General features: G+C 38.4%; 2 protein-coding genes and 1 long non-coding RNA gene across 5 annotated transcripts; 2 read left to right on the top strand and 1 right to left on the bottom strand.

Annotated features, from left to right (window-relative positions):
- Positions 1–28,516: 28,516 nt before the first annotated feature.
- Positions 28,517–33,527, top strand: LOC308349125 (uncharacterized protein; the record flags this gene model as incomplete). The annotated part of the gene is made up of 3 exons (XM_080813646.1): positions 28,517–28,521; positions 32,602–32,669; positions 33,025–33,527. The coding sequence occupies 3 exons, from the start codon at positions 28,517–28,519 to the stop codon at positions 33,378–33,380; spliced, it is 429 nt and encodes a 142-aa protein (XP_080669772.1). The 3' UTR covers positions 33,381–33,527.
- Positions 33,373–143,560, top strand: LOC308349321 (E3 ubiquitin-protein ligase RNF103). 3 transcript variants are annotated; one of them, XM_080813950.1, is made up of 7 exons: positions 33,668–34,040; positions 36,375–36,514; positions 107,428–107,488; positions 123,609–123,788; positions 138,627–138,748; positions 141,712–141,826; positions 142,954–143,560. In XM_080813950.1, exons 1-7 carry the CDS (start codon positions 33,815–33,817, stop codon positions 143,094–143,096), a joined length of 987 nt encoding a protein of 328 aa, XP_080670076.1. In that variant the 5' UTR covers positions 33,668–33,814; the 3' UTR covers positions 143,097–143,560. The 3 variants fall into 3 exon arrangements, with proteins under 3 accessions (XP_080670074.1, XP_080670076.1, XP_080670075.1); XM_080813949.1 differs by lacking the exons at positions 33,668–34,040; positions 36,375–36,514 and adding an exon at positions 84,600–84,796; XM_080813948.1 differs by lacking the exons at positions 107,428–107,488; positions 123,609–123,788; positions 138,627–138,748; positions 141,712–141,826; positions 142,954–143,560 and adding exons at positions 45,690–45,805; positions 52,566–54,581 and having other exon boundaries at positions 33,373–34,040.
- Positions 82,341–84,589, bottom strand: LOC308349322. Its single transcript, XR_013967438.1, has 3 exons — positions 84,534–84,589; positions 84,028–84,189; positions 82,341–82,820 (listed from the first exon to the last, which is right to left on the bottom strand). It is a non-coding gene; the product is annotated as an uncharacterized lncRNA (long non-coding RNA).
- Positions 143,561–144,179: the final 619 nt, after the last annotated feature.

The following is a 144,179-nucleotide window of genomic DNA, read 5'->3' as shown; positions in this document are numbered from 1 at the left end:
TTCTTAAATTCCACATATGAGTGAAATGATATGGTATTTGCCTTTCTCTGACTGACTTATTTTGTTTAGCATAATACACTCTAGTTCCATTTGTGTTGTTGCAAATAGCAAGATTTCCTTCCTTTTTTTAAAGATTTCATTATTTTTTATAGTTGAGTGGTATATATACATGTATATATACCACATCTTCTTTATCCATTCATCAGTCAATGGACATTTGGGCTCCTTCCTCATTCTGGCTATTGTTGATAATGCTGCTATAAACATCAGGGTACATTTATCCCATTAGATCACTATTTCTGTATCCTTTGGGCAAATACCCACTGGTGCAATAGCTGGATTCATGGGTAGTTCTACTTTTAACTTTTTGAGGAATCTCCACACTGTTTTTCAGAGTGGCTATATCAGTTTGCATTCCCATTAACAGTGTAAGAGGGTTTCCCTTTCTCTGCATCCTCACCAAAATCTATTGTTCCCTGTGTTGAGCATGTTTTCATGTGTCTATTAGCCATCTTTATGTCTTCTTTGGGAGAATGTCTATTTATGTCTTCTCCCCATTTTTAACTGGATTATTTGTTTTTTGGGTGTTAAGTTTATTAAGTTCTTTATAGATTTTGGATACTAACCTTTTATCAGATATGTCATTGAAGCAAATATCTTCTCCAGTTCTGAAGGTTGCGTTTTTAGTGGTGTTGATTGTGTCATTCACCATGCAGAAGCTTTCCTTGATGAAGTCCCTATAGTTCATTTTTGTTTTTGTTTTCCTTGCCTCAGGAGATGTATTTAGCAAGAAGTTGCTATGGAAGATGTCAAAGAGGTTACTGCCTGTGTTCTTCTCTAGAATTTTGATGGTTTCCTGTCTCACATTTAGGTCTTTAATCCATTTTGAACTTATTTTTGTGTATGGTATAGAAAGTGGTCTAGTTTCATTCTTCTGCATGTTGCTGTCCAGTTTTCCCAACACCATTTGTTAAAGATACTGTCTTTTTTCCATTGGATATTCTTTCCTGCTTTGTCAAAGATTCGTTGACCATAGAGTTGGTTGTGGGTCTGTTTCTGGGTTCTCTACTCTTTTCTATTGATCTATATGCCTGTGTTTGTGCCAGTACTGTACTGTCTTGATCACCACAGCTTTGTAATATAACTTGAAGTCCAGAATTGTGATGCCTCCAGCTTTGCTTTTCTTTTTCAAGATTGCTTTGGCCATTCAGGGTCTTTTGTGGTTCCATACAAGTTTTAGGATTGTGTATTCTAGCTCTGTGAAAAATGCTGGTGGTATTTTAATAAGGATTGCATTAAATGTGTAGGTTGCTTGTAATATAGACATTTTAACAGTATTTGTCCTTCCAATCCATGAGCATGGGATATTTTTCCATTTCTTTGTGTCCTCTTCAATTTCTTTCATAAGTGTTCTATGGTTTTCAGAGTACAGATTATTTTTGTCTTTGGTTAGGTTTATTTCTAGGTATCTTATGATGGTTTTGATGCAGTTGTAAATGGGATCAATTCCTTGATTTCTTTCTGTTGCTTCATTATTGGTATATAGAAATGCAACAGATTTCTGTACATTCTTTTTTTATCCTGCACCATTATTGAACTTGTACATCAGTTCTAGCAATTTTTTGGTAAAGTCTTTCAGGTTTCTACAAAGAGTATCATGTCATCCACAAATAGTGAAAGTTTTACTTCTTCCTTGCCAATTTGGCTTTTTGGGTTCCTTGCCTTTCATTTCTTTCTGTTGTCTGATTGCTGAAACTAGAACTTCCAGTACTATGTTAAATAACAGTGGTGATAATAGACGTCCCTCTCTTGTTCCTGACCTTAGAGAAAAAGCTGTCAGTTCTTCATTGAGTATGATATTAGCTGTGGGTCTTTCCTATATAGCCTTTATGATGTTGAGGTATGTTCTCTCTATCCCTACTTTGTTAAGATTTTTAAAAATATTTTATTTATTTATTTGAGAGTGAGTAAGAGAAAGAGAGAGCATGATCTGGGAGAGAGGCAGAGGGAGAGGGAGAATCAGACTCCCGCTGAGCTCTCAGAGAGACCAATGTGGGGCTCAATCGTAGGACCCTGGGATCATGACCTGAGCTGAAGGCAGATGCTTAACCAACTGTGCCACCCAGGCACCCCTAAGGGTTTTTTATTAAGAATGGATGCAGTGCTTTGTCAAGTGCTTCTTCTGCATCTATTCAGAGGATCATATGGTTCTTAACTTTTCTTTTATTAATGTGATGTAGAATGTTGATTGATTTACAAATATTGAACCACCCTTGTAACCCAGGAATAAATCTCACTTGATTGTGGTGAATGATTTTTTTTAATGTACTGTTGGATTAGATTCACTAATATTTGGCTGAGAATTTTTGCATCCATGTTCATCAAGGATATTGGCCTATAATTACCTTTTTTAGTGGTGTCTTAGTCTGGTTTTGGAATCAAGGTCATACTGGCCTTGTAGAATGAGATTGGAAGTTTTCCTTCCATTTCTATTTTTTGTAACAATTTGAGAAGAATAGGTATTAACACTTCTTTAATTGTAGAATTCCCCTGGGAAGCTATTTGGCCCTGGACTTCTGTTTGTTGGGAGATTTTTTGATTACTAATTCAATTTCTTTGCTAGTTATCAGTCCATTCAACTTTTCTATTTCTTCCTGTTTCAGTTTTGGTAGTGTATATGTTTGTAGGAATTTATCTATTTCTTCAAGATTGCCCAATTTTTGGCATATAATTTTTCATAATATTCTCTTATAATTGTATTTTTGTGGTGTTGCTTGTGATCTCTCCTCTCTCATTTGTGATTTTATTTATTTGTGACCTTTCTCTTTTCTTTTTTACAAGTCTGGTTAGGGGTTTATCATTTTTATTAATTTTTTCAAAGAATCAGCTCCTGGTTTCATTGATCAGTTCTACTGTTTTTTGTTTTTTGTTTTTTTAATTTCTATATCATTTTTTCCTGCTCTGATCTTTATTATTGCCCTTCTTCTGCTGGTCTTAGGCTTCAATGTTGTTCTTTTTCTAGCTCCTCTAGGTCTAAGGTTAGGTTTCGTAGTATTTGAGATCTTTCTTGCTTCTTGAGGTAGGCCTGTATTCCTATATACCTCCCTTTTAAGACTGTGTTTGCTGCACCCCAAAGGTTTTGGATGGTCATGTTTTCATTTTCATTTGTTTCCATGTACTTTTTAATTTCTTCTTTAATTTCCTGGTTGACCCATTTGTTTTTAGTAAGAAGTTCTTTAAACTTTATGTATTTGTGGTCTTTCCAAATATTTTCTTGTGGTGGACTTCAAGTTTCATAGCATTGTGGTCTGAAAATATGCACGGCTGATCTCAGTCTTTTTGCACTTTGAGGCCTGATTTGTGACCTAGTATGTGATCTATTCTGAAGAATGTCCCATGTGCCCTCGAAAAGAACATATATTCTCCTGCTTTAGGATGAAATGTTCTGAATACATCTATTAAGTCCATCTGGTCCAGTGTGTCATTCAAAGCCATTGTTTCCTTGTTGATTTTCTGCTTCAGTGGTCTTCCGTTGCTGTAAGTGGGGTGTTAAAGTACCCTACTATTATTGGATTATTATCAATAAGTTCTTTTATGTTTGTTATTGTTTTATATATTTGGGTGCTCCCAAGTTGGGAGAGTAAATACTTACAATTGTTAGATTTTCTTATTGGATAATCTGACACTTTTATTGTGGTATAGTGCTCTTCTTCATCTCTTGCTATGGTCTTTGTTTTAAAATCTAGTTTGTCTGGTATGACTGCTCTGGTTTTCTTTTGATGTCTATTTGCGTGATAAATAGTTCTCCATCCCCTCACTGTCAAACTGCAGTTGTCTTTAGGTAAAATGAGTCTCTTATATGCAGCATATAGATGGTTCTTGTTTTTTTCTTTCAATCCATTTTGACACCCTATGTCTTTTGATTGGAGCATTTAGTCCATTTACATTCAGAGTAATTGTTGATAGATATAAATTTAGTGCCATTTTGTTACTTGTTTTGTCATTGTTTCTAGGGATTTTCCCTATTTCTTTCCAGTCTTTGTCAGTTTTGGTCTTTATTTCCTAGTCAAAGAGTCCCCTTTAATATTTCCTGCAAGGCTGGTTTTGTAGTCATGAACTCCTTTAGCTTTTGTTTGTCTGGGAAACTCTTTTATCTCTCCTTCTATTCTGAATGACAGCCTTGCTGTACAGTATTCTTGGCTGCATGATTTTTCTCATTCAACACATTAAATATATCATGCCACTTTCTTCTGGCCTGCTAAGTTTCTGTGGAGAGATCTGCTGTTAACCTCTTTTGTCTTCCCTTGTAAGCTAGGGACTTCTTTCATCTTGCTGCTTTTAGGATTTTTTCTATGTCTCTGTATTTTGCAAATTTAACTATAATATTTCTGAGTGTTGGCCTGCTTTTATTGGTTTTGATGGACATACTCTGTGCCTCTGGGACAGATTAGGAACATTCTGTCTTCTCCAGATTAAGAACATTTTCAGCTGTAATTTTCTTATATAAACCTCCTGCACCCTTTTCCCTCTTTTCTTCTTCTGGAACTCCTAAGACACAAATTTTATTATACTTTATGGAGTCACTAAATTCCCTAAGCCTATAGTCATGATCTAATATTTTTCTTTCCCTCTTCTTTTCAGCTTCATTATTTTCCCTAATTTTATCTTCTGTATCAGTTATTCATTCCTCAGCTTCTTCTATCCTTGTGGTCATTACATCCAGTTGGTTTCAAATCTTGGTTATTGCATTTTTCATTTCAGCCTGCCTAGTTCTTAGGTCTTTTATCTCTGTGGTAAGAAACTCCCTGGTGTCTTCTGTGCTTTTCTAAAGCCCAGGTAGTTTCTTTATGATTGTTGCTTTAAATTCTGGATCAGGCATATTACATATTATATGTATAATGCATATAATAATTGTATGTATGTGTGTGTGTGTGTGTGTGTGTATATATAATATTACATATTATATCTGTTTCAGTTAAATCCCTGGCTGTAACCTTTTCCTGTTCCTTCTTTTGGATGAATTCCTCTGTCTTGGCATTTTGTCTAGGTTTCTGTCTTCTTCTGTGTGTTAGGAAAGTTTGTTATGTTTCCAGCTCCTGGGAATAATGGTTTTATGAAGAAGAGGTCATATACTGACCAGGGCCTGGCACTTCAGGAAGTGTCTCTGGTATATGCTGTGTGCGCTCTGCTGCTGTGTTTTGGCTGCTGTTTCCCTCACGTCAGTCCTCTGCAGAGTTTCTTCTTGACTGCAGTGGGAGTGTTTGGACCTTGGCCAGAACATGGCAGGTGTTAACTAGGTGTGCTCTGGTCTGTTTGTTAAAAGAGACCTGATGCTACTTCCACTGCAGCTGAAACACTGCAGAACTCTATGGTCAGTGGATGTGGTGTGTGTGGATGGTTGTACTGGTCTTCTGGGGGAGGAGCCTGTTGCACTGGTTCTCAGTGCCAGAAAAAAAAGCAGTACTAGCAGAGCAGTGGGGCAGGCTTGGGTTAAGCAGTTTAGGCCACCACTGTTGGCTCTGTGCTGCTTACTCAAGTTGGTTTATGCTGAGGGGCGAGAGAGAGAAATGACACCAGCCAGCTCCCTCATTCCTGGAGAGGGAAGTTAGCACTGGCTGCTCTCTGAAAGTTTTCCCGTAAGAGTGAACAATCTCTCCTCATGTGTCCCAGGTGTTCCTCTGATCACTGCCTTCACCCCGTCTGTGTCCAGGCCATCTGCCAGTCTGGCAGCATAGGACACCTTGGGCTCTATCCTAGGCAGGCCAGCTGAGTTTTAAAACTCCAAACTAGGGACCTGGTGTGGAAAGGACCCAACACTGGTCTTCTGGAGAAAGGTCTTGCCATGCTGGGACTGATGTATGTTTGTTCAAGAAAGGCAACTGCACCAAAGCACAGGAGTGTGGAATTTGGAGTAAAACACAGCAAAGAGCCAGTGTCCGGGTTAGCTTCCCTCAGCAGATATCTTAGCACCTATGCTTTGGGTCAGGGAGGGAAATGGCACCCACCAGCTTTCTTGTCCCTGGAGAGGCAATGCCACTTCTCCCAGATGTGCTCCAAGAAAGGGAAACTATCTCTTCCAGTGCATCCCAGGGGATCATTGGATTGAGCCATCTGCCTCAGGGCTGCCTGCCCGCCTTCTCCACAGGAGCACTGCAGTGTCCTCAGGGCTCCACACTGGCCACCAGGGACTTCTAAAACTCCAGTCTTTGAGCCCAGCTGCTTATAAAAACTCGCAAAAATCAGCCTCTCTGGTTTTCCCAGTCAGTGGCTTTAGGTAAGTGGTTTTTTGTGTGATCCCCTATGCAGTCCTCTTCCTCTCTCTCTGTCTCTGTTTCTCCTTCCACCCCCAACCACAACCAGGGCTCCCTCCCCTCCATAGGCCAAATAATATTCCATTGTGTATATATGCCACATCTTCTTTTTCCATTCACCTATTGATGGACACTTGGGCTACTTCCGTATCTTGGCTATTGTAAATAATGCTGCAATGAACATAGTGGTGCATATACCTTTTTGAATTAGTGTTTTCATTTTCTTAGAGTAAATACCCAGTAGTGGAATAACTGGATCATATGGTATTTCTATTTTTAATTTTTTGAGAAACCTCCATACTATTTTCCACAGTGGGCACACCAGTTTGCATTCCCACCAGCAGCGCATGAGGGTTCCTTTTTCTCTACATCCCTGCCAACACTTGTTTCTTGTGTTTTTTATTTTAGCCATTCTGAAAAGGTGTGAGGTTCTAACTCATTGCACCTTTTGCTTTACATTTCTTTGGCAATTAGTGATGATGAGCATCTTTTCATGTGTCTGTTGGCCATCTGTACATCTTCTGTGGAGAAATGTCTGTTCATGTCTCCTGCCCATTTTTTATTTTGGCTTATTTGGGGTTTTTCTGGTGTTGAGTTGCATAATTTTTTTAATGTATTTTGGATACTAAGCCTTTATCAGATATGTCATTTGCAAATATTATCTCCCATTCAATAGGTGTCTTTTAGTTTTATTTCCTTTGCTATGCAGAAGCTTTTTATATTTATGTAATCCCAATCATTTATTTTTGCTTTTGTTTCCCTTGCCTCAAACATATCTAGAAAAATATTGCTATAGTCAATGTCAAAGAAAGAGCACTGTCTGTGCTCTCTCTTCTAGTATTTTTATGGTTTCAAATATCACATTGATACTTGAATATTCAAATCATTTTGAGTTTATTTTTGTGTATGATGTAAGAAAGTGGTCCAGTTTCATTCTTTTGCATATAGTTGTCTAGTTTTCCCAACACCATTTGTTGAAAAGACATCTTTTCCCCATTGCTTTTTCTTGACTCCCTCATCAAAGATTAATTGACTAAATAATCATGGCTTTATTTTTGGGCTTTCTATTCTGTTCTATTGGTCTATTTGTTGTTGGGGTTTTTTGGTGCCAGTACCAAACTTATGATTAATTACAGTTTTGTAGTGTATCTTGAAATCTGAGATTTTGATACCTCCAGATTGGGGGGGGGTGTTTGTTTGTTTGTTTGTTTTTTAAGTACTGCTTTGGCTACTCAGGGTCTTTTGTAATTCCATATAAATTTTAGAATTATTTGTTCTATCTTGTGAAAAATGCTATTGGTATTTTCATAGGGATTGCATTAAATCTGTAGATTGCTTTGGGTAGTATAAACATTTTAACAGTATTTTTTCTCCCAATCCATGAGCATGGAATGTCTTTTCATTTGTTTACATCATCTTCAATTTCTTTCATAAATGTTTTATAGTCTTAGAGTACAGGTCTTTCATCTCGTTGGTTAAGTTTGTCCCTAGGTATTTTATTATTTTTGGTGTAGTTGGAAATGGGGTAGTTTTATTAACTTCTCTTTCTGCTATTTCATTATTAATGTATAGAAATGCAACAGATTTCTGTATGTTGATTGTATCCTGTGACTTTGCTGAGCTCATTTTTCAGTTCTAGTAGTTTTTTGGTGGAGTAGTTTTCTGTGTGTATATAGTATCATGTCATCTGCAAATAGTCAAAGTTTTACTTCTTCCTTACCAATTTGGATGCCTTTTCTTTTTGTTGTCAGATTGCTGTGGCTAGGACTTCTAGTACTGTGTTGAATAAAAGTGGTGGAAATGAACATCTTGTCTTATTCCTGATCTTAGGGGGAAAGCTCTCAGTTTTTCCCCATTGAGTAGCTTTTCCCCATGGAGTGTGAGATTAGATGTAGGGTTTTCAATCTTTTTGAATTTGTTGAGACTTGTTTTGTGACCTAATAGGTGATATAATCTGGAGAATGTTTCATGTGCACTTGAAAAGTATGTGTATTCTGTTGTTTTAGGATAGAATCTGTTCTGAATGATCCATGTGTCATTTAAAGCCACTGTTTCCTTGTTTATTTTCTGTTTGGATGACCTATCCATCAATATAAGTGGGCTGTTAAAGTCCCTTACTATCATGGAATCATTATCAATTAGTTCTTTTATGTTTGTTATTAGCTGCTTTATGTATTTTGATGCTCACATGTTGGATAAATAAATATTTATAATTGTTATAATTTTTGTTGAATCATTTCCTTTATGATTTATAGTGTTCTTCCTTCTCTCTTCTTACAGATTTTGTTTTGAAGTTTATTTTGTCTGATAAAAGTATTGGTACCCTGGCTTATTTTTCACTTCCGTTTGTATGATAAATGCTCTTCTATCCATTCACTTTCAATCTGCATGTATCTTTAGGCCTGAAATGAGTCTCTACTAGGCAGCATATAGAAGGCTCTTACTTTTTTATCCTTCTGTCTCTCCATGTCTTTTGATTAGAAAATTCAGACCATTTACACTTAAAGTCATTATTGATAGGTAGGTACAACTTATTTTGTTGATTGTTTTGTGTTTTTTTTTCCCACTAGTTTTTCTGTTTCTTTCTTCCTTTGCTGTCTTATCTCAGTTTGTTGGCTTTCTTTAGTGATATGCTTAAATTCCTTTCTCTTCATTTTTTACATATCTATTACTGTTTTTTTATTTGTAGTGACCATTAAGTTTGTATAGAACATCTTCTGCATATAGCAGTCTATACTGAGTTGACTCCATTACTTCTCCCCTTACACAAACACACACACACACACACACACACACACACATTTTAGGTATATGATGTCCTTCTTTATATCCTTTTATTTTGTCAATCCCTTGACTGATTTTTTATAGATAAATGTATTTTTATTGCTTTTATGCTTCCTGCTTTTCTTACTCCTACTTATGGTCTTTCCTTTCCACACTTTCCCTATGGGGTTTCCCTGGTATGTAACTATTTTCTTGTCTCTTACTCTTTTACAATTCTCTCCTTATCACTACTTTTTATTATTTTAATTATTATTTGTCTTGGCATGGACCTCCTTGGGTTGATTTTGTTCGGGCCTCTCTGTGTCTCTTAGATCTAAATTCTGTTTCCTCCCTGGTCTTGGGAATTTTTCAGCTATTATTTCTTCAAATAAGTTTTGCCTCCCTTTCTCTCTTCTCCTTCTAGGATCCCTATAATGCAAATGTTATTATGCTCCCTGGTGTCATTGAGTTCCCTAAGTCTCTTCACTCTATTATTTTTTTTTCTCTCTCTTATTCAGCTTAATTGCTTTCCATTACCCTGTCCTCCAGATTGCTGATCCATTCTTCTGCTTCCTTTAGTCTACTATTTGTTCCATCTAGTATTCTTAGTTTCATTTATTGAGTTCTTCATCTCTGATTGGTTTTTTATTATGTGTTCTATCTCTTTGTTAAGGGTCTCACTGAGGTCCTCCACTCTCTTCTTAAGTCCACTGAGTATCTTTATGACCATTACTTTAAATTTTCTATCAGGCATATTACTTATATCCATTTCATTTAGGTTTCTCACCAGGGTTTTTTCCTGTTCTTTCATTTGGGACATAGTCCTTTGTCTCCTCATTTTGTCTAACTCCCTGTGTCTGTTTCTATGTGCTAAGAAAGTCAGCTACATCTTCTGATCTTGAAAGTAGTGGCTTTAGAAAGAAGAGGTCATGTAGTGCCCTGTGGTGCAGTTAGTTTCCCCTGTTCACCAGAACCTGGTGCTTCAGGGGTATCCCCTATGCATGTTGAATGCATCCTACTGTTGTGGCTGAGCTGCTTTTACCTTCAGCCCAGTCATCTACAATGGCTTTCTTTAACTGTTGTGGGCAGGATTTGGTCCCTATGTTGTTATTGGGCCAGTCTGGGGCTGCCTTATGTTTGAGTTGGTCCAGATCAAATGTTTGCCCGAGATGCAGTAGCATTAAACTCCAGGGTACTTTCCCTTGATAAGCTTTCATTGGTGAGTGGGGCCTGCAGTCAGACCAGATGTCTGCCCCCAGACCACTGTGGGGACCTCAGTTGGACTGGTGCATATGGTTATCTTTCCCCCTCCCCAGGATAGAAGTCACTTTGGAGTGGTGCTTGCCCCACTGGTGCTACTTGCCCACTGCTAGGTTTGTGGCACCATTTTGGATGGGCTCAATCCATATAGGAGAGGATAGGTCCACAGGAGAACATGGTGGGCAGCCACTAGTGCTGGCAAGGTTTGTGCTGGCCTGCCCAAAACTCCTGTCAAGACCACCAGGTTGGAGGTTTCAAATCCACAGAAGCGCATGGGCAGAGCAAGAGGTGTTAGCAAGTAGGTGGAGAGTGTTGTCCCTGGGCTTGTTCTTGCAAGTGTCCATTTGTCCAGGCTGTGGGTTGAGGGAGGGAAATGACACCCCCAGCTCCTTTGTTCCTAAGAGGTCTCCCAACAATCCCTGCTCCTCCAGCACACCTCTGAGATTAGTAAACAAATCCACCTTCCTACAACCCAGGAGTTTTTTGAACTGCTGCCTACACTGTATCACCCCAAGGCTGTTTGTTGTGCTGTCTCTTTAAGAGTAGGGACTTGGTTTCCTATCTCCCTCCAGCTCTCTCAGATCCCAGCATGCTGATTTTTAAAGTTCTAGGTGTTAGACCTTCCTAATAGTAAGAACTTGCAAAATTTGGCTCTTCTGGTTTTCAAAAGCAAATCTTTCAGAGGTTTATATTTCCTATGCCCGGGTGTCTGGGATGTCTATTTCTTCCCCCTCATCTTCCCAACTATATCTCCACCCTTCTTACCCTCTTCAGTGTGTGTTCTCTACATTTAGCTATGGAGAGTCTGTCTGCCATTCTTTGGGTAATTTTCTGGGTTATTTACACTGACGTGGGTGCTATCTAGTTATATCCATGGAATGAAGTGAGCTTAGGGTCCTTCTACTCTACCATCTTCTCTGGAGCCCTCCTTTTTCTTTTTTTAAATTCAACTTTCCTCTCTGTATTTCATTTGAATAGTTTCTAGTGCTGGGTCTTCACATTTACTAATCTTTTTTCAGTCATGTCTTATCTGCCATTGATCACATCCAATGTATTTTCCATCCTAGACACTGTAGTTTTCAACTCTATAATTTCACTTTGGATGGTTTTCTATCTTCATGTTTCTACTTAACTTTTTGAACATGTAGAATGCAGTTATAATAACTTTTAATTTAGTTGATTACTTATTCTAACAGCTGTGTCAGTTCCAGTTCATTTTTTTATTGATTTTTCTCCTCATTTCAGGACACATTTTCCTGCTTCTTTGCATGTCTGGCAATCTTTGATTAGATTACAGACATTGGAAATTTCATCTTTTTGGGAGATAGATTTTTCTTAAGACTTTATCTTTTTTAGAGCAATTTTAAGTTTACAGCAATATTGGATGGTACCAAGATCTCATATGCATAAGATATGCATGTTTCCTCACATGCATAAATTCCTTCATTTTCAACATCACTCACCAAAATGGTACATTTACCAAGGAGGTATCTACATTGACACATAATCACCCAAAGTCCATAGTTTACCTTAAGTTTCACTTTTCATGTACATTTTATGGGTTTAGATAGAAGTAGAATGACACACATCCATCATCATATTATACAGAGTATTTTCACTGCCCTAAAAATCCTCTGTCCTCTGCTTACTCATTTCCCCTCCTCAGTCCCTTTCCCAGGTGAATATTTTTGATCCCTACAAATATTGTTCTGGGATGCAGTTACATTAATTTTAAAAATTTAATATTTTGGGGTCTTACTTTCATGTTTTGTCAAGTGGGACCAGACCACTGCTTAGTTTGGTGCTAAGTATTCCCCTATTGAGGTAACATCCTTCTTTGTATGCTACCCACTGCCCTGTAAATCATTACTTTTTCAGTTTGGCAGGTGGAAAGAGGCTGTCCTTGGTGGAAAATGTCAGTCACTGTTACCAGTAATCTTTATGGGTGGTTCTTTACCTGACTTTGGGTACTTCCCTAACACACATGTGCTGATCTATAATCAAGGGGATTATTCTGAAAATCCTCAGAGTAGTCTTTCTGAAACTTCCTCCTCTCTGATACTCTATCCTGCAAACTGTAGCCCCCTTGGTCTTCATGAATCAGCTTCATCTCCTCAGTTCAAACACACCACTGGCCTCTCCCTGGGCTTCTCCTCCTTGTCATTGCTTTGAAACTCTCCCCACACAGCAAGTTGAGACATATATACACAATTGTATAACTAAATAATTAAGGATATATAAGTAGTTCAGAGGCATGGATTTAGCCAAGATTGGGTTTGAGAAAAGGGGATTGTCAGCATGGGCTGAAGAAAATGCTTGTGGCTTGAATGACACTGGGCTTGAGCTAGTCTCAGTAGAGGAAGAAGCAGGCCTGGGAACAACTTCAGGAGAGGTTATCTCCTAGTGGGTAATACCATTACCTGATATTCTAGTGGCAGAAGAAGCAGCAAGATAGGGACATGAAGTAGCTTTATGGAAAGGAAAAGAGCTGAAAATTTAAGAATGGTTCTAAACTGGAAAAATGGTGAACAGAGGAAGATATTCCAAGGAAGTAGTTTGAAGAAATGCTAATGTGTGGGAAAGTAAAGGTGAATGTAAAAAGATCAGGTATGAGAGATATTTCCAAAGAAGGATCTATGGAACTGGGTGTTCCATTTGAACTCAGATCATGGTTTGAATCCCAGCTCTACTTCTTACTACCTCTGTGATTCTGGCAAGTCACTTTCCTGATCTATGAAATAAAAGCATATCTTGTTCTAAAACCTGAAAACAGCCCCAGGCCTTGTTGGTCGTCAAAGTTCTTATCAAAACACAGATTATGCTCGGTTCATAGGATTTGGCTCTGTTAAGCACCAGGAAATTTCTGGAGTAAATAATACAGAGCTATTAAACCCTTACATTTATTCAACAGATACTTGAACCAGGTATCATTCTAGCTGTTGGAGATAGAGCAGAGAACAAATCAGGCAATAGCTCTGCCATTTAAGAGTTTACATTCTATAAATGAAACAAGATGGGATCGGGAGGGAGACAAACCATAAGAGACTCTTAATCTCACAAAACAAACTGAGGGTTGCCAGGAGGAGTGGGGTAGGGAGAGGGTGGTGGGGTTATGGACGTTGGGGAAGGTATGTGCTATGAAGTGTGTAAATCTGGCAGTTCACAGCCCTGTACCCCTGGGGCTAATAATACATTATATGTTAATAAAAAAATTTTTTTTAATTATAAAAAAAGAGATTACATTCTAGTTGTGGGATGTCAGATAATGTGTTAGTAAATTAGTAAATTAAAGATGATAATAAACACTATGGCAGAAAGAAAATGGGGTACTATATTAGAAAGTGACTTGGGGAAGAGGCAGAGCAGGAAGAAAGTTACTTCAGCCAGGATGGTTAGGAAAGGCTTCTTTAATGAGGTAACACTTGAGCTGAGTTATGAAGGATAAGTCTGAGCCAGCTATATGTATTAGTTACCTATTGCTGCATAACAAACTACCTCAAAACTTAGCAGCTTTAAACAATAAATGTTTATCGCCTCATGGTTTCTTTGGGTTGATGATCAGGGTGTGACTTGGCTGGGTGTCTCTGACTTGGCCTCTCACAAGACTAAAATCCAGATATTAACTGGGTATGCAATCAACTCAAGGCTCTACTGGGGAAGGATCAGCTTACAACCTCACACAAATGGCTGCTGGCAGCCTTATGTCCTTGATGGCAACTGGCCTGAGATATCAGTTGCTTGCCACATGGGACTGTCTCTAGGGCAGCTCACAATATGCATGTGGCTTCCTTCAAAGCAAGGCAGTAACAGAATGAGAAAGAGTGCACCCTGAATGGGAACCACCTTCTCTTCATAACCCATCACCTCTACTGCATTCTACTTGCCAAAAGCAAGTCACTAAATACAGTGCATACTCTAGGGCAGGGTATTACACAAAAGTATGAATACTAGGAGGCAGGAATGGTCAAGGCCATCTCAGAGGCTGCCTATCACACCATGGAAAGAACTGGGAAAGAGTGTTTAAGGCAGAAGAAAGAGAAAATGGAATGGTCCTGAGCAGGAGACATCCTACTTGTGTTTGAGGAAGCCAATGGAGGTAGAATGGACTAGACCAAGTTAAAACAAAAAAAGTAGTAGGATATTGTGTAGTCAGAAAGCACACCATGCAGGGCTGAAAAGATTTGATTTTATTCTAAGTGCAGTGGGGAGCCAGTGAAGTGTTTTAAGTAAGGAAGTCAGCAATGTATTCCAACTATTCAACATTTTCCAGAGCTCTATGGTAGATGTGGCCCCAACAGGATTTGATGGAGCAAATGTGGTGGGTGAAGGAAAGAATCTCTTCTGCTTAAAAAAAAAAAAAAAAAGTCTCAGTGACACCTAAATACCTATTCAGCTAAGTATAAAGACTTTAGGATCCTAATAAAATATTCTCAAGCTATCCTTCCAGCCTATCTCCCACCATTCCCCTAACCTCCAGTCAAAGTGAAGTTTCTTGAGCATATACTATGCTTTCCTATCTTGAGCTTACGTCATTTCCTCTGCCTGGGGGTCTATCTCTACCATCTCTACCTGTCAAACTTAAACACTTTTTGTCAAGACCCTTCTTAAGTGCCACCTCCTATGTGAAGCCTTTCCTGATTGTTTTCTTCTTTCAGTCCCCTCTGTTCTTTGTTTAATCCACTTTGGGATTTTACAATGTCTTTTCTACTATCGGTAGTTCATGTCTAACTTGTAAGTTCTTTGAGATCAAGAAATCTGCTTTCTTTATTTCTGTAGCCTGCACTACCCAGAGCCTAATTAATCAGTGTTCAACAAATGTTTGTAAACTTGAATTAAACTGGGAACTAGATGATTACAGCACCTTTAGTTGGCCAAGAGGGCTTCCTGAGAAATAAGATTTTCTCTTTGGTCGATATTAAGTTATAATTTTCCTATTACAACTCACAAGTCCTACATGGTACGTTCTTTGACTATAATGGAATTATTATAGATTATTGTAATTATTATTAATTATTAGGTATTAATAACAGACATTTTTCTTAGAGAAACCTCCAAATATTTGGAAACAAAATAGCACATTTCTAAATAACACATGGGTGAAAGAAAGAATTAGAGGGGTAATTAAAACATATTTTGAACTGATAAAAATAAAAACATAACAAGTGAGAATTTGTAGGATGCTACTAAGGAAGTTTTGAGGGGGAAATTTATAACAGCAAACACCTGTATTAGAATAGAAGAAAGGTTTCAAATCAATAACCTTAAAACATATGCATGCATGCGTGAGTGCGCACACACACACACAGAGCAAATTAAACTAAAAGTAAACAAAAAAAGAAAAAAGTAGTATCAAAATATAAATCAATAAAATAGAAAACAATAGAGGAATCAATAGAACAAAAGCTGCTTCTTTGAGAAAATCAATAAAGATAAAACACTGTGAGACTTATAAGAGAAAAAAGAATACACAAATGACAAATAACAAGAACAAGATAGGTGACATCACTTCAGATTCTACACATATAAAAGGACAATAGGGATTATTATAAACAATTCTATGTCAATAAATATGACAACTAAGATAAAATAAACAGTTTCTTTGAATTACAAAAATGATCAAAGCTCACTCAAGAAGAGATAAATGTTTCTACCTATATATTCCTTATATCCATTTAGGAAATGGGATACATCAAAACGTCCTCCAAAGAAACTTTAGGCTGAGATGACTTCATGAGTAAGTTCTAGAAAACACTTAAGGAAGAAATAATGCCAATTCTTTTTTTTTTTTTTTAAGATTTTATTTATTTATTTGACAGACAGAGATCACAAGTAGGCAGAGAGGCAGGCAGAGAGCGAGAGGAGGAAGAAGGCTCCCCGCCGAGCAGAGAGCCCGATGTGGGGCTCGATCCCAGGACCCTGAGATCATGACCTGAGCTGAAGGCAGAGGCTTCAACCCACTGAGCCACCCAGGTGCCCCAAATAATGCCAATTCTACACAAACTCTTCCAAAAATAGCAAAGCGAAGAGAATAGTTCCCAACTCATTCTAGGAAGCCAGGATAAGTTAGTACCTTTAAAATGAAACAAGACAAAGACATTATAAGAAAAGAACACTGTAAACCATAATCCCTTATGAGCAAAAATTCTGTACAAAATGTATAGCAAATTGAATTCAACACTATATACATATTTTTTAACACTGTATTAAAGAGATAAAATGTCAGGTGACCAAATAAATTTATCCCTGGAATTCAAGTTTCATTTAACCTTTGAAAATCAGTCAATATACTTCAGCATACAAATTAAAAATAAAAATCATGTGCTTATCTAAATAAATGTCAAAAAAGCACTTAACAAAATCTAACATTCATTCCTGATAAATACTCTCAGTAAACTAAAATTAAAAGGGAGTTTCCTCAACTTCATAAAGGTCATCTAAAGAAACCTACAATTACCATCATACTTGATAGTTAAAACCTAAATACTTCCTCCATAAGATCAGAAACCAGAAAGAATGTCTGCTATTATTACTTTCATCCAACACTCTTACTAGTAGTTCTGCCAGTGCAAACAGGAAAGAAAAAAAGGCATTCAGATTCAAAAGGAAGAATTCAAACTGTTTTTGTTTGCAGGTGACATGATCATTTATGTAGAAAATATGATGGAATCTTTTTCAAAAAAGCTATTAGAACTAATAACTGAGGGGCACAGTGGTTGGTTAAGTGTGACTCAGTTGATTAAATGTCTTCCTTTGGCTCAGGTCATAATTTCAGTGTCCTGGGATTGAGCCCCACAACTGGCCCCTGCTTGGTGGAAAATCTGTTTCTTCCTCTCCCTCTGCCCCTCTCCCACTCATACTCTCTCTCTCTCTTCCTCTCTCTCTCTCAAATAAATAAATAAAAATCTTTTCTTTTCTTTTTTTTTTTAAGATTTTATTCATTTATTTGACAGAGAGAGATCACAAGTAGGAAGAGAGGCAGGCAGAGAGAGAGAGAAGGAAGCAGGCTCCCTGCCAAGCAGAGAGCCCAATAAGGGACTCGATCCCAGGACCCGAGATCATGACCTGAGCTGAAGGCAGAGGCTTAACCCACTGAGCCACCCAGGTGCCCCCCCAATTTTTTTTTTTTTTTTTTAAAGAACTAATAACTGAGATCAGCAAAGTTGCAGTTTACAAGATCAATATAAAAAAATCAATTCCGGGGTGCCTAGGTGGCTTAACGGGTTAAGCCTCTGCCTTCGGCTCAGGTCATGGTCTCAGGGTCCTGAGATCGAGCCCCGCCTGGGGCTCTCTGCTCAGTGGGAAGCCTGCTTCTCCCCTCTCTGCCTGCCTCTCTGCCTACTTGTGATTTCTCTCTTTCTCTCTGTCAAATAAGTAAATAAAATCTTTTTTTAAAAAAATTCCATTTCTCTGTACTGGAAACAACTAATCAGAAACTTGAATAGAAAAACATTACCAGGGGCATTTGGATGGCTCAGTGGGTTAAGCCTCTGCCTTCGGCTCAGGTCGTGATCTTAGGGTCCTGGGATGGAGACTCACGTCGCACTCTCTGCTCAGCGGGGAGCCTGCTTCCCCCCCTCTCTCTCTCTGCCTGCTTCTCTGCCTGCTTGTGATCTCTCTCTCTATCAATAAATAAATAAAATCTTTTTAAAAAGAAGAAAAAGAAAAAGAAGAAAAACGTTACTATATATAATAACATAAAAATATGAACTATTTAGAGATAAACTTGACAAAGAAGTGAAAGACCTGTACACTAAAACTATAAAATATGGCTGAAAGAAATTAAAGAAAACCTAAATGAAGGGAAGGGTATACCTTGTTCATGGATCAGAAAACTGAACATCATAAAGATGTCAACTGCCTTCAGATGAATCTGTAGATTCAATACAATGCCAGTCAAATTCCCAGTTGGATTTTTTTGTAGAAGTTGACCAGCTGATTATAAAATTCTTATGGAAATCCAAAGAATCTAGAATAGCCACACCACTCTGAAAAAGACAAACAAATTTGGAAGTGTAATACTGATTTTAAGAATTACTATGGGGCACGTGGGTGGCTCAGAGCTCAGGTCATGATCTCATTGTCATGGGATTGAGCCCCATATTGGGCTCCATGCTCAGCAGGGAGTCTGTTTCTCTCTCTCTCTCTCCCTCTGCACCTGCCCCCACTTGCACGCACATGCTCGCTCTCTCTCTAAAATAAATAAATCTTTAAAAAAGAAATTATTATAAAGTTACACTAATAAAAATAGTGCAATATGGATGCCTGGGTAGCCCAGTCAGTTAAGCATCTGTCTTCAGCTCAGGTCATGATCCTAGTGTCCTGGGATCAAGTCCTGCATCAGGCTTCCTGCTCAGTGGAGATCTTGCTTCTCTCTCTGCTTGCTTCTCCCTCTGCCTGCCACACCCCCGCCTTGTCTGTGTACTCTCTTTCTGTCTAACAAATAAATAAAATCTACAAAAAGGTACAATTTTAGCGTAAGTTTAGAAAAATCAATGGAACAAAATAGAAATTCCAGAAATAAGCCCATACGTATACCTGGACAACTGATTTTTGACAGAGGTGCAATGATGATACAGAAGAGAAAGGATAGTTTTTCCAAAAAATTGTGCAGGAACAAGTGCATACACGTATGAAAAGTAGGACCTTAGATCTGTATCTCACAACTATATGCAAAATTTAATTCAAAATGGACCTAAATGTACAGACACCTGGGTGGCTCAGTTAGTTAAGTGTCTGCTTTGACTCCATCATGATCCCAGAGTCCTGGAATCCAGTCCCACATTGGTCTCCCTGCTCAACAGGGGCATCTGTTTCTCCCTCTCCTTCTGTCCCTGCTCATGATTTCTCTCTTGCTCACTCTCTGTCTCTCAAATAAATAAATAAAATCTTTTAAAAAATGGACCTAAATGGAGATATATAAGTCTGTGAAACTTCTGGGAGAAAATAGAAGCAAATCTTTGTGATCTCAGGTTAGGCAAGGATTTCTTAGATACAACATCAAAAGCATAATTCATAAAAGAAGAAAATGGTTAATTGGACTTGGTTAAATTAATAGCTTCTACTCTTTAAAAGACACTCTAGGGGCGCCTGGGTGGCTCAGTGGGTTAAAGCCTCTGCCTTCAGCTCAGGTCATGATCCCAGGGTCCTGGGATCGAGCCCCACATTGGGCTCTCCGCTCCACAGACAGCCTGCTTCCTCCTCTCTCTGCCTGCCTCTCTGCCCACTTGTGATCTCTGTCTGTCAAATAAATTTTTAAAAATCTTTTTAAAAAATTTAAAAAAAGACTCTAAAGATAAAGAAAGGGCAAGACACAGACTGGGGAAAAAAAATTTTCGCAAAACCTACATCTGGGGATGCCTGGGTGGCTCCTGCATAGGGCCTCTTGCTCAGTGGGGAGCCTGCTTCTCCCTTTTCCCCTGCTTGCATGCTCTCTCTCTCTCTGACAAATAAATAAATAAAATCCTTAAAAAGGAAGTACATCTGATAAAGGATTTGTTCCAGAGTATATATTCTCAAAATTCAACAATAAGATAAACCAATTAAAAAAGAAAAACTGAGTAAAACAGTTGAACTGGCAATTTAAGACACATGGACAGCAAATCAACATAAGACAAAGATGCTCAATGTTTTTAGTCATTAGGGAAATGCAAATTAAGACCACAATGAAAAAAAAAAGCCGTAATGAATAACACTACATAGCTATTAGAATGGCTAACATTAAAAAAAAAAATTACCGTACCAAGTTTGACGAGGATGTGGAAGAGCTGAAACTCTTGTGAACTTCTGGTGACAATGTCAATGTTACACCCACCCAGGAAAACAATTTGGCAGTTTCTTAAGAAGCTGAACATATGATGAATATATCATCTGTCCAGTTCATTCGTAGGTATTTATTTACTCAAGAGAAAAATACATTTATGAGCACACAAAGACTCGAACACAAATGTTTACAGAAGCTTTATTTGTAATAGCCAAAATCTTGAAACAGCTCAACTGCTTTAATCATTAGGTAAATAATGACATATCCATAAAGTGGAATCCTACTCAGCATTAAAAAAGAGTGAACTATTGCTATGTATAACAACATGGATGAATCTTAAAATCATCATGCACAGTGAAAGAAGCCAGCCAAAAAAATGTACATATTATATGATTAAACTATAGAAAATTTAAAACTAATTGATAGTGACAGAAAAGCAACTGGTGGCTTCTTGGAGATGGGGACGAGGAGGTATGGGAGGGAGGAATTACAAAGGTACAAGCAAAAACTTTTGGAGATGATAGATAGCTCCACTATCTTAATTGTAGTGATGATTTTACAGGTATATACATGTGTAAAAATTATGTACTTTATTTTTTTAAAGATTTTATCCATTTATTTGAGAGAGAGAGAGAACAAACATGAGGATGTGGGCAAGGCAGAGGGAGAGGGAGGATCAGACTCCCCACTGAGCAGGGAACCCGATGCCAGAACCCTGAGATCATGACCTGAGCCAAAGGCAGACGCCTAAGCAACTGAGCCACCCAGGCACCCCAAAATTTTGTACTTTAAACATGTAGTTTATCGTAGACTCTCTATATAAGCTTTAGTAAAAATATGTATGTATACACTTAGCTGTATATAAAATTATACCTCTTTATTGAGTGTACCTGACATATAATAAACTATACATATAACTTTCTTTTAAACTTGGACCCAGAAATGAACATGTCACTTCCTGTCATGTTTCACTGGCCAGTGAAAGTCATATGTCCACTCCTAACTCCAAGGGGCCAGGAAAGTGTGTTCTTACTATGTGCTTAAAAGGAGAAAGTTGGCTATTTGTGTATATTCCTAATGACTTACCATACTCAGCAGTAAGCATGCTGGTTTTTTTTTTATAAATAGTATATGTGCTGCCTAAGCGAACACTGGTTTTTTATAAATAGAACACTTGTCCCAGTTGTTACGTAAGAGAATTCACATGCATTTGCAGAACCACCAAACAATAGTACACTTAGTAACCCTTACTCAAAAGTGCTGCTAAGATTCAGCCAGTTTGTTTGTAATGGTGAGAAACACAATTTAAATAAAATTGGACAAGTAACCCAGAACTTTTGCTACTAATTCTGAAATTAGTGCTTCTTAGAATCTAAGAAAATAAATGGAACTGGGAGAAAACATGTACAACCATTTGGTCTAGCTTCTGTTTCCTAGTCTTTTTTTTTTTAAAGATTTTATTTATTTATTTATTTATTTGAGAAAGAGAGAGAGAGAGAAAGAGCAGGAGCAGGAGCAGAGGGAGAAGCAGACTTCCCACTGAGCAGGGAAGCCAGTGTGGGCCTTTATCCCCAGGTCCCTGAGATCATGACCTGGGCTGTAGGCAGACGCTCAAGCAATTGAGCCACCCAGGTGCCATTCTAGTTGATTAAGTATAACAGGAGTCCTTTAAGACAAAGGAAGGGTCAGAGATTCCATTATGACAAATTCCTTTTCTTTCATTTATTCTCTTCACAGTTAAGAAATTGTTTCTCATGTCCAAGTAAAAAAAATTTTTTTCTAATTTAAACTAATTTCCTTTTGTTTTGTTCTTATCAGTCACTTTGATGAACTGGTCTGACATATTAAAGCAAAAGCTCTATGGCATAGAAAAAGATTAACATTCTTAATGTACTAAAAACTCTTGCATATCAGTATGCATAAAAGAAAAACATTTTACTTATTTTTCTAACAACATGGCAGACTGTTAATACAGCACATATCTCATTTCACCAGGGCTTCTTTCTGTAAAACACATTAAAATGCTGTGTCTGTTATATTATCCTCAGTATTTTATATATACTTTTAAATATTTCTAATTTTTTAAAAGAAAAACATCCTAATTAAAAATTATCTAAGGGTAGGGGCGCCTGGGTGGCTCAATGGGTTAAGCCTCTGCCTTCGGCTCAGGTCATGATCTCAGGGTCCTGGGATGGAGCCCTGCATCGGGCTCTCTGCTCAGCGGGGAGCCTGCTTCCTCCCTCTCTCTCTGCCTGCCTCTCTGCCTACTTTTGATCTCTGTCTGTCAAATAAATAAACAAAATCTTTAAAAAAAATGATCTAGGGGTATAGGAAATTCACAAGAGAAAAAATTATGTATACGAACAATAAACATGAGAGGTAAAGAAAGAAGTAATTTATTATTCAAGAAGTAATTAAGTCAAAATAGAAATTAGATGCCACTTCAGGTGTACAGTTGGAAAATATTTTTTAAAATGAAAATGTCCAGTATTATCAAGGGCATCCCACCTATATTCACAGTAGGATCCTCAACCAGTACAAACTTGTTCATTGTGTGAGAGTGATGGGATTGGGCATATTTTCAATTTTCTTCTTTTTGCTAATATACATCTTCTAAGTTTTTTTTAAATAACCACATACCACATTAGTAACAAAACAAACACTTTTAATTGAAAGCAATAGTGCTTTTTTAAAAATTCTCTCTTATCCTTCTCTTCTCCACGTTAATCAATTCTGATTTCTTTCATCTTTTCATACAAGCCCTTTCTTATTCTGAAATTGTATTTGCCAAGATTTTCAGAACTTTCGGGGCGCCTGGGTGGCTCAGTGGGTTAAAGCCTCTGCCTTCGGCTCAGGTCATGATTCCAGGGTCCTGGGATCGAGCCCCGCATGGGGCTCTCTGCTCAGCAGGGAGCCTGCTTCCTCCTCTCTCTCTGCCTGCCTCTCTGCCTACTTGTGATCTCTGTCTCTGTCAAATAAATAAATAAAATCTTTAAAAAAAAAAAAAAAAAAAAAAAAAAAAGATTTTCAGAACTTTCTTCATTTTCTCTATGTGCTTCATTCAATTGAGCTTACTTTCTAAAATATTCTACCATAACTGGTTTGAATTTTTGAAAAATGCTTTCTGGTTTCTCTTTTAAATAAAAAGCGTGGTCAGGCTGCCAGTTAGCTCAGCTGGTTAGAGCGTGCTGCTAATAATAAAGTTATATTTGCATTGCATTTCACCAAACGCATCCATTTGCCAGACTGACATTTAAGAACGTGTCATACCGTGTTCTTTTATCCAAAAGAATAGACTTATTAAGTACCTTTTAGGTGTTCTGATACTGTTAGAGCAGAGATGTATGGGTATCAGTGTATGTGAGTAAATATATATGTGTGTGTATGTCGATTTGTATAAAATATGTGCCAGTCACTGGTCTTAGTGCCTTCTAAGCTTGGCTTCACTAAGTACTCACAACAATCGGATGAGATGACTGTTATCATTTCTATTTAACAGATAAGGCTTCAAGGGGGGGCTGTAATGTGCCAGAGAAGAGCTGGTAAGCTAAGCCTTGCAGATGGCATCCGGGAAAGGAAGCAGTTTATGCACAGAAATAAAACTATGTACAGGCAGCCTATGAGAAATGCCACAAATTTTTATCATTTTTTATCAAAAATGTAGAATTTTCTGGACCTTCGTTGACTTCAGTAAGTCTACCCCACACAATTGGCTTTCTGGGTGTGTGAACGAGCAGTTGCACAGGACCCCGAGTGCAAGAGGACCCTAAACACTTGGAGTTTAATGTTCTGCAGTTGTCATCTTGAAATTCTAAGTAATTTTTCCTTTGAATTTGTGTTTTGTAAGTGAAATCTGATGAACATCAGACCATGTGCCAAGACCTTGGAGCCTTCAGCTCACACGCGGTCTGCCTGCTGTCAGCTCCCCACCTCCTGGCAGCCAGCTCCCCATCTCGTTGGCAGTCTGCTTTCTGTCACCTGGTGCCTGGAGCTCTGCCCACCTTACCCCCACTTTCCCCCACCCCTCCCCAGGTCAGCATTTCCCTCTGTGAAGGGGGCAGCAACAGAGCTGTTTCCACAGTATGGAAGAAGGTGTGGGGGTGTCCATGTTCTGCTGTGGCCCTCTACACCCAGTGGGGTCTTGGACTCAGGACCGGAAGGATTGGGGTTGGGCACGCTGGGGTGTTCTGAGGCAAGGCTTGGCAGCAGCCATCCTTACCCAGGGTTGGCAGCACCACAATTGTTTGGAGCGAGACTCTTAGGAGACAGGCCTCTTGCCCACCTCCAGTCCAGGTACTGAGCAAGTCCCAGTGTTGAGGTTGCAACTGTTTCGGAGCCCACTGTCAGCTGCAGGGTCTAGGGCTGGAGGGAGGGAGTCTGGGTTCCTGTGAGGACCTGCACTTACCCCATGAGTAGCCCCTGACCCAGGGAGAGTTACATTAAATGGCAAATCAAAAACACCATGACAGGTCAAGAAAGCCACCAGAAAAGAAAGGAAAAACTCTATATAGTACCCTTTTTTGAAGATGTATTTATTTGAGAGAGCACCCCCTCCCCACCTTCCACCCCCCTGGGTCAGGGAGAGGCAGAGGGAGAAGGAGAGAGAATCCTCAAGCGGACTTCTCCCTGAGCGCAGAGCTAGGTAGGGGACTTGATCCCATAACCCAGAAATCAAGAGTAAGCCGCTTAACTGACTGAACCATTCAGGTTCCCCTTTATAGTACCTTTTAAGGGTGACTTTTTCCTGCATTTTGAACAAGGAAGCATGCACTTTCATTTAGTACTGCGTGGGGGATGGTGGAGGGGGCTTGTACTTATGTAACCAGCCCTGTCGTGCTCTGGTCAGACCCTGTGTCATTGTAGCTTCAGGTGATCAGAGGAGGAACGGTTTTCTCCAGAAGGAAAGGTGACTTTCTATTTGCTTACTCCACCCTTATTTACCTTTGTCTTGTGAGTGTTTATATAGAGCTTTACTGCTAGCTGTTCCTGGGTTGGAAGATGAAATCTCTGGTGACGCTGGCTGGCTGGCCCACTAGTGGAGAAGGGCTGTTTATCATATGGACGGAAGTGTAGGGAGCAGCGCTCCCCCAGGGTGCATTCATTTCAGCATTATTGAAAGCCATGTCCTGCAGGTATCTCTCCGTGAAAAGAGGTTTCTTTTCTTTTTCTTTTTTCTTTTTTTCTTTGTTTCTTTGTTTCTTTTTTTTCTTTCTTTCTTTTTTTTTTTTTTTTTGAAGATTCCAGCATGAGTGCCAAGTAGGTCTCTGAATATTGCTTTGGGACATCTTTTATTCCAGCAAATAATGGCCTTAATGCACTGGAAACCCAACTTACCGATGCCGTGGTGATAGTCAGTAGGGTCATCTTGACACGGAAAGGGCAGGCTGGACAGTTCTCACAATCATAGCAAGGGATGCTCCTGGGAAAGGCATTTGGGAAACTGCTTTTCTCATGGAAACAAGGTAGTAGCTACAGGCCTAAAACCTTAATCTTAATGCTTCTCTTTTAATGAACGTAAATGCCATATTCAAATCAGCTGAAGTATGTAATAGTACCCTGTCCAATAGTAGGCTTTCAAAATGTGAATCATTTGGCTTGGCAATAAAGAAATAGATCATTTCAGTTATCTTTGCTTGGTTGTTTGACAATTGTTTGCTATGGACAGAGAGGGGGAAAGCCCTCTCTGGCATCATCTCATACCGGAGCAAAGAGCTCCCAGGAGACACAGCTGAAGGTGAGCCGATCTAAGTCAACGGCTACTCATATCATCATTTTATTATTAGTTATGAATGAAATTAACATTTCTGTGCTGAAATGGGAAATATCAAATATGTTTATGTGCTGGAGACAGACTTAAAGTGATTCCCTTACCTCCTTGAATCTGTGCTTAGCAGGGTGTATCAATCAGACATAAGATGATAAATACCTAACCTACCCACATAGGACTTAGATTTCTAGCCTTTCTTTTAACCATTGCTAGCCATTTTTACCACCCTTCCCACCGCCTTTTTTTTTTTTTACCCAAATGTGTTCTTCATAATGGGGTTAGAGATCAAAGCAAAGAAAATGGGGTTATTTCCTTTTCATAGGTCATTATCCTTGTCCTCACCAGAAGGTGAATTGGTAAATGTTGGCCTCCCTTCTCCCATACTCCTTGTCTACCATTCTGAGCTTCTTGCAAGCCCCGCTCTTGCTCCTCTGGCTCAGTGCAACTGATTGTGTCTCGGATTTAGAGATGTAGAGACAGAAAATAGAAACTAAAGATAAGAACAAATCCAAGGGACCCCAGGCCTGCTGCAGTACAAAGGTCTCAGGGCTGTTCTCTCCGTCATCTCTCTCCCTGGCTACCTAATCTTCTCAGGCTGGAGGCCATTTATGAGGGCCAGGCTTGAAAGAGGTATACGTCACTACTTGCCTTACCCTGCTCTCAATTCAGTCACTTACCCAACCTAACTACAAGAAAGGCTAAAGCCTGTTCTCTGTCTAGACGGCTGGTCAGAGGCCACGGTGTAGGGGACCTGTGTCACTACCTCTACTACACTAAACAGTTGGTGCCACAGAATTCCGGAAAGGTTCTGAAATTGGAGGCATGGTATTTTGGAAGCCCAAAGTGGTGGGTGGGGCTGAAAACAGGAGGGTTTATGAAAAATTTCATAGGTACAATTTGACCCTGTATAGCCAAGCACTTGCCCCTCTCTGACCCTATAGGAAGATGGGAGGTTTGTCCTCTGAAATGAACAGATTGGTTCTGGACTTAAAAATTCCTGGCATGGTCATGTGAGGGAGATGAGGAACCCTAATGGCTGAGACTCGATATTCCCAGCCTCCTTCTCCCACTCAGTCCCAGGATGCTGATAACCATACCTGAAGTTTCCAGGCAGGAGTTCTCTCTGAAGAAAACAAACAGCTGAGGAGAAAAACTTATAGATCCTCCTAGTGAAATGGCTGTAGCTTGGCCATTTACCCTTCAGTGAGCCCCACTCACTCTCAGAGAACTTTTCAGTACCTCGCATTTATGAACCTATGAACAAGGAGAGAACCAAGGGTCACCAAGTAATTAAAGACAGCTTCTAAGGTGAAAGACGAAGTCCAAAAAAAAGAGATAAAAAATGGACCCAGGTCTAAGAAGCAATGCAAAAGCAAAAGAAAACTTACGGGGGAAATTACTATTAATTAATATCTTCTGAGAGATATGAGAATATATTGCATGCATTTTTTTTTAAAGGAACAGAGTGTTACAGAAAAGGCACATCCCTGTGACAAGAAAGAACTTTTGAAAATTAAAAATAGGATAGACAAAATTAAGAATTCAGTAGAAGGGGTGAAAAATGAAGTTGAAAAAAACTCCCAGAAAGTAGAACAAAAGGCAAAAAGAGGAAAACTGGAGAAAGAAAAGAATAAAATTATAGGATCAATGTAGGAGTTTCAAAATCTCATTAACAGGAGTTCCAGAAAAGTGAGAAACAGAGGAAATTATCAAAGAATCTCCCCGAACTGAAGTTAACGAGTAGCAACTCATATTAAAAGGGCCCACTGGGCTCAATACAATGAAGGAGAGGAGACTTGCACTCAGGCACATCATCATCAAAGTTCAGAATACCAAGGATGAAAAGAAGAGTTGAGAGTTTACAGAGAGAAAACACAAGTCACAACAGAAGCCAGAAGTTTCAAAATTCTGAGGGGAAGGGATTTCTAATTTAGAATTCTATGCTTGGCCAAACTATCTTTTAAACATGAAGGGTAGCTGCAACCAACTCTTAAATGGCTCAAGGAAAAAAAATGTATATACAATATAGAGAGCAAACATGGAAAAAACATTAATTGGTGAATTGGTGAAGGGTATACAGGAGGTTTTGGTAATATTCTTGCAAGTCTTCCCTAACTTTGAAAAAAGAAAAGAATGAGGCTATAGTAAAAGAACTTTTAGATGTGCAAGGTCTCTGAAACTTATCTCAATGTCCACTTTTTTAAGTCGCTGCGGGATGGGATGTGTTCCATGCAAACAAAGAAGTGAAAGAACAAACATGCAACCATGGGATCAAGAAAACAGAATCTAACATAGAAGGGTTGTGAAAGGGAAGTCCTGGGATGAAGCTGCATCGTAGTCTGGAGAGGAGTTGGTCTAGTGTGGAACAGGAAGACCCGGACAGAGGATTTAGTTCCAGTAAAATATGGAATTCATACATTAACCATTTGACCTGTTTTATAGTTCAGACAGAGAATTTGGGGATGAAAAAATGGACAGAGCCATCGAAGATAGAACAAACCAAAATCTGAGTTAATTATTAACTCCAGGGAAAATGGACGATTGCACAAGAAAGGAAATATAAATGATGTGGTTCAGCCATCAACAAGATTTATGTGGTCACATTAACATAAAAATGAATATAGAATATAATCACTTTGGGAATGAGAGAGGGAAATGGCGTATGCGTGGAGGGCATAAAAGAGATCATTCCTCATTTTCTGTAGTAGGAAATCAATAGATAATGTAACAAATGAAAAGATTAAGAAAAGTAGTAGAAACCGCTAATTTGGAAATATAAAGAAAACATGAGAAAAATACTTCAAAGAATTGAAGGTAGTTTTCTCTGAGAAATGGTAGTTTTGTCCTAGTGGGTAGGGATAAACAGAGGATGTGTTTTTTCATAGACAGGGTTTGTTGGGATAGTCCCAGCTTACCCTTGTTAGTCTGGCATAATTTTATTACCATTGTCTTGGGACGCCTGGGTGGCTCAGTGGGTTAAGCCTCTGCCTTCAGCTCAGGTCATGATCTCAGGGTCCTGGGATTGAGCCCCGCATCGGGCTCTCTGCTCAGCGAGGAGCCTGCTTCCTCCCTTCTTTCTCTCTGCCTGCCTCTCTGCCTACTTGTGATCTCTCTCTGTCAAATGAATAAATAAAAATCTTTAAAAAATTTTTATTACCATTGTCCCTTTCACTATCAAAATTGTTCTGATTTGGATGAAGACTTGAAGTGTTATTTGACTTTTTTTGTTGTTATTATTTGACTTTTCAAACTGTGTATAGGTAATACTTTGATAGAAGTAAAATAAAAAGTGAGAACTCTTTGGATCCAAAATAAAATAACCATATTCCATATTCCATCCAGCTCAGCCAAAGACTTTGATTTTTTTCCTCTAAAATTAATTCTTCATTTTAAATTAAATACAAGCAGGCTTCCAGTTATAGAATGAAGTCACAAGAATAAAAGGCACAGCACAGGGAGTATAGTCAATGATATTATAATAGTGTTGTACGGTGACAGATGGTAGCTACACTTGTGGTGAGCATGGCATAACGTGTACAGAAGCTGAGTTACTATGTTGAATACCTGAAACTAATGGTTGTGTGTCAACTATATTCAAATACAAAAATTTTTAAATTATTTTTTTAAGATTTTATTTATTTATTTGAGAGAGAGAAAGCATGAGCAGGGTGAGGGGCAGAGGGAGAAGCAGACTCCCTGTTGAGCTGGGAGCCCCATGCAGGGCTTGATCCTGGGACTCTGGAATCATGACCTGAGCCAAGGGCAGATGTTTAACCAACTGAGCCACTGAGACATCCCTCAAATACAAAATTTTTAAAAAATAAATGAAAGTTATAAAAGAAAACAAATTATGAAATATATTCATTGAAACCCATAAAGCCGGGAACAAGCTTCTATTTTTTTTTCTATATTTTCATTTGTACCTCTAAATAGATTCTGCACTTTATATTGCTTTAGAGAACTTGTATCTGTATTTTTCATGTATTTCTGCTGTTAGGTCTACAAGAGGTCTACATTTTTTTTAATTTTTAAAAATTATTCAATTTTAGAAAGTTTCTCCTAGACTAGACTTCAAATAACCTGGCAACAATATCCTGTTTGACCTCATCTCAGTAACAAAGCTTGGTGATTTGTCATAAATATTGCTTGAATAAAGGAATGAATGCAAAATACCTACCTACCTACATATAAGCAATATGTCTGTTTCGAAGCAATTTTTACACTCACTGCCTCATTTAATCCTTACAACTGCTTCATGGGATAACATAGCATCCCATTTAGCAGATGGGAAAAATGAGGTTCAGACAGATATTGTGACTTTCTAACAAGGTAATACAGCTAGTAGATACTAGGTGACACTGGACCAGGCCCACTAAAGATGGTTCCCATGTTCTTGCCACAATATCAAATGATAAGGATTTATGTCATCCCACAAATAAACAGAATCTGAGAAGCAAAATCAAGAACTAGGTTAATCGCCTGTTAGAGAAACAGATTATGAAAACCAATGAATAATTCAAACATCCTTCTGTCAGACTGGTCTTTGAACAGAAATTATAATTAGTCTGCCCAGTTAGGCATCGTGGAAACTGAAATCACCCTCATGGAAGGACAGCCCACCCCTCAGAGTCTCAGAGGATAAATCCCTGCCGCAAACCTCCAGACCAGGGAAGCAGTCTTAATGGTTGTTTTGTTTTTTAAAACATATCTTAAAATTATAAAAATAATGCATGATTATTTCAGAAAAAATAATGAAATAGAGATAAAACACAAAATTAAAGAATTTCAATTATCCAAATCCCATCATCTAAAAATGAACGTGGTTTACATTTCAGTGTATATATATCTCTACCTTTGTCTAATACTAACACAAAAAATAGGATCATATGATCCAAAATTCTTAGTAACCTACTTTCCTCCTCCAAACACTCTCTCTTTTGGACATAGGTTCATGTCTACAGCCATTTGTCTATATGGTTCTTAGTAGCTACCTAGTAGCTCACCATTTAGATTACTGTATTTGACTAGTCTTCTGTTGCTAGATATTTGGGTTGCTTGTTCTTACTCTTTTTTCCTATTATTAATAATTAATAATTATTTTTTCTATTATTTTCTATTTTTATTCTATTATTATTCTTTTACAGCAACAACAAAACTCTGCACACACATTTCTGTGCACATGTCCAATTATTTCCTCAGGATAACTTCCCTGAAGTGGGATTACTGGGCCAATATTTCAGGGCACCTTCTAACTCCTATTGAAAATTGCCCTCTTGGAAAGTCGTACATCCTATTGAAAAAGGATGTAAATGCCCGTACCACTGTATCCCACCAACCCTGTTCATTCTTTGATCAGTGCTGTTATCTTTTCTAAGAGCTTAACCAGGAGGGAACAAGGCAAGGGGGTTGAGATCACAGGCAGTTGAAACAAAAAGAAATGCCAAGAGTTCTTTACTTCCTTCTTCGGAGTCCCTCCCACACTCTAGTATTTTTCCAGTTTGAAACTCTAGCCTGGCTGGTTCCCTCCTCAGCTCACAGTCCAATTTTCCCCACCTGTCCCTCTTTTATATTATTTGATTTGGGGTCAGTCTCTCTTTACTAGTGAGTACCTTGCTTTGAGATGAGGGTCCACCTTATATGTCAAGGTTTGGACAGCAACATTGTCCAGTCACAGGGTCACCTTGACATGCCTAAGGATTCCGAAATTTCAGAAACAATCTTGTTAGAACGACCTTTTTAATATAGCCTCCCATGTTGATCTGCCAGCCATGGAAACAAAGCCACACTGAAGCTAGTTAAGACACAGGAGCAGAGGCCTAGAGCTGGGTATACATTCTTACATCTGCGCCTCTGATTCTTCCTGCCTGCTCCCTTGGGCCCATCCCCTCCCAAGTTCTCCTCCACTAGCTGGCCACTGAAATACCTTCGTGTGCTTTATTTTAAAGCGGTGCCGTTCTGAGGCTACATTCTCATGGTCCATTTTTTTTGGTTTCCATTTCTCATTTGCTCCATGATGGAAGATCACACCTTCATTCTTCCTAAAACTACACCCTCTCCCCTCCCCGGTTCAGGACATTTGACAGCTTTGCAGCTTTGCACAGTTCCTGGGTCTTTTCTTTCCTAATCAAGGGAGCTGGTAGAAGCCAGCCTCCTCAGTTTAATTATGCAACCTCTTTCTCCCTCAAGAGTGGCACAGGGTTTGACAGAAAAGAGTATGCTCCATGGAGGTTAAATACAGAATCTGATAGTGCATAGTCACCCACATCACTCACTTTATAAATGTTCCTCTTGCTAGCAGTGGCCACATTCAGGAAAGGTAACAAAAGAAAAGACATGTAAACTTTGCACAGGGACATATCAGCACTCAGCAACGTTTGTCCTGGGAACTCACCGCCTCAATACCCGGCTTTTAACACCCCTAACATTGAAGAGGGGGAGGAAAAATTATAACAGGAGGGACAAGTGGGCCTGGTTCTAACTCCCGTTTTGGCCAAACCTCCTCCAATACACGTCGTGCACAAACTACATTCTCACCGAGAAACGGAAAATCATTGTTTTCTACCCTCTCAAACGACAGGGCCCAAATTTTTCCACTGCACCAGGACCTAGCATAAACGTACTCATCTAGTTTTACCGATTTTAAGAGGATCATTAACTGCCCTATTTGTACGAAAAATACACAAAGTGACAGAGTCCAAAGTCCAACCCTTAGCCCAAAATCATGTGCTGAACATCTTCAGGGCAAAAGGAAAGAGCGAAGAAGACACTGGACAGGCAACTTTGGGAGCTGTTCTGAAGCCCAACGGAGGTTGCGGCCCCGCACCGCTTTCCAGCCCCCTGCTTTAGGCGCCCGCTTCCCCCTCCGCGCCCACTTCTTCCCAACGCGGCCCGAGCGAGCGCTCCATCGTGGCCCCGCCCCGGCCCCGCCCGAGGCCCCGCCCCGCCGCCGACGTCAGTTGTTATGTCTCGGCCCGGGCCGCGGCCCCAGCTGATCCTCCGCTCCCGAGGCGACTGCCGCGGCCTCGCGAGGTGGCGGGGGCGTCGGGGACGGCGCCCGAGACCCGCGCCGCCCATCTGAGCGGGGCGGGCGCTCCGAGGCCAGGAAGCCGCCCCAGGGCCGCCCGGGAAGCTCTCTCAGGCCTGTTTTTGCTTTTCTTCTTCAGGACCGTCGGCCCGCGCGCCCTATTTCTCTCTGCAGAGACCGCGACGCCCCCTCCCGGGCCGGGCCGCGGTGCCCGCCCGCCTGAAAGGCGCCGCCCGCCGGCCTGAGAGAACCTGGGGCCGCCGCCGCGGTGCTCGCCGCGCCTTTCGCGGATCCTGGGCGGCCGGCGGGGCCTGGGGCCTGGGCTCTGGGCGCGGCGCTGCGGCGGCCGCTCCTCCCCGCGCTGGGCCCGGGGCCTGGCCGGGCCGAGCGCCGCGCCCTCCTGACCAGCCGCCGGCCGGCCCCAACCGCCTCCCGGGCTCGCCGCCCCTCCAGCCCCGGCCTCCCGCCAGAACCCCGCTTCCTTTGTGGATCTGAATGATTTGGGGGGGCCTCCTCTCTCCCCTTGAGATTACGGTGCTGGAAGGCCGACCCGCCACCTCGGTCAGTGCCCCCCACCCGCGTAACGTCCCTCGTTTTGTTCCTCCCCGCCGGCCCTCCCGCGTCCCGCTCCTTTCGGTGTTTGACTGATGGGTTTTTTCTAGTTTTTTTCCCCTTTATTCTTCTCATCTCCTGACTGGAAGGCCCCGCGCGAGGCTTGCGCCTGGGCCCCTCCTCCTCTTTTCCTCACCCCCGCACCGGGAGCCAAACCCCCAGCCCCGCGACCGGCGATGGCGCGACAGTGAGGGCGGCGAGGCCGGACCACGCTGGGACAGTGCCCGCGCCCCGGCGGGCGTGAGCACACACCCCCGCTCTGCGCCCCTCTTTTTCGTCTTCCGAGCTCTCTGTAGAGAGAGAAGACGCAGGGGAAGATGTGGCTGAAGCTATTCTTCCTGCTCCTCTATTTTCTGGTCCTGTTCGTCCTGGCCAGGTTTTTTGAGGCCATTGTGTGGTATGAAACTGGCATCTTGGCCACCCAGCTGGTGGATCCGGTGGCGCTGAGCTTCAAGAAGCTGAAGACCATTCTGGAGTGCCGGGGGTTGGGATATTCAGGGCTGCCCGAGAAGAAGGATGTCCGGGAGCTGGTGGAGAAGTCAGGCGAGTATCGGACGCCCCTGGGGTCCCCTCCACCGGGTGGAAGGGGTGAGTTGGGCTTCCTCGTACTTGCTGTTTCCTCCAGAATGAGACATTACCTGGAAGGGTTAAGCCGGCTACTCCGAGAGCTGTCCAGGTTTTCTACCAAAAAAAAGTGAATCCAGTTTTGAGAAGGGGGCTGGAATTATTTGCACGGGTGTTGCTGTGTCTTTTTAAGCTTTGTTTTTTAAAAACAGATGTAACTGCAAGTTCTTAACATTGTTTACTAAGAAACAATTTTTTTTAAATTAGGGAATGTCACCCAGTTGCAGACAAACTAGAAAGCATTGTTTGTCGGTTGAAATTCATAGGGATATAAGAAAAGGAAAAACCCCAAAACGTTGTCTGTAGATAGCAGTATTTGTCAGGATAGTAATCATAGCATAATAACAGGAGGAAAAAATGTTGGAATCCTTAATATCAAAGAGGCATTTAGGGCTAAGATTTAAATTTTAAATCATGAGTTTATAGAGAAAGTGTTAACTGTATACAGTATTAGCTTTTCATACTTTAAGTTTGGTGAAAATAAAGTGAATATGTTTTATGAATGCCTACTTTGTTTTGTTTTGGAAGAGTTTATATTTCTGTCAGTGTTTAAAGAAATCTTTATGTCTTGGATGTAAACTTATTTTTCCTTTTAGAAGTCAGATACAGCTGCTTCAACTTAAATGGATTGAGAAATAGAATGGAAATAGCTAAGAGAATATTTATTTAACATCTTAAGCAGTGCATTGTCAGTGACTGTTGGTTTGGGGGTAGGATTGAATAAGAAATACGGTTAATTTTTTTCACCCCTGGACAAAATATATCTTTGTTTAGGTAAATGTCTAGAAGGGGAATGTACTGTAACTTGAGAAAGACATTCTGGGTTGCTGTAGGAAGCAGTTGAAACTGATGGTTATCTTTATTGTTGTTTCAGATATATCTGTCTGCTGTGTCCTTTACAAGACAGTTTTTTTCCTTTTTTAGTACCCTGTAGCCATTAAGAATACTAACTCCAGAAGACTTTAGCGCTACATATTTGCAGGTTGAGGGTTGTCAAATTTGTATCTTGCTACTGGAGTAGAGGAGGGAACCCTCTGTAGATGTGATGCTTTTTTTTTTTTTTTTTTTTTAAGAAAACGTAAAACCCATTTTTTTTCCTTGCCTCTTGTTTACTCACTGGTTTATGGTGACTTCTACCACAGGGGTGGGGGATGGGAAATGGAGTAAAATAGATCTCTGATAAATGAATTTTCTAGGTTTAGAAGTATCGGAACTACCAAAGCCAAATCATTTCTCATGGCAAAAAAATTAGTAACAGTTTTGTCTTTTGACTTTTATTTAGTGTTGCTTCCTTTGGGCCTAAAAATACTTGTCACTTTGGGCATATAAGGAATGCACATATCACTTAAAGAATACACACAGCTCACAACAGTATGACTAAGATCACACATTTTATAGCAGAGAGGTCTTGGTGTAGCAATTTAACTTTATAATTTAAATATTTGTTGTAAATGATTTTGCTGCAGTCATGCTTGTTTTTACATTAAGGCAAAAATTAAAGTAATTTGACAGTAGTATTTACTTTTTATTTGATGACACAAGATCTCAATTTACACTGTAAATTTGAGTATTAATGTGGAGTTTTTTTTCTTACAGTTAATCTTTTGTATCTAACCTTCAAGTCTTAAAAGCCTTATGCTATTTTAAGCAAGTGATAATGGCAAACTCTATAGACCCATTTCTAAATCTTATAAGTCAGAAGTATATAAATCATACTGTTTAAAAATTATTTGAACCCCAGCACGTTACACACAAAACTAAATAATACCGTGATGGCTTTTTGGACTTAGCAGAAAATTAAGTAATTTCCTAACAGGTTATGTGATGACCCCACTAGAATATAAACTCCATGAGAAGGTGGATTTTTGTCTGTTCATTTTTGCCTGACACTAGTAGGTTCTTATGACATATTTACCGAGTGAATCTTAAATTGGTATATTCAGGTTCTACTTTTCTTTTCTATAGACTGAGATGAAAGTACTGTGACATGATTTTTAACAGTGTAAAATGGAATTAATCACTGAAGTTGGGAATGTAGATTTTTTTTTTTTTTAAGATTTTATTCATTTGAGAGAGAGGAAGCACAAGCAAGGGGAGATGCAGAGGGAGAGAGAGAGAGAAGCAGACTCCCCACTGATCTGGAAGCTCATGACCTGAGCCCAAGGCAGATGCTTAATCATCTGAGCCACCCAGGTGCCCCGGGAATGTAGAATTTTTGAAATCTAACTGGTGTTATTTTTTTCATTTCTTCAGGTGACTTGATGGAAGGTGAGCTCTATTCTGCCCTCAAGGAAGAAGAAGCATCTGAATCCGTTTCTAGTACCAATTTCAGTGGTGAAATGCACTTCTATGAGCTTGTAGAAGACACAAAGGATGGCATCTGGCTGGTTCAGGTATAAGAAACAGTGATAGAAGTAAAATTATTTTTACCAGCTAGTGACACTTCTGTGTACCTGTGTCATTTTTCTTAAACATAAGTCAGCCCTCATAGGGAGGCTCCAGTGACCTCTTAAAGAGGTTTTGCAGACCAAGGAAAATGAGAATTGAAGAGGGGGGAGAGGAAGCTTTGGGAAAACAGAATTGACAAATCCATTGTAGTTGTTGGATCTTCATTAAAGTAAGAAACACACGGATATATTCCTTTTGTTGAGCTATTTGCACTGTTTCAGTTTTGGTTAACCAGTTTTTAATTCAGTGATCCAAGCGGTTTTTGTATCTAAAGGAAGAACCTAGAAGTCAAAGTAAGAAAATCGTTCTACTAGGGAAATAGCCAACTTTGTGACTATAGAGGATGAGGTATTGTGGGGAATGGTGGGGAGTGCTCATTACTCAGCTTGTGAAATTGATGAAATGATCATTTTAAACCCTAAACTCTTGTGATATCAAAACTGTGAAATTTAATTAGCATATTAGAGTTGTAGAGCTATGAAGGGCCTAAAAAATAGTCTTTTATGCTTCACAGAGTGTGCTTTATATATCACTCATGGTAAATGAGTGGGCATACATTATCATTTATGGATTTTAATGCAAATTAGTAAAGTCAATATTATATTGAACATGTAATTTCATAAATATTATTTAGGGCAAGGCTAAAGTTAAATTTTTAAAAATGCAAGATCACTTAAAGTAAAATATCAAATAACAGCATGATTTTGGCTAAAATTATGATTATTGAATCAGGATCAAATCCCAGGGCCCCAGATTTCTTGTCTAGTACTCTTGTTATTTCACTCTGGGTTTGGCTAAGTTTGATTCACGGTATAAAAATCAAAATCGCTTCTTCATATTTCTTTCTGAGGACAGTAATGTCAAAATATGGTAAAAAAAAAAAAAAATAGAAAAAAAGCTAGGAGTTCAGAGACCTTAGATGCAGATCTGGTTCTGTCGTAGATTTGCAATATAATTATGGATAGACAGATTTTGTCTTGTACCTGGCCTCAAATAAAACATATACATGTAAAGAAAATGGAATAATACTGTGGTCCACAGAACTAAAGATTAAAGAGTAGAGGTTTGGGAATTCTTTGAGTGATTACATAAGCTATTCATCACTTTCCTTGACATGCAGTCTTTCTATTGTGTTTGACCTTTTATCTGTCAAATAAGCTAATTCTGTAATTTTTAAATTCAGCAAAGGGAGAACCTGGGAGGTTATGGGTAGTCTATGCGTTATCCATCAAATTCTAGTTTATTTCTCTGTCAATTAATTGTATTTGAAAAATAAACTATCATCTCTAAAGCTTTAATTCATAAGTAAATAGTTATTCCATTTCCTTTCCCAGATACTTGTATCTGATGGTCTGATCAAGAAAGACTTGTTGGCTTTGATAATTTTTAATTTTATTTACTGATATGAATTGAATAGCCTGTCCCATTTATCTGTATTCTCTAAGTGTTTGTCCATACGTTGAGTGATCCCATAAAGATGAATGATAAATAGATGTTGAACACCTTCCAAACTTGAAAAAGCCATGTCAAAGTTTAAATATTCTTTTGGTATATAGGATTCTGCCTATAGACAATGAACACATTCTGGTTCACTAATTAACATATATTCTAGGCTTAAAAATGATCTACTGTTTTTTAATGTTCTTTTTTTTTTTAAAGACTTTTTAAAAGAAGATTTTATTTACTTATTTATTTGAGAGAGGGAAAGAACATGCACAAGCAGGGGAGACTGGGCAGAGGGAAAGGGAGAAGCAGGCTTCTGGCTGAGCAGGGAGCCCAATGTGGGACTGGTTCCCAGGAACCTGAGAGTGACCTGAGCCAAAGGCACACACTTAACCCACTGAGCCACCCAGGCACCCTCACTGCTCTTTAATGTTCTGTTAAAGATAACTGTCAGGGGGCGCTTGGGTGGCTCAGTGGGTTAAGCCTCTGCCTTCGGCTCAGGTCATGATCTCAGGGTTCTATGATCGAGTTCCACACAGGGCTCTCTGCTCAGCAGGGAGCCTGCTTCCCCTCTCTCTCTCTGCCTGTCTCTCTGCCTATTTGTGATCTCTCTCTCTGTCAAATAAAGAAATAAAATCTTGAGAGAGAGAAAAGAAAAAGATAACTGTGGGGGCGCCAGGGTAACTCAGTTGGTTAAGCTTCTGACTCTTGGTTTCAGTTCAGGTCATGATCTCACAGTTGTGGAATCAAGCCCCTCATGTGAGCGTGGAGCCTGCTTCACATTCTCTCTCCCTCTCCTCCTCTGCCCCTTCTTCCACTTGCTCTCTCTCTCTCTCAAATAAATAAAATCTAAAAAATAATAATAAAGATAAACATAAATTAAACTCTGTTAATAGGTGACAAAATTCAACTAGTTTATTTAGCAGTTAGTTGTATGCCAGGCCCTGGAGATATACCAGGAACATACATCAGACTAAGTCCTTGCTCTCTCAGGCACCTCACATTCCAGTTGGGAGAGGTATGCAATAAATAAGTAAATATTTAATATAGCATCGTTAGTGGAAAATACTAAGAAGAAGAATAAGGAGACAGAGAGTGGCAAAAAATTCTGATAAAGGGACACCTGAATGAAATGTAGAACAAATAATGAATGATAGTGAATGTTAGCATTATAAATTCTAATCACTGAATGATTTTCCTCTGAAAATATTTTTTAAGCCTCACAAGGTATTAATAGTTGAAAAATGACTCCTAAGGAAAATGGAATGTATTTATGTGGTTTTCCGTGTGTTAATGATAGTAGGACATACATTTAATTTTTCCAATGACGTTCAGAATTTGCACTGATCACCAGTGTCTGGCTTGTGTCCGTTGGGGCCAGTCGCTTACATCTGTCAGATGGCTGGCTTGGGTTAGAAGAACAATCTCTGGCAGGACAACTGAGAAGATTGAGATTGAAACCCTGTCTTCTGGCATTCTGAAGTCACCAGCTAAGCTAATTAGCACAGACGTTGGTTTAAGCTCTTAAAAGAGGGCTGTTGGTTTTTTGTTTTTAAATTGAAAATGTCTGCTAGAAACAAGATAAGTACTCTCTCAGTTGCTTGTCGTTCTTTCAGCTCAGGTCATATTTGTGATAACTTTTAAAAATTCTCTTCTTAGTGATTTGAATTATTCGTTTCTATTTACTTTAAAAGAACCTGACTAATTTCAGTTTGTCTTGTCATTTTTTTTTTTTTAAATTTTTGATCATGCATAGATCCTGGCCAGTTCAATCCTCCTTAGATTGCTTTTGTTTTAGGTATGCTGTGTAAGAAATATTTAAGCACATCAGAGTTCTTTCCTTTCCTCCCATTTTTCTAATATTATTCCTTACTCCCATGAATTGTGGTTTTCTTCTGCATTTATTGAGAAAAAAAATGTAGCTAGATGGCATATAACTGATAATAAACACTTTAGGTTTATAAATCATGTCATTGAAAGGATGTCTGGATTTGCTTATTTAGGGAAAATGTAACTTTAACAAATGGGTATATGACTTAGCTATTCTATCACGTAGTCATTTCATTTTTCTGGAATAGATTAGTAATCTGGGTTGATTATAGATTATAGATTGGTAATCTAGGTTGATTATCTTTTTTGGTGACACCAAATGTGGAATGGTGATACTACACAAGAAAAACTGCATTTGTATAGTTTATTTAATTCATCCTGTATTTCTTATAATTTATTTGTATCTTATGTGCAATTCATGCTTTTATTTTCTGCATGATACATGTTAATGGCCTTTTTATCTTTCTCTTCTTAATTGTTTTAAGATGTATTAATGCTCGTGAATTATCCTTACAATGAACCAGAGTATTGGGATGCTCCTTTTCATGTCAAGCTTTTCCATATCTGTCCTGTATTCTCTGTAATATGAGGTGAAAAGAAAAGAACTAATTTTAGTTTTCCAGGCAGCAACACATATGGGACATCTTTATCATCAATATACTATGTAACCCATGGAACAACTGAGTCCTCTTTTTTTCTAACAGTTCTTTGTAACATTCTGAGTTTTCCTACTTTGTTCCTAACCTTAGCTCATATCTCTCATCAGTTACTTATCTCTTAGTGTTGTGGATTCTTTGGTTTTTACCACCATCCAATCTTCTGAGCGTCACAAATTAAAGACAGTTACTTTTTTTTTTTTTTTTTTCTGTTCAGAAAACACTTAGAGAGGCAGATGGAACAGTGGCTAGGCTTCTGAAATGGAAAAGTTAGCATGCTCTGTGGGTTTTATGGGTTCATCCTTATCTTAACATTTCTATTTCTCCTTTCTCACCTTGTTCAAAGAAGGACTGTGATATTTTTTCCCTACTGGCTTTATCCCCATCATAAGGAATTTAACGTCACTAGAATTGAGGTAGCAATGAAAAACATCATGTGATTTAAGGTAAAGCTTTGGGTCAATATTTACTGAAGTATTATGTTACTATATTTCATGTTTAGCTAAAAGTTAATAGCTGTCTTAAAACTTGTTTAGCTTTGTTCTAGACAACGTTTTGTCCATGGAGAGTCTAACCTATTAATAAATTAATAAAAGTAAATAAGTGTCTTTCTTGACACTACCCTAAAGGTAAAATACATGGTAAGCCATTTTATCATTTATTTTGTACTGGTGAAAAACTTTTACTTTTGTTTGCTCATAAAGAAAGCTAGTGGGAATACCAAAGAAATAATTAAAAGCCATTTAATTTTGTTTCTGTCAATCAATCACTTGTCCTCACTTTTAATGATTTCATATAATTTGCATATATTTATTTAAGTTGGGCTATGATTTTGAAAGTAGAAACTCCCCATTACTAATGAAATATAGGGGGACACCTGGGTGGCTCAGCTGGTTTAAACATCTGCCTTCAGCTCAGTTCACAGTCCCACGGTCCTGGAATCAAGTCCTGCATGGGGTGGGGTGCGGGGGGGGGGGACCTTGCTCAGCGGGGAGCCTGCTTCTTCCTCTGCCTGCTGCTCCCCACTGCTTGTGCTTTGTCTCTCTCCCTTTCTCTCTTTCTCTGACAAATAAATAAAAAAATCTTTAAAAAAAAATAATGAAATACTAACAGATGCAGAAAATATCATAGCCCAGCACTCCTGTTCTATGGAGTTTTGTTATTTTATTTAGCCTAGATTTATATGGCAGATGTTCTGATTAGTAATAAAACCCACCTCTAAAAATTAGGCAAAAGTATATGGTTTTTTTCTTATACAAATGTAACACCTGTAATACATGAGGAAGGGAATAGACGATAACCTGAGGTGCAGTTTTTCTTTGAAAGTTTAACTGGACCACACTAGGTTGACATCAGAGAATATGGGCAGTTAGCATCACACATTATCCAACATAGTTGCATGCATGGTGTGCTGGAGCCAGCTTATACTGCTTCATGAAGGGTGATTATTAACATCTCTTCCCAGCTCCATGTTCAGAGATAACACGTTGGGAAATTGAAATCACCATATGGTAGTATTTATACCAAGGAAATCAACAAGTAATAGAAATAAGAAGTTCCTTTTTCTTTTGGAGAGCTAGTTATTAAATGTCTACCAGCAAACCACTCGTTTCATCCATTCATCTAACCATGTAACAAATATTTTTTGAAATCTAATGTGAGCCAACTGAACCTTGGGATTAGCACTGAGGGCACAAAGGTGAATAAACTATAGCCTGTGCCTTAAGACAGCTTAGAGTTTGGTTTACTAAAATGTGTAGACCAGTAAAAATCTTAGTATATGATTATCTTTCAGCTGAGTTAGATGGCCCGTGATGGTGCTAGCATCTTAGGAGATCCTAAAGAACTCTATTAGACTTTGAAGTGGAACCTTGGAAAATTGTGGTGATTTTTTCCTGGAAAAAGCATATATACACATATATAATATATTATAAATATATTACATATATTATTTATATGTATATATTATATATTTTTATATATATTTATATATATAATTTTTTAAGGGTTTTATTTATTTGTTTGACAGAGAGAGCACAAGTAGGCAGAGCAGCAGGCAGAAGGAGAGGGGGAAGCAGGCTCTCTGCTGAGCAGTGAGCCCAATGTGGGGCTCAATCCCAGGACCCTGGGACCATGACCTGAGTGAAAGGCAGCCACTTAACTGACTGAACCATCAGGCACCCCTGGAGAAAGTGTATTTTTAAATTCATTGAATTGAAAGTCCTTATATCTGACTGGGGTCCAAAACATTAATATACAATTGCATAGCAAGGTACTGTTTATGCTAATGTTTGTCCAGAAAATATTCCAGATGATAGGTTGCTAGGGAAGGGACTTAAAACACATACCAAAAACTTGGTGGCTTTAGAGAACTTTAGTCAGATATAGAAGAATGAAGTTACTAAGCTGTAAAAAGCTGAAATAATTTAGGTCAGCATAAATGTTTAATGAGTACCCAAATGAATTAGGCACTGTACTAGCTGCAGGAAATGCAATGGTGAGCAAGTGTAGGGATGCCAGTTAGAGAGGCAGATACCTAGGGAAGAAGGAGGGAAAGATTCCTTCACTTCCAGCTTATGCTACCAACTCTGTTCCAGACTTGGAACTCAGGCTGCACTTTCATCTAGTTTTTTTCTAGTCCTGAAAATATTTCCCACAGAGAACACAACATCTTTCCTGAACTGCCAAGGAATATGTGTCTGCTTTTAATAAGAACAGCAATGTGAGTGCCACTCAGAATCATCATGCATACTTTTGGATATGAGCTGTAAGTTGGGAACTCTTCCTGGTGTGACACAGTAGTAATAGGCCTAGAGTATTTGTTAGTGCCATGTGACTCAGCCAGATGGGTTATTTTGTGAAAATATTAAAATTTTTAATGGTGATTTAATTCAACTTCTATAAAATTTAATTTATGCCAAACCTTAAGTTGAATAATAGAACTATATAGAACACTGAACAGACCAATTTCTAATTGCATAAATATAACTTCAGAGTTAAATAAAATGCTTTCATGCAATGAATGCCTACAGGAGTTTTCATTTTTGTGTGGCTCTCTGTGTTAGGGATGATTAAACTCTTCAAAAGCAGGTGTGGGTACAACTTGCTGAATAAATAAGGCCCTGGGGTTACACATTGTCATGTACCTGCTCGGATGTTTCTACCTCTGATCACAAACTTGTGTTGTCTCTGCTATAACCAGCAGCACCTGCCAATGACCCCCTCTCATTCCTACTTCCTTTCCTAGCATTGAGCTCTTATAAGTCTGAAAGATACTTGTACAGTGGTCAGGATATTCACTGAAACATGCCCCTAGATTTAGGGCCATACCTTACATTGATTAAAACAACCTCTTAATTAACCCCTTGATGCAGTGTCATTATAAACACTGACCTGAAATATTTGGGTCATTTGCAGCCTTGATCAGGAAATGGGAGTGAAAAGAAGTTCTTTAAGAGTTATTTTAAAAAGTAGGGAGTAGGGTGGCATATGATTGCACACAGACTTCTTAAACCTTCTTAGTAATCTGAAAAATAAGTTCAAGATTTCTTTGATTACTTGTTGGAAAGAAGAACTACCATATTGACTCTTGAGTAGTAGGGGGAAAAGGAAAAGAAAAGCCTGCCCTGCTTTTTCTCCTGAGATTAAATCTATCCAAACCTCTTGGACCATGGAAAAATGAAAACTAGGGACTTAGTGGGTAACGTAACTGGCGTGAACCTCCTCAGAAAGCTTTCATGTCCTCAGATTACCTTCTTTCTGCTTACCTCCACCATCTGAGCATTTGAATAAACAATTCATGTCTCCCTCAACAAGACCTCTATTTTTACTAAAAAGCACATTATAACCATTTGTTTAATGCTCTAAATTGTGTATATGTTTGTGTATTTATGAAGCATCAGAGTTATTACAAAATTATGTATAGCATGTAAATCTCTATAGATGTGGGGATGATAGTAGCAATGGTGTAGGGCAGGGGTTAGTGGACATAAAGTGAATTTCAAGTCACTTGTCACCGCCACGTGCTCTCTTTCTGCTGCCCTTTGTTAGGCTTCCCAGCAGAGAGGCCACAATGAGGTAGCTATACCTCTTGTTTCTCCCAGGGGTATGTATTGGCACTCATTTCACTCATGCTCCTGGGATTTCATTTCCTGGAAGCATTGTGAACATGAAAATGGTCCTTCCTCCTAGAAAGGACCCCCGAGTATTGTGTTGTAATTTTGAATTAGATAACATCAGTTACATAGCCTTTGTAAAAATAAACTTGGCCTATATACCCTAGGTTTAAAATAAATCAAACAGATGGTTTTGTGAAGACTAGAGACATTTTGACTTTCCTTTAAGTTCCCATTTAGTTGTTTTTGTGTTTTTGTTTTTAACATATAATTTTGTTTTTTACTGCTGTGTCTGTTGAAGTCCTGCCTTCATTCAAAGCAGAAAGATTAGGGAATAAAAGGAAAAGGTGTTAACGATTAGAAAGTCTAAGAAGCCATGACTCATTTTGGAGGTTAACTTATTAGAGTTTTTTTTTTCCCTTCTTTTCTTTTTTTAAAACATCTTTTACTTCTCCCAGTCTTACTTGTGTCTGAAAGCTATTTTCAAATTTGAAGTAGAAGTTCAAGAGTATAGAATTCATTATGATAATTTTTTTTGTATGTTAGAACCTTTTCATGATTGTTAAGAAAAAGCTGTAGAAGTAATAGTATTGGTTTAGTTAAAGCATAGTTTAATAGAAAACATATGTTTGACTCTTGGATCCTTAATAATACTTTTAAAAATTGAAATTTGAACTCATTGAACCCACATATGATAATTTCTAGTAAGCTTTATTTGGATTATTGTTTAAAATTTATTTAAATTATTGTTTAAAATGCCTCCAAAGGCCATTTACTTCCTGTGTAACCTATTTCTAGAGAATAGACCTACAGGGTGAAGAATGTGGCTAGCTTTTTAATATGGTTTTGATTCCCCCTCTATGTAACTGCCATAGAGTGTGGAAGTTTAATGTACTATATTCAGTGTTTTAAGCCTTTTCAGCTGGACAGTTGTTCTTTCTACGAGAATTGCAGTGATGATGTAATTGGGAACAGAATCTTTTTGCAAAAGATAAAAATGTATTATAGATAGTAAGTGGTTAGTTTGATTTCATTTTAGGTAATTAAAGTTTCTGTTTTTCTTTCTGGGCAAACAGGTCATAGCAAATGACAGAAGTCCCTTGGTTGGTAAAATCCACTGGGAGAAAATGGTGAAAAAGGTGTCAAGATTTGGAATACGAACAGGCACTTTTAATTGTTCCAGTGACCCCAGGTGAGTTGATTAGGCATTTCTTAGAATTTGAGTTCTGACCAGAATTGTCTTAACTAATGAAGACAATGATATGAGAAGCCTATTTGAACTAAAAGCTAATTATAATGTTTAGCACACTGTTAGTTATACTGGTGCTTGATTAATAGTTCTTGATAAACTGGCAGCTATTTACTTTCTTTCTGAGATGACTTTCTCTATCACATTCTTCTATATTCTTTCTAGTGGGGGTGACTCAAGAGTATGTCTTCAGTCCTTTTAGTTTCACTCTTCTTCCCAAAAAGACCTCAGCACTTTTATAGCTTTGTACTGATTGAAATCTTTTGTCATAATTCTAACCTTTAGTTTGCGTGAGGATGCTCATTTCCATCTGCCCTACTCCTAGATGTGTCCTTTTCCCTAAACTGTCCAAATTCAGATTCATCCTTTTTTTTTTCATCAGGCATGTACCCTTTCTACCTTTCCTTTTTCTGTTCTTTACTGTTGTGTTTTGTTTTATTTTCCCATTTTCTCAGACAAGAATCCTTGCAGGAATTTCTCTTTTCTTTTGTCATCATCTACAGTATTTTATCTGTTGTGTTATTTCTTGTTCATTATTAAATTATTTCCTTGAAATGCTTTTTATTTTCGGGCGCCTGGTGGCTCAGTGGGTTAAAGCCTCTGCCTTCAGCTCAGGTCATGATCCCAGGGTCCTGGGATTAAGCCCTGCATGGGGCTCTCTGCTCAGCAGGGAGCCTGTTTCCTCCTCTCTCTCTCTGCCTGCTGCTCTACTTGTGATCTCTGTCTGTCAAATAAATAAATGAATGAAATCTTTAAAAAAAATAATTTTAAGAAATGCTTTTTATTTCAACTTCTAGTGCCATCAAGTTTTAACTTTTACATATATTTATTCATTTAATTACTCTTTCAGTAAATATTTAATAAAAAATTAGCATGTACAGCATGTTCTGTTTAGTGCTGAGGATGGGACATATGATGTGTATGTAGAAAACCCCACAACGTTAGGTAGTTTCTAATGTAAGTAATAGATCTGATTTATCTATGTCCCTTATATGTGGCCCCAGTGAGAAGCCCGTTAGCTGTAGAAAACCCTTCAATACTACTGTCTTATACTACTCAGATTTTCCTTTCTTCTTCAAATCCATGTTTGCTTCATTTTACCTCAAGATTGTTTTGCTTATTGGTATTATAGGGTGTGATCCACACCCTAAGGTGTAGAGTCCCCAAAGAACTGGAGATAAGAAAGAAAGTTCTTGTGTCTCCTAACTCAGTCTCCTCATCTACCTACAAAATTTGCATTCTCATCTTCACCACAGAATCTTGATCGTATCTAATGCCTTTTGTTGAAATGTCCAGAACAGCTCTAGTGTTAATGTTCTATGAAAAGGAAATTGTTGTTATTTTTGTCCATTATTTATCAAAGAAAATTGCATTTGGTCTGATCCCATCATTCCCAAGTAGTCTCTGAGTGAAAGCTCTTTCTCCCCCTTACTAGTGATTGCTATACCAGAACAAATGGAAGTACCAATATTTCGATTTTTTTCTCAGGTAATCCCAAAAGTCAGTATCACTATTGTTTTTTTAATATTTTATTTATTTATTTGACAGAGATCACAAGTAGGCAGAGAGGCAGGCAGAGAGAGAGGAGGAAGCAGGCTCCCCGCGGAGCAGAGAGCCTGATGTGGAGCTCGATCCCAGGACCCTGGGATCATGACCTGAGCTGAAGGCAGAGGCTTTAACCCACTGAGCCACCCAGGCGCTCCCAGTATCATTGTTTTTCAAAAAATATTCAGAATTGATTGTAAAAAATCCATGAGCTAATTAATACATTTCAACACTGTAACTTATAAATACATTAGGAAAAAATCAAGTAAAAAAAATTTACAAAATATAAAGGTTAAACACATATTATAGTCTAATATAAATTGTTACATAACATTAAGAATTCAAAAATAAATTAAGCACAACAAAATGATAATCTATTAATATGAAAAACTAAAGGAAATAGTAGTATTTGACTTTTTTTTTTTAAAGATTTTATTTATTTATTTGACAGAGAGAGATCACAGTAGACAGAGAGGCAGGGAGAAAGAGAGAGAGGGAAGCAGGCTCCCCGCGGAGCAGAGAGCCCAATGCGGGACTCAATCCCAGGACCCCGAGATCAGGACCCAAGCCGAAGGCAGTGGCTCAACCCACTGAGCCACCCAGGCACCCCAGTATTTGACTTTTTTTATGTAATCTTATAAAGCAGAATGCATCAGAAGTATCATAATTGAGTCTAGCAGATTTTAATGCAACTTTTTCTAGCTTTTCTTTGGAAAAACTCTGAGTCTGTACTAGCTAAAGAATGGTAAAGAGATAGTAAAAGCAACCTCCATATATTTTTCTCTAAATCCTTCATCTTCAAATAATCTCACCTCTTACTTATGATAGAACAGATCATTTTTTAGAAAATTTTGCTTTTTTTTGTTGATTACTACTATTTTTTGTCATTAAAAACACTTTTCGGGGCACCTGGGTGGCTCAGTCAGTTAAGCGTCTGACTTGTTATTTCCATTCAGGTCATGATCTCATGGGTCATGAGGTCAAGCCCCATGATGGGCTCTGTGCTCAATGCAGAGTCAGCTTGGCATTCTCTGCCTCTTCCTCTTCTCCTTCTCCTCCCTCTGCTCATGCACGTATGGTCTCTTTCTCAAGTAAATAAATAAATAAATAAAATCTTTTTAAAAAAGTACTTTTACTTAACCTTCTTCAGTTTCATCCAAAGGTGAAGATTTTAATGTATAGTTACTCATTAGTTTCTTTTTTTTTTAAGTGTTTTTTTGCTTTGTTTTGTTTTGACAGGGAGAGAGATCACAAGTATGCAGAGAGAGGGGAGAAGCAGGCTACCTGCTGAGCAGAGAGCCCGATGCAGGACTCGATCCCAGGACCCTGAGATCATGACCTGAACTGAAGGCAGAGGCTTTAACTCACTGAGTCACCCAGGCACCCCTACTCATCAGTTTCAATATTGTCATATTCATATTTCCTTTTATTGGGAAGGTCTTACAACCAGAGTAACAAATATTGTTGCCATAGAAGCTGTGCTTAGTCAGGATCATTTTTTTTCTCCTTTTGAGGATTTTGGAGATACAGAAGAATAAAATAGATATGGAAAAGTGTATTCAGAATGTCAGTGCAGGGGTGCCTGGGTGTCTCAGTCTGTTAAGTGTCCAACTATTGATCTCAGTTCAGGTCTTGATCTCAGGGTCGTGAGTTCAGGCCCTGCACTGGACTCCATGTTGGGTGCGGAGCCTACTTAAAAAAAAAAAAAAAGGAATGTATAACTGGGCAGGGAATAGTGTTTTTCAGCAAGTGTTTTAATCATATGTTGAATAATTGAGTCATCATCTTCATTTCAGATTTTTATAGACACCAAGCTCTCTGCTCCACTATTTGTATTGGTCTCTTTACTGGAGGTCCTTCTCTGGGGTGGTCTCAGGGCACCCTCTTCTGATGTGCTGGTCCCATTGTATAGCAGTACTTTCCTGACCTTGTTAGCTGCCCTAAGAATATTCAGGACCACCACCTTTGGGCAGCACCTGACTCAGTTGGGCAGCAGTTTCAATTTCTTTGTTCACATACTCAATTTACCTCTCATTCCCCAATCAAGCAATATAGCTTACAGGGCTAAAAAACCCTCTGTTACATCTATTCTCTTGTCTTTTCTTGAAGAAAGTAGAAAACAAGGTGGGATGTGTCTTTGAGGGGTTGGAGAGATGGGGGATAGTAAAGAGCAGATGGAGAACAGTGAAATTGCAAGAGCTGAAAGGCAAGTGGGTCAGGAGGGCTTATGGTGAGAGTGAAAGGGTAGAGGGCCGGTGGAATAAGCAGAGAAGGGAAAGTGAAGGGGAGATTGGAGAGCAGGCCTGGAAGGTCAGTGAGGCCAGTGACCTCATCTGAAGAAATCACATTGCATAAACAGAAATACTAAGGTTTCTTTTTAAGTACTGAATGTCACATAAGAAACTGGAGTAACAAACTAACTAACCAAGTTTTCTATCATTTTTAGTCTTCAAATTCTCTAAGAGATCTGAAAAGGCTTACTTAAAGAACGAGAGGTTATTTTTATGGTATTATCAATCAGGAAGGTTAAACCTTAAAGCCGTCACCCAACTGTGAACTGAAAAGAAAGCACATGATACATTTTTTTTTTTTTACATGAAGAAATGTATGCACTAAGACCTTCTTTGCCTATTTTATACAGTAAGGTTTCCTGTCAGAAAACTGGCACAATTTATGGCACAACTCAGAAGCCAATATTCTCTGAGGTAGTTATAGAAAGATTAAAAAGAATGACCATGAGTAGAAATGTGTCATCACGAGTGTCATATGAAATTTAAAAATTAAAGCTACTTAAACATATTTAAGATGTAAATAAGGCAATTATCTATTTGACTTATTGCTTTTGGGGGTGGAGGGTAAAAATGGAATTCATGTCAATGAATTATTACTTTGCATTATACAAATACAGTGTTAAGAGATACAGGATATTTTCTTTGTAGGAATTCATAATTCTAGAACCATTTCACTTAAAGCAATATTGATATTAGTGGAATCTGTACTGTTAAGGAAGTGAATCAACTCAACAAGAAGCTGAATCATGGTCTGTGATTCTGAGTCACCCAGGTAGTTTCTCAGAGTCATTACTAACCTTGTCTTTATGACATAACATACTCTCTTCATTTATCTGAAGTTATATCACAAAATTCCTGAGATACAACTAATTGTATTATCAATATAAAACCATATGACCTATGTTGAGACTTTCAGTCTGATCATATTAAATGTGTAGTGTGCTTATTTCAATAAAATATAATCCATGCTGGGGCACCTGGCTGGCTTAGTCAGAGGAGCATGTGACTCTTGATCTCAGGGTCCTGAGTTTGAACCCCATATTGGGTGTAGAGATTACTTAAAATAAATAAATAAAACTTAAAACACACATGATGAAGTATATACACACACACACACATATAATCCATGTTTACCAATTAAAGCATAACACTTAGGATTTTATGATTTTTTTTAAAGATTTTATTTATTTATTTGACAGAGAGATCACAAGCAGGCAGAGAGGCAGGCAGAGAGAGAGGGGGAAGCAGGCTCCCCACTGAGCAGAGAGCCCGATGTGGGGCTCGATCCCAGGACCCTGATATCATGACCTGAGCCGAAGGCAGAGGCTTAACCCACTGAGCCACCCAGGCGCCCCGATTTTATGATTTTTATATCAATATTTTGAATAGCAAAATAAGAGATTAAATATTCATTACAATCCATTTATAAATCTGTAACGAAAAAAATGTACCTGCATGGTAGATTTTCTTTTTTCAAACTTTATCGAGTTAAATTTACATATCATAAAACTTCACATGGTAGGTTTTTGGGAAAAAAAATACATTTTTTTAAAAAATGGGAAATGCTGCACCTTCAATTTCTCCACTGTCCCTACAACAACTGTTTTTTTGTTTGTTTGTTTTTTAATTTTTTTATTTTAATAAACATATAATGTATTTTTATCCCCAGGGGTACACAACAACTGTTTTTATTTTTCAGTATTTCCTTTCATTTCTCATCTAGTTTTTTAGGGGGAAGGTGATGTCACAAATTATATAGCAAGAACTTGTCCATTTCCAAAAGGATTGGAGTCATGACCACACTGGTTAAATCTAAACAAATGGGGGCGCCTGGGTGGCTCAGTCAGTTAAGCATCTGCCTTTAGCTCAGGGTATGATCCCGGGGTACTGGGATTGAACCCCGCATCAGGTTCCCTGCTCAGCGGAGAGCCTACTTTTTCCTCTGTCCCTCACCCCGCTCATGCTCTCTCTTGCTCTCACTCGCTCTCACTCTCTCTCTCAAGTAAAAAAAATCTTTAAAAAAAAAAAAAAAACATATGATTTTAGTTAAATTCTTCTATACTTATTCATCCTCTAACTGAATCTGCAATTTCATCTGCATTAAATACTCCTCTTCATGATCTTCATTAAAGGGATGAAAGAGTACAAAAAAGTATGGGATTTGCTCCTTCTTAGGTGAGCTTTTGTATGAATTGCTTTTTACCGTGCCCGTGTGTGTCAGGTATCGGGTGAGTGCTTGGGTTAAAAGTGTGTAGAGCATGGCTCCTACCCTCAGGGAGCTTGCATTCAAGTTGGGGACTTGGCATGTAGGATAATCTATTCTCTCTTCTTTGCCCATCTGAATCTAACCACCTTCAAGACCTCATTCAGTTCCCAAACCTTTCATGAAATCTTCACCAGCTCAAACTCTCAGTGATACTCCTTTTTTTGAACTTTTTTTTACCTTATTTAGTAATTGAATATATATGGTTTTATACTTCTGTTTTGTTTCCTTATTAGGATTTTAAATTCCTTGTGAACAAGAATTATTTTCCTATTTTTTTGATCTTATAAGCACGTAATGAAGCAGTAGGCACATAAAAGATGCTGAAGTACTTACTGATTTCCTTGACTAAAGACTTTTCTTAAAAAAAAAAAAACAGAAACAGAGATATGAAACAAAACTACAAAAAGAGAGATTGCTTTTGTTATATGAATGCCAGGTATTGGTACTGCTTTTGATTATTTGGAGGTTATTTGGTTTTGGGAGAGAGTATCTTTCAGTGCCAAAGAAGTTCATTAGGGGAAAACAAACTGTGCGACAGTGAAGATGAGCAAGCTAGCTCATCCATGAGCCTGCCTTTCACTTACAGTTTACTCTCTTACAGATACTGCAGGAGAAGAGGCTGGGTACGATCCACACTCATTATGTCTGTCCCACAAACAAGCACTTCTAAGGGGAAAGTCATGCTTAAAGAATATAGTGGACGCAAAATTGAAGTAGAGCACATTTTTAAGTGGATAACTGCTCATGCAGCTTCTCGGATCAAAACCATTTATAATGCTGAACATTTGAAAGAAGAATGGAATAAAAGTGATCAGTATTGGGTAAAAATATACCTATTTGCAAACCTTGACCAACCCCCAGCTTTCTTCTCTGCACTAAGTATAAAGTTTACTGGAAGAGTTGAGTTTATTTTTGTTAATATGGAAAATTGGGACAATAAGAGTTACATGACAGATATTGGTGTATATAACATGCCGTCATACATTCTTAGAACTCCTGAAGGAATTTACAGATACGGAAACCACACAGGTGAATTTATATCCCTTCAGGCCATGGATTCATTTTTGCGCTCATTGCAACCTGAAGTAAATGATCTGTTTGTTTTGAGCTTGGTTCTAGTTAATCTTATGGCTTGGATGGACTTATTTATCACACAAGGAGCAACCATAAAGCGATTTGTGGTTCTCATAAGCACTTTAGGGACATATAATTCTCTATTAATTATTTCCTGGCTACCTGTGTTGGGCTTTTTACAGCTCCCTTACTTAGATAGCTTTTATGAATATAGCTTGAAATTGTTGCGATATTCCAATACAACCACACTGGCTTCATGGGTGAGGGCAGACTGGATGTTCTATTCTTCACACCCAGCCCTGTTTCTCAGTACGTACCTTGGACATGGTTTACTAATCGATTACTTTGAGAAGAAGAGACGGCGCAACAACAACAATGATGAAGTCAATGCCAATAACTTAGAATGGTTATCAAGTCTGTGGGACTGGTACACCAGCTACCTCTTCCACCCGATTGCTTCTTTTCAGAACTTTCCTGTAGAATCTGATTGGGACGAAGACCCTGACTTATTCTTGGAGCGGTTAGCTTTCCCTGACCTTTGGCTTCACCCTCTGATACCAACTGATTACATAAAAAATTTGCCAATGTGGCGATTTAAATGTCTTGGAGTCCAGTCTGAAGAGGAAATGTCGGAGGGTTCTCAAGATATTGAAAATGACTCAGACAGCGAGAGCACAGACACTTTTAGCAGTGAAAAGGAAGTATTTGAAGATAAGCAAAGCATAGTTCACAATTCTCCAGGAAGAGCAAGTCACTGTGATGCTGAGGCTTGTTCATGTGCCAATAAATATTGTCAGACCAGCCCATATGAAAGGAAGGGGAGGTCATATGGATCGTATAATACTAATGAAGATATGGAACCTGATTGGTTAACTTGGCCTGCTGATATGCTGCACTGTACTGAATGTGTTGTTTGCCTAGAGAATTTTGAAGATGGATGTTTGCTAATGGGGTTGCCTTGTGGTCATGTGTTCCATCAGAATTGCATTGTGATGTGGTTGGCTGGAGGCCGACACTGTTGTCCTGTTTGCCGGTGGCCTTCTTATAAAAAAAAGCAGCCATATGCACAACACCAGCCCTTGTCAAATGATGTCCCATCTTAACTATGTGCAATTTGTCCTTTATAAGCTTTGAGTATCTTACAGCTTGCCTTTTTAATGTTAGTCACAATGTTTTTGTGGTTTGAAGTTTAGTTTAATGTTAGTGCAGTGACAGGAAATACACATTATGCTAATGTTGATGACAATTACTTGGTTGCCTTGTGTGTCAATTGAATGCATACTTAATTGTAAAAATTTTTATTTACAACATTGGAAATTCAGAAGTTAATGTTTTTTGTAAGCACAAAAGAAGTATGATAGAAATTTATCCTAGCAAGACTTTACAAGGTAGGATCAAATTCTAATGGAATTGAGGCAGTTTCTTATCCTAAATGTTTCCTCCCTTTTTACAATCTCTGTCCAGCACCTCTTGGTTAAATAATGTATGCTCTGAGACATGAAATTAAAACAGACCTATGAAATAAATTATTTTAAAACCAGAAGATTACAGCTTTTCCAATGTTAAATTGTTTTTGATGAGGTGGCTGAATGCTATAGGTGTTTTGCTAGTTTATTAATTTTACAGGTAAGTCAAACATGATCCTTGACTCATGAGGAAAAACAAAAAGATAAATTATGTTGCCGACACTAGCCAGAGGTGGCATTAATCAGCCTCTTAGCTTGGTTAGCTTTGATGGGGAAGAATTTCATGGTGGGCTCTTTTTTTTTTTTTTTTTAAGTATTAAGTCATTTATGAGTAGTATATTCATCTAAGTAAAATCAACTATAGTATATTAGCCACACATTGTACTTATGTTTTTCCTGACTTTGATTTTTAAAAATTACAAAACTACAGAAAAATTGGAAACCATACAATGAGCATCCATTTTTCTAATTCACAAAGTATATTTTGTTACCTTTGCTTTATCTTCTCTATGTGTATATTTATCTTTTTTTTCTTTCTTTTCTCTGAATGTTTTTTGTTTGTTTATTGCTGATCCCTTTGAAAATAAATGTTAGTCATCTTAGTACTGCTTTACCACTGAATATATCACCATGTGTCTCCTAAGAACAAGAATTTTTTACCTAACCACTGTACCATTGTCACACCCAAGAAGTTTATTAACATTGACTCAGTAATACTTAATATATAATCCCTACTTCCCACTTGCTCCCAAAATAGCCTTTATATCTTTATATGTTTTTGTTTTATTTTTGTTGTGAACCTCAGGCAAGGTTCATGAATTGGGTTTGGTCTTCTTCCTTTCATGTTCTCTCTAGAGCAGTTAGTTCCCTGCCCTTTTTTTTTTTTTTTTTAGTAGTCTTCCCTGATGAATTTTTGAAGAGTACAAGCTAGTTGGCTTATAAAATATTCTACATTCTGGATTTGTCTGTTTCCTCATGATTAGATTTAAATTAAACAATATTGCCTGGGTGATACGTACCTTCCATTTGTATGTCATCAGTAGACACTTTGTATTAGTTCGTCCCATTATTGGTGAAGCTAAATTTGGTTAAAGTAATATCTATCCATTGTAAGATACTTTTCACTTAAGCGGGAACCTGTGAGGCTATGTGAATATCCAATTTTTAAAAAAAAATTAGTTCCAGTGTAGTGAACATTTAGTGTTATGTTAGTAACCCAAAGTTTTTAACATCCACTGATGATTATTAGTCTAAATCAGGTATTAAATAGGAGTCGTACCATGGGGATTTTCTTTTCTTTTTTTTTTTAAGATTGGTTGATTTATTTTAGAGAGCAAGCGAGAGCGATGAGGTGGAATTAGGAGGGACAGAGGGAGAGAGAATCTCAAGCAGACTCCCCGCTAAGCATGGAATCTGACTCAGGGCTCAGTCCCACGACCTTGAGATCATGACCTGAGCTGAAATCCAGAGTCAGATACTCAACTGACTGAGCCAGCCAGGTACCCCATAACATGGGAATTTTCTTTTCTTTTTTTTTTTTTAAGATTTTATTTATTTATTTGACAGAGATCACAAGTAGGTGGAGAGGCAGACAGAGAGAGAGGAGGAAGCAGGTTCCCTGCTCAGCAGAGAGCCCAATGCGGAGCTCGATCCCAGGACCCTGAGATCATGACCTGAGCCGAAGGCAGAGGCTTAACCCACTGAGCCACCCAGGTGCCCCTGGGAGCTCTTTTTAAATAAAAATGCAAACATTGCTCCTTGTGCTTTTAATTTTCCTTTTGAAGAAAGGTAATCATGTTATTGTAAATGTTAGTGTTTCTTAGAGTTCTGCCATTGGTCCACTGTTCTTTCTTGTTTTCAGTGGATGTCCCCAGTCTACATGTCCAGACAAAGGCCCCCCCCAGACCTCCAGTTTTATATTCAGCCATCTGCTGAACAGCCTCTCCTGGGTGCTTTTCAGTACTTAGTAAAACAGCTTTTCATTGTCTCTCCTATCCCCGGTCCTCTTAGGGTCCTGATTTCAGTTAGTGGCTCATAGACCTATGATATTGTCCCATTATGAGATGTACACAAAAGCATAGACATTTTAAAAGACAATTAAAATTTCTTTAGCATCCTAGGGCACATCATACTTTGGAGACTACTATCCTAGAAGATAAACCAATCTCCTTAAAATCAGCTTTCAAGGCCCTTCATGATCTTCCTGCCTGACTTTTTAGAGACATCACCACACTCTGGACTGTTTATCTCTCCAGGCCCATGCTCTAGATTTTCTCAGCTTGCTGCTTTGTTCTTAACCTCTGCCTAATGTTCTCCACCCCTTCTCTGGTTTGTCTGGCTAGATCCCAGAATTTCTACACCCTCCTACCCATCTTCCTTCCCTCCAGGCTTATAAAGAGATAAAGATGTCTTTACAATGAAAGCTCAGCCAGCTGTCCTCTTACTCAAGTGATCAAACTTAGTATCACCAACAGTGGAGCAGATTGATATGTGCCCTTCTTCTAATCTCAGTGATACTTGCCCTTTCTTGATATGTGCCCTTACATCCCACTGATACCTTGCACACATCTGTCATACTTAACTGCATTGTGTTGAAACTATGCATGTGCCTCTTTTGGGTGAACTACTTTAAGGTAACACCTGTGCACTGTTCATCTAAATATCCACAGGGCAGGGCATAAAATAAACATACATTTAGAATGTTAGACATACAGTAAAAACAATACAATGAAGTTGAGGAGGAAATAATTGCCAGAAAATCAGATCTCCATGGAAGCTTAAGTCTTCCCTTAATTGTTAAGCATAGCAAATAGTGCTTTTTGTCAGATTTTCCTGGAGGCAGAGAATTGAAGGAAATAGTCAAGGTTGACTCTACACTTGAACTGTATTTAAAAAGAAAGTTTGAATTCATAGAGCTACCTATTGAGTTTAAAGAACTAAATTTTCCAAGTATGTGGGCTTTACAGTTAACTCTGGTTAACTGTATAGTAGGATACCTGATTGTGTTCTGTTCAAAAGTTTTTCTACAGTCTTCTCTCATGTTTTTGTGTAAGTCTGCTTTAAGGATAAGAGATCCTTGAGGGCAGGAGTAATGCTATAATCTACTATTAAAGCCTTAACATGTCAGACCCAGAATCGATATTCAGTAGGTAATTATTGGTTTGAATTTTAAAAATCTATTTTAATTTTGCCCTTTACCAAACTTTTTACCACCCATCTAGTGTAGGTAGAAAAGATAAATTATATTTTTATTAGTATTGACAAAGACATCAGTATTTATGGCCTGCTCCAAGACAAAAAAATCTTAATTTTTTTCTTTTTTTAAATTTGTGTAACCCCATACTTCTTTTCATCTCTAGAATATTTGGGAACCTGAAGATTACTTATGTGCTCTTTCTCCTTGCTCCCACATTTTCCCCCTTGGCCATTTTATTGTTACTTTGAAAACTATCCAGGGACAAAAGGTAACAGAGGTGAAGTGTTGGGTCCTTTTTGCTACTGGATTTGGTTAAAATTTAGAGAAGAGAGTGCCTGGGTGGCTCAGTTGTTAAGCGTCTGCCTTGGATTGGGTCATGATCCCAAGGTCCTGAGATTGAGTCCCACGTCAGGCTCCTTGCTCAGTGGGGAGCCTGCTTCTTCCTCTCCCACTCCCCCTGCTTGTGTTCCCTCTCTCGCTGTGTCTCTTTCTGTCAAATAAATAAATAAAATCTTTAAAAATAAAATTTAGAGAAGAAAGAATGGAAATTTCATTGTTAAAATGACATTTTGAATCATCTGTGTTTTAATCATTCTATTCTGGTTCTTGTTGCCAAAATTTAAGTATACCAATTAATGAGCAATTTAGACAATCTCTTTGCTTAATTTTTTGTGCCATCTTCTCAGCCAAAGTTTTTTTTTCAGCCAAAGTTTTTATTGACCTGTATATAATAGATCATTTTACTTAATAATATCCATGTGCAACAGGTAGACGAGAAGGAATCCCCGCTTAATAGGTGGTTGAAATTCAGAACAACCAAGATAGTTAAAGATGTGACTAGGACACAGCTTCCAAATCTGAATGTCTTCAGGGCCCAGTGAAACAGTTTGAGAAGGAGTGGTGGGGGCAACTGTGTGTGTGTGTGTGTGTGTGTGTGTGTTTAAAAGATGACATCAGCCAGTCAAAGCTGTGGTGGCTTCTTTAAAACCTCTGGATAAGATTCTATCTTGTTCAAGTCTCTTTCTACCATTGTTTCACTTAGAAATAAGTGCATCTGTGGAAAAGACAATAGGAACAGTCTTTTGTCAAATTTACATTATCCTTTATGCTGATGCTAAATTGCATACTTGTTACTGTCAAGTTCTCTTAGTTTATGTGACGATGGACTAAAAGGTGCTTTATATTATATGCTAAACAAATAGGGCTTGAATATTCTCATGTACAGTCTGTTTTAAAACACACTCTTAGAATTGACAATACCTAACTGAATTTATAACGTATTTATCTAATAACAAAAATAAGCTTAAAAGTAGAGAGGCACCCAAACAGATGTCAAAGGTCAGGTACTACCTGTTTTTTTGTTTTTTATTTTTCCAACTTTATTGAGATAAAACAGACATAAAACATTGTGTAAGTTTAAGGTGTACAACGTGTTGACTTGATAGATAAATATATTACAGTTTAATGGGCATGGTATCATTAGCTAACGCCTCCATCACATCACGTAATTATTTAAGATCCATTTAAATAATTAACATTTAAGATCCACTCTCTTAGCAACTTCCAAGTGAATAAATACAATATTTTAAACTATAATCACAATGCTGTGCGTTAGAGCCCCAAAACTTAACACATCTACTAACTGGAAGTGTGTACTCTGGGGTGGTTTTTTGTTTGTTTGTTTGTTTTTGTTTTTAAGATTTTATTTACTTATTTGACAGAGAGAGAGAGAAAGAGAGAGAACACAAGCAAGGGGAGTGGCAGGCAAAGGGAGAAGCAGACTCCCTGTGGAGCAAGGAGCCTGATGTGGGGCTTGATTGTAGGACCCAGGGATCATGACCTGAGCCAAAGTCAGATGCTTAAGCAACTGAGCCACCCAGGTGCCCCAGTCTGTACTCTTTGACAAGCATCTCCCCATTTCCCCCACCCTCCAGTCCCTGATAACCACCGTTCTACTTTCTGTTTCTTTGAGTTTGGCCTTTTTGTTCTTTTTTGTTTTTTTCCCCCCTTTTTTGTAGATGCCACATGTAAGTGATATTGTATAGTTTTTGTCTTTGTCTGACTTATTTCATTTAGCATAATGCCCTCAAGAACCATCCATGTTGTCACTAATGGCAAGATTTCCTTGTTTCTTGTAGCTGAATAATATTCCATTATATATATCTGGTATAATACAATGTAGGGGTACAAATACGGTAATATATATACCATATTTTTAGCCATATACCCATTGATGGACACTTAGTGTTTTCTTATAAGCATCTACTGAATGAATGAAGAGTCACACAGATGCTTACTCAGAATTTATTCTTACTTTACTCAGAACTTGAATGAGTTTGGTGATTTAGCTTCCCAATCTATAGAACAGAAGCTACACAGGTAGAGATTTTGGAAGGCAGCTATGCTCACCAGTGTACCCCCAAAGCTGACAGAGATTTTGAAGTAGGAGGTGGAGCCTACCAGAGGCAGGGCAGGCAAAGAAGTCATAGTTAAAATAGTTTGATAGTTAGAGGTTAAAGGTATTAAGAAAAAAAAACCCAAAAACAAAACAGTAGTTTGTGGCCAGTAAGTACTGTGTCAGTTTCCTGAATTTCACTATCTCACTGACAATGATTCTGTGTTTGTCCAGAAAAACATTTTACCAGTACCATTTGCAGAAGAAGTCAGGAAAATTCATTTTATTATATTCAAAATAGTTTTAAAACTATTGAATTTTAAAATGCTTTGAAACTTTAAAACGTTTCAACAAAGTGGAGTTTCTGTTTCCTGGAAAACCCATTTAGGGAGATGGGTGGGACAGTCTCACCAATTATCCGTAACATGCCCCCAGTTGTAGAGTAGACAGATGATGTTCATGTATATTATTTATCTAGTCACTGTCACTACTGCTGGTAAAATTCTATGAGCTCTTCTAATTTGGGAATGTACTTTGAGACCATCATCTATTTGTTGATGAAGCGGGGTCTGGTGACATATTTCCACATGGGTAACTTACTTGGGGTTTTATGAAGTCCTTGCACAAAAACAAAGTAGTTGGATTTCAGACCAGTAAAACAGAAGTTAGAATTCTGGTATCTTCAGGGCCGCTTTTGTTTTTATTATTTAAATGCTCCCCATTTAGTTTTACTTCATTCCTGAGTCAAGTGGCTAAAACAGTAGGTTTCTGGAACAAAATGCCTCAAGCTGACTCCCAGCTTTGTTGCCAGAGGCTTGGGTTAGAGACCCCTCTTGCGAAACACAGAAATATTTTGGGCTTTTAAAACAGTATTGTTCAAATTATTTGTTAGTATTGAACATGGTGGACTGTGACCAAACTTGATGTATATTGCTTTGCTTTAAAAGCACTTTAACTTGTCTGATGAGAAGGAAAAATAAAATAAGAGTGTCATTTTTTTTTTTTAAGATTTTATTTATTTGACAGAGCGCACAAGTAGGCAGAGCAGCAAGCAGAGGGAGAGGGAGAAGCACACTGTCGTCTGAGCAAGGAGCCTGATGCAGGATTCAATCCCGGGATCCTGGGAAGATGACCTGAGCTGAAGGCAGCTGCTCAACCGACTAAGCCACACAGGTGTCCCAGAAGAGTGTCATTCTTAACAGTTTTCCTGTTTAAAATAATAGAATCTGAGTGTCAGAAGCAAATGTAAAAGCTGTTTTGTCCAATCTTCTACCTTAGTTTAGGTTGTGAATGTCCCTGTCAAGAATAGATTGGCACACTCATAATCTAACAAAAAGCATGCTACATTTGCAAAAATCTATAAACAGTCCACCTGCCAGGATCCACAGAAAAGCATGCAGTTACCTGGCAATATAGCCGTAACAGGTGCTGAATGCTCAGATTTGGATACATCCTATGTCATCACGGGAAGGAGAATGAAATCTGTTTTAAAAAAAAACAAAAACCTAGTTCTAATATAACCTCACTCTGAAATATATTATGATATCTACATCTATTCATCAAAATGGCACATAATCAGGATTTTTATTTAGAGAGAAACCTGTGAACTGTTAAGGTATTAAAGCCCAACCTCATAAGTCCAGCGACCAACTCATCCGGTTACCCTAATTATCTCCAAAACAGGGAAAAGGCGACATGAGATCAGCTTTCTTCTACTTCCGCTGAGCATGTTCTCTGCTAGTACCAAATCAGGGCAGATCTACACAGACCGCTGTATTTTCATGACTGTGGAAAGGTTGAGCGGTAAAAGACAGTTTACAGCATGATATGCACCAGACTGGTTTGTATAGAAATTGGAGAAAGGACTCTTCATTTCAGAGTTGTCTGACAGCTAAAAAAGACTACAGAAATTCATTCAGTTATGTTCTCTTAATGGTAAGGAGGAATATATGTAATTAACCCATTCTGGGAAAATACATGCATTGTGTTTAGAATCTGTAACAGAAACCTAGAGTTTATTCAAATGGCTTGGAGTTCTTGGTCCAGAAGAATGTGGTAACAGCTGTAGGAAGCTTGTTTATCTGAGAATTAGTACATAGTTTGAGTGCAGGACTAGTGTTTTCTGAAATAATATTCCTATATGGTGAACCATAGGTAGGAACCAGAAAAGACTTTTGTGCCTCATAACATTACTGATCAGCTAAAAGGGGGAGAAGTAGGACAAGAGAAGGATGGAACAAATGGACAGTACCTTCACCATCTATTTCTTCTTTAACCACTTCTAGTCATCCAAGGAAAATACTTTCTATTTTCCATTTAGTTAAAGTTTTTACTGAAAGACAATACATCTCCACAAAAGTATATAAATATTAAATGTGAGGTTATTAATTTCTCACAAACTCAACACTCACATAACCCATCACCCAGATCAAGAAACAGCAACTGTCACATCCCAGAAACCTTCCCTGGTTTCCCCCTTGTCACAACTTCCACACATCTTCCCAAATTTAATCTCTACAACAACTTCTTAAATCCTAGGGTAGTTTTGCTTACTCTTGAATGTTACGTAAATGGAATCCTATAGTATGTTGTATTTTGCATATAGTTTCTTTCATTTAAAATTGTATTTATGAGGTTCATGTCTTATGTAGAGCAGTACTTCGTGCATTTTCATTACTGTGTCGTGTTCTATCATCTGAACGTACCACAGTTTATCCTTTGCATCATAATAGACATCTAACTTATTTCCATTTTCTGACCATTGCAAATAGTACTGCTATGAACAATCTTGTATGTGACTTTGGGTCACATCTTTGTTGAGGATAGAATTTTTTTTTAAGGTTTTATTTATTTATTTGAGAGAGAGAAAGCGTGAGCACAAGAAGGGGGAACGACAGGCAGAGGGAGAGCTAGAAGCAGGCTCTCTGCTGAGCAGGGAGCCCGATGCAGGACTCCATGCCAAGACCCTGGAATCATGACCTGAGCTGAAGGCAGACACTTAAGCGACTGCGCCACCCAGGTGTTCCTGGGGATAGAATTTCTGAGTTAGTATGTCTATGTTCAGTTTTGGTAGATACTGGCAGTTTTCTAAAGTAGGTGTATTGATTTGATGTTATAATTTTTTTCATTTCTGAAATTCTGATGGGTATATATAGATATTTCTTTGTGAATTTAATTTGCATTTTTCCAGCAACTAATGAGGCTGAGACCCTTGTCCTATGTTTAGTGGCCATTTGAATTACCTCTTTTTTGAAATCTTTTGCCCATTTTTCTATTGGGTTGCTGTTGGCCTTTTTTTGTTAAAATTATAGGAGTTCATCATATATTCCTTTTTTTAAAGATTTTATTTATTTATTTGACAGAGAGGGATCACAAGTAGGCAGACAGGCAGGCAGAGAGAGAGAGAGAGAGAAGCAGGCTCCCTCCCAAGCAGAAGAGCCCGATGCAGAACTCAATCCCAGGACCCTGAGATCACGACCTGAGCTGAAGGCAGCAGCTTAACCCACTGAACCACCCAGGCACCCAAGTTCCTCATATATTCTGGATATAAGTTCTTTGTCAAAAATATGCATTGCAGATATTTTCTCTCAGTCTGTGGCTTTCCTTTTGGGAAGAAGGAGGGGATCTTTTTTTTAAACGTTTTTTGGTTTTTGTTTGTTTTTTAAGATTTTATTTATTTATTTGAGAGAGAGTGAGTGCTTGAGCAGGGAGGAGGGGCAGAAGGAGAGGGAGAAGCAAGCTCCCCACTGAGCAAGGTTGCAGGACACCATCCCAGGACCCTGAGATCGTGACCTAAGCCAAAGGCAGATGCTTAACTGACTGAGCCACCCAGACACCCCTAAACCGTTTTTTTCCTCAGAAAATTTTAATCACAGAGTTGCCTAGGTGGCTCAGTTAGTTAGGCATCCAACTCTTGGTCTTAGCTCAGATCATGGTCTTGGGGTTGTGAGTTCAAGTCCTGTGCTGGGCTCCATGCAAGGCGCGGAGCCTACTAAAAAAATTTTTTTTTAAAAATCACATACAAAAGTGGAGAGATTCATATGATGAATTCCCATGTATCCAATTTCAACAAGTCTCAACTCATGGCCAATCACATTCCAGCAATTATCTGTGATAAAAGTCACTCTCTTGCATTGCCCTTATCTCTCCTTTTGTTTTCATTATTAACCCTTTAGGCCTTTATTTCTTTATTCAACATTCATTTGTTTATTATTTGTAACTATTTGGATTAATCCCAATTGAATTTTTAAAAAGATTTTATTTATTTGAGAGAGAGAGAGAGAGCATGAGAAAGAGCGGTGGGGGTTAGGAGGGTGGAGCGAAGGGAGAGGGACAAGCAAATTCCATGCTGAGCATGGAGGGGTTCAATCCCACAGCTCAGATCATGGCCTGAGCAGAAATCAGGAGTCCGGGACTTAACTGTCCGAGCCACCCACACAGCCCCAGTTGAATTAATAATTAAATCTGATTAATGCATTTTTGTACTTACAGTACCTGTGCTTTCTGCATATGGTGAATTTATTCAGCACTTCCTCCTTGAAATTCCTTTCCCTCAGGTTTCTCTGGTACTACTCTACCTGATTTTCCTCCTATTTCTTGGATCCTTTTTTAAAATAATTTCCTTCCTGGGATGGTCCTCCCTTGCTCCATCAGAGTCATTGTTCCTCTAGAGTTCTGTTCCAGTTCTCAATTCATTTGGGCGATTTCATCCATATTCATGTCCGTGGCTCCTACTTATATGCTGATGGCTTCGGAATCCACATCTCCGGTTCCCGTCACTCTATTCCATACCAGGTCCCCGTATGGAACTATCTGCAGGGCATTTCACTTGGATGACCCATTCTCATTCATGCCAGACCTGCTGATTGTCGTTCTCCCCCTCCCTGCTATCCATTCTCCCATTCTTCCATTATACTAGAATTTTAGCTGAATAAATTCCTAGCTATCAACTATATTTCTCAGCCCACATTGTAGTTAGGTGTGACCAGTGTGACTAATTCTTAACAGTACAATGTAAGCAAAAGTGATACAAGCCACTTCTGGATCTTGACTTAAAACATTGGGTATATGTGTTATCACTTTCTCTTCTCTACTTCTAACCTGCCAGGTATGGTGACAACCGATGCAACCATGGAAGTCAGGTGAGATAATTATACAGAGATGCCTCACCAGCCTGGGTTCCTGAATGACCTCAAACAGACCTGGCTATGGAGATTACTAGAATCTTCCACAAAACAAACTTCCATTTAATTTAAGTCATTGCATTTTGAGGCCTTTCTGTGATAACAGATTAACCTTTAACTATGACAGCAACCCAGTCACAACGTATCCAAAATTTGCTGATCATCATTTCACCTAAATATCCTATGTCCATAGTTCCAGCATGCATAAAGTCTCCAGCAGTTACCTAGTCAGTGTTCCTCTCTCAACCGTTTTTCCTAGGTGCAGTTCCTACTACTTCTTAAAATAACTCAGGATTTCTACTCCTGACCATGATGCAGTAACTGGTACGGGACTGGTCTTCTTACCATAACTACAAATCCAGACAAAAATACATGAGCAATTGTTTTCGGGCAGTGGACAACAGGGAATATGAGGCTGAGATAGGTGAGAGGAGGGAAACTGACAGGGTAAAGCCCCTGATTGCTCAGCTCTCTGCACAGGGCAATTTCTTGACTACTTTACACAGAATTCAAGTCCAAGAAATGCACAGTGAGCAGTTCCACTGAGATTCAACTATGATGTTGTGTCTACAGTTCTTTTTTTGTATTGCTGTATTAATTAGTATATTATTATATGAATATATCACAATTTGGACATTTATTTCCAGTTTTTGCCATTATGAATAAAGCAGCTTTGAATGTTATACATGTCTTTTAATGGACAAACATTTATGTTGAGTATATAATAAACCATGGAATTGCTATATCATAAAGTTAATATATATAGTAGCTTTAGTAGCTACTGCTAAAGAATTTTCCAAACTCGATGTACCAACGTATACTTTAAGCAGCAGTATATGAGTCCCCATGTTTTTTCCAGCACTTGGCATTGTCAGTGCTTTTAATGTTAACCATTCTTGTGGGGATGTAGTAGTATTTAATTATGGTTTTAATTTTTACCTCTCTGATGAATCATGAAGTGGATCATCTTTTCATAATCTCAATAGCAATTTGAAGATTCTCTTATGACATGTCTATTCAAGTATTTTGCTCATTAAAAATTTGATGTGTCTATTGTTATTAATATGTAAGTGTCCTTTATATATGCTAGATATGAGTGTTTTTATTTTGAAAATATTAAGCAGTTTTTGGCTTCCCTTTTCATCCTCATCTTTTGATGAATAAAAGTTCTTAATGTTAAAAAAACCAATTTAATGATTGTTTTATAGTTGTTTAAAATTTGTGTTCTGTTTAAGTCATCTTTGCCTACCCCAAAGTCATGAAGATATTTTCCTATGTTTTGTTCTAGCAGCTTTACTTTTTTACCTACCATATTTTAGTCTATGGCTCCATCTGAAATGAATCTGGCGTGAGGTAGACACCAAAGATCTTTTTTTTTTTTTCTTTTTCTTATGGAGATCTAAATTGACCTTGTGGAATTTAATGGAAAGAATATAATTTTCCTTGATGAATTGTGGTGGTGTTTGTTATAAACCAGGTTCTGCCACTGGGTTCTCTATTCTGTTCCATTAATCTCTATAATAATTTTACACCAACACCTCACAACATTAGTTATTAGAATTTTATAATACTGTTGATATCAGGTAGCATAAATCTTCCAATGTTAGTATTTTGCTTTCCACATAAACTTTTCAAATTCGCTTATCAAAATTCACTGCAGCAAACCTTCTAGGTTTTGGGATTGCATTAAGTCTATAGATCACTTTGGTGGTGAACTGATGTCTTTATAATACTGAGTTCCATTTCATGAATATGGCATATATCTCCATTTATTTAGAAATTCTTTAATTTATATCAGCAGTGTTTTGTAGTTGTCTATAAAGGGGTCTTGTATATTTTCATTCAATTTATTCCTACTTGATTGACTTTTTGTGACATTGTAAATAATAGTGTTTTATAAATTTTTTTTAAGTTTTTATTTTAAGTCCAGTTAGTTAACATATAGTATATGAGCTTCAGAGGTACAATTTAGTGATTCAACACTTACATACAACACCTAGTGCTTACAACACCACAAGTGCACTCCTTAATCCCCATCACCTATTTAACCCATCTCCCCGCTGACCTCTCCTCTGGTAACCATCAGTGTGCTCTCTATAGTTAAGAGCTGGTTTGCCTCTCTCTATTGTTTCCCCACGCTCATTTGTTTTTCTTAAGTTCCACATACGAGTGAAATCATATGGTATTTGTCTTTCCTTGAGTGACTTATTTCATTTAACATAATGCTCTCTTGCTCCATCCCACGTCATTGTCAATGGCAAGATTTCATTTTTTTTATTGTTAAGTAATATTCCATTTTATTTATATGCCACATCTTCTTTATTTATTCATCAGTCAGAGGACAGTTAGGCTCTTTCCACAATTTGGCTAGTGTAGATAATGCTGCTATAAACATTGTGGTGCGTGTATCCCTTTGAATTAGTATTTTTGTGTTCCTTGGGTAAATACCTAGTAGTGCAATTACTGGATGCTAAGGTAGTTATATTTTTAACTTTTCAAGGCGACTCTACCTTGTTTTCCAGAATGGCTGCACCAGTTTGCCTCCCCACCAACAGTGCAGGAGGGTTCTCCTTTCTCCACATCCTCACCAACCCCTGCTGCTTCTTGTGTTGTTGACATTAGCTCTTCTAACAGGTGTGAGGTGATACCTGATTATAGTTTTGATTTGTATTTTCCTGATAATGAGTGATGTTGAGCATATTTTCATGTGTCTGTTGGCCATCTGTATGTCTTCTTTGGAAAAATGTCTATTCATGTCTTTTGCCCATTTTTCAATTGGATTATTTACTTTTTAGGTGTTGAGATTTATAAGGTTATATACTTTGAATACTAACCCTTTATCAGACATATCATTTGAAAATATCTTCTCCCATTCTGTAGGTTGCCTTTTAGTTTTGTTGATTGTTTCCTTTCCATGCAGAAATATTTTTTTTTTTACATAATCCCAGCAGTTTATTTTTGCTTTTGTTTCCCTTGCCCCAGGAGACATACCTAGTAAGAAGTTGCAATGGCCAACAAATTTTATTCTTTAATTGTTGGTTGTATACAGAAAGAATGTGTTTTTGTAGTTAGCTTTTTTCAAGGCAAGAATTGTGTTAAACCTGTATATTCATGTGGAGAGTACTGATATCTTTACTACATTGTGTTTCCAATCCATGAACATCGTATGCATCTCCATTTTATTTAGATCTTTGATTCTTGCATGATTCTGTCGGTGTTATCTAATTTTCAGCATGCAAGTCTATACATGTTTTGTTAGATTTAAACCTAAATATTTCATTTTTGGAGTGATTGTAAAGGGCATTGTATTCTTAATTTTGGTGTTCACGTGTTCATCACTAGTATATAGAAATATCATATAAAATATTTTTTGTACATTTGTCTTTTATTCTGTGTGACCTTACTGAAATCACTTTTAGTTCTAGGAGGTTTTTGGTAGATTTCTTGAAATTTCTACATAAGCAATATGTCATCTGTAAATAACAGTTTAATTTCTCCCTTTCTGATTTGTATGTCTCTTATTTCTTTTTCTTATCTTATTGCAGTGGTTAAAACTTTCAGCACTAAATTGAGTAAGAGTGGTGAAAGTGGATATCACAGTCTTGGGGGAAAGTATTAAATCTTTCACCATTAAATTTAATGTTAGTAGGACGCCTGGATGGCTCACTTGGTTAAGCATCTGACTTCCACTCAGGTCATGATCTCAGGCTCCTAGGCTCAAGCCCCATGCCAAGTTCTATGCTTAGCTGGGAGCCTGCTTGTCCATCTCTCTCTGCCCCTCCCCCTGCTCATGCACTCTCTCTCTCTCTCAAATAAATTAATAAAACCTTTTTAAAAGTAAATTTAATGTTAGCTGCAGGGGTTTTTGTAAATGATTTTTATCAAGGTGAGGAACTTCCCCTGTTACTATTTTTTGAAAGTTTATTTATTTATTTAATCACAAATGGATATTGAACTTTGTCAAAAAAATTTTTCTGCATTGAGTGATATGGTTATGTAATTTTTCTTCTTTAGCCTCTTATGGTAGATTATACTGATTAATTTTCAAATATTGAACCAGCTCCCCCATCTTTAGAATAAACCCCTCGGTCATGGTGTTTAATCCTCTTACATATTATTGAATTTTCTTTGCTGTATTTTGTTAAGAGTTTTTGTGTTTATATTCATGAGGGATATTGATCACTAGTTTTCTTATTTTATACTTTTTTTTTGTTGTTCTGGTTTTGGTATGAGGATAATACTCCCTGCATAAAATGAACTGGGACATTTGCTCCTCTTCTATTTTCTAGGAGAGTTTTGTATAGTTGGTGTTAATTGTTCTTTCTTTTTTTCTTGTTTCCTTTTTTAAATTGAAGTATAGTTGACAACAAATGTTCACATTAGTTTCAGGTATACAACATAGTGATTCCACAACTCTATTCATCATCTTATGCTCACCACAAGTGTAGCTACCATCTGTCACCTTACACCACTATTACAGTACCACTAACTATATTCCCTATGCTGTACCTTTCATCCTCATGAATTATTCATACTACAACTGGAAGCCTGAACCTTCCATTCCCTTTCAATCATTTTGCCACCCCTTGGCAACCATCAGTTTGCTCTCTGTATTTATGCATCAATCTCTGCACTAATTATTCTTTAAATGTTCAATAGAATTCTCCCGTTTATCCATCTGAGCCCAGAAATATCTTTTTTGGGAAAAATCCTTTTATATAGATTTTTTGTATTTATTTGGTAATTGTTTTTAAGTTATGATTCAGTTTCCTTAATTGAATATTATCCATCATTCTACCTTCAATACTATCTATCATATTATCCATTTCATGTTAGGTGAGTTGTGGTAACATTTGTTTTTCAGGAAATTGGTCCATTTCATCCCTTATTAGCTCTTTGCTGTATGTAAGTCCTGTAGTGATATTCTACTTCATTCCTGATATTGTTCATTTGTGTTCTCTCTCTTTTTATTTTTACATCTTTCTTCCTAGAAGTCTGTCAATTTTGTTTGTATTTTCAAAGAACCAGCTCCGTTTCATTAATTTCCTCTATTGCTTTTCTATTTTCAATTTCATTGATTTCTGCTTTTTATTTTGTCCTTCCTTCTGCTTTAGGTTTACTTAGCTCTTCTTTTTTTATATTCTCAAGGTGGAAACTTAGATTATTGATCTAAAACTTTTCTTCTTTTCTAATGACACATTTAATGCAATAAATTTTCCTTTCAATAATGATTTAACTGTGTCCCACAAACATTGATAAGTTATATTTTCTTTTCTTTTATTAAAGATTTTATTTATTCATTTGAGAGAGAGTGAGAGACAGAGAGAACACAAGCAAGGGGAGAGGCAGAAGAGGAGGGAGACACAGACTCCTTGCTGAGATGGGAGCACAACTCGGGGCTTATCCCAGGACCTGGAGGTTATGACCGGAGCTGAAGGTAGACTCATAATGACTGAGACACCCAGGCACCCCAATATGTTGTATTTTCATTTTCATTCTGTTCAAATGCATTTTTTAATTTCTCTTGAAACTTTATTTTTGTTCCATTAATTATTTAGAAGTGTGTTGTTTAGTTTCAATGTGTTTGGAGGATTTTTCTGTTATTGATTTCTAGCTTGATTCCACTGTTGGTAGAGAACATACTTAGTATGATTTAACTTATTTTAAATTTCTTGAGGTTTATTTTATGGCCCATGATGTTATCTCCCTTGATATGTGTTCTGTAGGCACTTGAAAAGAGTATGCATGCTGTTGTGTGTAGAGTGTTCTCTATGTGTCATGTAGATCCTATCCAGTTGGTTGATGATATTTTTCATCATGAGATCCTTGTTGATTTTCTTAGTTGTTCTATCAGTTGTTGAGACAGCAGTATTGAAATCTCAAACTCTAATTGTGTATTTGTCTGTTTCTTTATTTCTGTTCTATCAATTTTTATTTCCCATTTTTTTTCACTTCTGTTGTTGGTGTGTACACATTTGGGATTGCCATGTCTTCTTGGTGGATTGACACTTTTATCATGGTATAGTGTATATCTTTGTTTCTGGTGAATTTATTTGGTCTTAAGTGTATATTATCTGATAATTTAGCCATTCCTGCTTTCTTTTGATTAATGTTTGCATGAAATCACTTTCTTTTTCTTTTACTTTCATTCTGCCTATATCATTTTATTTGAAGTGAGTTTATTGTACTGACATATAGTTGTATTTTTTAATCCTTTCTATCAATCTCTTTTAATTGTATTCAGACCATTACACTTAATATAATTCTTGATATGCTCAGACTAAGTCTGATTGTTTTTATTTTATTTTGTTTGTTCTCTCTGTTTCCTTTTCCTCTCTTCCTATGGATAACTTGAACATTTTTTTTTAGAATTCCATTTTGATATATCTAAACTGTTTTTTTAAAACTGCTTTACTGAAATGGAATTCACATACTACATGATTTGCTTATTTAAAAATCTTCACAGGGGCGCCTGGGTGGCTCAGTGGGTTAAAGCCTCTGCCTTCGGCTCAGGTCATGATCTCGGGGTCCTGGGATCGAGTCCCGCATTGGGTTCTCTGCTCGGCGGGGAGCCTGCTTCCCTCTCTCTCTCTTTGCCTGCCTCTCTGCCTACTTGTGATCTCTGTCTGTCAAATAAATAAATAAAATCTTTAAAAAAAATAAAAATAAAAAAAATAAAAATAAAAACCTTCACAGTATTTAATGCTCACCACAATAAGTGTAGTTACCATTTGTCACCATACATTATTACAATGTTATTCACTCTATTTTCTATGTTGTACTTTTCATCTCCATATGTACAATAACTTTTACTACATTTACAAAGTTGTACAACCATCACCACTATATAATTCCAGAACATTTTCATCACTCCAAAAAGAATGCCCATACTTATTAGCAATCACATTCCATTCTGCATTTTTCCCATCTCCTGGAAACCACTGATCTATGTTCTCTCACTATGGAGTTGCTTATTCTATGCAAAATTATGTGTCCTTTGGATTTGGTATAGTGTTTTCAATTTTTCATCCACATTGTAGCATAAATCAGTATTTCATTACTTTTTTTATGACCAAATAATATTTGAGTACATGGATAATATATTTTATGTATCCATTTGGCAATTGATGGACATTTGGGTTAATTCTACTTTTTGACTATTATGAACAATGCTGCTGTGAATATCTGTGTACAAGTTCTTATGTGGACATATATTTTCATTTTTGATATGTATGTTTCTATAGTAGAATTGCTAAATCATATGGTATCATACTTAACTTCTTGTGGAACTGCCAAACTGCATCATTTTACATTCCCACTGTCAGTGTATGAGAGATCCAGTTCTTTGTATCCTCAGTAACACTTTGTCTTTTTTTTTTTTAAAGATTTCGGTTATTTACTTGACAGAGATCACAAGTAGGCAGAGAGGCAGGCAGAGAAAGAGGAGGAAGTAGACTCCCCGCTGAGCAGAGAGCCCAATATGGGGCTTGATCCCAGGACCCTGGGATCATGACCCGAGTGGAAGGCAGAGGCCTCAACCCACTGAGCCACCCAGGTGGGTGGTTTTTTTTTTAAATTATAGTCATTCAAGTGTGTTTGAAGTCATCTCACTGTGGTTTTGATGTTCATTTCCCTGATGGCCAATATCTCTATGGTATTTTTTAGTGTATTTCTTCTTATAGTTTTTTAGTGGTTGCTCTAGGGTATTACATTATATGTATATAACTTATCACAGTCTACCAGTGTCACCATTTTACCAGTTCAAGTGAAGTATAAAAACCTTATTTCTTAGGGCGCCTGGGTGGCTCAGTTGGCTAAGCATCTGCCTTCGGCTCAGGTCATGATCCCAGCGTCCTGGGATGAGCCCCGCATCGGGCTCCCTGCTCAGCGGGAGGCCTGCTTCTCCCTCTGCCTGCTGCTCCCCCTACTTGTGCATGCACTCTCTCTCTCTTTCTCACTATCAAATAAATAAATAAAATCTTTTTTAAAAACACCTTATTTCTCTTTAGATCTCTTTTCCTTCCCCCATTTATAATATAATTATCTTAAGTATTTCCTCTACCTTTATTTAGAATCACATTAGGCAATATTACAATTTTTGCTTCAATCACTGAACACAGTTTAGAAAACTCAAAAGGAGAGCAAAAGCCCACTGTATTCAATCCATATTTTTACCTAGTCTGTTCTTTTTTGCTCCCTAATGTTCTTAGATTCCTTCTTTTATTGTTTTATTCCTGTTTAGAAAATATCTTTTCTTGAGGCACCTGAGTGGCTCAGTCAGTTAAGCATCTGTCTTCAGCTCAGGTCATGATCTCAGGGTGCTGGGATCAAGCCCTGTGTCCAACCCTGCATCCAGCCCCACACCAGGCTCCCTGCTTTGCAGTGGAGTCTACTTCTCCTCTCCCTCTGCCCCCACCTCGTGTGCTCACTTGCTCTCTTTTTTTCTCTCTCACTCTCAAATAAATAAGTAAAATCTTAAAAAAAAGAAAAGAAACAATCTTTTCTTTTAAGGTAGTTTTCTGGTGACACATTCTCTTAGTTTTCCTTCAACTGAAAATGTCTTCATTTCTTCATTCTGAAGAATATTATCTTGGGTTATAAGGTTCTGATGATTCTTTTCTTCTAGTACTTGAAAAATATTGTGCTACTTCCTTCTGTCTCTCGTGGTTTGATAAGAGATCCACTGCCATTTGAATTGTTTATCCCATATAGGTAAGATGCTATTTTTCTTTGGCTGCTTTTGAGATGTTTTTAGTTTTCAAAAGTTGAATCTACCTTCATCTTGAGGTATATTTCTTTGACTGTATCTTTTTTGGGGTTTGCTCAGTCTCTCAAATCTGTAGGTTTATGCTCCTTGTCAATTTGGAGTTTTCAGTAATTATTTCTTTTCTTTTCCTTGGCCATTATTTCTTTAAGTACTTTTTCAGTCCTGATATATTTCTTTTCTTCCATAAATCTGATGACATGCTTTATCTTTTGTTACAGTCCCACAGGTCTCTGAGGTACTATTCACTCTTTTTCCATTTATTTTCTGTCATTCAGATTGGGTACTGGCTTATTGTTCTATCTTCCATTTTACTGATTCTTTCTTCTGTCTTCTCCATTGTGCTGTTGAGCCTACCAAATGAACTTTCTAATTTTAGTTATTGTGTTTTTTAATTCTAAAATTTCCCTTTGGTTCTTCTTTGTGTGTTCCTTTTTTCCTGAGATTTTTAAAATTTGTTTCAGTCATGTTTTAAGTCACTTGTTGAAGCATTTTAAAAATCATGGAATTTAAAAATCTTTATTAAGTAATTTGAACATTTTTGTTATCCCCTTCTTAGCATCTATATTAAGTTTATTGGGGCTGCCACAACAAATGACCACAAACTAGGTGGCTTAAAACAACAGACATTTATTCTCTCATATTTCTTCAGGCTAGAAATTAAAGTGAAATCAAGGCTGAAATCCAGATTTTGGGCAGAGCCATACTTTCTCTGAAGGACTTGCCTCTTCGAGCTTTTGCTTCCTCTAGCTTTTGATAGTTCAGTCTTCGGTGTTTCTTGACTTACAGATACCCACTCCCGTCTCTGCCTCTGTCTCCACATGGTTTTCTCTACTATGTGCCCATGTCCAAATTTCTCTCTTCTTAAAGGACATCAGTTTTATTGTATTTAAGACCCAACTTAATCCCATATAATCTTTACTCAATTTAATTTATGTGCAAAGACCCTATTTTTTTTTAAGACCCTATTTTCAAATAAGGTAAAACTCAAAGTTTCCAGGGGACATGAATTTTTGGGAGACACTGTTCAACTTAGTAAAGCATATATTGATTTTATTTTTTCATTTATTTTGAGATCATCCTGATTCTTGGTATGATGAGTGATTTTCACTTGAAACCTGGACATTTCCCATTATGTTCTGAGATACTGAGTCTTATTTAAACCTGTTTCTGCTGTTCTTTTCTGCAGCTGTTTTGGTAGGAAAAGCGGAGGCACCACCTCATTACCTACAAGTGAAGGTAGAAGTCCAAGTTCCCTACTTAGCCTTCAGTGAGACATGAGAGGTGTTCCTCTTTTTTATTTTATTTTTTTTAGTTTTTTTAAAAAATTTTATTTATTTAAGTAATCTCTACACCCCACATGGATCTTGAACTCATGAGCCTGAGATCAAAAGCCACATACTCTTCCATCTGAGCCAGCCAGGGACACTGAGAAGCATTCCTCCTAAATACTAAGTAGAGATTAGAGTTCCAGTTCTCCACCGACACTCTGGTGAGGGTCATCTCAGTATCACAGGGTGATGGTGAAAGTCTTGAGTCTCTATTAGGTCTCCTCTAACACCATCCCAGTGGGGAGAGGAAAGGTTGTCTTGTGACTACCAGGTGTGGTAGGAGTCCAGGTTCCCCAATTTCCATTAAGATTTATTCTTTGACTTACGAATTACTTGGAAATATATTTTCACATTTCAAAAATAATTTAAGTTTTGTTTTTTGTCATTGATTTTTAACCCAGTTGAAATGTGGCCATATAGTGGGGTGTGTATCAGGATGGTTTCTTCATTTGTCTTATTTTCTAGTACACAGTCAATTTTGTTAAACCTTTGATATGTGATAACTTGTTCTGTCTGTTGTATACAAAATATGACAATTAGGGGCGCCTGGGTGGCTCAGTGGTTAAAGCCGCTGCCTTCGGCTCAGGTCATGATCCCAGCGTCCTGGGATCGAGCCCCGCATCGGGCTCTCTGCTCAGCAGGGAGCCTGCTTCCTCCCTTCTCTCTCTGCCTGCCTCTCTGCCTACTTGTGATCTGTCTGTCAAATAAATAAATAAAATCTTTAAAAAAAAAAAAATATGACAATTAGATTACCAACTCATGTCTTGTTTTTATGTCTTCTCTGTCTTTATCAAATGTTTGTCTTCCTGATCCATCAGTTTTTGAAAAAAAAGTTCAGATTTCCCTCTATGATAGTGGGTTTAGGTATTTCTCTTTGAAATTGTCAGTTCTTGGGGTGCCTGAGTGGCTCAGTCGGTTGGGTGACCGCCTTCAGCTCAGGTCATATCCAAGGATCCTGGGATAGAGTCCCATGTTGGGATCCTTGCTCAGTGGAGAGTCTGCTTCTCCCTCTGCCCCCCCCCTTTTTAAAAAGATTATATGATTAGCTTCCTGGTGGATTGAAATTTGTACATTATAAACTTCTTTGTACATAAAAAGCTATTTTGCCATAAAAAAATATAGCTATAACAGCTTTGTTTGGGTTCATAATTACCTGGTAAATATGTTTGTGTAGGTCTTTCTTCCATTTTTTTTTTAAATTTTATGTTGCATTTGTGTCCCTTTTAAGTAGCTTAAACCTAAATGTAAAAAAACCTAGTCTGGAATCTCTTTTCAATGGTGAGTGATGAGCTCAGATAGTGCATTTCATTATGAATACTGATACGTCTTTACTTCTATCGTTGTCTTTTGTGCCTCCTAGTTTTCCCAACTTTTCTGTCTCCTTTTCTACCTTATTTATTTAAAAGGATTTTAATTATCTGAGAGAGAGACTGAGAATGCATGAGTGTGAGGAAGGGTGGAGGGAGAGGGAGAAACAGACTTCCTAGTGAGCAGGGAGCCTGGTGTGGAGCTCAATCCCAGGAATCCGAGATCATGACCTGAGCCAAAGTAGGACACTTAACTGACTAAGCCACCCAGGCATCCCTCTACCTTATTTAGATTAATATTCTTCTTTTTTAAAAAAGTTTTTTTATTTATTTAAGAGAGAGAGAGAGTGAGAGAGAGCACAAGTGCAGTGAAGGACAGAGTAAGAGGGAGAGGAAAAGCATACTCCCTGCTGAGCAGGGAGCCTGCCATGGGTCTTGATTCCAGGACCCTCGGATCATGACTTGAGCCAAAGGCAGCCATTTAACTGACTGAGCCACCCAGGCGCCCCTAGATTAATATTCTTTTTTTTTTTAATTTTTTTTATTTATTTGACAGAGAGAAATCAGAGCTAGGCAGAGAGGCAGACAGAGAGAGAGGGAAGCAGGCTCCTGCTGAGCAGAGAGTCCGATGCGGGGCTCGATCCCAGGACCCTGAGATCATGACCTGAGCTGAAGGCAGAGGCCTAAACCACTGAGCCACCCAGGCACCCCCCTAGATTAATATTCTTTTTTTTTTTTAATTTTTTTTAAAGATTTATTTATTTATTTATTTATTGGACAGACAGAGATCACAAGTAGGTAGAGAGGCAGGCAGAGAGAGAGGAGGAAGCAGGCTCCCCGCTGAGCAGAGAGCCCGACGCAGGGCTCGATCCCAGGACCCTGGGACCATGACCTGAGCCGAAGGCAGAGGCTTTAACCCACTGAGCCACCCAGGCGCCCCTAGATTAATATTCTTAATTCCATTTTTTCCTCTACTATTTTGGAAATACTGCTTTTATTTTAGTGATTATCCTTAAAATTCTAACAAATTTACTTAGTATTTAAAATTATTCAATATCTTTACTCCTTCCCAAAGAATATTAAATCATATTTTGTTTTCATTATCTCACTGTTAAGGGGTAATAAGGGAAGATGTGTGACTCCCCTGTGATCATTTTAATTCCAATGACTTCCCACCCATTTATTTCATATTATTGTTGTGGAATGACTTAGTTTTACCCTTTTAGTCTCCCCAAATTCAATATTATTATCATTTATTCAGTCAACTCTTTTCAGATTGACCACAGTATTCACTAAATTATTTGTTATCATTTTATCTTGTATCTAAGGCCTTCCTTTTAAGATCAACACTATTATCTGTAAAGCACATTCTTTAGATTTTTGTTTAGTGTTGATCTGTCCATTTGTGGATTTTTTGGGTCCGTTTTTAACCATTTTTACTCCCAAAGTCTTTATTTTGCCCCCATTTTGGAATGATAATTTAGCAGGTTATACAATTACAAGTTAACAGTTAGGTCCCCATAAAGTTCTCAACAGTTTAAATTAGGAACAGTTTAATTAATTAAATTAGGAACAGTTTAATTTAATATCTAGAGCTAGGATTTGCAACACAAAGGTAGTACTATTTATTTAAACCCACAGGAAGGCAGCCTTATAATTACAGTTTCTTAAGGAAGCCTTCTAATTTTATTTTTTCACCAGATATGTGGCCTGAAACAAACATTTTCTTCTTTTTTTTTTAAGATTTTTATTTATTTATTTATTTATTTATTTGACAGACAGAGATCACAAGTAGGCAGAAAGGCAGGCAGAGAGAGAGAGAGGGAAGCAGGCTCCCCGCCGAGCAGAGAACCCGATGCGGGACTCGTTCCCAGGACCCCGAGATCATGACCTGAGCCGAAGGCAGTGGCTTAACCCACTGAGCCACCCAGGCACCCTCAAACATTTTCTTCTTAACCCTCTTTGTCAGCAGATAGATTTCTCTCTGTAGTCTGTCCTTTTACTGGGAGCGAAGTCTGGAAGGCTCTTCTCTTCAGGGAGTCTCAATTTTGCCTTACCATTTCCCACCCTTAAAGCCTTGCCTCCTATTCCTCTGCCCAATCATTACAACCAAGCATACTATTTGATTTCATTACGTGACATCAAGAAGAGAGAAAACTAATTTATGGAGATACAAGTCAGAATAATGATTATCTTTGGTGGGTACTGACTGGAAATAGGCATGATAGAGCCTTCTAAGATTTTGGAAATATTTTAAATGTTGATCTACATAGTAGTATATGTAAAACTACATAGTAAAAAAAACTACTATGTAGTTTTACATATACTAATGTAAAAATTCAACAGATCGTACACTTAAGATCTGTGTACTTTACCATCTATAAGCTATATAGAATTTTTTAAAACACAAACACAAGGTTCTAAGTTTCTGTTATTGGCAGATACTACCAATTTCTCTTGCTTTTTTGGAGATCAACCATGCACATAAAATAGTTCTGGTTATATTTTAACAAGACTCTGCGTTTGTAGCTAGTTTTTCAAAATTTTCAGCCTAGCATCATGTTGAATGTGTGAGTCACATGCTACTCTTTCAATTCTGATATTCTGATACTATTTTTGGCAACTTTAGTAAAGTATCACTTAAATATTCCAGCTGGATCTGCCAACGTTCAGGCTTTGTCTCTGCTATGCTGTGTGGAAGTAAGAAAAGTCATGTGAGTCTCCCATGAGAGTATTAATGGTGGAGATGGTACTTTAGAGGGCAATATGTGGTGGCCGTGGTAATTACTGTGATTTCCTAGGGAAAGTACATCCTTCAGGCTAGACTCAGGCCTCAGATATCTACTTACCCCTTCCAAGTGGAAACTGTCCCTACTTTTGGGCCACTCAGGGAGGATAGAAGTCTGTTTATTTTGAAAGGATTCAGCTAAACATTTTCCACCATCCTCTATCACCTTCTCTCTTCTCCAAAGTTGAGAATTCATGTATAAATCAGAATTGTTGTAGTTGAAATTGTACCCTTTCAAAAGATATGTTGAAGACCTAACCTTCAGTATCTCAGAATGTGATCTTATTTGGAAATAGGATCATTATAGATATAATTAGTTAGGACAAGGTCGTGGTGGATTTGGGTGGGTCCGTATGGCTGGTGTAGTTATAAGAAGAGGAAGAGAGACACAGAGGGAACATTGTTATTGACTGAATTGTGTCATCCTTAAAATGCATTTGTGCCCAATGTGTTGGCATTTGGAGATGGAACCTTTGGGAGATAATTAGGTTTAGATGAGATTATGAGGGTAGGGACCTCATGATGAGCTTAGTACCCTCATTAGAGAGGGAGATACCACAACTTGCTCTCTCTACCATGGGAGGACATGGCAAGAAGTCCAAACCAGGAAGAGATCTCTCTCTAGAACCTGACCATGCTGGTACTTATCTCAGACTTCCAGCCTCCAGAGCTGTGAGAAAATAAATTTCTGTTGTTTAAGCTGTCCAATTTATGGTATCCTGTTGTGGTAGCCCAAGCTGACTCATACAGACACCATGTAATGACAGAAGCAGAGATTGGAGTAATGCACCAACAAGCCAAGGACTGCCAATGATTGACAGCCATCAGCAGAACCTAGGGAAAGGAAAGAATAGATTCTATCCATAGTCTCAGAGGAAGCATGGCTCTGCTGACACCTTGATTTTGGATTTCTAGTCTCCAGAACAGTGGGAGAATGAATTTCTGTTGTTTTAAACCACCTGTTTTGGTGTACTCTGTTAGAGCAGTCCTGGGAAACCAGTACAGGGTAGTCGCAGGGCTGGTGGAGGAATGCTGGAAATCGGCGGGTGACTCAAGGTCTTTCTTAGCCTTCTCTCAAGTCATAAGCTGTGGCTAGGAGCCCCCGAGATCTGAAGATTAGCCAGAAATTTAGATAGATCCATCCCCAAATTATTATATAAGGCATCGAAGGGAATTCACTTTTCCATAGGTCAATTTACATCTAACATTTCAGAATTCATCTGTTATATAAAACGAAGTGTATTTTGGTTTTATTAGGCCAAAATTCCTGCTAGGAATTGGGTTGTGATTTTCTTGCCCAAAACATTTCATTTAACAGTCTACCTGGTGAATGGGGAGCAGTTGTGAGCTACAATGCTCCGTAAGACGGGAAATATTGCAGAAATGAGCAAGGACAAACTGGGGAATGGAGGAAAAACAGTCCTTTCTATTTTTTGTTCAGGGAAACATTTTTTTTCAGGGAAATATTTAAAGCCTCGGGCATTGCAGTACCTTTCAAGTGAGGGATATGCATCTATTTATAATATTTTTCAGGGATCAGGAGAACGCACATAAAACCTTTGAAATTGTGTGTGAATAAACGTCTTTGTGAACATATGGCAAGGGAGTGTGATCCTGTTAAACACTTGCTGTGTTTGGCAGGAGCAGAGAGCTAGAATGCCTGCTCACTTAGTTCTTCCCACCCCCTCAGATATGAGTCTTAGCAGGTGGGAGGATCTGGTGCATGCTTCCTGAGGTCCATGCATGAAGGACAAACTATAGCTGTAGTTTTGTCTAGTGCCAAAGCAATATCAGGACACAAGTAGAGGATATGTTGCTTCGAGGATGGAGCCTGGAAAATATGTGGAAGATGCACGGTGCCCTTTTAGTCACTGAGGAAAACCGCACTGGTGGTTTACAGGGCTCCAGCAGTAGCTATGGACTCTGCATTTCAGTTAGATGCCACATGCCCAGTCCAGCCTTCCTCCACACTCTCTTTGGCCTCTCCACCCTTGATAACCAGCTTTAAAACAAGTGCAACTTTAGGAATTGAAGTGCCTGCGGCCCAAAACCCACCCCCAGACCTGGGAAGACTCTTAGGAACATGCTGTTTCTTTTTGTACTGGATACTCCTCATAACTCTGCTGGCTCACCCTTCAAGGCTCACTTGTATATGACCTTCAGGGATGACTCACTAACCATCACGTGTTCTTCTTAGGGTCAGAATTTTGTGCATTTGTAGTAATTCACTTAATTTTATGGATCACCATTGTTTAATACCTGTTCTCACCAGATTGTATGAGGTTCTTTTTTGTTCACTCTAGTTTTCCTAGAGCCTATAGAATGCTTGACCCATAGTAGACATTTGATAAATATTGTTGAATCAATGGAAGTTCAGTGTCTTTCTACATGAAAATTTGCTGCCTTATAGTTCATTCAAAAAGAAAGAAAAAGAAGAGGAGGGATATGGTGAAGGAAACTTTAAAAACATGTCTGCAGGGGTGCCTGGGTGGCTCAGTGGGTTAAAGTTTCTGCCTTCAGCTCAGGTCGTGATCCCAGGGTCCTGGGGATCGAGCCCCACATTGGGCTCTCTGCTCAGCAGGGAGCCTGCTTCCCTTCCTCTCTCTCTGCCTGCCTCTCTGCCTACCTGTGATCTCTGTCTGTCAAATAAATAAATAAAATCTTTAAAAAAAAATGTCTGCAGATTTCTCATTTTCAAAGAGTTCCTTCACATTAAAAAAAAAGGAGGAAAGGAAAGAAGGAAAACAATTCAATGGAAAATGGGCAAAGGATAAAAGAAGTAATTAACAGAATTTCAAATAGCTAATAAATATACAAAAAGATGCTCACCTAGACTAGTAATCCTAAAAATGAAAATTAAGAACAATATTTTATACCCTCAGGTTGGCAAAAGTGCAAAATATTGATTAACATTTATTGTTAGCAAGGATTTAGGGAATAGGATGCTCTCATACACCGTTGGTAGTTCAAAACTGTGCAACCTGTATGGAGAACATTGGTTGTATTTTTTAAATTTAAACTATGTCTACATTTATTATTTAATAGGGAAAATTTGGAAACCACTTGATCTCATACAATAGGGAAATGATTTAAAAAATTTAGTGCATTCCTGCCACAGAATTCCTTAGCTATAAATATTAACAGCAATGAAAATCTATGTAAAATATTTTTTAAAAAAGAGATTGCAGTGGCACGTGGGTGACTCAGTCTTTGGGCATCTGACCTCTGGTCGGGTCATGGTCCTGGAATCCTGGGATGGAGCCCCCCATGGGGCTTCCTGCTCGGTGGGAGGCCTGCTTCTCCTTCTCCCACTCCTCCTGCTTGTGTTCCCTCTCTCGATGTGTCTCTCGATCTGTCAAATAAATCAATAAAATCATTTTTAAAACAAGGAGATTGCAAAACAATACATATAATATGATCCCAACTGAGTAAAAATATATAAAAGCATATTCTCCGAAGGAAAAGATCTCAAACGATTCACACTATGTATACTTATATTTTTTTAAAGATTTTATTTATCTATTTGAGAAAGAGAGTGAGAGAGAGGACATGAGCAGGAAAAGGGAGAAAGAGAAGCAGACTCCCCTCTGAGTGGGGAGCCCAATGGGGAGCTTGATCCCAGGACTCAGGGATCATGACCTGAGCGGAAGGCAGACACTTAAACAACTGAGCCACCCAGGTGCCCTTATAATTATAATAACTTAATTATAAGGTCCTTTGAGAACTTTCCCCTGAGGAACTAAGAATGGGATTTTAATTTTTACAACGAACCTGTACTGCTATTTTTAAAAGAACTTTAAGTATGATTGACATAAACTACAGGTATTGAAAGTATCCATTTGTTTTGACATTGTATACATCTGTGAAACCATCACAATTAAGAGAATATCCATCACACCCAAAAGCTTCCTTATGTGTCTCTGTAGTCTGTCCTTCCTGCCTCTTCCCAAACTAACCCGTCCCCTAGCAACCACTGAGCTACTTTCTGTCACTATAGACTAGTTTGCATTTTTTAGAATGCTATATAAATGTAATCTTACAGTACTACTCTTCTTTTTTTCTGGCTTCTTTCAGCATAATTATTTTGAGATTCATCCATGTTGTCACGGCTATCAATGGTTTGTTCATTTTTATTGCTGAGTAGTATTCCATTGCATGGGTCTATCACAACTGGTTTATCCACTCATCTTTCATTTGGACTAGTTCTGGCGTTTGGCTATGACAAATAAAGGTGCTATGAACAGCCATTTACGTCTTTGTAAAAGACCTGTGCTAAAAAAAAAAAAAAAAAAAAAAAAGACCTATGCTTTACCTCCACTAGGTAGGAGTGGAACGGCATAAGTTAGGCGTATGTTTAGCATTTAAGAAGTTGCCAAAACCTTCCCCAAATGGTTGTACCGTTTTACATTCCCACGAGAGACGGAGTATGGAGCTGTGGGCACTAAATGAGTGGTCCCTTCACCAAGACCTTTGGTAATGACAGCAACCATCAGCTCACTGCACAGGTTCAATCAGCTTACCAGGCTAAAATGAGTCTGGTCCTTTTTAATCACAGATACCTTTGAGAATTTGATTAAGGTCATGGTCCATGCAGCGCACAGGACGACACACACACAAATGCCAGGCAGGAATCATCCACGTGACGATGGCTTGGACATTGTGACACTGTGACACTGTGACGGCGGGAGTTCGAACACATTGAGAAGTTACCATTGTTGAGACTTGATAAGAGGAGGAGAGAAGATAATGTCCAGGTTAGAATGATTAGGTGATGGGGGCGACAACACAGGGTAGGAGTAGGTCTAGAGGGAGAAAGAAGGGGTCATTTCTGGCTTTCTGCATGTGATGTGCCTAGGAGATACACGCCGTTCGCAAAGCGGTTGTAACTGGACCTCGTCCAGGCGGAGATACAGATTTCTGTGCAACAACATACAGGTTTAGCGGAAGTATGAGGAGCAGCTGCAATCACCACGTGTAGCTAATAAATTCGTATCTTCCAAAGGAATCACTTCCACACCTGGCTAAAACACGCCTAACTCGTCGGATGGATCTACAAATCCCCTACCAGAAGATGCGCAACAACACCGATCTTTCTGACGAAACTCCGCCCAGCTCAATTCTGCGCACGCGCCGGACGCATGCGCACGACCCTCCCTGTGGCCGCTCCTTTTTCTGGGAGTCTGGGCTCCTTCCCTATCGCCTGCCCCGCCCAGGCGGCTGCCCGTGACCTGCCTGGGCGCAGGGAACGGAAAGCCGGAAGGGGCAAGACGAGTTCGGTTCGCCATGGGGCTGTTTGGGAAAACCCAGGAGAAGCCGCCCAAAGAGCTGGTAAGGGCTACGGGGATGGCAAAAGAGTCGGGGGATTTGCGTGGGGCGTAGTGGAGTTCGTAAGCGACTGGCCGCTCTCCTTCCCGGCTGGCCAGGTGCCGCTCGGCCCCCATTTCCGGGGCCTTCCACTCCACCGAGGGGCCAGAGGAGGAATCTCTAAGGAGGCGGCTGTGGTAAAAGAGAGCCCTGCTCCGTCAGAACTCCACAGAGGGGCCGAGGGCGGGATAAAGAGTTTCGGAGCCCCGGCACCGGGCACGGAGGTAGCTAGGCGGTCCTGGCCGCTGGAAAACCTTTCCCCTGCGCGCGTTGGTATGTCCCGCCCGGAACCTTTCCCTGGCCGACGCCCCGCCCCTAACGCCCGCCTCCGGACAGTTGGCAGACCTGCCGATAGCCCGAGAGTCGTCCGCAGGGAGCCCACCCACCGCCGCCCCTTCCCTCTAACCTGCTGTGTTAAGTGGAGGGTCTCCTTCCTTTTTCCTCTTTTCCCTGCCCTACAACATGATGTTGACTGCAGGCACGTTAATTGTAGTAAGGACCCGACTGGTGGGAATGGGTACTAAGGCTAACTTAGGACCTGGCTTCGAATTCCGGATCTACCTGTAAACTGAGATAATGGTGTAGTGTGTAGCGGTTGAGTGCCCCGCAGAGTCAGTTTTCCTGTTTGAATCCTTGTTCCCCAGGATTGTGATCTAAGGAAAGTTCATTTCTCTGTGCCTTAGTCTTGTCGAGTAGAAATGATGAAAGTTTCACTTCAGAGTCATGGAAGATGAAAAAAAACTGTAAAGTTTTGTTAAGTTTTTTTAGTAGTGCTAGTTAGGGTTAATTCTTTATATATTCTACTACCTGGCCACCCAACTGCAGACCAGCCTCGTCAGCATCACCTGGCAGCTAGTTAGAAATCTGAGGCCCTGCCCAAGAGCTTTTTAACATAATTTGAATTCTAACAAGATCTTCACTGATTTTTGTGAACGCTAAAGTTTGAGAAGCGTTGCTTTACAACACCCAGTACAAATTTACCCATAATGAAAAAAATAAAAACAAACCCGAAATCCTGTATTAATGATCTCACCTGTTCAGCTTTTGCAGGCATGATTTTAAAAACCAATGTCCTACATCATGAAGTTGCTTACACATAATGTGTGTTAATGATGGTTATATTTGTTAACCATAGGTCCTAGAACACTGCATCCTCTATAAATGTTAATTTCTGTAGGCAACTTACTCAGTTTTACTCCCTGGTAAAATAAAAATTGTGGAGCTGAAATGAGGTAAGAGCATGTGACATTACTTTGTAAGCTGTAGAGCATTCTACAGATGCACATTTTGTATTGTGTGTGTATTCAAAGATGCTTGTTATTGTAGAAGTGTATTTTTAACGTTAGGGAAAGATTATTTTCCTCCAGTGTTTGACCTTAGCTTTGCCATTCATAAAACAAGATTCTGGGAAAACCATCTCATTACTGTTTTAAACTGATCTCTTTGTATATGTGTTTCTTGTATAACACTCAGGGTATTTTTATTTTTATTTTTTTTAAAGATTTTATTTATTTGTCAGAAAGAGAGAGCGAGCACAGGCAGGCAGAGGCAGAGGGAGAAGCAGGTTCCCGGCTGAGCAAGGAGCCCGATGTGGGACTCGATCCCAGGACACAGGGATCATGACCTGAGCCAAAGGCAGCTGCTTAACCAACTGAGCCACCCAGGCGTCCCATCACTTAGGGTATTTTTAAATGATAAATATAATTGCTAAGAACATGATGTCAGAATCCCTTCCAGTATGGCATCTTACCTAGGAAAGTGAGTCAACACCAGAAAATTTTAGGTTTATGCATGAGATTAGTTTTTAAAATATGCCTGTCAGGAGGCACCTGGGTGGCACAGTCGGGCATCCAGCTCAGTTTCTGCTCAGGTTGTGATCTTGTAGGTCATGAAATTGAGCCTCATGCAGGACTCTGCTCTCTGTGTGGAGTTGTCTTGGATTTCTCTGTGCTTGGGTTTCTCTCTCCCTCTACTCTCTCTCTCTCATAAATAAATATATCTTTAAAAAAAATATGCCCGCCAGTAGGATATCATAAAGATGAAATAAACACCGAAGGAATGTGTCATCTAGCAAGTAAGATAAGCATTTCAAGAACAAGTCTGGATTGGGTACTATATAAACAGTTTCAGGAGCTCAGAGGTTGGAGTGATCACCCCCAGACTGGGATGATCAGAAATGATTTGGCCCTTTACTATCATTTTTTCCACACATCACCTTCCTATGAATTGTTCTTGACTGTTTATAGGATTTTTAGTATTATTTAATTGATGGTCAAATATTCCTAAAGCCAAATGGTCTTAAGATGAAGAGTGTTTCAAGGGATATATCAGGGAAACATTATAGCTACTTAAGGAGCCTTACAGACTAAAGTTATTGCCCCCAGGCATCCCTGATGCATTGATGGATATCAATGCATCAGGCATTGATATCCTGATATTTCACCACTAAAAACTTTTTAGTGGTGAAACTTGTTCTACCTTAAAGTGCCCATGTGATGAGTAGATTGGGCTTGCTAAGGATGAAGGAGCCTTGTAATTTAGTTAGAAACCTGTGACTGTGTTGTGATGGGAATCAAGAGGACATGGTATTGTGTTGGAAAGAGATTCTTTGGATTGTTGGACTTAAGGTACTGCTGGAAAATTGTGCTATCCTTACACAGGGATTTTGCTGATTTACCCTTTGGGTAGAGTAGTATAATCATGGCATCAGAATTCCTAAATCCTATAACTAACTTATATCCTTAAACTAAGTCATGTCTCATGGTTGTGGGTTGTTGTCAGAAAAAAAGATGAGACAGGGAGATGGAGAAAAAGAGAAGGGTTCATTTACTTAGTTCATACAGTAAACATTTATTGAGATATTTTTATGTGTATTGGGTTGGATACCAGGTTTTCAAAATAAGACACTGGATTACAACATCAAAGAATACCAAGTTTACTGGGGGAGACTGGCATGTGAATAAATACTCTTATTTTAGAGTAAATAAGGGCAATGATGTAAGTGTATACAAGATCTGTGATGTTACAGTGGGGGGAGTGATTGACTGTTCAGTGCGGGGAAGAAGACCTGATCAGGGAGGGTTTCTAGATCTTATCACAAGATCAGATGGATGATTAGGAAAGAGGGGGCATCCTAAGGAAAGTAAACTGCATATGTAAGGTGTGGAAGTGTGGAGCATAGATTGGAGGAACCAGAAAGAACTCAGGTGTGGTTAGAGGATGAAATAACTGAATGGGATGCAGGGGGAAGCGATGGCAGTGTCAAATATAAAATTGCAGTGGTATATAGAGGGTAGATTAGCAAAGTCCTGTGAGTCGTACTCACTAGGGATGGGAGCATTCAGAATAGTGGTTTGGAGCAAGAATTGGAGGGAAGAGAATTAGGTATGGGGGTCAGTTTGTGGTCCAGGTGTGAGATGATGCTGGTCTTAACCAATAGTGGAAATACGGGGATAGAGAGGATGGATTTTAGAAATATTTAGGAGATGTGGTTGGAATTTGCTGATCTACTGGGTGTGGAATAAGAGTGCAAAGCTGATTCTTAGGGTTAAGTGGAGGTGAGATTAAATAGCAACCTATTATTCTCCTCAGTTTGGTACCATGAACTGAAAATAGGAGAATTCAGGAAAACAGCAGGTTTGATGGGATGCTGATGGTGGAGGGGAAGGAACCACAGTGTTCAGTTTTGGAGAGAATTCAGGAGATCAAGGAAAACAGAGAAAAGGTTATCCTGCGAGAATATTTTTCTACTTGTGTCGCTCAGCAAAATTACACGCTTCTTGAGAGCAAGGATCATGTTTTTATTATTCACTGAGTCAGCGTAGTGTTGAATTCCCTTAACAAGAGTAAGGTGCCTATCAGATATTTGCTTGATGAACAGAAGTAGAGGTAATGAGAGAACAGTTACATATTTGAAGTACAGCCCACTTGTCCTTCCTTTGTATATCCATCTGACGGTAGGCACATTTTGACCTAAGTTCAGTTATTTGTTCCTTTTGGTGAATTTCTGGTTATATGTATGTTTTAAATTTTGAAGAATACACAGAATCCCAGTTTACAGACATCACCTTCAGAGAGAGGTGCAAGGAAGCTAAGGGTCAAGAGTGGGTGGGGAACTTAGTTTTATATATATATATATATATATGCATGTATATGTATGTATATGTATACATATATATACTAAAACAGGTATGCATATATATATATATATATATATATATATGCATACCTGTTTTAGTTTGCTCAGGCTGCTGTAACAAAATACTGTTTACTACACTAGGTAGCTTATACCCAATAGAAACTTATTTCTCACAGTTCTGGAAACTAAGAAGTCTTAAGACCAAGGTACCCAGCAATTCAGTGTCTGGCGAGGACATGATTCTTAATTATAGATGGCTGTCTTTTCACTGTGTCTTCATGGCAGAAGGAGGAATCAAGCTTTCTGGGGTTGCTTTTGTAAGGTCACTAAACTCATTCCTGAGGGCTTGGCACTCATGACCCAGTCACTTCCGTAAGGCCCGACATCCAAATACTATCACATTGGGGATTAGGTTTTAACATAGGAATTTGGGGAAGACATAAACATTCTGTCTGTAGCAGTGTGATTAGAATCTCCCAGCCTGGGACCTGGAATCAGCTATTTCTCTAAGGAACACTGGTTTCTTTTAGAGGGAATGGTATTTAGAAACCAAAATTTAGGTGCTCATGGTACTTAATGCTACTGGAGCGTTCTTGCTTCTAGGCCTTTTAATTGGACAGAACTAAGAAATCATCCTTTAAAAAACACATGAGGTGATTAGAGACTAGGTTGTTTGAAACCAGCCCTTCTGCCGAAAATAACTAGAAGAGATAGATAAAAAGCCTAACTATTTGTAATCACTTAAAATTATCAAAGCAGTGAAGAATTGCAAAATCAAAATCCCAGAAAAAAGGAAAGCTCGATTACATGAGCCCAGTCATTTGGGACCACTTTCCCACTAAAGAGATCCTCTAATTCCTAATGCAGTGGTTAAGAAACTGAGAATTTGAGTGGAGTTCTTCACAGACCCTATGGTTAGATATAGTTCAAAGATTAGAGTTCACGGCATACCAGTGATAATATGATTCAGGTAAATTCCCAAGGCTTTTGGTTGGGTCTCTGAGAAGGGTACACTTGAGCAGTGGCAGTGAGCTGGGAGTAAAATGGCTTTCACAAAGACTGAAGTCCAGTTTCAAATCTCTGATTGCATTCATTAAGTTTAATTAAAAATCAATTGCCAATGCCCTTAGGCTAGGTGTTTGCCAAAAGCAAATGTAAGTCTTCTCTGGAAGGAGATAGCATTATCCAGAGACAAATTATCCTGTGGATTTTTCATATAGTGTGCAGAATTCAGAAAAAAAAGTGACTCATAGGAAATCTCTATTCTGAATATGTCTTTATATATTCTGGATACCAACTTTTTATAAATGCTTTTTATTTGTTACCATTTATGTGGTTAGATCTCAAGATCTCCAAATTTGTGGTCTTTTTTTCTTTAAATAGTGTCTTATGATGAATAAAAATTCTTAATTTCAACGTAGTTAAAAATATCAGTCTTTTACACTTACTGATTTTTTTTTTTTTTAAGATTTATTTATTTGTCAGTGAGAAAGTCTGCGCACACGCGAGCTCACCCTCATGAGGGAGCAAGCACAAGCAGGGGGAGTGGCAGGCAGAGGGAGAAGCAGGTTCACCTCTGAGCTGAGAGCCTGATGCAGGACTCCATCCCAGGACCTTGGGATTGTGACCTGAGCCAAAGGCAGACGCTTACCCAACTGAGCCAGCCATGGGTCCCTGATTTTTGCTGCTTATTTAAGAAACCCCTTCCTAAATTTAAAATTGTAAAAGGTATTCTCCTGTACTGTCTTTTTAGAGTAATACAGTTTTGCACTCTGTATTTAAATTATCAGTCCATCTGGAATTAATTTCAGTGACAGATGTTAACAAATTCAATAATTTTGTTTTCCATTTATTTGGCTTACTGTTCATCTCCACAGTGTTATTGGAAAATGCCCTTTTATTTATTTCCTGTGACTAGTTTGCTTGGCATGTTGTAGACTCTATGAATGAACTTGTATAAAGTGTTTTCTTGATAGTGTGAAACTCTGTAGATTCCTTTTGGTTTTCATAGCATATTGTCTACTTTACAGATGGATTTTTTTAATACTGTGTTCATTTTTTAATTTTCACCTTTATTTATCAATTATAAATACTTTTCATTTATTACTAAAATAATACTGGTACTAAAACATTAATTTCCTTTTTATCTATTTTTAATTTCCTGTTGTTTTTGTAGTGATCTTTATAGTTCTAAGACTTGATACATTTTCTTGAGCTGTTTGTCTTGGACTAGTAGAACATTACCCTAATAGGACATTAGAATCACCTAGAGAGTTTAAGTCTATCATTTGGGCTCTACTACTAGCCCAGTTAAGTTGGTATTAAAGTTGCCCAGGTGACTTCTAGATACAATCAGGTGGAGAACCACTGGGGTATGGCTGGATAATTTTGGTTGTTCCCATTTCTCCCTAGGTATGTTTTTCTTTTGCAAAATCTCTTGATTTTTAAAGTTATTTTTTTCTTTTTGACAAGATTTTATGAAACTTTGACATTTAAAAACATATATAGAAGGTTTCTTTAGATTTTTCATCGTTACTAATCGCTGAAATTTTATGCCCCTTCACAATGCATATTCCATGCAATTGAATTCAACATAAGTTATTGAGCATCTACTTTGTGCCAGACATTGTGCAAAGGCTAAGTGAATAAGAAAAAATCTTTGACCTTTTGTAGTAGACAGTCTGTAAGTAATTATAATATAAAATTGTATACAAGTATATAATATACAAAATATACAAGTATATATATACAAGTTCAGAAAACATTTCTTTAACTATTTTTCTGACTATTGCTAACATTTGGGGAAAGAAATATTTTCTGGTGGTCATGTGAAATTGTTCTATCAGCTAGTTGCTGCCTTCTTTTTTAAAGATCTTATTTATTTGTCAGAGAGCACATGCAGTGGAAGCAGCAAGCAGAGGGAGAAGCAGGCTTCCCACAGAGCAAGAAGCCCAATGTGGGACTTGATCCCAGGATCCTGGGATCATGACTTGAGCTGAAGACCGACACTTAGCTGACTAAGCCACCCATGTGTCCCTAGTTACCATCTTCTACATAGTTATTAAATTGTTCCAATTCACACCTCAGTGCTTCTAGTTATCAAAATACTTCAAGTATAAATATAGGGTATAATTTATCATATTAAGATGTTATTAAAATGAAAATTGAGCTTAATCAGCATTATCTGCAAGATTTGAATTTAGACCATTTAAAAATGAGTTTGTTTCAGTTAATTATAAAAAAAAATCTACTTTTGGGGTGCCTGGGTGGCTCAGTCATTAAGTGTCTGCCTTCGGCTCAGGTTATGATCCCAGGGCTCTAGGATCAAGCCCCACATTGGGGTCCCTGAGAGCCTGCTTCTCCCTCTCCCACTCCCCCTGCTTATGTTTCCTCTCTCGCTGTGTCTCTTTGTCAAATGAATAAATAAAATCTTTTTTTTAAAAATCTACTTTTAATATGGAGGACAAGGGGAGATGGAGAGGAGAAGGGAGTTGAGGGAAATTGGAAGGGGAGGTGAACCATGAGAGACTATGGACTCTGAAAAACAACCTGAGGGTTTTGAAGGGGCGGGGGTGGGAGGTTGGGGGAACCAGGTGGTGGGTATTAGGGAGGGCACGGATTGCATGGAGCACTGGGTGTGGTGCAAAAACAATGAATACTGTTACCCTGAAAAGAAATAAAAAATTTTTAAAAAAAAATCTACTTTCAGTCCACAAGAGCCAAACTATGGAAAGAGCCTAGATGTCCATCAAAGATGAATGGTTAAAGAAGATGTGGTATATATACACAATGGAATATTATGCAGCCATCAAAAATGAAATCCCGCCATTTGCAACAACATGGATGGAACTAGAGGGTATTATGCTAAGCGATATAAGTCATTCGGAGAAAGAGTTATCATATCTTACTGATAAGAGGAATTTGAGAAATAAGACAGAATCATTGCACAAGGGAGGGAAAAATGAAACGATGAAAGGAGAGGGTGAGACAAACCATAAGAGACTCTTAACCTCAGGAAACAAACTGAGGGTTGCTGGAGTGAGGGAGGTAGGAGGAATGGGGTACCTGGGTGATGGACAGTGGGGAGGGTTTGTGCTGTGGTGGTTGCTGTGAATTGTGTAAGACTGATGAATCATAGACCCGTACCCCTGAAACAAATAACAAATTATATGTTAATTTTAAAAATTCTACTTTTATGTATATAGTTGAGTATATTTATGTGGGTCAAATTCTAGGACTTTATTCTGTTCTACTGATCTGTGTGTCTCTTCCTTGGCTGATACTACTCTGTTGAGTACCTTTATAGTAAGTCTTGAAGTTTGATAGTGAGGAATCCCTCAGCTTTGTTTCACTGTTATGTTGGCTATTCTTGGTCATTTGTCTTTACATATAGATTTTAGAACTTCTTTGTTGATATCTACAATTATAGATGGTGGTAATTTTGATTGGGATTGCATTGAATCTGCAGAAGTTGAGAAGAATCGATGCCTTAATGTTGAGTCTTACAGTCATGAACATGGACTGGTCTCTCCATTTATATCTTCTTTGATTTCTTTCATCAGCAATTTATAGTTTTCCAGTAGATCTTATCTATACATATTGTTTGATTTATACTTGATTGGTTTTTTTTGTTTGGTTGGTGCTGTTGTAAAGGCTCCCTTCCCCCCAAATTTCAGATTCTAGTTATTACTGATATATTAGAAAACAGTCAGCTTTCATATATTTACATTCTGTCTTACAAATTTGCTATACTTTTTAATACTGGGAGTTTTTTTTGTTTTTTTGTTTTTTTAATATTAATGATTCTTAGGGCTTTTTTTCCCCATAGAAAATAATGTCCTCTGTTTTAAAAAAAAAAAAAAAAAAGGGCTGTTTAATTGCTTTCTTCCCAATCTGTATGCCTTTTATTTCTTTTGCATGTCTTACTGTATTAGCTGGGACTTCAGTACAGTGTTGAATAGGAGTAGAGGCTTTGTTCCCAACCTTAGGGGAAAGCTTCTAATTTTCTACCATTAATTATGATGTTAGGTGTAATTGGAGGGGCTGCAATTTTTTTTTTTTTTAAGATTTATTTATTTAGAGAGCAAGCACAAGTGGGAGGGGCAGAGGCAGAGAGAGCCTCAGGCAGACTTCATACTGAGGACAGAGCCTGATACAGGACTTGATCTCATGACTCTGATATGATCTGATCCAAAACCAAGAGTTGTATCCTTAACTGACTGTGCCACCCAGGTGCCATGGGGGTTGTGATTTTTTAAAATTATTATTAAATTGAGGGGTTTTTCCTTCATTCAGGTTTGCTGTGAGTTTTTATTGTGAGTAGGTGTTGGATCTTGTCAGATTTTCTTTGTCAGTTCTTATGATTTTTCTTACTTAGCTTACTGATGTGTGGTGGATTACAGTGATCGATTGTTGAATTTTAAACCAGCCTTCCATACCTGGAATAAATTGTACTTGGTAACTATAACCTAAGGTTTATAATTATTTTTATATATTTTTGCATTCAATTTGCTAACATTTTGTAGAGGGTTTTTACATCTGTGTTCATGAACGATACTAACTGCTCTGTACTTTTCCTTTCTTGTAGTGTCTTTGGGTTTGGTATTAGGATAATGCTGGTCTCATAGAAATGAGTTAAGAAGTGTTCCCTCATGGGGCACTTGGGTGGCTCAGTTGGTTAAGCAGCTTCCTTTGGCTCAGGTCGTGATCCCAGGGTCCCAGGCTCCCTGCTCAGTGGAGAGCCTGCTTCTCCCTCTCTCTCTGCCTGCAGCTCTGCCTACTTGTGCACGCTCTCTATCAAATAAATAAATAAAATCTTTAAAAAAGAAGTGTTCCCACATACTTTTCTTGAAGATTTTATTTTGAGAATTGTTACCATTTTTTTCTTTAATGTTTGAGTACCTGTTTTCAATTTTTGGGAGTATATACCTAAGAGTAGAATTGTTGGATTATATGGCAATTTTTTTTTTTTTTAAGATTTTATTTATTTATTTGACAGACAGAGATCACAAGTAGGCAGAGAGGCAGGCAGAGAGAGGAAGGGAAGCGGGCTCCCGGCTGAGCAGAGAGCCCGACTCGGGGCTCGATTCCAGGACCTTGGGATCATGACCTGAGCTGAAGGCAGAGGCTTTAACCCACTGAGCCACCCAGGTGCCCCTCATATGGTAATTCTTTATTTACCTTCTTAAGAAACTCCAAAACTCCATTTTACATTCCCACCAGCAACATACAATTGTTCCTGTTTCTCTACATCCTTGCCAACAATGTTTTTTGTTTTTGTTTTGATAGCCCAGTTGCTGGGAGTTAGGTAGTATCTCATGGTTTTGACTTGCAATTCTTTAATGACCAACGAAGTAGACTATCTTTTCATGTGCTTGCGGACCATTTGTCTTTTTTGAAGAAATGTCTATTTATATCCTTAGGCTGACTTTGTTGTCAAGTTGTCAGAGTTCATTACATACTTATAATAAGCTCTTATCAGATACATGATTTGCAAATATTTTCTCCAATTTTATAGTTATCTTTTTACATTCTTGATAATCTTTACATAGTTGTTTTTAACTTTTTTTTAAAATAGATTTGCTTGAGAGAGAGCATGAGGGGCAGAGGGAGAGGGAGAGAGAGAAGCAAACTTCCCACTGAGCACAGAGCCTGACACAGGGCTCTATCCCAGGACTCTGAGATCTTGACCTGAGCCTAAACCAAGAGTGGAGGCTTAACCAACTGAGCCACCAGGTCCCCCATTTGTTTTTAATTTTAATGAGGTTCAGTTTATGTATTTTTTTTTTGTTTTTATTCTTGCTTTTGGGACATTTCTAATTATCTATTGCTAAATCTGATACTTTGAGAGTTTTATAGATTTAGCTAGGTCTTTGAATCATGTTAATTCTTATATACTGGAGGTAGGAGTACAGCTTGCCTTTTTTTTTTTTTTAAGATTTTATTTATTAGAGAGAAACAGAATGAGCGGGGAGCGAGGGGGAGAGGAAGAAACAGACTACCTGCTGAGCGGGGAGCCTGATATGGGGCTCAATCCCAGGACCCTTAGGTCATGACCTGAGCCGAAGGCAGACGCTTAACTGACTGAACCACCCAGGCGCCCACAGCTTGCTTTTAATTAGTGTTTGCATGGTATATCTCTGTATGCCTTAACCTTTTAATCTTAGTCTTTATTAAGTGGGTATTTGGTAGGCAACATATAGTTGGGTCTTGATTTTAATTCCTCCCTCCCCCACTCTGGCACACCATCTTTTGGTTGGTTTATTTAGACTCTTCACATTTAAAACTACTATTGATATAGCTGCATCAACATCTACAGTGTTGTAACTGGTGTCTATTATACTTTGTTACTTTTTCCCATCTTAAAAAAATTTTTTTTGCCTTGTGTCTTTTTTTTTTTTAAGATTTTTATTTATTTATTTGACACAGAGAGAGAGAGAGATCACAAGTAGGCAGAGAGAGGAGGAAGCAGGCTCCCCGCTGAGCAGAGAGCCCCATGCGGGGCTCAATCCCAGGACCCCGGGATCATGACCCAAGCCGAAGGCAGAGGCCTTAACCCACTGAGCCACCCAGGCGCCCCTGCCTTGTGTCGTTTTAATTGAGCATTTTATGATTCATTTAACTCATGTTTTTGCATATCAATTGTATATTTTTAAGAAAATTCTAGCGATTATCCTGATTTTGAAGTACATTTGCAATTAACAAACTTAACTTCTAATAACATAATGCTGTTTCACATGAAATGGAAGTATCTTCTAACACTGTATTCCCAATCCTCCCTCCTGTCCAATAAGACATTATTTTCATTCATTTCACTTATCTCTATACTGTTTTCATCCAATACACATTTACTATTATTACTTTAACAATTTTTTTTTAAGATTTTTATTTATTTATTTGACAGATCACAAGTAGGCAGAGAGGCAGAGAGAGAGAGGAGGAGGCAGGCTTCTCCGCCGAGCAGAGAAAGCCCGATGCGGGGCTCGATCCCAGGACCCTGAGATCATGACCTGAGCCGAAGGCAGAGGCTTTAACCCACTGAGCCACCCAGGCGCCCCTACTATTATTACTTTAAACAATTATTTTTTAAATCACTTAAGAATAAGGAAAGTAAAAATTTGCTTTTATTTTTTTGATACACTTTCTTTATGTAGATGCAAGTTTCTAACTGTATAATTTTTCTTCTCCCTAAAGAACTGTGTTTAAACATTTCTGGTAGGCCAGATCTGTGATGAATTCCCTGTTTTTACTTGAGAGTCTTTATTTCTCCTCGTTTGAAAGATAATTTTGTTGGACATAGAATTCTAGGTTGGTGATTTTTTTTTTCAATACTTTAAATATCTCTATCCTCTTTGTACTTGCATAGTCTCTAACAATTAGTCCTTGGTAATTCTCAGCCTTGTTCTCCTATAGATAAAGTGGTTTTCTTTCTGCTTTGTCTTCCTCCAAGATTTTCTCTTTGCTTTGGTGTTTGCAGCTTGAATATGATATCTGCTATTTGTCATTTTTTTGGACCGTTATTATCGTTTGTGTTCTCTTTGCTTCCTGGATCTTTGGTTTGGTGTCTGTCATTAATTTTGGAAAGCTCTCAACCATCATTATTTCAAGTACTTTTCTGTTCCATTTCCTCTTTTATCTCCTTCAGGTATTCCAATTATGTATTACATCTTTTGAAATTGTTTCACAGTTCTTAGACATTCTTTTCTTTTCATTTTCATGGTTTTCTTTTTTAAATTTCAGTGGCTCCGATTCATTGACTCATTCCTCGGCTATGTCCTGTTTACGGATCAACCTCTCAAAAGTATTCTTTATTTCTGCTATGATATTATATTTCTGGCATTTCCTTTTGATTCTTAGTGTTTCCATCCCTGTACCTGCCTTCATTATCCATCTCTTCTTGGATAATATCGACTTTTTTTCCATAAGAGCCACAAAATGTCAGACTTTATGTCACATCTAATCCTGGTTCTGATGCTTGCTTTGTTTCTTCAGATTTGTTTCTTCAGACTTCAGCTTTTTCTTGCCTTTTAGAATGCCTTGAAATTTCATGTTGAAAACTGGACATGATATATAAGGTAATAGGAACTGAGGTAAATTGGTCTGAAGTATGAGGTTTTATGTTAGTCAGGCTAGGAGTTTGTCTTTGTTAATATTTGCTGTAGCTGTAGGTGCTATAGGCTTAAAGTTATTCTAGTGTCCTTGTATTTATCTCCCCTTTTTAAATATTTCTCTCTCTCTCTCTATATATATATATCTATATTTATAGATATATATATCTCCTTTGTTTTCTTGAACATCCATAACAACTCCATTTTGCATCTCTTTTAGCTCTAATTCGTTGTTAAACTGGAGCCCTGTTGGTGTGGTGGGAAGATGTGGGGGACTGGAAGCATTCTACAAACTTATTAAGTCTGTGTGTTAGTGGTCTAAGTCCCTGGACTATGACATTCCTAAGTATTTAATTTCTTGCCCACTTCTGGTGACACAAGAAGACAAAAAAGATAAGAATCTGGTAAATTTCCTTTCCCAAAGTGGGACAGGGAAATGTGCAGCCATTTGCACAATTTTCTTTCTTGGTATTTTTTTCCTGTTGTTACCCTATATATGCTTTATATTGGTCCTTACAATGAAATGTATGACTTACGACATTGAGGTCTTTTTTAAGAGATGAAAATCTATTTTTTACTAAGCCAAAAAACTTGTGACTTTATTTTGCTCTCGTTTGGAAGTAAGTGTAGGTAATCCATCAATTGTTATTTTTCCCTGTAATGAAGACACATTGACTTTAATCTTCAATTATCATTTGTTACACATTTTACTTTTCTCAACTTTTTATTGTAGAAGAAACTGATTAAATGTCATTTATGAAACTGAAACAAAATTTGGGTTTAACTGTTTTCAAGTTTTGGGTGACTATATAACAGAAGGGAGTATGATATCTAAAACAATTTAAAACGAAGATTCAATGAGTCTTTCTAATATTATGAGATAGAATTTTAAAGTATTTCTAACAAAGATGATTTAAAGCACTTATAAACTCAGTTTTTAAAATTTGTAAAATAGTCTTACATTTTAAAATTTTAATTGAAATATAGTTGATATGCAGTAAGTTTTAGTTATACAACCTAGAGATCAGTGATTGTATAAATTATGAATATCAGTAATAAATGTTTTACAATATTATTGACTGAATTCTCTGTTGAACTTTCATTCCCATGACTCATTCATTTTACAGTTGGAAGTTTGTATCTCTAATCCCCTTCACCCATTTTGCCCATCCTCCCACTTCTCTTCCCTTTGTCAACCAGTACTCTATATTTATGAGTTCGTTTCTCTCTTTTTTGTTATTTTTTTGTGTTTGTTTTTTAGATCCTCTATATAAATGAAACCATGTGATACTTGTTTTTCTTTGGCTTATTTCATTTAGCAGAGTACTGTCTAGGTCCATTCTTGTCACAAATGGCAAGATTTCATTCCTCTTTACAGCTGAGTAATGTTCCGTGTGTGTGTGTGTGTGTGTGTGTATCTTTTTTATTCATTTATTTACAGACAGACACTTAGTTGCTTCCATATCTTTGCTGTTGTAAAGAATGCTACAATAAACATGGGGTGTATGTATCTTTCTGAATTAGTGTTTTCATTTTCTTCTGGTAAATACCCAGAAGTAGAATTACTGGGTTGTATGGTAGTTCTATTTTTAATTTTTTGAGGAAACTCCATATGGTTTTCCATAGCAGTTGGTCCAGTTTACATTCCCGCCAGAATGTGTGAGCACTTCCTTTTCTCCACATCCTCACCAACACTTGTTTCTTGTCTTTTTGATGTTATCCATTCTGACTAGTGTGAGGTAATACCTCATTGTGGTTTCGATTTGCATTTCCCTAATGATTGGTCATGTTGAGCATCTCTTCATATGTCTTTTGATCATCTGTATGTCTTCTTTGGAAAAATTATATTTAAGTCTTCTGCCTGTTAATCAGATTGTGTTTCTGGTGTTGAGTTATAGGAGTTCCTTATGCATTTTGCATATTAACCCTTATTGGATATATCATTTACAAATATTTTCTCCCACTCGGTTGGTTGCCTTTCCATCTTATTGATGGTTTCCTTCATGGTGCAGAAGCTTTCTAGTTCAGTATCATCTAGCTCAATATCATCCTAATGATTTATTTTTGCTTTTGTTTCCCTTGCCTGAGAAAAATACTGCTGTAGTTGACGTCCAAAAATTTTCTTTTAGGAGTTTTATGGTCTCAAATTTAGGCCTTTAATCCATTTCAGGTTTATTTTTGTGAATGGTGTAAAGAAGTAGGCCAATTTCATTCTTTGGCATGTAGCTGTCCAGTTTTCCCAGCACCCTTTATTGAAGAGATTGTGTTTTCTCCATTTTATATTCTTGCCTCCTTTGTCATAGATTAACTGGCCATATATGCTTGGGTTTTATTTTTGAATTCTCACTTCTGTTCCACTGATCTATTTTTCTACCAATGCCATATTGTTACTACATATAAGTTTGTGATATATTTTTAAATCGGGATTATGATACCTTGAGCTTCTTTCTCAAGTTTGCTTTGGCTATTCAGAATCTTTTGTGGTTGCATACAAATTTTAGTATTAGTTCTTGTTCTGTGAAAAATGATGTTGGTATTTTGATAGGAATTGCATTGAATTTTTGGGTTGCTTTGGGTAACGTGGACATTTTAACAATATTCTTCCAATCCAGAACCTGATATTTTCCTTATTCGTTTTTTTTAAATATTTTTTGAAATAGATTATATTTGTACATACTATAAAATTCAAAAGGCAGCAAAGTATATCTTTATGTATACTGAAAACTAAATCTGGGGCACCTGGGTGGCTCAGTGGGTTAAAGCTTCTGTCTTCAGCTCGGGTCATGATCTCAGGGTCCTGGGATCAGCCCCACATCGGGCTTTCTGCTCAGTGGGGAGCCTGTCTCCCCCTCTCTCTCTGCCTGCCTCTCTGCCTACTTGTGATTTCTGTCAAATAAATAAATAAAATCTTTAAAAATAAATAAATAAATAAAAAATAAGTCTTTCACTCTTGCTCACAAATTATTCAGTTTCCAACCCTGAAAGCAGCCTAATTTCTTGTGGTTTCTCCCATTGATATTCTGTAATATATGAACATATAAATAAGTATCTCTGTCTTTCCCTTTTTCCACCTCTTTTCCTCCCCTTCTCTGTTCCTTCTCTTTCTCCTTTCCCTCTTTATCCCTCTTTCTCTAACATATATGTCATACTGTAAATGTCCTTTACATTGCTGTTTTCCTTTATATTTTGGGAATTAATTCCATGGGTATTACTTTTTGCATTGCTTTTTTTCTTTTTAGTTAGAGCATAATGTCAGTTTATGGAAATTCTCTAATATGTTTAGTGTTCTATTGATACACGTTAGGTAATTTCTAGTCTTTTGCTACTATGAACAGTGCAAGGGTGCATTTTTACAAAAGTCATTTCACCATTGTCATCTAATGTATTGGATTGAGTACTCACCCCTTGAATATGAGCACTTAAGGACTGTAATGAGAAACTTTGAAACAACTTTTTTGTTTTTTTTTTTTAAATTTAAGATTCATTTTTTTTTTAGGGAGAAAGTGTATGCACACGGCATGGGAAGGGGAGGCAGACAGAGGGAAAGGAGAGAGAAACGTAAGCTGACTCTACGCTGAGTATAGAGTCCAATGTGGGGCTTGATCTCATGACCTGGAGATCACGACCTGAGCCGAAACCCAAGAGTCAGTTGCTTAACCAACTATGCCACTTAGGCGCCCTAAAACAATCAGTTTTTAATGACTTTTATTTTGAGCTTCTGGGTTTATTTAAGCAATGGATAACATTAAGTTGAAAGACAAACTATAGTAATAGCTGTAAGAATAAATAGATAGCTTCTTATCTTTTTGAGTTAGACTTTTTTCAATACTGGACATGGAAATAAAATATAGAAATAAATTGGATGCTAAGGTTGGTATAACACTGTAACAGCTCATTTAAAATTTTATCTTTCATCAAGACAGATAACCTATCATTTATTTACCTTACAGTAGTAAAAATTTTCAATCTGATCCTGCATAAGTGTATTGATATAATACTTCTTGTATTTGTGGAGTTTCATGTTAGATTTATTTGAAAGATTCCATTACTAAAAACAAGTTTGAAAATCACTGCACTGGTTCATTCTGCCTTGCATTAAGATTTGAATTTAAATTGTGAAACTTATCTTACATGTGGTTCCTGGAATTCTTGTAACTGCTACAGGTTTGTACTCATGGGTGTCTTGCTTCCACCTGATTGGGTATCCTCAGGAATTAGCAGTTGAAAGCATTAGAAATAATAGGAGCTAATCATAATCAGTACTTTGACCCATGAGAGTAAAAATCTAAAATTTATGTTTAGCTTTATAATAAACAGGATTAGGAGTAACTTGCTGCCTTATAAAACTATAATATAAAAATTTTTTTTTCCTTTTTTGCTTTCTTTCAGAGAGAGTGCACATAGGTGGAATTGGGGGAAGAGGTGTAGGGAGAGGGAGACAGAGAATATTAAACAGACTCCATGCTCAGTGTGGACCTGGATGCAGGGCTCAGTCTTACAACCTTGACATCATGACCTGAGCTGAAATCAAGAGTCAGATGCTTAGCTGACTGAGTCACCCAGGAGTCCCAGTATTTTTTCTATAAACCTGAATCAAATAGCTTTACCCATCCATGTTGCTAGTTCAAACAAAAATTATTTAACCAAATTCATTTTTGGTCTACAGGGTAGGATACTCTTTTGTTTAGGTCCCTTAGTGGTGTTTGTTTTCACTCTGATTAAAATGTTAGAGTCCTCCCTGCCCCCCATAGTGGATGGTCACATGGTTTCTTTGCAAATTTTTCGAAGTCCGCTCAAAAGTCACCTTAGCTGTTGAGCTGTCTTCCACCACTCTGTATGAAATTACGAGCCTCCCCCCAACAACTGCCCTCATCCTATTTTCCTTGCTTCAGAGTATTTCCTTGTTTATTTACTTACTTTGTTTCCTTAGAATGTAAGTTCATAAGGTAGAATCTTTGTTTCCTGCTGCATCAGTAGCTCAGTGAACATATGAATCGTGAGACTTTCTCTTTTTCTTTTTCTTTTTCTGCTGATTCTGAAAGTTCTGGTTAGATTATAACAGTGTTTTCAAATTTTTTCGTATATTTCCTGAAATAATTTTGACTACTTGTGTGCCCTTTTGAATAGTTATAAATCATCATTTAATTTTTTTTATCATAATGAGGTTTTAAGTAGAGTTGTGCAGGTTGTAATTTTTGGCATATTGTAAATATTGTAAAATTATTACATCACTCTTTTAAAAGTATCACAGGAATTTGATCCCCATCAATATTTAAAACATACATGCACACATTCTTATTTATAGTCAGACATTTTAAATTGTTCACTTTCTTCTTGAAAGGAGAAATGCCATTTACTTTCTATTTTCACCATATGGGTTTCTCTTAATGTAGCAGTTTTATGCTTGAAATAAAACAGTCATCCTATTAGACTTGAAACAAAATACATATATACCTTTTGTGATAAAAACACTCAGCAAACTAAGAATAGAAGGGAATTTTCTTAACATGATAAAGGGCATTTATGAAATCTACAGCTGATTTTATAGTGAATTGTGAAAAACGAAAGCTTTTTTTCTAAGATCAGGAACAAGACAAAGATAACCTGGTTTTGCCACTACTATTCAACATTGTATTAGAAGTTCTAGCCAGAGCACTTGGGCAAGAAAAAGAAATAAAAGATACCCACATTGAAAAGGAAAAAGTGAAACTATCTCTTTGTAGATGGCATGATTCCATATAGAGAAAACTCTGAAGAATCCTCACTAATACTTATAAGTGAATACAGCAAATTGACATGTTTTAAGATAAGCATAAAGTAATTAGTTGTTTTTCACACCAGTGAAAAATCTTAAAAGGAAATAAAATCATTTACAAAGGTATCTGGAAGAACAAAATACCGAGGAAAGAATTTAACCAAGGAAGCAAATCACTTGTACACTGAAAATTATAATATATTGCTGGAAGAAATTTTAAATTCATGGATTGTGAAACTTAATGCTGTTATGATGGCAGTACCACCCAAAGCAGTCTGCAGATTCAGTACAATGCCTATCAAAATTCCAAAATAAAGAGCTGACCTCCAAATTCATATGGAATACAACTGGCCCTGAATAACCAAAACAATCCTGAAAAAGAAAAAAAAAAAATGGAGGACTCACAGTTCCTGATTTCAAAAGTTACTGTGAAGCTATGGTAATGTTAAGAGTGTGGTATTGGCATAAGGATAAATGTATAGACCAAAGGAATAGAATTGTGTTCAGAAGCAAACCCATTCATGTATAGCCAGTTGATTTTCTGCAAGGGTGCTAAGATTATTTAATAGTGGAAGGGTAGTCTTTTTCAACAAATAGTGTTGGGACAAGTGGATATTCACATGTAGAGGAGTGAAGCTCAACCCCTACATCATTCCATATACAAAAATTAAAATAAAACCCTTATTAAGCTATAAAAGTCTTAGATAAAAACATAGGGGTAAATCTTCATGACCTCCTATCTGGCAGTGGATTCTTAACTATGACATCAGAAGCATGAGCACCAAAAGAAAAAAATAGGCAAATTGAAAATCATCAAAATTAAAGCTTTTGTGCATCTAAGGACATGATCAAGAATGTGAAAAGATAACATAAAATGGGAGAATTTTGTGGTGAAAAAACAATGAATACTGTTATGCTGAAAATTAAAAAAAAATGGGAGAATTTATTTGTAAATGTTACATCTGCTAAGGTTCTATTAGAGTGTATAAAGAACTCATACAGCCAGCAACAAAAAGACAATTAAAAATGAATAGACATGAATAGACATTTCTCCAAAAAATATGTTCCAGTGACCAACAAGCACATGAAAAGATATTTAACTTCGTTGATCTTTAAGGAAATGCAAATCAAAACCATAATGAAATAACTGCTTCATTTCATCCAGCAGGTTGACTGTAATTAAAAAATTGGAGGCTGGCAGTATTGGCAAGGATGTAGAGAAATAAGAACCCTTGAACATTCCTGGAGGGAATGTAAAATGGTGAAACTTCTTTGTAAAATAATTTTGGAGTTCTTTGAAAAGATAAACATAGAATCACCATATGACCCAGCAATTCAGCTCCCACTGGATACATATTCCAAAGAATCAAAAATAGGAATTCAAGGAAATATTTGTATACAAGTGTTCATAGCAGCACTATTCACAGTAACTAAAAGATGGAAATAATCCAGAGGTTCATCAAAGGATGTATGAATGAACAAGTTGTGTTGTATACGTATAACAAATATTATTCAGGCATGAAAAGGACTGAAGTACTGATACATGCCACAACATGGATGAACCCCCAAAACACTACACTAAATGAAAGAAGCCAGGCACAAGGGACCACATGTTGTATGATCCCTTTTATATGAAAGTGAAAATAAGATCAAAAGAGATAAAACAAATTAGTGGTTGCTAGGGATTGGGGAAAGGGGGACATAGGGAGAGATTATTTAAAGAATATAGTGTGTTCTTCTGACGTGTTAAGTTTTTGAGACTAGGGAGAGTTGATGATTCTACAACATTATGAAGCCATTAAATGCCATTGAATTGTATATTTTGAAATGGTTATTTTTATGTTATATGAATTTTACCTTAAGAAATATATAAACCTAATGTTAAAATTCTAAAAATCACATATCCATGTGCTTTTAAGCACCTTAATATTTCTTCTGGTTGGAGTTACTGCAGCTTTTGCAAAATACGTTTTGTATAGATTTTGTTAAATAATGATTTTAATGAAATCATTAAAAAGTGAAATTTATTGGAAGTATACTTCCTCTTAATTGTATAGATTTTTTTTTTTTTTTAAGATTTTATTTAGAGCCGTCAGAAGGAGAAGCAGGCTCCTCACTGAGCAAGGAGCCTGATGTGGGACTCAATCCCAGGACCCCGGGATCATGACCTGGGCCGAAGGTGTCCCAATATTTTTATAAATTTTTTAATGCTATTTAGTTATGTCCCCATGGATGAATGCTACAAGGTTCAGCATCAGTTCTATTCCTGTTTCATTATTTGTAAGTTTAAATCCCGCAGTCATTGCTTTTTGTAAAGGTGAATCCTGATTCTCCTGATGAGCTTATTGGTTCGATTTCTGGTTGTGATCACAAAGTTTGCCAAAAAGGCAAACTTTTTGGATTTGCAGTGATGGGGGTCAGCTACCAGCAGCATCTAGTCGTACAAGATAAAGATGTCTTTAATCTTCTTGGAAGCCTAACCACCTATTTCTGGTAACAGGCCTCCCTGGCTTGGAGGTGGACTGAATGTGTGAATCTGTGTCTTATGACCACCACCCTTCATAGTCTGAGGGTTCCATGCCAGCTAATCACTCCTTGCCCAGAAACCGAAGAGGTTTCAGTAGCTTGGATTGCATTGTGCATGGTTGGATCATCTCCAGGGAACGCCCATCCACCTAATGAGGCTGTTACCCCATTTGCAGAGTGCCAGAGCTGTGCCCATCTTCCTGCCTCCAAAGACCTGCACCAACTGTAGAGAGTCTGTGGACTGCATGGCTGTGGGCACTGTAAATTTCATTTTAATGATTATCAGCTGACAACTCTGATTTTCCTTCAATTTCTTTTGAAACTGAAGAATTAGAAAACACTTCAGTTGCATAAGAATTCAATAGTCATTAGAGTAGTTCAGTGCTTTCTCAACACCCATACTGTTATTTCCATTTGGCTCTATGTTTAGTGCTTTAGATGTTTTTGCCTCCAAGGGAAATAGATCATTATAATAGACATAGGTCAGAGGAATTTCTGTCCTTTGTAAAATGAAAAAGCATTATTGTTGAAAAGAGGAAGGAAAAGGTGAACTCTTGACACAGGAAGAACAGGTTTTGAAATAGATTTCAAAAGATTTTTGACTTATTTTTTTATTAACGTATAATGTATTATTTGCTCCAGGGATACAGGTCTGGGAATCATCAGTCTTAACACAATTCATAGTCCTCACTATAGCACATACCCTCCCCAGTGAAAGATTTTCAACTTTTAAAGATCACCTTTTACTATGCCTTTTAAAGATCACCTTTTACTATGCCTGTGCACCTCCTGAAAAATGTTTATGTACCTACAGGGTCCTGAACTCTCTCTGAGGTCTTGTATAAAGTACTTCTTACTGCCTGCCTTCAGATAAGAATTTTTAAATTAATTGGGACTTCTGTACTGTGAATAAAAAGATGAAAAAAAAATAGAATTTGGCCCTAAAGCTTTTGTTTGAAAATGGATTTATTTTTTGTCTAGAATAAATGTAGAATTATAAAATTCTTTAAAATTTGGTGAATTAGGAGTGTTGGCTTTTCTTACAATTGTTTTCTAAAATTTTTCCCAGGTCAATGAATGGTCATTGAAGATAAGGAAGGAAATGAGAGTTGTTGACAGGCAAATAAGAGGTAAATTATAATTTTGTCTCCTATTCCTTATCCCCTTGTTAATTTTATATTCATAAAAATAAATTGCATCTACCCCATTGTAAGACCTAGTTTATTCTTATATTAATTATTTATGGTTGTCCTAATTATTTTGCTTTTTAATCCTTATAAGAAAAACCTTTACATTTTATAAGAACTAAATCTTTCCTTTGGCCTGCAGTTCAGCTCAGAAAGGGGGAGGGGCCGTGTTCATTTATCTCTGATTTCGTAGAGATCAGGTTAGTGTTGGAAACAAAGCAGGTGCTAACATATTGCGATAGGTAGAATAATGGCCTTCCAAAGAAGTCCACATTCTAATCTCAAGAACCTGTGAATATGTTACCTTATGTGGCAAAGGGGACTTTGCAAATGTGATTAAATTGGGAATCTTCAGGTGGGGAGATTATGCTAGGTTGTCTGGGTGGGACCAGTACAATCACCAGGGTTTTTACAAGAAGGAAGTAACATGCCAAGAAAAAGTGAGAGAAAAGGAGAGGTAACCAGGAACCAGGAACATAGGAAAATGTCCTTTGAAGATGGAGGAAGAGGCCACCATCCACAGAATGCAGTTGTCCTATAGAAGTTAGAGAAGGAAAGATACTGATTCCTCCCTGCAGATTCCAGAACACAGCCTTTCCAACACCTTGATTTTAGACTTCTGACCACCAGAATTGTAAAAGAATCAGTTGTGTTGTAAGCCATTATAAAACAAACGAACAAAAAAACCAAACACCTCTTCCTACTTATAAAGGAATGTTTATGGAATTCAGATTAAATAAAGTGTGCATAAGTAAGGAATGGAATTCCATTTTCATGACTAATTGTTTATCTTAGCATGGCTGTAAATTGAGGAAAATATATATAAATATATATTTTTAAAGATTTTATTTATTTGACAGAGAGATCACAAGTAGGCAGAGAGGCAGGCAGAGAGAGAGAGGGGGAAGCAGGCTCCCTGCTGAGCAGGGAGCCTGATGCGGGGCTCGATCCCAGGACCCTGGGATCATGACCTGAGCCGAAGGCAGAGGCTTGACCTACTGAGCCACCCAGGCCCCCCTTATATATTTCTAAATAAAGTTGATTTTTAGGAAGTACAGCGTAAAATTAAGGTGACTTGCCATAGAGATAGTAATGTTTAAAACTTTTATGATTTTTAACTTTCACAATTGGAGAAAAATTAATACCATAAGGATATTTGAGTATCACTTCCTTAAGAAAGGAATTGGAGAGAGCAATTATATTCCCAGCCATGATGGAATAATGTTTTTAAATTTGCACTTGCACTCCCATCATAAATAAAAACCTGGACAAAAATCTGTGAAACATTGGTTTTCAAAACTTGGACAACTGACATTGAAGCATTTTGATTACCAGGAAGTGGGAAACAGTCTTAATATGGTCCTGATTTTCAGCCTGGAAAAACCTTCTGGATCATAGCACATGGAAGGAGGTTCTAAGCAGAGCGTGGTGGTCTTGGGGTTGAGGAGACAGAGATCAGGATTTATAGAGGCTATAGTCACTGGAATTTGTGGGGCGTAGTATCAGAGAGAAGGGTAATACCCAGAGAGAGGACTCTAATGTCTGCACAGTGTACCATTGAGTCTTTAGCTGAATACTAAGCTGTGCAAATATAGAGATTTCAAGAGGTTAGGCAAAGAACAGTTACTGGGGAACAGCACAAATATCAGGACACTATAAGCTAAACAATTCTTAGAGGTAACAAAGAATTGAGAGATGGTAGGGTTCTGATCAGACACAGGAAGAGACATTGTTGAACATTTTGGACATTCAGTAGAGAACCTAGAAAGATCATGCCTTTATTATTAAGGCTAAGGTAGACCTATATTAAAGGCTACTATAGCCCTCACCAACAGAGCTTAAAAACAGTTCTTGAAAGTTGATCTGCAGAGCTTAACTGCCTGTCGAAATAACGCTGAACACTCTTTAAAGGCAGACTCAAGAAAAGACCCTGAATCACCAGGGGAATATTGAAAAAGAAAACCAAAGCTGAAGGTATCACAGTGCCTGACTTCAAGCTACATAGCAAAGCTGTGATCATCAAGACAGCATGGTACTGGCACAAAACAGACACATAGATCAGTGGTCAGAACAGCCCATACTATGGTCAGCTAATCTTTGACAAAGCAGGAAAGAATATCCAATGAACAAGACAGCCTCTTCAATAAATGGTGCTGGGAAAATTGGACAGCTGCATGCAGAACAATGAAACTGGACCATTCTCTTAAACCATACACAAAGATAAACTCTAAACAGATGAAAGACCTAAATGTGAGAAAGGAATCCATCAGAATCCTAGAGGAGAGTACAGACAGTAACCTCTTGGACCTCGGCCACAGCAACTTCTCTCTAAAGGCAAGGGAAACAAAAGCAAAAATGAACTCTTGGCACTTCATCAAGATAAAAAGCTTCTGTACAGCAAAGGAAATAGTCTATAAAACCAAAAGGCAATCTACAGAATGGGAGATATTTGCAAATGACATAACAGATAAAGGGCTGATATCCAAGTTCTATAAAGAACTTACCAAAGTCAACACCCAAAAATCAAATGATCTAGTCAAGAAATGGGCAGAAGACTTTAACAGACACTTCTCCAAAGACATACACATTGCTAACAGGCACATGAAAGTGTTCCACATTACTTGCCATCAGGGAAGTACAAATTGGAACCACGAGATACCACCTTACATCAGTTAGAATGACAAAAATTAACAAGACAGGGAACAACAAATGTTGGCAAGGATGTGGAGAAAGGGGAACCCTCTTACACTGCAAGCTGGTACAGCCACTCTGGAAAACAGTATGGAGGTTCCTCAAGATGTTAAAAATAGAGATACCTTATGACCCAGCAATTGTACTACTGGGTATTTACCCCAAAGACACAGACATAGTGAAAAGCAGGGGCACCTGCACCCTAATATTCCTAGCAGCAATGTCCACAATAGCCAAACTGTGGAAGGAGCTGAGATGTCCTTCAACAGATGAATGGATAAAGAAGATGTGGCTCATATATACAATGGAATATTACTCAGCCATCAGAAAGGATGAATACCTACTATTTGCATTGACATGGATGGAGCTGGAGGGTATTATGCTAAGTGAAATAAGTCAAGCAGAGAAAGACTATTACATGGTTTCACTAATATGTGGAATATAAGGAATCAGGCAGAGGACAATAGGAGGGAGGGAAAGGAGGTAAACCTGAATGGGAAGAAATCCGAGAGGGAGACAAACCATGAGAGACTCTGGACTCCAGGAAGCAAATTAAGGATTTCAGAAGGGAGGGTGGGGGGGGATGGGGTAACTGGGTGATGGGTATTAAGGAGGGCACATGATCTGATGAGCACTGGATGTTATACGCAACTAATGAATCATTGAACACTATGTAAAAACTAATGATGAACTTTATGTTGGCTGATTGGACTAAATAAGAAAATAAAAATAAAATACACAAAGTAAAAAAAAAAAGGAAGACCCCCCCCAAATTCAGACACTCAAAAATGAAACAGTTTATTAGGTAACTAACTCTAACATGGTATCAGAAAAAGATAATGGGTTTTGGAGTCAACACTACCAAGTTTAAACCCTGTGTTTGTTAATTAGCCATCTATCCCTATTAAAATTCTTTGAATCTCATAGAATTGTTTTAACATTTAAATTTGCAAGTGTATGTAAAGCGTTTAGGCCAATACCTGGCTTAAAGTGGGGTTTACTACATTGATGGTGATACCAAAAAAGGGGCTACTTTAGACAGTCTGACTTTGAAGTAATGTGTTTGCTTTATATGTTACTTGCATTTGAAGATTTATCATAGAAACACTTTTATTGTCTTTCATCTGGTTTTATATTAGCAGTCAAGATGAATAGGTTTTTTTTAAAGAAATACCAGTGTAAAAACTAGAACTTGCAAAACTAACCTATGATCTTGAAGTCAGGTTATTGGTTACCCTTGGGGAGATGGTGAATTAGGCAGACATAATGGGACCTGTGTAATACTTTGTTTCTTGATCAGGTTCCTGGTTGCATGGGTGTGTTTACTTTGTTAAAATTCATTTTGCTCTATAGTTATGTATCCTTTTCTGTGTGTATGCTATACTTAAATAAAAAGTTTAATAGTAACCTCAATTAAGCAAAGTATAACTACAGGTAGTTCTCCACATTTTTAGCTTTCAGTTAGATGTGAAACACATTTAGAGCACTCATGATAGGCAATATTAGTATGAATTTAGATCATTTCTATTGCCCCTTTCCTCATGCCCCTCTCTTAGACTCCCCATGAGTCTAAAGGTAATAATATACATATTGATGAAAAAATGTATAAATAAGAAAGTTAAAATCACCCAGAAATTCTACCACTCAAAATAATATCATAAATATTTCGCTAATCTTTCAGATATGTCTGTCTGTACTTAGTATTTATACACAAACACTTATTTATGAATGGCTCATACTCTCCTTGTTGCTGTTTCATTCATTATTTCTTATTTTAGTAAATGTACATAACCTAAAACTAACCAGTTTTAAGTATACAGTTCAGTGACATTAAGTACATTCATGCTGCTGTGCAACCATTACCACTGTCCCTTTCCAGACTTTTCCTTCATCCCATACTAAAACTCTATACCCATTAAATAGTAACTCTCTGTCCACCCCTACCACCCCACCCCTGCAAGTGACACCAAATCCCCTGGTAACCACTATGCTATTTTCTGTCTCTGTGTATAATATGCCTATTCTAAATACCTCATATAAGTGGAATCAAAGAATATTTGTCCCTTTGTGCCTGGCTTATTTTACTTATCATAATGTTTTTGACATTCATCCATTATATATAGCATGAATCAGAGTTAACTTCCTTTTTAAGACTGAACAGTACTTCATTGTATGCATGCTTCATTTTGTTTATTCATCTTCAAACGGACATTTGGGTGGTTCTACCTTCGGGTTATTGTGAATAATGCTGTTTTGAACATGAGTGTATAAGTATCTGTTTGAATCCCTTTTCTCATTTTTTTTTCCCCCTGTACCCTGTACCCTATAGTGGAATTCCTGGGTCAAATGGTAATTCTGTATTTAATTTTTGAGGAAACACCATAGTGCTTTCCATAGTGCACTGCACCATCTTACATTCCTAATATCAAGGACTAAGACATTCAAAAACACATATATGGCAGAATAGAAAAGGTTAGTGTGCAAACCCAAGGCAAGCTACAGCTCTGCAAAGACCTGAGAATACTTTTAAGTTTACTGTGTAGGTTGATCCCCAGCACAATGATACCTTGCAGCAGTAAAAACAAAAAAACAACAAACCCTGCTAAAGTGGGAGAATCTGACTTCAGACTTATAAGAGTCAAATGTCTCATTTTCAACAACAACTACAAAATCACAAGATGTACAGATAGGAAAATATGGCCCATCCAAAGGAAAATAAATGAACAGAAAATGTCCCTGAGAAAGACCAGATGACCATTTTACTCAGCAGATACTTTAAAACAACTTTTAAAGATGTGCAAAGAGCCAAAGTAAAATGTGGACAAAGTCAAGAAAATCAAACATGAATAAAGTGGAAATATCAATAAAAAGATAGAAAACCTGAAAAGAAACCAAAAAGAAATTCTGCTGCTGAAAAGTACAATAACTGAAATGAAAAATTTATTAAAGTTACTTGAAAGCAGATTTGAGCAGGCAGAAGAATTGGTGAAGTTGAAAGTAGTACAATTGGAATTATCAAATCTGAGGAGAAGGGAAAAAAATTGAAGTAAACTGAGCCTAAGGGATCTGTAGAATACCAAGAAGTAGACCAGCAGACACTTTGTGGGAGTCCCAGAAGGAAAATAGAAAGGGGCAGGGAGATGATTTAAAAGACTAGTGACAGAAACATCTCAAATTTTATGAAAGACATGAATATAATCATCCAAGAAGCTCCACATACTTCAAATAGTGTATACCCAAAGAGACCCATGCCAATGCACATTATAATGCCACATTATAATAGCAAACTTCAGGTAATGTTCAAAGCAGTGAGAAAGGACTTAAAATATAAAAGGATCTCAGTAAGATTTTCAGCAGATCCCTTACCAGAAGTATTGAGGGTCAGAAGGCAGTGGGTTGATATTTTCAAATGAAAGAAGAACTATCAGCCAAGAATCTTATATCCAGCAAAACAAGGGAGAAATCAAGGCATTCCTAGATAAACAAAAGCTGAGGGAGTTTGTTACCACTCGATCAGCCTGGCAGGATATGCTACAGGGTGTCCTTCTGGTTGAGATTAAAGTATGATATTAACTTGAAGCCATATGAAAAAATAAATAGCTATGTTAAAGGTAAATACATGGGTAATTATAAAAGCTACCATTTTTGTAACTCAGTTTGTAACTCCATTTTTTGTTTTCTGTATGATTTAGGAGACTTGGGCATTTGAAAAAAAATATATTAGGCTATGTTTTTGAACTCAGCCTACAGAAAGATGTACTTTTGTGACATGAGTAACTGAATGGGAGTGGGGACGGAAATGTATAGAATTTAAGTTTTTATATGCTATTGAAGTTAAGCTCATATAAAGTCAAATTAGTATTATAACTTTAGTATATTAACTGTAATCCCTATGGTAACCACAAAGAAAATAGCTGTAGGTTATACAAAAAAGCCAATGAAATAGGATTTGAAAAGTTTTACTATTAAGAGAAGTAAACAGAAAAGAAGATATTAATGCAGGAAATGAAAGACAAAAAAGCTGTAAGGCCCACAGAAAAATTGGCAAAATAGCAGAAGTAGGCACCTCTTTGTCAGTAATTAAATGTAAATGGATTAAACTCTTCAGTTGAAAGAAGTTGGCAAAATTGATTTTTAAAAAATGATCCTACTCTATAGTAGGCATATGTCTGTAAGGCATTCACTTTAGGTCCAAAAGTACAAGTCAGTTGAGAATGAAAGGACAGAAAAAGATGCCCCATGGAAATGGTAACCAAAAGAGTAGAAGTTGCCATACTAATAAAAAACAAACTTTAAATCAAAAAGATTACAAGTCAGACCTTTTATATTACTAACAGTTTCAGTAGAATAAGAGGATACAACAGTTAATTATACATATCTGTGCACCTAAAAACAGATTGTCAAAATATGTGAAGCAAAAATTGACAAAGGGGGAAATCATTTTGCAATAATAACCGGAGACTTAATAATAACCTACTCTCAAAAGTGAATATAACAGCCAGGGGCACCTGAATGGCTCAGTTGGTTAAGCCTTGATTTTGGCTGAGTTCATGATTCAGGGTTGTGTGATCGAGCCCTGAGTCAGGCTCCATGCTTAGTGCGGAGTCGGCTTGAGATTCTCTTTCTTCCGCTTCCTCTCTCCCTCCCCCCTGCTCATGTGCACAGTCTCTAAATAAATAAGTCTTTTTAAAAATGTGAATAAACAACCAGACTGAAGATAAATAATAAATAAAAAATAAGATAAATAAAAAATTGTGAACAACACAGCCAGATCTAATAGACCTCTATAGAATGCCAAACAACAGAATACACATTTTTCTCATGTGCACATGGGACATTCTTCAGAATGGACCATATGTTAGCTCAAGGATCAAGTTTCGATCAAATTTAAAAGTATGTAAAGTATCTTCTCTGACTACAAGGGTTGATTAGAAATCAGTAGAAGAAGGAACACTGGAAAATTCACAAATATTGGGAAAATAACACACTCTTAAAACAACAGATGGGAAAAATTCACAAGGGAAACTAGCAAGTATTTAGAGATGAGTGAAAACCACAACACAGTATATCCCAACTTGTGGTATGTAGCAGAAGCAGTCTCAGAAGGAAATTATAGCTATAAAAATGCTAACATTAAAAAAGGAAGATCTCAAACCAGCCACCTCTAACTTTATATCTTAAAGATTTAGAACAAGAAACTTACCTAAAATTAGCAGAATAAAAGAAGTAATAAGGATTAGAGCTGAGATAAGTAAAATAGAGAATAAGAAAACAGAGAATAAGAAACCAACAGCAAGTTCTTTGAAAAGACCAACACAATTAGCCAGTCTTTAGTTAGATTGACTAAAAATGGGAGGGGAGTGAGAGAGAGGACTCAAGTCCCTAAAATTAGAATCGAAAGTGGGATCGTTACTATGATTCTACAGAAACCAAATATATAAGGTTACTATGAACAGTTGTGTACCAGTGAATTGGATAACACATTTTGAAATGGACACATCTCTAAAATCATAAAACCTACCAAGACTGAAACTAAAGAGCAAATCTGAACAGACTTGATTGAATTAGTAATAAAAAAATCTGACAAAGAAAAGTCCCCAACCTGATGTATTCACTGGTGATTTCTACCAAATATTAAAAGAACCTCAGTTCTTCTCAAACTTTTCCAAAAAACTGAGGAGAAAACACTTCCTTAGTTGCTTTATAAAGCCATCGTTACCTTGATATCCAAGTCAACTGACAGTACAGGAATCTGAACACCAACGCAGAAATTTTTTTTTAAAATGTAGAGACTTCAAAAGAATTATGCACCATGACCAAGTGGGATTCCTGGAATGCAAGCATAGTTCAATATATGTAAATCAACCAGTGTAATATAACACATCAACAATATAAAGGGGGAAAAACATGTAAGCATCTCAGTTGATGCAGAAAAGCATTTGACAGAATTTGACACCCTTTTATGGTAACATTCAACAAACTAGGAATAGAAGGAAATTGCCTCAATGTAATAAAAGCTGTATGTGAAAAATCCATAGTGAACATTACACTCAGTTGTGAAAGAAAGGTTTTTCTCTACAATCAGGAACAATGCAAGGATGTCTGTCTGCCTTTGGCTGCTTCTCCTCAACAGATACTGGAAGCTCTAACCAGAGCAATTAAGTAAAAGAAAGAAAAGGCATCCAAATTGGAAAGGAAGATGTAAAATTACTTTTTTTTTAAGATTTTATTTATTTATTTGACAGAGCAATCACAAGTAGGCAGAAAGGCAGGCAGAGAGAGAGGGGGAAGCAGGCTCCCTGCAGAGCAGGGAGCCAGATGTGAGGCTCAATCCCAGGACCCTGAGATCATGACCTAAGCTGAAGGCAGAGGCTTAACCCACTGAGCCACCCAGGCACCCGTAAAATTACCTGTTTGTAGATAATATGATCTTATGTGTATAAACCCTAAAGATTCCAAACAAATCTATTCTAACAAAAGTGTTAGAACTAATAAATGAATTCAGCAAATTAGCAGGATACAAAACACCTAAAAGTCAATTGCATTTCTGTACACTTAACAGTGAACAGTCTGAAAGGGAAATTAAGAAAACAATCGTATTTACAGTAGGAACAAAAAGAATGATGAAATTCTTAGGAATTAACTTATTAGCCGAGGAGGTGAAAGACTTACACAGTGAAAAGTATAAAAACGTTACTGAAAAAAAATTAAAGATATAAATAAAGGGAAAGACCTTCTGTGTCCATGGATTGGAATACTTAATATTGTAGCACCCGATCTGATCTGCGGATTTGGTGCAATCCCTATCAAAATCCCAATGACTTTTTTTTTTAGAAATAGAAAAATCCACTTAAAAATTCATATAGAATCTCCAGAAAGAGCTAAAACAGTTTTGGAAAAAAAAAAAAAAAGCAAAGATGGAGGACTTATACCGCCTTAATCTCAAAACTTACTATAAAGCTGTAGAAATAAAACCAGTGTACTACCTGCATGTAGACAGTCATAAAGACCAATGAAATAGAATAGAAAGCCTAGAAATAATATATGGCCAAATGATTTTTGACAGAGGTGCCAAGACCATTTGGTGGGGAAAAGACTGTCTTTTCAGCAGGCAGTGCTGGGAGAACTGGATAAACCATATGCAAAAGAATGAGGTTGGACTCTTACCTATCGCCATATACAAGTTAACTCAAAATGGATCAAAGACCTAAAGGTAAAAGCTCTAAAACTCCTAGAAGAAAACACAGGGCAAAAGCATCATGACATTGGATTTGGCAGTGATTTCTTGGATAAGACCTTAAAGCCACAGGCAACAACAGAACTAGAACAAATTGGACTTCATGAAAATTAAAAGCTTTACATATCACAGAACATAGTAAAAAGAATAAATAGAATAAAAAGATAATTCACCAAATGGAAGAAAATATTTGTAAATCATATATCTGATGAGGGATTAATATCCAGAATATATATATATGAAATTCTTAGGACTCAACTGAAAAAAAAAATCCTATTCAAAAATGGACAAAGGACTTGAATAGACTTTCAAGTCTTTAGAACATTTCTCCAAAGAAGGTATACAAGTGGTTAATAAGCACATGAAAAGATAGAATTACTAATGATTAGGGAAATGTGTATTAAAACCACAATGAGGATGCCTGGGTGGCTCAGTGGATTAAGCCACTGCCTTCAGCTCAGGTCATGATCCCAGGGTCCTGGGATCGAGTCCCACATTGGGCTCCCTGCTCAGCGGGGAGCCTGTTTCTCTCTCTGCCTCTGCCTGCCACTCTGCCTGCTCGTGTGCTCGCTTGCTCTCTCTCTCTCTCTCACACAAATAAATAAATAAAATCTTTAAAAAAAAAAAAAAACTACAATGAGATAACATCTCAGACCCACTAGGATGGCTGCTATCACTCAAACCAAAACAGAAAATAATAAGTGTGGACAGGAGGTAGAGAAACTGGAACCAGTGGTCACTGTTCTGGTAGTGTAAAATGACAGAGCAGCTGTGGAAAACAGTATGGCTTTTCCTCAAAGAGTTAAAAAAATTGAATTGCCATGTGATACCACAATTACACTTTTGAGTATTACTGTGGACTGAATGTTTTGCTCCCAAAATTCATATGTTTAATTCCTAATCCCCAGTGTGATAGTATGGAGGTGGTGGTAGGGGTTTGGGAATAATTAGACTATGAAGGTGGAGCCCTTATGGATGGGATTAGTGCCCTTTTCTGAAGAGACACAAGAAAGATAATGTGTCCATGATGTGAGGATACAGCAATAAGGTGTCTATGTGCAAACTCGAAAGAGGGCTCTTAGAAATTGAATTAGCCAGCACTTTCATCTCGGATTTCCCATTCTCCAGAATGGTTTGAAATGAGTTCTGTTGTTTAATTCACCAAATCTATGGTATTTGTTATAGCAGCCTGACCTAATACATACTTTCATACCACAAAGTGGGGTGCTGCTGTAACAAACGTCTAAAAATGTGGAAGCAGCTTTGGAACTGGGTAATGGGTAGAGACTAGAAGAGTGTTGAGTTGCATGCTAAGAAAAGTCTACTTTGGCAGGAATGGAACTTTAGTGGCAATTCTGGGGAGGGCTTGGGGGGGGAAAGCAGGTGAGAAAGCTTCCATCTTGTTAGAGAACACTTAAATAACTGTACTTAAATTGGTAAAGATTTGGATGTTAAAGGTCATTCTTCTGTTGAGGTCTTAGATGGAAATGGGGAACAGATTATTGGACAATGGAGAAAAGGCATTTGTTTATAAAATGGCAAAGAATTTGCCTTGAATTAAGTTTGGGGTCTAGTGTTTATTGGAAGTTAGAACTTGCAAGCAATAAAGTTATAGATTTAGCTAAAGAAATTTCTTCTTCTTTTTTTTTTTTTTTTAAGATTTTATTTATTTGTTTGACGGAGATCACAAGTAGGCGGGCCGGGGGGGCAGGCTCTCCGAGGAGCAGAGAGCCTGATGCGGGGCTCGAGCCCAGGACCCTGAGATATCACAGCCTGAGCTGAAGGCAGAGGCTTAACCCGCTGAGCTAAGCGAAGTATTGGAGGGATAGCTTGGTTCTTCCTGTTTATGGTAGAATGCAAGGAGAAATAGAGAAACTGAAGAATGAATTGTTTTTTTCTTTCTTTCTTTTATTGAAGTATAGTTGACACATGATGTTACATTAGTTTCAGCTTTACAACTTAGTGATTTAACTTCTCTGTACATTATGCTATGTTCACCTCAAATGTAACTATCATCTGTTATCGTACAACACTATTAAAATACCCTACACTATACCTTTTAATCCCAGTGATTTATTCATTCCATAACTGGAAGCCTTCACCCATTTTTGCCCATCCTCCACCCCCCCACCCCTCTGACAACCATAAGTGTGTTTTCTGTGGATCTGTTTCTACTTTTCCTTCATTTTTATTTTTTAGGTTCCAGATATAAGAGAGATGATACAGTATTTGTCTTTCTCTGACATAATTCACTTAACATAATAACCTTTAGGTTCATCCATATTGTCACAAATGACAAGATTTCATTAGTTTTTATGGCTGAGTAATATTACATTGTGTGTATATAGCCCGTCTTGATCCATTCGTGTATTGATGGATACTTGGGCTACTTCCAAATCCTGGCTGTTGTAAAGAGTGCTGCAGTAGACGTAGGGGTGCATATGTCTCCTCGAAATACTCAGGAGTGGAATTACTGGATCATATGGTATTTCTGTTTTTAAGTTTTTGAGGAACCATACTATTTTTCTCCCATTTTCTCTATTTTCACCAATTTACATTCCCACCAGCAGTGCATAAGGGTTTCCTGTTCTCCACATCCTCGCCAACAATTGTTATTTCTTGTCTTTTTTTTATTCTACCCATTCTGACAGGTGTAAGGTGATATCTCATTGTAGTTTTAATTTACATTTCCCTGATGATTAGTAATGTTGAGCATCTTTTCATGTGTCTGTTAGCCATCTTGTATGGCCCTGGAGAAATATTCAGATCCTCTGCCCATTTTTCATCAGATTGTTTGGGGTGGTTTTTGTTTGTGTTTGCTTGGGGTTTTTTGGCGTTGAGTTATCTAAGTTCTTTATATATTTTGGATATTAACCTCTATTTGTATGTATTGTTTGCAGGTATCTTCTCCCATTCAGTCGGTTGCCTTTTGGTTTTATTGATGGTTTCCTTCACTTTGCAAAAGCTTTAATTTTGGTATAGTCTTAATAATTTATTTTTGCTTTTGTTTCCCTCACCTGACGAATCTTATCTAGAAAAATATTGCTAAGGCCAATGTCAAATTACTGCCTGTGTTTTCTTCTAGGAGTTTTATGGTTTCAGGTCTCACATTTAGGTCTTTAATCCATTTTGCATTTATTTTGTATAAGATACCTTTTATATAAGTGGTATAGTCTCTTTTTTTTTTTTGTAAGTAGCTGTCCAACTTTCTAGCACCATTTACTGAAAATAGTGTCCTTTCCGCATTGTATATTCTTGCCTCCTTTGTCATAGATTGACTTTGTGTGGGTTTATTTCTGGGCTCTGTATTCTGTCCTATTGATCTATATGCCTTTTTTGTGTGCCAATACCATAGTGTTTTGATTACTATACCTTTGGAATAGATCTTGAAATCTGGGATTGTGATACTTGCAGCTTTGTTCTTTCTCAAATTTGCTTTGGCTATTCAAGGTCTTTTGTGGTTGCATAGAAATTTTAGTATTATTTGTTCTAGTTCTGTGAAAAATGCTTTTGGTACTTCAATAAGGATTGCAATGAATCTATAGATTGCTTTGAGTAATATAGACATTTTAACAATATTAATTCTTCCAATCCATGAGCATGGGATATCTTTTCATTTGTTTGTGTCATCTTCATTGATTTCTTCAGTGTTTTATAGTTTTCAGAATATAGGTCTTTTACCTCCTTGGTTAAGTTTATTCCTAGGTATTTATTCTTTATGGTCCAGTTGTAAATGGAATTGTTTTCTTACTTTCTCTTCCTGTCACTTCGTTATTAATGTATAAAAATGCAACCAATTTCTGCATATTATATCCTGTAATGTTTACTGAATTCATTTATTGTTTCAAAGAAGGAATTGTTAAACAAAAAGGAACCAGAACTTAAAGATTTGGCGTAGTTTCAATCTGTACCTATCGCAGAAAATGAGAAAGCGTATTTGGAAGAAGACAACAAGGGTTTGGTTGACCAACTGTTTGGTAAGGAGATTAGAATGTGTGTTAAGCGTAGACTACTTCAGCGACCCCAGCAGGATCACTGACAGTTTGAACGGAAAGAGATGGATACAGGTCCAGAATGAAGGAGGCCTGTCAGACTTAGATTCTTCAGGACAAGACAATAAACAAACCATTAGACTTTGAACATGCACTGTTTTTCAAGAAAGGAAAGAATGTTCCAAAAGCTGATTCAGAGATCATCAGGGCTACCATCTTGGTTCTAGTAATCCAGTCTGCTTCCAGCCAAAGCCATAGAGAAGGACTGCTGGCAGGGCCCTAAGGGTGTGACCCCCTGCCTGGCAGATTCTCAGGTTGGGTGGGTCCTCCACAGAAAGCCACAGCATGGTGGTGCCCCACCAAAACATGGGGGTGATATTGCCACCTCAGTGGGACTGGAAGTCAGATCACTGGATCAGTGAGGCTTCTTAAGTCTTAAGACCTCGTGGAGTTTGCCCTGTTAGGTTTTGGAATTGCTGGGGACTGTCATCCCTTCCTTCTTTCCTATTTCTCCCTTTTGGAATGGAAATGTTTATCCTATGCCAGTGACATGTTCATGGCTGGAGAGGAATTTTGCCTCAGGATCAATCATACCTTGAGTCTTACTCATATCTGATTTAGATATTTATTAATTATTTTTCTAGTATAGTGGACATACAATGTTACATTAGTTTCACGTGTAAGGTTTAGATGATATTTAGATGAGACTTTGGACTTTAGAAGTTAAAGTTGAAAAAAAATTTGAAGGGCGCCTGGGTGGCTCAGAGGATTAAGCCTCTGCCTTTCAGCTCAAGTCATGGTCTCAGGGTCCTGGGATCAAGTCCCACATCTGGCTCTCTACTCAGTGGGAAGCCTGCTTCCTCCTCCCTCCCTGCCTGCCTCTCTGCCTACTTGTGATGTCTTTGTGTCAAATAAATAAATAAAATCTTTAAAAAAAAAAAAAAGTTGAAGTTGATGCTGGAATGAGTTAACACTTTTGAGGTTGTTGGGATGGAATGAATACATTTTACATGTGAGAAGGGCATAAATTTGGGCAGAGGTAGAATGCTGTGAACTGAGTGTTTGTATCTCTTGGGCATGTGAGGCTACAGCAAGAAGGTATCCATCTGCAAACCAGAAAATAGGTTCTCAGCAGGAACCAGATTGGTTGTTGGCACCTTGATCTTCCAGCCTCCAGAACAGTGAGAAGTAAATTTATGTTGTTTAAACCACCCAATCTGTGGTAACATGGTATGTACACAAAAGATTTGAAAGGGCCTCCAGGAGATATTCGTACACTTCTCTTCATAGCATCATTATTCACAATAGCTTGGAGTTAAAAGCAACCCAGATATCAGTTGATGAATGAATAAACAAAATTTGGTTATTTGGTATATACGTGCAATGGGGTATCAATTCAGTTTTAGAAAGAAAGGAAAATCTGATACGTGTAATAATATGGATCAACCTGAAGGATGTTATGCCAGGTGAAATAAGCTAGTCACAAAAAGACAAATAATCTATGATTCTAATTATATAAGGTACCTAGAGTAGTCATTCAGAAAGGCAGAAAGTAGAATGATGGATGGTTACCAGGGGCTGGTGAGAGGAGGGAATGTTTTGATAATTTTAATATGTTTGGGTTTTCCTTTAAGTTGCAGGATTTTATAAATCATTAGTGAATGTAGCGATTATACTCTCATAATCTGGGAGCACTGCTGATTATTAGAGCAAGCTCTGGAATACATTTACAGTATTTTTAAAGGTCCTTAGTACCAATACCAACAAATGCCCTTGCCAGAGCAGTTTTGAAATTTTGCCTAATTATACTGGGATTTACTTTTATGTTACTTTAATACTGTTTTTGGAAATAATGAAAGTCTATTATATTATTTTAATTTTGTTTATATCTTCCTTTCTCTTTTCCTTTTATCTTTAATCTTTTTTAAGATTTTATTTTTAAGAAATCTCTACACCCAACGTGGGGCTCAACCTCACAACCCTGAGATCCAGAGTCACAACCTTCACAGACTGAGCCAGCCAGCTGCCCCTATTTTCTTTTTGATAGTCACATTTCGATCACCCTAAGAACAGATTTGAGTGCCAATACATCTCCTGGCTTACCTTTAATTTTTTGGTATTTTGTGTTATGTTCTAAATTTAGATATCCAAAGAGAAGAAGAAAAAGTGAAACGGTCAGTGAAAGATGCTGCCAAGAAGGGTCAGAAGGACGTCTGTGTGGTTCTAGCCAAGGAGATGATCAGGTCAAGGAAGGCTGTGAGCAAGCTCTATGCTTCCAAAGCACACATGAACTCCGTGCTCATGGGGATGAAGAACCAGCTGGGTAAGAGGGCAGTTACCTTACAGCATCTTCATCAGTGCGGACGCTCTTGCTCTTGTTACCAGTCCTGGCTGCTTGCCGTCAGTAGGAAGAAGTCTCAGCTCTGGTTTTTATTCTTTATATTGTCTTCTTTGGAGTGTTAACACAAATGCAAAATATGATTATTACTATCATTTTATGCTTCATTTTCCTTTGCCAGTGTTGTTACAATAATGGCAAGATATGCATATCAATCTGCTTTACTTGGAATATTTTCCCTCGTGTGAACAGTGTCATAAAAGTGACCTGAGCATTGAATTATGGGAGTAAGAAGTGCGTTAGAGGAGGAAGAGGAGCATTTCCCTGGTTTGGGTGTAGACCACCTGAGCCAGAATTTTTTTTTTTTTTAAGATTTATTTATTTATTTATTTGACAGACAGAGATCATAAGTAGGCAGAGAGGCCGGCAGAGAGAGAGAGAGGGAAGCAGGCTCCCCACTGAGCAGGGAGCCCGATGATGCGGGGCTCGATCCCAGTACCCTGAGATCACCACCTGAGTCAAAGGCAAAGGCTTTAACCTACTAAGCCACCCAGGCGCCCCCTAGCCAGAATTTTAAAATAGTCCATGTTTGTCTTTAGCTTTCACCCACCTCCTTTTGTGCCTTATCTCTGGCTCTTTACCTAATGCTTCCTTACATCTTAGGAATCTGTAGACTATGTAATGGGTGTTCAGCACATATGGGAACTGTCAGTTTAATTTTAAAAACATGTTATAATATTTAAAAGAAAGTAAACATAATTGAGTTTTCTTTTGTTGTCCAGTATAATACTGTTGTGATCTTTCACCCGTATCTGTCTCCAGGTCAGAGGCAGCTTGAGTCATAGATTAAATTTTATATCCAGTTGGTTTCTGGTTTTTTACTTAATTTCTGTTAAATTAAGAAGTCCTAACTCAGGGGGCACCTGGGTGGCTCAGTGGGTTAGGCCTCTGCCTTCAGCTCAGGTCATGATCCCGGGCTCTTGGGATCAAGCCCCACATCGGGCTCTCTGCTCAGCAGGGAGCCTGCTTCCCTTCCTCTCTCTCTCTCTGCCTGCCTCTCCACCTACTTGTGATCTCTGTCTGTCAAATAAATAAATAAAATCTTTAAAAGGAAAAAAAAAAAAGTCCTAACTCAGAAGTATCATTCCTTGAGAATGGCAGCAAGTGACTCTCAGATATTTAGACTGACTCAGAAATTACTGTGAAATTTTTCACTAAGGAATATTGTCAGCTGTCAGATACGACATTGATGATACGGCATATTCAAAAGCTAGGAGACTTGAATGTTTCAGATTAGGGGCTGGTGCCAAACGAGTACCTGATCCATAATTTGGTTGTATTTGGTTCTGAAAGTATTCCTTTGGGTTCAATGTTAACACTGAGAAATGGTTGTTAAAAATGCCTTGTAATGAATAAATCATCAGTTTCTTTCTGAAGATACTGAAGATAGTAATAATGGATTGGGAAGGAGGAAAAAAAAAACCAACCATACCACATCTTCTTCACTTTAAAATCTATTATTTCAGCTCTAAGTAATTATACACACATTTATACACACGCACACATGCACACACACACACACGCACACGCTGTTTAAATACTAGATATATAATCTAGATACATGCCTTTGAAGAAGCCAGAGTACCAGAGAGAGAGAGAGAGTATCTGGAAGAAATAATCTAATATAACCTGTCATTTTGAAAGCTTAAGTGTACTCTTGCCTTTCACAGCCAGCAAGGATTTCTTACTTACATCCTGTTCTTTCTGCAGCATACTGTTCAGTTGACCATGATGAACTTACTGTAAAATTTTTCAGTATGTCCTTTACTGAATCATCATTAGAAAACATACAGCTTACTGTGCTCCCCCGCTTCTCCCACGAATAAAGCACTATATGCACAGCCTCTTTCATTTCCCCAGTTGCAAAGATAAAAGTTCACTGGATAATATACTAGATGCTTAGGTTCCTATCACCCAGAATTAATAAAATTTGACACTTGTTATATTTGCTTCAGTTTTATATTATAAAAGAAGCCATATTACTACAGTTGAAGCTCCTTTAATAAGCCTTCCCAGTTCCAGCCCCTTCTCTCTCAGCCTCCCCACAGGTAACCACTGTCATGAATCTTAAAATTTGTAGAAATGGTATTATACCGTGTGAGCCATTCTGCATTTTTTCCCCATTTATCATTGTGTTTTTGAAGTATACCAATAATGATGTATTTTTAAACTACTGGGTAGTGTTCCATCAGATGGATGTATCACGTTTTTTTCCTTCTCCCACTGATGGACATATTTAGGCTGTTTTTAATTTTTTGCTCTTACTCACAGTGCTGCTGTGAATGTCTTTTCATTTTCACACACGCATTAAGATTTCTTTAGGAAAGTTATATACTCAGAAATGGGACTGTTGGGTTAAAAATAACTGGGTTTAAATTTTGGTAGAATTGCAGAATTGCTCTCCAGAGAGGCTTTGCTAATTTACATTCCCACCAGCAGTGGATGAGAGTTCTTTTTTCCATACCTCTTTACCAGTCTTTGTCAGACTTTGTAATTTTTGAGTAATATTACCTTGTTCATAGCAAATAACATTTCTCGGGGAACTAGTATACTTGATCACAGTCTTCTTTTCACCTTTTCTTTCTGTGTACTGATTCCTAAAAACCTTTTCAGACAGTTACAGCTCACAAGTAATCTGCATGAAAATCTCTTCTCCTGTAGCATGTTCTTTCAATAGTGAGCATAACGAAAGCTCTCGTATGTACTGCAGAGCAGTCAGAAGCCTGTTATCCTTTATACACCCATAATAATATATTTTATTGTTGGTTTCAAATATATATTATTTGTGGCTTTATCACAACCAAGAAGTAAGATACCTGTTTGGTCTTTAAATGTCCAAGTGCTCCAAAGCTCCGTTCTAGATCCTCTGCTGTTTTCCATGTTCTCTGTCCCCGTATGACCTCACCTAACCTCGTTCCTCCAGGTGTTGCTTTGCACATTTTTATCTGCAAGCCCGACTTTGCCACCTAGTGTATGGGTGGCGTCTCCACTTCTGTCTTTGTGGGTGTGTCACACTTGCCATGCCCGCACAAAAATCTTGGCTGGTGCACCTCAGCTGCACCCATACCTCCTCCCTGCATTTTCCCCTGGGAGCCCAAGACCTCGAACACTTTCATCTGGGAATATTTCCACATGGCTTCCTAAGACAGGGGTTCTGTCCCTTCTATTCCCTGTTCTCTTAGTTCTTGGATGTGTTCATGTGATTATTTCCTTGCATTGTATTTTCTGTTTCTTTCTGGAAGCAAAAGATTTTAGTTGTCAGATTTCCCAGACCGATTCTTAAATTTCTTACCTTTCCTGTTTTCCATTTTGAAAATCATAATAGCACCTTCCTCACAGGGTGGGTGTGAGGCTTATTCAACACCTGGCGCGGGGTGATTGCTTTATATGTAGGTTCAGAATATCAGCTGTCATCAATTTTGTCACTGCGTTTTCCTTTCTGAGAAATTTCCTCAACTTTATTTTCCATTTCTTCTCTTGAATTCTTTATTTTGGGTGTTTTAATTTTATTTACAGAAAAGTGTTCTCTATTTTTTTTTTAATCATCCTGTTCTTACTTCATGAACACAATTTGTTCCCCATACTGATAGTTTTCTTTCTGAAATGTTCTAGTGTTCCTTGAACTGTGTTTCTCAGAGCTTCTTCCCACCACCCCCTTCTTCCCTTTTTCTTCTTTTTTTTAAGGAAGAAAGAGAGGGAGAAAAGGGTGGGAAGGCTAGATTGAATGTAGGCTGCGTGAGGACCTTCCCCGGTCTTCTCAGGCAGATAGACTAAGCTACAGAGAACAAAATGATAATGCATTTGATCCATTTTTTTAGCCCATATTATGTGCCAGATATATTGCTGGGCACAGGGGATGAATTAATCAACATTACAGGCACAGTCATTGCCCTCTAGAGTATAGGGTGGAAAAAAAAATAATCAGGTAAATTTAACAAAAATAAAAATACATAATAAATAATAAATTTAAGAAGTAAGTAGATGTCATGCAAATTCTCAGTAAGCACCAGGGGACTTGTAAAAGGGAACTGCGATCAAGGATGGCTCCTTTCAGGGACTGATGATACTAAAGAAGGAAGTGGGTGGCGGGGGATGGGGAAGGGTCCAACCAGACTGCCAGAAAGCCCCGGGGCCAAAAAGAACTGTGCACTTAAAGCACTGAGGGGAGTTCTGGGAGGTTGGGGTACCTGAGAGCAAGGGGGAGGGGTGGTCAGAGAGGCTGAGCAGGAAGGTGAAGATGGTTTTTACAGCTGTTAGGAGAGCAAGTTTCAGAGGCAAGGTCCAGTTGAGACGGGTGGTGGTGATGGCACAGGTGATATGCAAGGGGAGTTCAGAGGAAGAGTATCTTGGGGAGAATCGGAGTCCTCTGTGTTGACCAGTTAGGGTGTACCGAGGCACAGGTGAACGTTTCAGGCTGTATTCAGCAAACAGCACTTGATTCCGTTTGACGAGAGCACATTAAGGGGGGCAGTGGGAGGTAAAGCTCCAAAGGTAACTTGGAGTCAGTTTTATAAGTTAATCTGAGGAGCCGTCCTTCATCTCATAGGCAGTGGAGTGCCGCGGCCCCCTGAGAGCACAGAGGGCAGTGCGGCAAGGATCTGGCCCCGTGGAATGGTGGCAGAATGGTGGCGGGGGGTGGCTGGAGCTGCCGCAGTGGGCAGGGCCTGAGTGGCTCAGTCTGAGTGGCCTGAGCCACTCAGTCAGTGGCTCAGTGAAGAGAGGCTGCTGGGAAGTCCTAGTCTGGATGCAGAATAAATGGCCGTGGCGAAGGTATAAATGAGCTGGAAATGTTCTAAGCCCTTGAACCTGGGAAGAATGCAGGGCCATTAAAAGACACTGGAAACCAAGGGGAGGGAAGAGGCTCTAAAGAGAGAACGGAGATTCTGTTTGGGGCTGTCCAGACTGACCCCAGCAGGATCCCCCTGCTTCCCAGCACCTAAGCACAGTGCCTGGTGGGAGGAACTCCCAGGGAGGGTTGTTGCCAGCGTCTGTAGTAGGAAGTTCCTGTTGGCAAATTAATAAATACAGCAGAGAAGGTAGCCGAAGGTGGCATCAAGGACAAGGCAGGAGGGAGGAGTCTTCGTTTTAGAATGAGAAAAGAGAAAATCAGAAATACTGTACTGAGAGTTCCTGAGATATTAGGGTCTTGCCCTTGATGTCCGCCCCCCTTCCACCCTCTGCCTGCTGCTGCTTTGAAAAGCCAATATTTGATGAAGTCATTTTCCTTAAGATGTTCCTCGGTTAAAATGCAGATGTGCCTGGGAGGGGTAATACGTTAAACCTTGTCAGCTATTAATACACTGTCATGATTAGATGGTTTCCAAGTGATCGCTTTCTGACAGCAGCTTCTTGCAGAATAAGACAGATGATGAGTATGTTTTAATTAGGGAAGTAAATTAAGAGAGAGGTTCGAAGGTGGGGCAGGAAAGAGATTTGCCTTATGATCCAGAAATTCCAGCTCTGGGTATACACCTAAAAGAATTGAAAGCAGGGACTCGGATATTTGTACATCCATGTTCATAGTCACATTATTGACAGTAGGCAAAAGGTTAAGGTAATCTGAGTGTCCATTGAAGGATGAATGGATAAACAAAATGTGTGTACACACAGCGGAATATCATTCAACCTTCAGTTAAAAAGGAAGGAAATACTGACGTGCTGTTACACTGTGAATGAACCCTGAAGGCATTATGCTAAGTATAATAGGCCTGTCACCAAAGGATAGATAGCAACTATATGTCACTTGCGGGAGGAGGTACCTAGAACAGTCAGATCTGTAAAGATAGAAAGTACAGCGGTGTTTGTCAGGCATTGGAGAGAGGGGATATGGGACATTGAGAGTTTAATGGAGACAGAATTTCAGTTTGGGAACATGAAAAAAGATCCAGAGATGGTGGTGATGGTTGCACAATAGTGTGAATGTGACACTTAAAGATGATGAAAACAGTAAGTTTTATGTTATGCATATTTTGTCACAGAGTAAAGGTGGGCCAGGCCTGGATGCTGAGCCATCGTGGAAATGGGAGCTCTGAGCCCGTGGGTAGTTGGGGCAGAGTGACCAGAGGAGCAAGAAAAGCAATGAAAAGAGAGGGTCAGCCTAGGGCAGCCCCTCCACCTAGGGACCTGTTCCGATTTCCTTCTGTGGCCTCTCTGTTTTGTTTGTTTTCTTGCTTTGATTGGAGCACTTGAAAGCGAGTTTGCCAAGTATGGATCTTTGAGGTGAAACACAGTGTTTGTGAAATTTAAACTGATGATCAATCAGAAATTATTAATTTAAAAGTTATGCAGGCTTACTGTATAAAAAAAAGTACTACATAAATATATAAAATAAAAAGTAAGTGTTTACCAATTCGTTTGTTTTGGCCTCAGCCCTCTTCTCCACCAGTAACTACTATTACAGTGTCATTTGAACTTTCAGGCAGTTTGTTTTCTTTACTCTAGTAGTGTGTCATTTTATATATAAATGACACATAATACAAGGACATACTGTTCTTATGTACATAAACATAAAATTATATGTATTACATATAATGAATAATACTGTAAGAGATATGCCTGCATACATATTTCTTACCCACGTCTCCAAGTCTAACCCCATAAATAAACACATAGGAACACATAGACTTTTCCCTTTATTTGGCATTTAATGTTTAATATGATCTAGCATATACAAGATTAAAACTCAATTTCTATAAGATTTGCTGAACAATAATAGTCTTCTAAAATAAATATGTATCTGTGTTATGTATTGTCCATGTGTTTATTCAGTGGTTTTAAATGTTTTCCTTTAAAACTTTCACAAATCCAAAATCTATAGAGCAAATGGTCTTTTTCAAATGAAATATTTTTCTTTTGCACAAACAAAATACAGTATTAGTAGAAGTTTTTAAAAGGATAAAAAATACCTCCCTAACAAATTGATTGATTCTGTTTGTTTTCTTTTTAATTTTAGCTATAGTTGATAGGAGTACTTTTACGGAGCTGTAAGTGTACAAGAACATGTAATTGACATCAAGTGAGTGACATGACATAGTTGTCCTCGTATTTTTAAGGTCCCATCTGTAGCAAGCTGGATCATCAGAAAGCCACATTTTCACCCCTCTCAGCTTTGCTGCCCACAGAAATGCCTTTCCTGAGCTGTATTTACACAATATTCTTTTGCTTGTTTTTTAGTGGATAAGATACAGCTAAATGAAGACTATTCCTAAAACTTCTATACAGTTACTGGTATAGTCAGTAAAGATTGGGGTATGAAATTTCTGTTAGAACCCAGTGCTGGAAAAAAATGATCTTCCCTAGTGAAACAGAATGCTGCGACCACTGAGTGTCCTTACCGAGGCTCAGAACACTGTTAACCTCTTTGCCTCAGCTGTTGAGATGCTAAAGGTGAATTTATTCTCAGTTACAGTAACTCTACCAGTCCAAGTCAGTGATCCCAAGCAGAGGGCGGTTATGCCCTTCAGGGGACATTTGGCAGTGTTTGGAGACATTTTTGCTTGTCACAACTGGAGAGGGCCGGGGGGAAATGATAATGGCATGCCGTGGGTGGAAGCCGGGGATGCTGCTGAACATTGTGAATGCATAGAACAGCCGCCCGCAGCAGAACTGTCCAGCCCAAACCATTCATTGTGCCGTTGTTGAGAAACTTAGGCCTACATTTGTGGAATCAATTCACCCTTTTTAGCTTTTCTATCTATTTTTTTAAAGATTTTATTTACTTTTTTGAGAAAGAGAGAGAGAGCAACAGGGGTACCAAGAGAGAGCACAAGTGGGGAGGAGACGGGGAAGCAGACTCCCTGCTGAGCCCGGAGCCCAACGTGGGGCTTGATCCCAGGACCTGAGCCGAAAGCAGATGCTTAATGGACTAAGCCACTGAGGAGCCCCACTTCTATATTTTATCATACCTGCTAATGCAATGTCTTTGTAGTAAACTGTTTCAAATTATTTTTTCAAGTGGTAACATAAATTATAAATAAACTTAATTTTAAATTTTGAAAGTTTCCCAAATGTGCATGTCCAATAATTTTTAATGACTATAATTCTCTTTTATGGCCTTTGGTTAAGTTCCCCATGTTATAGGATGTTTATTGTCTCCTTTTTAATTTTTATCTTTCTGTTCTTTATTTCTTACGTATCAGATGTTTCTTGTAAATCATTTAACTCTTTTTCTGAACCTTATTATAAGGAAGAAGTATCTTATTCTCTCCAAAGATACTTATTTTTGAGGCTTGAGTGTTTTTGTCACTTCTCTGCGCTTTCACATGTTATTGTGAGATATTGTAAGATTCCATATTTTCTCAAAATTATATTCATTCTGTTTGTGATTGTCATGTTTGAATTGTCTTTTAAAAACCACTGTCAGTTCAGTTGGTGAGTGTCTTCCTCCCCTGGGCCCTCGATATCAAGGAACTGCAGCATTTTGGTGTTCCTGCCATTTTTGATACTTACTTTAATTTCCTTTTCTGTTTTTTTAAGTTTAACTGTAATTTCCACAAGAACCCATAATACCTAGCGTTTTGTGCTTTTGTTGTTTTTATTACTGGTGTCAAATTCTTTTCAGGATATCTGCATTAGTCTTTGCATTGCTGATTATGAAGTGAAGCCTGTATTTAGCTACTTTTGTTTCTGTCTTTGGTTATTGTCTTAGTAGTATTCATAACAGAACTTGTATTTTTGTGTGTATATCTTTTTTAGCAGGCAGGCATGGGAATACATTACTGCTTTATTTTTATATATTCTTTTTAATGTTTTACTTGAAAGAGAGGGAGAGAACGAGCAGGGATAGAGGGAGAGGGAGAAGCAGACTCCCCACTGAGCAGGGAGCCTGATGCGGGACTCCATCTCAAGACCCTCAGCCAAGGGCAGATGCTTAACACTGAGCCACCCAGGCGCCCCTACCTTATTGTTTTCTGAAGATTTTTAGTTAAGGTTTTTATTTTGACATAACTATAGATTTACATATATGCAGTTATGAGAAGTAATACATGGAAATTCTGTGTACTCTTTGCCAGTTTTCCCCAAATGATAACGTCTTACAAAATTATAGTACAATATCCCAACCAGGATATTGGCATTGATATAGTCAAGCTGAAGAATGTTTTCAGTTTCCATCTCTACAAGGATTCCTCATATTGACCTTTTAGAACCATACCTACCCACCTATCTCTGGCATCTACCTCCCTGCCCATCTCCAGCAACCACTGATCTGTTCTCCATTTTAAAATTTTGTCATTTCAGGAATGTTATATAAATGGAATCAGTATGTAACCTCTTGGGATTGACTTTTTTTTTTCCCCCACTCAGTTTTATTCTCTGGAAATTAACCCAGGATTTGCATGTATCAGCAGTTCCTTCCTTTTTTATTGCTGAGTAGTATTCCGTGGTATGGATGTGCCACAGTTTTACCATTTACCTGTTGAAGGACTTCTGGGTTGTTTCCAGCGATCAGCTATGTTGAATAAAGCTGCTCTACAAGTATACAGGTTTTTGCAAGAACATACATCTTTTCTCTGAATAGATGAACAATTGCTGGGTATTGTGGTTGTATATAAGGGACTGTCAGACTGTTACCTCGTGTGGTGGTACATTTTAAATTCCCACATGCCAGTGTATGAGTGATCCAGTTTTTCTGCATCCTCCACAACATTTGGTAGTGTCACTATTTTTTATTTTGGCTATTCTGATGGGTGTGTGGAGCTGATCATGGTTTTACTTTGCATTTCCCTTGTGGCTGATGAGTAGCAACATTTTTTCGTGTGCTTACTTGCCAGCCATATCTCCTCTTTGGTGAAATGACACTTCTCTCCTTTTGTGTATGTTGGAAATTTCCACAGTGAACTGCTAAAAGGTTAACCCTTTAAATTCTTTAAATTTTTAATGTTTATTCTTGGGTGTTAAATGCTTTTTGTTGTTGTTGTGTTTTATGTTTATTTCTGTCCCGACCACACCCCCCCCCCCCCCAGCACTGGATCAAAATTTTGAAATCTTTATTGAGAGGGCAGTAATAGTCTTTGAAATTAACAGTTTACTGAGCGATTAGTTTTGTCCATTATTGCTATTAATAAGATACTCATAATTTCTCTAGTTTCAGTCTGAACACATAACTTGTAGTAAGAAGATATGGGTTCTAAAACATATTTTCTAATTCGTTCTATGGCTCTAGACAAGCCATTTTTTATCTCTGCCTTCACATACATCTAACAGGGAAAAATAATACCTTTTTAAACCTAATTTACATGTAATTAGGCATAAGGTTTGGGAGAAAATATCTTGCTAAAGTTGTTAAACCTAAGGTAAAATATGTAAGGTTCTATAATATTAAGTATTTTCTAATATTTGATTTGCTTTTAATAAGTTGACCAAAATAAAGTTTGCATACTTTTAGAACACAAAATGCAGTAGTTTTGTAAGGTCAATTAAAGTGGTAAAGCTAATCATAATAATAAACCCCTTCACCCATGTTCTCATGTAATTACATTAAGAAATAAGAATTATAAAAATAGGTAAAATTTTGTGAAAATATTCCAGTTTATTCTAGCTTAGCAGTTCTTGCCCACATCCACGGCTTGTCAGGCATCGGCCACAGCATCAGGAACTCCAACTGTTCTGTTGTCCATAGCCTTCGTCAAATAGATTTGGCAGCCCAGTCGAGATCTGTTAATCTGCGCGCCAGATCGAGCATGCCATTCTCCTCATCAGTGACTGCTTCTAATTTCTCTAGTATGTGCTCTTCAAAGATGAGGTGACAGGTGGAGCAAGCCAGGGTTCCCTCACATGCACCAGAACCATCAATATCTAGATTGTTTTCCCTCACCACGTCCAGTAGAGAGTCACCAACTTTCCCTTTGGCTGTTAATGTCTCGCTGGCACGGTTTACAAAGTGGACTGTTACTCTATCTTCTGAGCTGCTCTGTGCCAGCCTGACACCGACACGCTCTGCGAGGGGGGGTCCGGCGACGAGCAGCCAGCGAGGGCCCTGCTGCCCAGGGCCGCAGAGACGAGGCGGCGCGCAGAAGCCGGGTGCCCCCCACGGCGGCTTGAACACGGTGGTCGTCGGGTAACGACTGGAAGCATCGCCGGCCGCACCGCAGCGATCGGCCCCGCGAGTGCGAACCAGCCGCTGCACCGGCACCGGAAGCCCAGGGGTCCGCGGGGAGGAGCACGGCGGCTGGGGTCCCAGTGAGGGCCAGCTCCGTGTGGCGGCTGCCTGTTTCTGGGTTTTAAATGCCTTTTTTTGTTTCTTACGTTTATTTCTGGGTTTTTAATTTCTTAGATCATTTGGTCTATTATTGTCACCAATATGTAGCCATTCTATGTCTAATTGAAAATTTGGGGAGAACTAGTTACTTTTAGTCCCTCCCCTTTTGCCGTATGAAATTGATTTTCTGTAAAAAAATGTTCTAGAATTTTAATGATAAGTACAAGAAAGGAAAACCAAATTTTTTACTTAAATATGTCATATGTAGGTGCACTTGAGTCTTATTTAACTATCAGTGTGTTTGCTATTAAGACATGACTATGTTTAATATTTTTTAAAGTCAATTTTTTAAAAGATTTTATTTATTTAACAGAGAGAGAGAGAGGGAACACAAGCAGGAGGAGTGGGAGAGGGAGAAGCAGGTGCCTCGCTGAGTAGGCAGCCCGATATGGGGCTCGATCTGAGGACCCTGCGATCATGACCTGAGCTGAAGGCAGACGCTTAACGACTGAGCCACCCAGACACCCCCTAAAGTCAAATTTGAATATGATAGTTTTCCTTGTCTTCTGAGTTCATTTGTTGCTTTCTTCAACACATATTTGAGAGTCAGCATATCAGGCACAATGTTAGGCACTGGAATAAAATCGTGAATCCACTTCAGATAAAACAATCATGTCCCTTGGGCAAACATGTATTACCAGAATGGTACCGTATTGAGAAGATTTGATGGTCCTTGTCCCCACTCTAGAGAGCTGCTCGCGAGGCCCTGCACTGCATGTTGAGGGAGGAGCATGCGCAGCGACCCCAGAGCGGGAGGAGCCTGGAACACTGCAGAGCAACAGGAAGGCCTGGCAGTGGGCTGGGGAGGAGCTCGCAAAAAGAGCTGTAACCAGGAAATGCTTATTTCTGTGTGACTTTGATCTAATTTTAAGTGCCAGCTGGTTTTTATAATGCTAACTTACTAATGTTTTCTGTGTTGTTTTAACCTTTTGGAGTGTTTTGTTTTTTTCTTTAGAGAAAGAGCGCATGTGCGCGCGGTCGGAGGGTAGAGGGGGCAGGGGGAGAGAGAATCTTAAGCAGGCTCCATGCCTTGCGGCTTAACTGACTGAGCCACCCAGGTGCCCCAGAGACCCTTTTTTGTGAAATATATGTAGCAAAACATCTTCCGTGTTCTGCCTGTTCACCCCTTTCTCCCCCATAACCCCTGGCAACCACTGGTCTTTATACTGCTCCCTAGTTTTTCCCTTTTCCATAATGGCATATGGCTATAATCATACAGTGTGTAAGCCTTTTAGATTGGCTTCTTTCATTTAGTAATATGCATGGAAGTAAGTCCCCTTCATTTGTCAGTGGCTTGGGAGTTCATTTCTTTTTAGTACTGAATATTCTGATGTCTGTATGTACCACACTATCTGTTAGTGTTCTTTTTTTTTTTTTTTTTTTGTATTGCTAACTTTCAAGCAACATTTTGGTTGCTTCTAAGTTTTGGCAGTTAGGAAGAAAGCTGCTAATCTGTGGGTGTAGTAGACCTACATTTCAGCTCATTTGAGTAAATACCAAGGAGTACAGTTACTGGATCATATAGTAAGAATATGTCTAGTTTTGTAAGAAATTGCCAGATTGTCTTCCATAATGGCGTACTACCATTTTGCATTCCCACCAGAAATGAAGTAGAGTTCCTATAGTTCAACATCCTTGCCAGCATTGAGTGTTGTTAATGTTCTGGATTTTGACAATTTCAGTACATGTGTGGTATCTCTTTGTTTTAATTTGCAGTTCCTTAGTGACATGTTGATTATATTTTCACGTGGGTTTTGGTGGGGGTTTTTTTGTTGTTGTTGTTTTGTTTTTTTTTCTCCTTGCCATCTGTAGATCTTGGTGACGTATCTGTTTAGGTCTTTCCCCATTTTTAATTGAGTTGTTCATTTTCTTATTATTGAGTTTTAAGAGTTCTTTGCATACTTTGGATAACAGTCCTTTCTCAGATAAGCCTTTTGCAAATACTTTCTTCCAGCTTGTAGCTTGTCTTCTCATTCTCTTGTAGGGGTGACCAGTTTTATTATAATTTTTATCTGCTTCACATGCTTCTTTCCTTGTGGAACATAGAAACTACATCATAGTCTAGTCTTTTATTTTTCTCTGTATATGTATCTTCTTAGAGTTTCCATTATACAGTGCACATACATTTATTTTTGGCCTTTTAAAAAATCCACTTGCCGTAATCCTGATTGATTATCAAATTAAATTTTTTGGAATTTTATTTCTAGGTTTATTTTTGCTTCCTCTTGTCCCCACTATATTGACTCTTCCCCTTTTTGACAATCAGAAATTTATACCTTTTTCAAAGTACTAATGTTTTAGTATTTTAACACTTTGGTCACACCATTTTTTTCTTCTGTTTCCCATCATTTTATTTGTTTTTACTAATTCAGCTCAATAAAATATTGAACACATGTCATGTTCAAGAACACTCTCTGGCATAGACTCAGGATCCAGATTAGGATAAAACTTGGGCCTGTGTGGACATCAAACATGACAGTTCAGAAAGAACTGTATGGAATCAGCTTCATTTCTGCCCTTCTTCCCATCACTTACCTTTTTACAATAATGAATCGTAACTAATATTTTAGAACTTTTTTGTATCATTGTAATGGCATATATAATTTCTTATTTCTGCCATTCAGATTCTTGATATTTCTGCTGTAATCTCAATAAAAAGGTCAGCATTTTACTACTTCATGCTCATGTGAAGGGGATGAAGTATTCTCCAACTAGCAAGCTTCCTTGCTCCTTCAGAAGAACCGCAAAATTGTGTGTTAGTCATTTCCCCAGTCACTCATTTCCTTGCCTCTTTTCTTCCCTTAGATGTGAAAGCAGTTGTTGAACAGCTCAGAACTTTAAGTCTCATGAAAGTCCAGAACAGATTTGGAGGGGTGCGAAATCTCTATTTGGACACATTTCAGATGTGTGTGTGGCCGGGGGGCAGGGCAGAGGGATGATCGGCTGCTATGTTTGTGATTTCTTAGATAGAATATATAGAATGAATATGATCAGACTACCAAAAATGTTTCCTTAACAAGGAACAGTAACCACCGTATTGTGACACATAGACTCACTATGGATCTTGTCCTGTATTTCTCTGATTTTCCTGAGGACCAGTGACGGGTCTCAGAGCAGCTGCTTCCATTGGCTGGTGTATGAGGAGCACCGGTTGGGTAGCCTAAAGCGTTGAATTTTTCAGTGTGGCTGTTCCTCCTGTAGGTGACTTGTCTTGGGTGTCAACAGTCATTCCTAGCTGACTTCTTCCTTAAAGATCAGATGCATGCCTTCAGGCCACTCTCTAGTCTGCGTGCATGCTCAGAGAATGTGTACCTGTTGTAGCCAAAGTCACATACAATTCGGAAAAGTCAGTCTCTTGGTCAGCTAGCAGAGTAATGTGGTCTGTAGGTTCATAAATAGCTTTGGGAGTCTACCTGTTGCTGTTCTATTAGAATACCTTATAACTGTTACTCTTTGTACCAGTCCTGTGTCACATTTGTTAAACAATCCTGTTACTTTTCCCCCAGCGGTTTTGCGAGTGGCTGGTTCCCTGCAGAAGAGCACAGAAGTGATGAAGGCCATGCAGAGTCTCGTGAAGATCCCAGAAATCCAGGCCACCATGAGGGAGCTATCCAAAGAGATGATGAAGGTGACTGGGGCCACTCCTGCATCCCATTCCTAGCAGTCACTCCCAGCGGATGGTAGGGGGCTAGGGCCAGGAGTGGGCAGGAATGGATAGACCACTGTTGCCAGACAGAAAGGATTTTGAAGACAGAGGAGCAGCTCTTAACGCTGGTTGAAACTGTTTGAATTGACCATGGCAGAGGCTGGGTTAGATTGCCAGTGTCCCAGGATCAAGGCCTAAAAAGGACTTCTACGCTTGGCCTTCAGACAGGGACAAGGCTCAGGAGAACATTGTTACTGAGCCCCCTGCCAGCCAGTGGTGTATCACACATGTGGTCCTAGAGAGTCCTCCTAGTGACCCTGTGAGGAAGCTATTTTTTTTTTACCCCATTTTACACAGGAGGAAATCAAGTCTTCAGATTGCCAGGTAATTTACCTAAGTGACTTTGGTAGTAAGTGACAGATCTGGGGTTGGAGCACACACGTCTGACCTTATCGCCTGAGCTGTGTCACAAGTGGTGATGGTAAGTTCCTCAGACAGATGTGTTTCTCACTTTGGACTTGTGACCTGAGCACCAACGGTCGATACCTCAGATTCTTATATATTAGCTTATGTAGAAAAATTTCTTTTCTTCTTGCTTGGGAATTTCATTTATGAACTTGAAATCTGTGCGGAGCTCTAGGGCGTGGGAGAGAGGAATGGGAGAAAATTGATGGAATGACAACATATAATAATGCCCAGAACCCAGCTCTTTGGAACCAGAAGTGCTTGGGCAGTAGTAGGGAGGAGGAAATGGGGTCAGGAGTGTGTGTCCTTTCAAAGTGGTGTGTGGGTCTTTTTTCCCAAGTTGTGATGACTGTCCATGTAGAACTGGATAAAAAGTTCTACAGAGAAGTCTTAGAATGACTTCAGTCCACTTGTTCTAACTTACATAGCCACCAGGATCTGAGGGGAAGCCCCTTTAGAATCCGAGGTCTTTTCCACAATGGTTTCTTCCTTTTTTTTTTTTTTTTTTAAGATTTTATTTATTTATTTGAGAGAGATAGATAACACGGTGAGAGAGGGAACAAAACGGTGGGGATGGTAGAGGGAGAAGCAGGCCTCCCGTTGAGCAGGAAGCCCGATGTGGGGCTCGATCTCAGGACCTTGGGATCATTACCTGAGCCTGAGCTGAAGGCAGACACTTAACGACTGAGACACCCAGGCGCCCTCCACAATGGTTTCTGAATGCTGAAAGTAATACAGATTGGGAGGAAGACCTGCATGTGAGACCCATTCCAGACTCCATCCTCAAGTACGAACTGAAGCCTCTGGTAGGGGCCCAGCTCCTTGAGGGCAGGGACGTGATGTTAGTCATCCCGTTTGTTCCCAGACCCTGGCCCATTATGTGGCACAGAGCAGGCATTTGACGAATGGTTGCAGATAGAATAAGTGAATAAATGACTGAATGACATCTGCCTCCGGGATGTGGAAGGCTGTTACACTCAGGACTCCATTAGGCTCTGTCAGCCGGTTACAGAGCACGTCCAGAACCTCCTGCATGGTAGCCTCCAACACCAAGCTGACATCCATTCCTTCAGGTCACAGGGCTCCACCTGTGCATTTGTTGATTTGTTCATTTAGGTTGGGAGGAAAGGATCTGAGAATGGGTAGAACATGGTTATTAGTCTGATTCATGTCAGTAAGAATGGTCTGGCAGCAGAAAGGCAAGAGAAAGGGCTTGCTTCACATCTGCTGCCATCGGCACGGTCCATGAGCACAGTGCCCTGCCAGTGCGGGGGAGCCAGGGCCAGAGGTGCCGCAAGGGACCCTCTGCTCCTTGAGTCTCTGGATCAAGGTACAAAGCAAAGGGGCTCAGCTCTTGCAAGTGGCAAAGGAATTAGGATTTTTCTGTCTGGCCGCTTCTCAGAAGCCTGAACCCATACTTTCCTTCCGCTTCTCATTCCTTCCTATCTCTTCTGCCCGGGGATACCAGGGGCCTCTTTCATTAGAGGGTGCTCTTAGGACCTTTTGCTTCAAAACCAAACAAAAAACAGTAGGGTCTCACTTGGGAGCCGAGGACACTGCTCAGCAAGGAAGGCTATGGGTCCATTTTGTGTTGGGCAGTGCTCGAGAATAGTTTTCTTTTGCCTGGTGGTGGCGCCGTGCTACCTCGAGAACATAGGAGGCTGAGTGACTGACTTCAGGCTGCCAGACACGAGGCTTCCCGTAGAGTCTGGGAGTGACCTTGTTGGGTCCAGAAACCTCGTCTTATTGATTCTCTCAGGAATGGAGTCAGTCTTTGGTGAACTGATTGATCCTTGCCAGACTCCCCTTGGACTGGCCCTGTACCAGCAGCTGTAACCTAGACACGCTGAAGTACTCTTCAGGCCTTTTCAGGGTTCCATGGAACCCCAATCTACTCTTAGTACTTGTTATCATAGAGTCTAGGAAGACTCCACTCCATTTTCTTTTGTTTTTCTAGAGAGAGAGAGTGAGGGAGAGCATAAGCAGGGGCAGTGGCAGATGAAGAGGGAGAGGGAGAAGCAGGCTCCCAAGTGAGCGGAGAGCCCAGTGCCGGACTCAATCTCAGGACCCTGGGATCAGGACTTGAGCCCAAGGCAGACGCTTAACCAGCTGAGCCACCCAGGCGCACCAGGGCACATGCTTCCTAAGAGAGCTCAGAGCACACTCATTTTCAGCAGGTTCTTCCCAAGCCTGTCTAATTACAGTCTGGGTTACTATGAGGCCCTGCTAAGAGAGGCCCCCCTGGTGCTCCCAGCCCTGGTGCTGAATATGGAGAACAGTTTCCCTGTGGCCTTTGCCTTTTTTCAGAGAGGGAGAGAGTATCGTTTTTTTCCTGTGGCCATCTGTCTAGGTGTTAGCCCTCAGAAGGGTGGTCTAGACTTGAAGACACTAGAGCTTGGGTGGAACTGGACCCACAGAGGTGTCCCTGGGGACCAGATTCACCTGTTGAGGGAAATGATGTGATTTTTTTCTGTCTTTAGGCTGGTATCATAGAAGAAATGTTAGAGGATACTTTTGAAAGCATGGATGATCAGGAAGAAATGGAAGAAGCAGCAGAAATGGAAATTGACAAAATTCTTTTTGAAATCACAGCAGGTATACCCTCGAGACTCTTCCTCTTTCTCCCCTCCTCCTGTGGTCATTCTCCCTGCAGTCACTAAGTTATCTAGTAGCTTTTTCTTTAGGACTCTTATTTCTACACTTTTTAGATTATAAAATTAGTATTTGAAAAAGCAGCACAATATCCATAAGCATCTTTTTAAAAACGCCAAGATTTTTTAAAAATTCCTAGAGTTTTCAAATGGTAAGGAGAATCGGTGCTCTCACAACACTGCCATTGGGAGCTTAAGTTGGTAAGACTTTCTTGAAAGCAGATTGGCAGTAGCTGTCAAAAGCCCTGGACCTAACAAATTGATTTCCAAGAGTTTATTCTATAATTAAGGATGTGAATGAAAGATTTAAATTCAAGGACGTCTGTAGGAGCATTATTTATCATACTGAAAACTTTGAAACCAGTTAAGTGCCTAATAATAGAGTATTGGTTAAACTGTATTGTATCTGTTTGAATGGAATACTTTATAGCTGTGGTAATGCAGAAATATATTCATTGACATGGAAAGATGTTCACAGTAAAATGTGTGAGAAAAGTCTTGTTTATTATAACACATACTCTGGTGTGAAAAACAGGCCTATAGAAGAAGTCTGGAAAGGGAATAAACAAAAATAGTAGTTATCTCCGAAAGATTGTTAATGAGGCTTTAAACTTCATTTTTACTTCTGGATTTTGGGACTTAGGTTTAATAAAAAATTGGTGACATTTAATTTTTATGTTTTAAAATTATTTCTTTCTTTTTGAAATTGTTGGGAGAAAGACTAGTTGCTCCAGGAAAACATTTTTGTGGAGGTTTAGAAACCATTTAGCTTTACTGAGAGACATTTAACATCTTCATGAATCTTGAAAAGTAAGTATTTGGTGTTTAGGATTTTAAACCAAGAGTGTCAGAACCAAAATTCTAAAACTCAGAATCCTCAGTTATTGTAACCTTGGTCTCCTGACAAGCTGGTGTTTGCATGTTTGTCATAGTGAGCAAAACCCCATGCAAACAGCTCGTTCATTGCCCCTTTTCTGTTTCTTGTTGGCCTCGTCCAGCCATGAAAGGCGGAGAGGATGAGGGACCACTTTAAAAGGATACTTGGCTAATTGATTTGCTATTTCTCTTCAGGGGCCTTGGGCAAAGCACCTAGTAAAGTGACCGATGCCCTTCCGGAGCCAGAACCTCCAGGAGCCATGGCAGCATCAGAAGACGAGGAGGAGGAAGAGGCTCTGGAGGCCATGCAGTCCCGGCTGGCCACACTCCGCAGCTAGGGGCCGCCCTGCCGGGCCCTCGCGCTCCTTCCCTGCCCGCCTGCCAGGAGCCGGCACACTCCTCTGAAGCGGCCACCATTTTATGTGTCTCTTGCACTACACCTCTGAACGAGCACTGCGTTCTGAGAAGGTTCTCTGCTCATATCTCTTCATCTTTGCCGAGGTTTTGGGATCTCAACGGGTTTGTCCTTGAGAGGCGGGGTTATAAATGCATCATTTTCAGGGGTATACATAGAAGTATCTTTTGTGGGGGGCAAAGGAATCGGTCTTCTCGCAGTGCATCATCTTCAGGAATATAGACAGAAGTTTCTTTTGGAGGAAAGGGCAAAGGCATCTGTCTCTCCAGAAGCACTTCTGAAATTAGAGTTGATTGCCTGAATGTTGAGAACTCTATCTTTTTTTGTCCCTAAAACACTATATAAAGTGGATTTTAATAAATTTCTGCTTTAACACTTGGTCTCATCGTAGATTGTCATGTGCAGTCAATTTTCAAGGTGTTTGCAGTCTCAAATTATATGTTGACCTTGGAAAGAGAGGAGGTGCTACAGCCAGTCGTACGGGATGTGGGAACTCAGCACAAGAGGCTTCTGCTCCGAGGATGCTGTTCCCCAGCCTTCACAGATGTGGTGTGGGAGCCACACTTCTGCTTTCTGTCATCTGTTTAACCAAAAGGATCCTCGAGAAGGGTGACTCCTTGTCCTGTTGGCTGGATGTGTGTACTGTGTCCTGACAGGTGTGTGTATGTAGTTCTCCTTGCCCTCCTTCCCAGTGCAAGCTGGACCCAGAACAGACAGCTGTGAAAGCAGGGTTCTCATTCTCTAATCGCTTTTCTCTGCTGTTGCTGCTGCTGTTCAGCTCATTTGGGTAAATACCAAGGAGCACAGTTGCTGGATCACTGGTAAGACTGTTTTCTTTTCTAAGAAACTGCCAAACTGGCTTCCAAAGTGGCTGTACCGTTTTGCTTTCCCACCAGCCATGACTCAGTTCCTAATCCTCACATCCTCCGGAGTAGTTGATGTTATCAGTGTTTTGGATTTTGACCATTCTAACAGGTATGTAGTAGTATCTCACTGTTGTTTTAAT

Source organism: Martes martes (genome assembly GCF_963455335.1).
Source record: "Martes martes genome assembly, chromosome: 9".
In the NCBI taxonomy this organism is placed as follows: domain Eukaryota; kingdom Metazoa; phylum Chordata; class Mammalia; order Carnivora; family Mustelidae; genus Martes; species Martes martes.
The sequence above is the reverse complement of the archived record's forward strand: the minus strand, read 5'-3'. Positions and strand labels throughout refer to the sequence as shown.

Excerpts from the sequence above, each read along its gene's own strand:
- LOC308349321 (XM_080813948.1), top strand. The coding sequence starts at position 33,815 with ATGTGGCTGAAGCTATTCTTCCTGCTCCTCTATTTTCTGGTCCTGTTC. Across the intron at positions 36,515-45,689 it reads ATGGCATCTGGCTGGTTCAG|GTCATAGCAAATGACAGAAG; the intron begins GTATAAGAAACA and ends CTGGGCAAACAG. Across the intron at positions 45,806-52,565 it reads AATTGTTCCAGTGACCCCAG|ATACTGCAGGAGAAGAGGCT; the intron begins GTGAGTTGATTA and ends ACTCTCTTACAG.